We start from the raw sequence: 144179 nt of genomic DNA on the forward strand, positions 1-144179 counted from the left end.
CTTTCCTTCCAAGGAGTAAGCGTCTTTTAATTTCATGGCTGCAATCACCATCTGCAGTGATTTTGGAACCCCCAAAAATAAAGTCTGACACTGTTTCCACTGTTTCCCCATCTATTTCCCATGAAGTCATGGGACCAGATGCCATGATCTTCGTTTTCTGAATGTTGAGCTTTAAGCCAACTTTTTCACTCTCCTCTTTCACTTTTATCAAGAGGCTTTTTAGTTCCTCTTCACTTTCTGCCATAAGGGTGGTGTCATCTGCATATCTGAGGTTATTGATATTTTTCCCAGCAATCTTGATTCTAGCTTGTGCTTCTTCCAGCCCAGCATTTCTCATGATGTACTCTGCATAGAAGTTAAATAAGCAGGGTGACAATATACAGCCTTGACATACTCTTTTTCCTATTTGGAACCAGTCTGTTTTTCCATGTCCAGTTCTAACTGTTGCTTCCTGACCTGCATATAGGGTTCTCAAGATGAACTATGGATGGAGGTTCATGACATTGTACAGGAGACAGGGATCAAGACCATCCCCATGGAAAAGAAATACAAAAAAGCAAAATGGCTGTCTGGGGAGGCCTTACAAATAGCTGTGAAAAGAAGAGAAGTGAAAAGCAAAGGAGAAAAGGAAAGATATAAGCATCTGCATGCAGAGTTCCAAAGAATAGCAAGGAGAGATAAGAAAGCCTTCCTCAGCGATCAATGCAAAGAAATAGAGGAAAACAACAGAATGGGAAAGACTAGAGATCTCTTCAAGAAAATTAGAGATACCAAGGGAATATTTCATTCAAACATGGGCTTGATAAAGGACAGAAATGGTATGGACCTAACAGAAGCAGAAGATATTAAGAAGAGGTGGCAAGAATACACAGAAGAACTGTACAAAAAAAGATCTTCATGACCCAGATAATCACGATGGTGTGATCACTGACCTAGAGCCAGACATCCTGGAATGTGAAGTCAAGTGGGCCTTAGAAAGCATCACTATGAACACAGCTAGTGGAGGTGATGGAATTCCAGTTGAACTATTTCAAATCCTGGAAGATGATGTGTGAAAGTGTTGGACTCAATATGCCAGCAAATCTGGAAAACTCATCAGTGGCCACAGGACTGGAAAAAGTCAGTTTTCATTCCAATCCCAAAGAAAGGCAATGCCAAAGAATGCTCAAACTACCACACAATTGCACTCATATCACATGCTAGTAAAGTAATGCTTAAAATTCTCCAAGCCAGGTTTCAGCAATACGTGAACCATGAACTTCCAGATGTTCAAGCTGGTTTTAGAAAAAGTAGAGGAACCAGAGATCAAATTGCCAACATCCACTGGATCATGGAAAAAGGAAGAGAGTTCCAGAAAAAACATCTATTTCTGCTTTATTGACTACGCCAAAGCCTTTGACTGTGTGGATCACAATAAACTGTAGAAAATTCTGAAAGGGATGGGAATACCAGACCACCTGACCTTCCTCTTGAGAAATCTATTACCAACCTGAATTTTTAAATTAGTCTTCAACATAACTTGTTCTTTCTACCAGGAGGCCTAGGCATTTTTTTTTTATCCTTGGACTTTAGGAGTTTATTAAAACTTGCCTCAATAAACCTCACTGTCCATTCAGGTCTTTCTTCAGTTGAGGAAATTTTTCTTCTGTTATTTCTTTAATTATTGCCTTTCTGCACAATCTTCTTGTTTTCCCTTCTGAAACTCTTATTATTTGCATGTTATGTCTCCTGTGACTCTTTTTAAAGAGTCATCTTTTTCTCATCTTTTTCTCTTGAATTCTATCTCTTTGTAGTTTGATCAAGTAGTCTCAGAAAATTTCCTCCACTTGATTTTCCCAACATCTAATTTAAATCTCTGTAAGGACTAGCTCTCCTTCAATTTATCTGCTGATATTTTACTTAAAATATTATGTCACTTAGTTGCCAGAATCACTTCTCTGCAACACAAACCTTCTTATCTTCTTTAAATTTTATTTTTCAAGTTGCATACAGATCATACACCAGCTCTTGGAAGGGCAGGGGTTGCCTCTCCTGCTGGCTTCTTCTTTCTCTCTCTGGGCAGTGGGAACGTTCTAGTGTGTGGTTTTTTTCTTTGTCTGCTCATTTGGGACCAGCCACTGGACTATCCTAAGTCACACAGTGGACTCTGCTCCCATGGGAGTAGATGTAGCCAGCAGATTTTCTGACTCCCATGTAATTACATGAGGAAACTTAGCTGTTCCTTAGTCTCTTGAAACATTTCAATCATGGGAGTTGGGTGGACTCAGCTCATTGGTTCAGTTTTTCCTCTGTGATCATAAATAATAGACCAACATGACCCAGCCTCCCAGGATCCAGATCTGGTTCAAACTCACCACATCGCTTATCTGTATTGCACCCAGGCTCGTTTATGTCCAAAGCATGGAAACTCCTGCAAAAACGCTCTCATTCACATCCTCCATGCTCTAACTGCCTTGTAGCCCCAACAGCCATTTGGCTACAAGGAGAAAGAATTAAATTTGAATTTGGGAATGACAATGACCAGAATGTTTTAGCAATCACATTTTCAAAATCCTTTTCTGTCTTTAGGATTTATTCCTTAACTAAGAGGTGATGCCAATTTGTGTCTAACACATGGTGTTAGACAACATCCCAATCCCCAAGCATCTATTTACATCCTCTTATTTACATGCAAGCAGAGCATTTTTGAATGTTGCCTATAATTAGGATATTTCTGATACAAACCATATTGCAAGGACAGATGATAGCGGTTGTTGATGTACGGGAAGATCAGTAAAAAAATATTTCAATTTTCCTGGTCTCAGTTTTGAAGCAAGCAGAAAGTATAACAAAGGAATAAGACAGACGAAGATGCCAGTAGCACCTTAATTAGCTATTTAAGAACATAGCTTAAGCACTGTGGTAGTTAATTTCTTAAAAAGGCACCCCTCCCACCCACCTTTGATCACCTCCCAGTATTAACTGGTACAGCCATCCCTTGCCTATTAAAGCCTGGGTGGCTCTGGGATTCAACTGTAAACAACAGATTACATCCGAAGTAGATCAGAAGAGGCCTTCCACTTTCCACTTTGGTCTCTTGGAATGCCCACTCTGGGAAAAGTCAGCCATAATATCTCAGAGAAATTCACTACTCTGAGACCACCACAACGTGAGGCAGCCCAAGCTAACCTCCTTGTGGAGGGGTAGATTTGCCTAGGTAGCTCTAGTTGTTTCAACCATCGCAGCCCAGGCAAAGATAAGTCAGTGAAAACCTTGAACATTCTAGCCCTGCTGGAGAAACACTGAGGAACCCAGATGATGGCCAGAATCAAAGTCCAAAACAGATGGCTCCAGTCAAACCAGATGAGCCAAATCCAGCTATTTCAGCCAACCTTAGGCTCTAGTCATCACAGAGTAGATACAGGCCATCCTTGCTGCATCCTGTCCAAATTTCCAACCCCAAAACTTATGAACTTAATAAAAATGCTGTTTTACATTGCTAAGATTTTTTTTAATTGGAGCTTAGTTGGTTTACAGTGTTGTGTTAGTTTATGCTGCACAGCAAAGTGAATTAGCTATTTGTATACATATATGTCCTCTTCATCACCACAGAGCATTGAGTAGGGTTTCTCTGTGCTATTAATATAGAGTAGGTTCTCATTAGTTACCTATTTTATACATAGTATCTATAATATATATGTATAAATTCCAATTTCCCAATTCATCCCCCTCTCCCTTTTCCCCCTTGGTGTCCATACACTTGTTCTCTATATCAGTGTCTCTATTTCTGCTTTGCAAATAGATTCATCTGTACCAGTTTTCTAGATTCCATATGTATGTGTTACTATATGATGTTTTGTTTCTCTTTCTGACTTACTTCACTCTTTATGACAGTCTCTAGGTCCACCCATGTCTCAGCAAATGGCACAATTTTGTTGCTTTTTATGGTTGAGTAATATTCCATTGATATATGTGCCACGTCTTCTTTATCCATTCCTCTGTTGATATGCCATTAAGTTTTTGGATGCTTTGCCACACAGCAATAACTGGGAACGGTGTGCAGTAACAATGGGCTTGCTGTTACCCACTCTGTCATGCACAGCACTGGATAATCATTAGCCTCTCCAAGCAGGGGTGCCTCCAATGAATAGACTAGGATATATGCTTTCTGAAGGCAGACTGCCTTCCATGACAGTGAGAAAGGAAGGAGCTGAGATACACATATCCTCTTTCCCTCCAAATTCATCAATCAGATAACTCACTCCACTACTGGGGGAGAAATAAAGGAAATGATCAGGAAGCCTAAGACATCAGGAATTATTAGCAGAACATTTCTTCAGAGAGGAAATAATTCCCCATCCCAGATACCCAAAGGGAAAGGATTCTGGACCAGAAAGATGTATTCAGCGAATATAGGAGGCGTGGTTGTGAGTAAGGTCGTGCTTTCTACAAGACCTATACTTGGATATATGCACTTCAAGAAACAGAGCTCACTGTAAGTTGAAAAACCTACCTATAGAAATTTGAAATTATATTATTTTGGTAGAGCAGCCATAACGAAAACCACAGACAGGATGGAGTACCAACAGAAACTTCTTTTCTTGCAGTCCTAGAGGCTTGGAGAAAGGTCTGATTTTCCCTGAGATCTCTCTCTCTGGCTTGCAGATGGCTGCCTTCTACCTTCCTGTCCTCAAGTCCCTTTGTCTGTCCTAATCTCCTCTTCCTATAAGGACACTAGTTCTTGGATTAGGCCTCATTTTAACTTAATTACCTCAGTAAAGACTCTGTCTCTAATACAAACCGAAGATGGGCTTACTTTACCATCAATCTTGTTTGTACACTTGGATTAAATCTCTCATGTAAAGTGACTGTTTTTCTGTCTGGTTCTTAAGTCTTGCTTTCATGATAACATTACACTTGAGAGCAAATGATACTAAACAGTGAGGGTTGATACTGAGAAGGGCCCAGTGGGGCTCCTGGGCACAAAGCCTTTCTGTATTCCGCATTTCTTTGATTACAGGAAATAGCCATCATTCAGCCTCCATAACCTTCCCTGAGTTCCAATGGGCAGATTCAAGCAGTTGCTAACTAGAGAAGGGAGGGGATATGAGATCAGGGAGAACAGTCAAGAGTAGCCTTGCGGCAAGGCCCTTGTTCCCCACCAATGTAAACACACAACAATATCTTTGACCTATTTTGCAGATACTGAAACCCCCTCCAGATGGGAGATGTTAATGATTTAAAATGGTATGTTGCCACAAGCAGGGAGACCCCAGAGCAGTTGGACCTGAAGGCTGACGATGCTGGCTCCTACTTACTCACCACCAACCCATCAGAAGAATGTCCACAAGCTGGTTATCCCCTTTGAACCATTACTATAAAAACTTCTCACTATCCTCTCCAAGTTGGGACACACAGTTTTTTTGAGGCAGGGGTCCACTGTGTCCCTCTTTGCTTAGCAAAATAATAAAAGTTCCCTGGTGGCTCAGATGGTAAAGCATCTGCCTGCAATGTGGGAGACCCAGGTTCAATCCCTGGGTTGGGACGATCACCTGGAGAAGGAAATGGCAACCCACTCCTGTACCCTTGCCTGGAAAATCCCATGGACAGAGGAGCCTGGTAGACTACAGTCCATGGGGTCGCAAAGAGTCAGACACGACTGAGCGACTTCACTTTCTTCCCTACTTCACCCAAAACTCCACCTTTGAGATTTGGTTCGGCACCAGTGTACAGAGAAGCTGAGCTTTCATCATCACAAGTGAGCAATAAAATTGAGTATTTTGCTGAGGAAATATCTAAGGAAAATGTGGAAGGAGCAGACTGTTTGCTCTTGACTGCTCACAGTAAAATGGGGGAAGAGAGAGGTGGTTTAAAGGTGGAATTGTTCATCAGGAAGGAACAGAAACTTAAAGGTACAGAACATTCTTAGCCTATCCATATTGTAAAACTGAGAAGGTCTATTGAGAAACAACTTTCACGATGTGGCCAAACCACCATCTGATAAGGCAATTTAGTCAGACTTCTAAACAGAAGCCAGGAGCTATGTTTCAATGGAAGAATGACCCCCTGCTTCTCCCCAAGGTGATCCAAAACTCATGAAAACAATTTCAAAAGAAGGGCCACCAGTGCCTGCGGGACCTCCATGCTCTTTGGCCTGTGTTAAATAAAATTAATATTTTATGACACGATAATAAAAATTTAAACATAAAGAATTTTCTCTGTCCTTTTGTCTCCTCTCTCCCCTCTACCATGCATTGCATATCTGCACTATGCATCAGCCAAACTTCCCCATCAGCAGAAGTACCTGCTCGACCATAAACCATAATCATTCTTCTAGCATCAACAAGACAATTCCTTAAAGGATAACATTCTTTCTTGATCTTGTAAGGGGCCATAAGGATGGCTAGAACTGGATTGTGGAAACTGTCAATACCACATAATTTAACATGCAGCCCTCTGTCTCAAAATTTATACAACTTGTATATAATTTATATATATTATACAAATAAAATGTATATCAACGTATGTAACTGCTCTGGCTTCTAATGGGCAAAACAGTTCTCAGTTTCTGGGTCTTCTCTACTGGCACAGAGTGCAATTACCGGGGAGGCAGGGGACGTGGCTACCTTAACCTAGATTTGCAAGGAAAAGAGTGTCAGAGCCACAAGTGTGCCATCCAGGCACAAAAACACTGTAGGAGTGGGGCTACCACAGAGAGCACCCCACTAGAGTGGTGCCCACTAGAACCTGACTCCGGGACAGTAGAACTACCAGCAGGCAATTCCAGTCCAGGAAAGCCACAGGCACAGGACTGAAACCAGGGGGAAGGGGGCAGAGATAAACAACCATTAAAAGAATGATACAGCTTTGATGATAGGACATAACTGGTTAGAACCCATTAGGCCCAAGATGGCGGAAAATTCAACTTCCAGTGAACCCTGAGTCTCAGTATACACTCATTGTAATACATCAGCGTATGTTAAACGACACAGCCACAGGTGCCATGACAGTTCCAAGGCCAACCATAAAAGGCCAAAAAAGTGGGCAGTGGCCCAATTCCTGAAAATCCCTGCCCCTTCCCCAAAATAGTTGGAATAAAACCCCCACTCATTAGCCTATGAAATCACCTAGCTCATAAATACCAACCACTGCATATTTTGGGGCCTCTCACCTTCTGAGATGGTCCACCCTCTATCTGTGGCGCGTGCTTCTCCTAGGACCTCTCTTGCCTTTTCAGGATGAACTGCATTCTGTTTTGGAATATGTATCTCTCTTAATAAATCCACTTCTTACTTATCACTTTGTCTCTCACTGCATTCTTTCTGCACCAAGGCAAAAAGAACCTGAACTAGGTCCTAAGACCAGGTGTGTGACTTAAAAGGTAGCAGTTCAAGGCCCAATGTGTGTTGTGCAGTTTCAGGACTACATCCAACCTGTGAGAGCTATGGTGGGGTTCATGTCAGCAAAGTCAGGGGTATGGGGCCTCCCAAAGCTGGGAGGGCAGGGCAACCTGGAGGCTTAAGGGCTGAAGCCCTGCAGAGCAAAGCTGGGGACCCACATCTCAGTCTAGAAGGTGGAACCTCTGCCGCAGCACAGTTGGTGAGCAGGACAAAAAAATCAAAGAAGATTCTTACATCTTAAGGTTTCCGACTTGCTCAGGATCTGTAACTCCTCTCTTCTTGCCTTTTGGAATGTGGTTATCTGTCCTGTGCCTGTCCCACCATTATACTTTGGAAGTACAAAACTTGATTTCACAGGCTCACAGCTGAAGGGGAACTGCCTCAGGATGAATCCACCTGGAGTCTGACCCATACCTGATTTTGATATTTACATGAGACCGAAATTTAGAGTTGATGCTGGAAGGAGTTAAGACTTCTGAAGCTACTGAATGTATTTTGCACGTGAGGATATACACTTGGGGGAGACAGGGATGGGATGCAATTAGCTGAATGTTTGCCTCCCCAAAATTCATATGTTGAAATCCTAATCTCCAAGGTGATTGCATTAGAAAGTGGGCCCAGTGATTAGGTCATGAGGGCAGAGCTCTCATGAATGGCCCTTATAAAAAGACTCCAGAGGGTGGGAGGAATGGAGAGAGTAGCATAGAACTATATACACTACCATATGTAAAATAGATAGCCAATGGGAATTTGCTGTGTGACGCAGGGACTCTGTAACAACCTACAGGGGTGGAATGGGGTGAGAGGTGGGAGGGAGGCTCAAGAGAGAGGGGACATATGTATATACCCATAGTTGATTCATGTAGATGTATGGCAGAAAACAACACAGTATTGTAAGGCAATTATTCTTCGATTAAAAATTAATTAATTAAAAAATGAGAGACTCCAGAGAGATCCCTCAGTCCTTCTGCCATGTGAGGTTATATTTTAAAAAAAAAAAAAGGCTGTCTAGGAAGCAGGCCTTCACCAGACACCAGATCCGCCAGTACCTCGATTTTGGATGTCTCAGCCTCCAGAATTGTGAGAAATAAATTCCATTGTTTATAAGCCACCCAGTTTATGGCATACCTGTTATGGTAGGCAAAACTGACAGTCCCAGTTTCAAGATTTAAGAAATGTATTTAATAGATTTTATTTTTTAGAGCAGTTTTAGTTTTATAGCAAAACTGAGCAGAAAGTACAAAGTTCTCATTTACTCATACCCAATATGTTGTATCCTTTAATCTGTCTTTTGTTCTTTTATTATTAAAAAAAACTACTGATACTTGCAAAAACTATCATTTAGATAGTTGGTTGTCAGTGGGGGCTGGGATTCCAGAAGGTAGAAATGATGATACTGGAGAAAGATGGGATGAGTTAGTATTTGGCCTCAACTGTACCCTCACTCTGGAGTTGCCTAGCCTGGTATTTCGGAGAAGGCAATGGCACCCCACTCCAGTACTCTTGCCTGGAAAATCCCATGGGTGGAGGAGCCTGGTAGACTGCAGTCCATGAGGTCGCTAAGAGTCAGACACGACTGAGAGACTTCACTTTCACTTTTCACTTTCATGCTTTGGAGAAGGAAATGGCAACCTGCTCCAGTATTCTTGCCTGGAGAATCCCAGGGATGGGGGAGCCTGGTGGGCTGCCGTCTATGGGGTCGCACAGAGTTGGACACGACTGAAGCGACTTAGCAGCAGCAGCCTGGTATTTGGGTCCAGTGCCAGAGATTCATTGGTCTGGAATGCTGAGTTAGAAAGAATCCAGATGATTCTTTTTTTTTTTTTTTTTTTTATTGACCAAAGTTGAGGTCCTGTCGCGTGAGCGTGGTCATCCTTCCAGACACCGGCTCCGGCCTCGATTCCGGCTAGGGGCCCGGCCCCCAGCGAGGGAGACCACCGATCGGGTTAATCCCGCGCGCCTCCCGCTCAACCCGCGGCCAGGGCGCCGCTCCGTCCCAGATGATTCTAAGTGTGTCAAGATTTATAACCAAGAAGACAAAGCCGTGTTCAATCAAAGTGGGGACAATTAGACAGTTAAAAAGTGTTTCTTTCATCCAGACTGAGGTTTTTCCTTTCGATTAGAGCTCAACAAGGTTAGTATGTGTGAAAATGGAAATGGAGGCACCAGTCAGTCCTCACGCCTGGGGCTATGGGATATCAGATCAAATTGCTCCTTTTGCCCTGGACTTAGTCACAGCATCATAACCGGTAAGCTATCTTTTTATCTCTCAGAAATAGCCAGTTCACTTTTACTTTCAACCCTCAAAGCTAATTTCTTCAAATAGAGTTTTGATTTTCCATTTCATCCTAAAAATGCTTTACCTGAACCAAGGGATGGCTGAGGTTTCAGCAATTCTCTTTGCAGCCTTGCAGTTGTGAATAAGCTAGTTATTGCCTGACTATCTCACTGACGTCTGCCTCTTTTCAGTTTTCCATTTAGAAACGGAGGCAGGTGTTGAAGAAATTGGAATGAGGACAGTCCAGACACCCTTTCCTTGAAATCTCCACTTGTGTCTACAATCCTCTGGATTTCTAAAGCCTGGCATGAATAATCCCCAGAGGCACCATTGAAAATGGAATCTTGTTTTATTATTCTGAGAACTTTCATCCCTTTCCCCTCCTTCCAATCCAGGTCTTCCTGGTTTGGTTATACCCATGTTGCTGGGGGCAGTATAGGAGTCACGGATCTGAGCTCCATCATCCTCAGGTTTCTCTGAAATCGGCTGGGAAGAAAGCGTAGCTCCCCTGGTAAAGAATCTGCCTGCACTACAGGACACCTGGGTTGGATCCCTGGTTAGGAAGATTCCCTGGAGAAGGGAAAGGCTACCCACTGCAGTATTCTGGCCTGGAGAATCCCATGGACTCTATAGTCCATAGGGTCACAAAGAGTCGGACACAACTGAGCAACTTTCACTTCGCAGGATGTGCACAGGACCCTTCCCTTGTGTTTTTGTCAGCAGAAATAGTCCACTCCCCATTGCAGAGTCTGTCTGGAAAGGCGGATGAGACGAGGGGCTCTGGGCTTTCCATTTTCCAGTCCCATGTCACGTGTTTCAAGTCCAAGTTCAGATGTGCTGTATCTGACACCTGCCAAGTCAGGAACTAGCACTGGGGAAGAAAGACAAGATCAGAGGTGCCCTTCCTAACAGCTGTCTTTCACCAACCCTAGTGAGCGTTGCCTTCAAGGATTCAGAGCCTCCTTCACAGTGTCTGGAGGCGCACCTCATCCAGCACACTGCATAGAATGGAGCAAGGGGCCAGGACTTCTCAAAACTTCAAAACCCCCATAGTTTTCTGGTTTTGAGAAGCTTTTTCCATCTCTCCCTGGGTCTTTTCTTTTTTAAAAATTGAAGTATAGTTGATGTATAATATTATATAAGTTAAAGGTGTACAATATTCACAATTTTTTGAAGGCCATACTCCACTTATGGTCATTATAAAATATTGGATACATTCCCTAAGTTCTATAATATACCTTTGTAGCTTGTACCTCTTAATCCCTACCCCTGTATTGCCCCTTCCCCTTTCGCTCTCCCTACTGGTAACCACTGGTTTGTTCTCAATATCTGTGAATCTGTCATTTTTTTGTTATATCTGCTAGTCTCTTGTGCTTTTTAGACTCCACATATAAGTGATATTATCCAGTATTTGTCTTTCTCTCTCTGACTTATGTCACTGAGCATACACCCTTCAAGTTCAGCCTCCCTCCTCCCTCCTTCAATGAACCTCGCATTCCTAATAAAAGAATATAAGAGTGAGAAGCGGAGTTAATTGCTTCTAGAGGTCTGGAAAACTCTGTTTCTTGGGCCAAGGCCAAAGCCTCTGTTAGAATCGGAAAGTCGGTCTGCATTCTTAGGCTAGGAAAGGGGAAAAGTACCTTTTGTTCACTTCAAGAAAACAAATAACATATCACATCATCCTGCCTTAAAAACTAACATTAGGGGAAAACAAATATTGTATATATTAACACATACATGTGGAATCTAGAAAAATAGTACAGATGATCTTATTGACAAAGAAGTAGAGACACAGACAGAGAGAACGAACACATGGATACCGAGTGGGGGAAGGAGGGGATAGGATGAATCTGGGGACTGGGTTTGACATATATACACTACTATGCATCAAAGAGATAACTAATGAGAACCTGCTTTATAGCACAGGGAACGTCACTCAATGGTCTGTGGTGATCTAAATGGGAAGGAAATCTAAAAAAGAGGGGATATATGTATATGTATGTCTGATTCACTTTGCTTTATAGCAGAAACTAATACAACACTGTAAAGCAATAAAAAATATTTAAATTAAAAATCAAATTAAATATTAAATTAAATTAAATTTAAAAATTAATTTTCAAAAACCTCACATTAACCTTTACTTCATGCCACAGACCTATCTTGCCCAGTCCAATCTAACCAACTCATCTAGAAGGCAATTACTTTTTTGCACTCTCAAAGCCCTTATATTTTGAGTTGTTCAATTAGTTACTTTTACATTATCTAGTCGCATGTTTGAGTCTCATTTTCCTCACTGGGATATTAAGTCCCTTAAATATCAAGAGAATAGTATTTGCTTCATTCTGCCTGCTGTGTAGAAGGTCAGCAATGTTGATTTCTCCTTCTATCAGGGGAAATAAAGGCCTCCTGAAATAAAGACCAGACCCTAACCCATTCCTCAGCTAGCTGTACTTCTTTTGGATTATTGTATCATCCAAAGATAAAAAATACTCTCCATCTATCTCTCACTTGTTCCTCCTTTCCTCCAAAATAATGAGATGGACTCTCTTTTTGCCTTGATGAATAAGAATTTAGGCCTAAATATAATTCAATTAAAGAAAATGAACAACTCTCATATCCAAATGTTACAGTCAATCATATCTGTAAAAATGCATGTGAACAAATATGCTTTCCCATAACTTATCATGTGAATTGGATGAATCCCATAGTCTTTAGATGACCCAGACTATTACATGTTCAAACTTGTCTGTAAATTTGCTAAACCAAATTGTGTCTCTTCAGGCAGGAATCCTTTCCTTGTTAGGATTCCATAAATAGCACCTCTTCCTCTCTATTTCTCTACCTCATCTATGAATAGAATCAAATGTTGAGTGTGCTGTGGAGTGGAAGGTTATGAAACTTCCCGTCTCTTTTCAAATATTGGATTGTGGGTAAAGTTATGGTTTTAGGTGATGGGTCAATAAAATTCTGTCTCAATACCAGCTATAAGATCTGGGGTCAATTCCAGCTATAAGACCTGGGGTTGCTGTTATTCCCCCTAAAGCATCTATTACAATACAGCAATTGTTACACTGACTAAAACTATTGCAAAAAGAACATTATCATGTGTTCATTTGAATCATACAGCCAATTTTCAAAGAAAATTCACATGGCCTAACCAAGCTTTGACTCATATCTTCAATTGCCTTACCCCCCATCCTCTACTTGAACATCCCACATAAAATAACATGAAATTACTTCACTTTTGCTAAATTTTGTATTGAGATGTTACCATTCCACCTGGAACCGATCAAATATTTTAAAATTAGGGGGATAGAGAAGACCTGATGCTTAGTAGTAAAACTATCTCTATAAATGAAATAATTTGTTTTGGGGCATGTTCCACTTTACTGCACCCACTCCACACCTTATTACTGCAACTACATCCACATTGCTTCAGCAAATTGGGTGCCATCAAGTGATTTATCAGTCAATTTAGAAAAGTGGCAAGGCTCTAAGTCGGCTAACAGGGCAGTTCTTCACCCTCTCCCATCTGACTGGCTGGAGCAGGACAAGAAAAAAAAGCAACTTAGATGAGTGTCTCAGAAATACTGATACTGATGCTATAGATTCTTTGAATTTCATGTAGACTGACCCTTTTCCCCAATAGAGTAGACCCCCGTCTTGGTTGCTCCACTGCTAGGGTTGTCTAGTCCCCACAGCTCCCATGCTTTGTGCTTTGCTGATAGTGTGCAGTCAATTTAGTTATCAATTTTCAGCTCCCTCATCTGGATTTCTTCCCTGGCATGTGCAGGCCACAGGAACAGAGGACAACTTCTGCCCTTTTCCTGCCTGGAGGTGGCATGCCACTCTGTCACTACTCCTGCTGCTCACTCCTGTCTCAGCCTCAGCAAATAAACCGACTGCAGCTCAGCAAACTCCAGTAGGAAAAACAGAGAGAGAGAGAGGGAGAGAGAATGGTCTCCTACTCTTCCAAACTTCTTGGAAAGACCTGCCAGCAAACCCCTTTTAATTCCCACTGGGGCGGGGAAAAAAAAAGAAAAGGGAAAGCTAAAGAAATCTCTGCCCCTCTGGGCTAAAGTCACATTAGGAATGATATCCTTTTGATTTTACCTTCTTAGGGTCTGCATTTTTATTCTTGACGGTGAGCATCTGCTAAAGCAATGATTACCTTTATGGAAAAGGGTAACAGGCAACACAGAGAAAGGTTTAACAGGTCACATGGGAAAGGCATAGGGATGCTTTCCATTAATAGTTCAGATATTATCAGCCTCTTAATTAACATTCATCAGATCTTTCTCTTTGTTGACTTTATTTTTATATTTATTTGGCTGCACTGGGTCTTAGTTGCAGCATGTGGGATCTGGTTCCCTAACCAGAGATCAAACCTGGCCCCCTTGCACTGGGAGCACAGAGTCAGCCCTGGAACCAACAGGGAAGTCCCTTGACTTTATTTTTATACTATAATATTTCGAGTTTTAAGATAACCTGTGAGAGATAGAGGGCCATGTAGAAAAATCAGATGTTAGGGGTCAGGCAGACCAAACGGTCCTTAACTAGTTGTATAAATAAAAGCAGGTTAGTCTGTTTCATAGATGATCTGTTCCCTGTTTTACTGGATAATAATAAAAAAAAAATGTACCTCCTTAGGTTATAAAAATTCAATTAAGTTATTTCAAGCACTAAACCTGTAAGCACTTAATAGTTTTAATATTTTTATATTTTAAGCATTCATTTCAAATACTGATTAATAATTTTAAAAGACTATTCAGTTGATCATTTAAAAACTTTCACTCTAAATTATCAGTTCTAACTATAGGTTTCAGTTCAGTTCAGTTCAGTTGTCACTCAGTCATCTCCAACTCTTTGCGACCTCATGGACTACAGCACACCTGGCTTCCCTGTCCATCATCAACTCCCGGAGCTTACTCAAACTCAAGTCATTGCGTCTGTGATGCCATTCAACCATCTCATCCTCTCTCAGCCTCTTATCGTCCTGCCTTCAATCTTTCCCAGCATCAGGATCTTTTCAAACGAGTCTGCTCTTCGTGTCAGGTGGCCAAAGTATTGGAGTTTCAGCTTCAGCATCAGTCCTTCCAATGAATATTCAGGATCGATTTCCTTTAGGATGGACTGGTTGGATCTCCTTGCTGTCCAAGGGATTCTCAAGAGTCTTCTCCAACACCACGGTTCAAAAGCATCAATTCTTTGGCCCTCAGCTTTCTTTCTAGTCCAACTCTCACATCCATACATGACCACTGGAAAAACCATAGCCTTGACTAGATGGACCGGTGCTGGCAAAGTAATGTCTCTGTTTTTTAATATGCTGTCTAGGTTGGTCATAGTTTTCTTCCAAGGAGCAAGCATCTTTTAATTTCATGGCTGCAGTCACCATCTGCAGTGATTTTGGGGCCCCCCAAAATAGTCTCTCACTGTTTCCATTGTTCCCCCATCTATTTGCCATGAAGTGATGGGACAGGATGCCATGATTTTAGTTTTCTGAATGTTGAGTTTTAAGCCAACTTTTTCACTCTCCTCTTTCACTTTCATCAAGAGGCTTTTTAGTTCTTCTTTGCTTTCTGCCATAAGGGTGGTATCATTTGCATATCTGAGGTTATTGGTATTTCTCCCAGCAATCTTGATTCCAGCTTGTGCTTCATTCAGCCCAGCATTTCTCAAGATGTACTATGCATAGAGGTTAAATAAGCAGGGTGACAATATACAGCCTTGATGTACTCCTTTCCCAGTTTGGAAACAGTCGGTTGTTCCATGTCCAGTTTAACTGTTGCTTCTTGACCTGCTTACAGATTTCCCAGGAGGCAGGTCAGGTGGTCTGGTATTCCCACCTCTTTAAGAATTTTCCACGGTTTGTTGTGATCCACACAGTCAAAGGCTTTGGCATAGTCATAAAGCAGAAGTAGATGTTTTTCTGGAACTCTCTTGCTTTTTCGATGATCCAGCGGATGTTGGCAATTTTATCTCTGGCTCCTCTGCCTTTTCTAAAATGGGTTTGAACATCTGGAAGTTCACGGTTCACATACTATTGAAGCTGGCTTGGAGAATTTTGAGCATTACTTTGCTAGCCTGTGAAATAAGTGCAATTGTGTGGTAGTTTGAGCATTCTTTGGCATTGCCTTTCTTTGGGATTGGAATGAAAACTGACCTTTTCCAGCCCTGTGGCCACTGGCGAGTTTTCTAGATTTTCTGGCATATTGAGTGCAGCACTTTCACAGCATCATCTTTTAGGATTTGAAATAGCTCAACTGGAATTCCATCACCTCCACTAGCTTTGTCGTAGTGATGCTTCCTAAGGCCCACTTGACTTCGCACTCCAGGATGTCTGGCTCTAGTCCAGTGATCACACCATTGTGGTGATCTGGGTCATGAAGATCTTTTTTGTACAGTTCTTCTGTGTATTCTTGCCACCTCTTCTTAATATCTTCTGCTTTTGTTAGGTTCATACCATTTCTGTCCTTTATTGAGCCCACCTTTGCATGAAATGTTCCCTTGGTATCTCTAATTTTCTTGAAGAGATCTCTAGTCTTTCCCATTCTATTGTTTCCCTCTATTTCTTTGCATTGATCTCTGAGGAAGACTTTCTTATCTCTCCTTGCTATTCTTTTGAACTCTGCATTCAAATGGGTATCTCTTTCCTTTTCTCCTTTGCCTTTTGCATCTTTTCTTTTCTCAACTCTTTGTAAGGCCTCGTCAGACAACCACTTTGGCTTTTTGCATTTCTTTTTCTTGGGGATGGTCTTGATCACTGCCGCCTGTATAATGTCACGAACCTCCATCCATAGTTCTTCAGACACTGTCTAAATAAAGCCAGAGTTTTTATCAATCTATAGGTTTATTGAACACTAAAATGTCATTGTCCATGTGCCAGCAAAGCTGTGGGAAAACTGTCAGTCTCATACAAAGCTCACTGAAGGGCATTTGTCAGAAAGAAGTAAAATCCTTAAATTATGTACTTTAACCTAATAGCTGCACTTCTAAAAATGCATCCCATGAAAATAATTGGATGCGTGCAAAGATGTATGTACAAATACTTTTTATCATAGCACTTAACATCTAATTATCAGGACAAACAGAGAATTGATTCAATGATTGAATATACATACAGAGAATATGGGACTTCCCTAGTGGCTCAGCTGTAAAGAATCTGACTGCAATGCAGAAGATGTGGGTTTGATCTCTGAGTTGGGAAATCCATTACTTTAATATATTTACTGAAAGGATGGTGTTTTCTCCATGCTTGCAGATCAACTGCTGCTTCAGTTGTCTACATACCATTCAGTCAGGCGAGCAGCAGGATTCTGAGTTATAAGGTAGGACCAGAGGTCTCATGGTTATGTATCCATAGTCACACCTACTTTCCCATACAGCTGGTCCCTTGGTCTGAGCAATCTCAGTCACTGCATGGAAGCCCCCCAGAGTGCTGGGAGTGAGGACAACCACATGCTCAGGGCATCGGTCATTAGCAGCCAGCACTCACAGCAGCTGGAGGATAGATGCAATGATCCAATACAAGAGCTCTGGGCAGGAAACCAAAGTGTTTACTATAGCATGTATGACTTCTATAACCAGAAAAATAGCAATAAAGCTAAAGAAAGCTTTTATAGTCAGCTATGTGTTTTAAAATGCTGCACTGAGCTACAATTTAAATCCAAGTACCACCTGAATTTACATTCTCATCTTTCACAGGAGGGAATCAATGCATGTGTGCCAAGTCACTCCAGGCATGTCTTTAAGACCCTATGGACCGTAGCCTCCAGGCTCCTCTGACCATGGAATCTTCTAGGCAAAAATACTGGAACAGGTTGTCTTTTCCTCCTCCAGGGGATCTTCCTGATCCAGGGATCAAACCTGCATCTCTTATGTCTCCTGCATTGGCAGGTGGGTTCTTTACCATTTGTGCTACCTGAGAAGCCCAAGGGCATCAACAGGTAGCATCTAAATTTGATAAGTCAAGAAGTAGAATTATAACATATTATTTAAAAAAATTGAAATTACATCTTAAAAATAAACACTCAGATTAATAGCAGAAAATGGAATTTCACACAGTTTAAGAGAATTAAAGACAGACATCATAAAAGTTGACAGTATTTTTCTTTGTGGAAGTTTAACAACATAGAGCTTTCAAGAAGAACATTACAGATACAGAAAAACATCAGTTTAATGTTTAAAGACCATACTTCAATCAGCAAGATAAACATTTTCTGTACCTCATCTGTGTCTCTTATTGAGATTGCCTCTAAAAGAAATATGAAACACCTGTTTGAAATAAGAATGAATTAACAGTATGTCAGTGGCTGTTCAACAACTGGTTAAGGAACCAAATGCCTATGTCTTCATCTGGCAAAGCCACCACTGACCAAATTAAAGTTAAATTATCTTGCCTTCCTCATTTCCTCAAAGAAAACTTTAATCTATTGGGAATGCCAGAGGAATACTATTCTGTGCTAGAAGGGAGAGAAATTCATACTTATTCCCTCCAGGTCTGTTTTGTTTTTCCTGCTAACCCTTTATCACATTACTGAAGAAAATTAAGAGTAAATTTTAAAAGGCCTTGATTAGAGATGAAAGATGATTAAGTTGGCATTGTACATTTTAAAAGCTGCAATGAATCATGAATCACAGAGCCCCTTTCTCATCCTGATCGGTTCATATATTCATCTGACCAGTGTTAACTGATTATCTCTTATGTGGCCAGGACCGAAATGCACAATACAGCAAATCTCCAGATGGAACAGATCTGGCTCCTATATTACTAGAGTTAAGAGGTCTGAGGCAGGAGTTGGCTTGGTTGGTTTATGGCTGCACCCCCAATGGAAGCATGTTGGAATATTTCTGATTTGTTGGTGTCCCTTGCTCATCTGTATAAATCAGTACTGAGAATGCATCCCCAGATGATACTGATAACATGAAAAGATTTCTGTTTCCAACTCCCGTGGTCTTAATAGGGTGGTTAAATTCCTGAGAGTTTAAGCGGAAAGAAACCCAGGACTAAATGTGTTTGTTTCTGTGCATCAGATAAAACAGCTGTTTCTCCCAGCCTTAACAGACTGGTTCTGCGTAGATGAACCTCTTCAATCAGACCAGCCAAGCTCCTGATTGTCTCTCAAACCTCTATGAATGCCTAAGCTGTCTTTGTTTTTTTTAGTGACTCCCAGTAGTTGACAGTGTGACAAGGGCTCTTTAGCACCCCAAAGGGGAGGATCCCATTCAGCCCTAGATGCAGGCTGGAGGGAAGCCAGACTCTCAAGCAGTAGCTGGGAAAGCATGGATGGGGTCATGCCCCTTCCAGAGAGAAAACGGGAGATACTTTGCTTCTTGGAGGGCTTCCCAGGTGGCGCTAGTGGTAAAGAACTCGCCTCCCAATACAGGAGGTGAAAGAGAGGTGGGTTCGAATCCTGGGTCAGCAAGATCCCTTGGAGGAGGTCATGGCAACCCACTCCAGTATTCCTGCCTGGAGAATCCCATGGACGGAGGAGCTTGGCAGACTACAGTCCATGGCGTTGCAAAGAGACACGACTGAAGCGATTTAGCACGCATACACATGCATGGGCTTCATGGAATACCACCATAGATGCAGGTTTTTAATTTAGTTTTATTTTTTGACTTAGCACATTCATTTTTATTGAGATATAATTCACTTAACAAAAATTTACCATTTAAAAATGCACACTTGAGTAGTTTTTATTGTGCAACTGTTACTTCTAATTCTAGAACATTTCCATCACTCCCTCCTCCCCTCCAAAGAAACCCCATTCCTTGTAACAGGACAATATCCCTCCTTTCTCCAGCATCTAGCAACCATTAATCTACCTTTTGTTCAGGGATTTGCCCACTCTGGACATTTTGCATAAATGTAAGTGAACACTAATGACCTTCTACATCTGACTTAGAATAATATTTTCTAGGTTCATCTATACTGTAGCATGTACCTACTCAGTTCATTTTAAGGCTAAATCATATTTTACTGTATGTATATATCACATTTTGTTTATCTGGTCAGCCCCTGATGGAAATTTATATTATCTTCACTTCTGAGGTAGCATGCATAATGCTGCTATAACATTTTTGTACTGGTTTTTGTTTAAACACATGCTTTCAATTCTCTTGGAGATATATATATACACACATATATATATATATATATGTGGAATTTCTGGGTCATATAATTATTCCTGTTTAAATTTTGAGGAATTCACATTTAATTTTAAGTCAATTAAATAATCATCATTCAGCACTATTTGTCCACTTTCATTCATCATCTACAACCCTTGTGCCAAAGAGAATTGAGATGGTTCACAGTGGAAAGGGGCTTCCCAGGTGGCTCAATGGTAAAGAATCGGCCTGCCAATGCAGGAGCGTGGGTTTGATTCCTGAGTCAGGAAGATTCCCTGGAGGAGGAAATGGCAACCCACTCTAGTATGTTTGCCTGGGAAATCCCATGAACAGAGGATCCTGGTGGGCTACAGTTCATAGGGCTGCAAAGAGTGGGACACGACTGAGCGACTGAGCAGGAAGGCTTCCCGGGTGGCAAGGTGGTAAAGAATCTGACTGCCAATGCAGGAGACTCAGATTTGATCCCTGGGATGGGAAGATCCCCTGGAGAAAGAAATGGCAACCCACTCAAGTATTCTCGCCTGGGAAATTCCATGGACAGAGGAGCCTGGCATGTTACAGTTTATGGGGTCGCAAAGAGCCAGACATGACTTAGAGACTAAACCATAACAACAACGTGGTGAAAAGAAGTACAGTATAATAGTTATTTAAAAATATTAATACAGTAAAAAAGCACAAAATATGTAGTATACACTTAGGTGATTCTTAATCTTTTGGAGCTATGTTTCCCTTGGAGAAGTGTATAAAAGCCATGAACCTAGCTTAAGTGATTATGACATTCAAGGAGGGAAGACCCTTATATATTGAACATGGGATAAGGTGGGTTCAGTAATTGTATGTTCTATTTGGCTTGGAAGTTTCCAGGAGCCAAAACTACTCCTGCTATGCAAAGGAGACCCTAGTCTTTCCAACTCATTTCACAACTATACCCAATAATTACTTTAGACTACAATGTAATAGAAGGGACTTCCCTGGTGGCTCAGACGGTAAAGCGTCTACCTACAATGCGGGAAACCTGGGTTCAATCTCTGGGTCGGGAAGATCTTCTGGAGAAGGAAATGGCACCCCACTCCAGTATTCTTGCCTGGAAAATCCCATGGACGGAGGAGCCTGGTAGACTACAGTCTATGGGGTCGCAAAGAGTCGGACACGACTGAACGACTTCACTCACTCACTCACAATGTAACAGAGCAGAAACAGACTGTAACAGCATAACTTAAAACTGGTTCCAGGAAACCTCTACTCTTAAAAGCCCATGGGCACAATCCAGTATGACAGACATAAGATTATCTGGAACAGTTCCCTGCCTAGTGCCAGCCTGCCTCTGTATCACAAACACTAGGTCTGCTTACCCTGCAAATTAATTGGGGAAATTTTTTCATTGTAAATCCTTTTTTGCTTCCTATTCATCATCTCTTGAGGAATTTGAAGAAAAACTGTAAATTATCTCATTTCATACGAATTTCTACTTATTCCCTCCACCCATCATCAATGGTAGTGGTGGTTTAGTTGCTAAGTCATGTACGAATCTTGGCAACCCCATGGACTGCAGTCTGCCATGCTCCTCTGTGCATGGGATTTCTCAGGCAAGAATACTGAGATGGATTGCCATTTCCTTCTCCAGGGGATCTTCCTGACCCAGGGATCGAACCCAGGTCTCCTGCATTGGCAGGTAGATTCTTTACCACTGAGCCACCAGTGAAGCCCCCTCCCATGTAGGCCTTCCTTTTATAACTCTGTACTAGTCTGCCTTTTATTCAAGGATAACTTTTAATGCTGATTTGTATCTTTTCACCAGACCCTGAGCACCAGTATTCATTTTGCTCCCTTTTCTGTTCCTAGAACAGTGCTGTGCACAGGTAACTTCTCAATAGATAGTTGTTGCAATGAATCATCTCAGATCTTGACCCAAAGAGCTGATACTTTTTAAATTTATTTCATGAGCATTCTTTCATCTTGCTACAGTGAGAAACTTCTGCTTCCATATTCAATGCTCACTTCTTTTCTAAAGTCAATCAGTTCAGTTCAGTTCAGTCGCTCAGTCGTGTCTGACTCTTTGCAACCTCATGCATTGCAGCAAGCCAGGCCTCCCAATCCATTATCAACTCCCGGAGTTCACTCAGACTCACGTCCATTGAGTCGGTGATGTCATCCAGCCATCTCATCCTCTGTCGTCCCCTTCTCCTCCTGCCCCCAATCCCTCCCAGCATCACAGTCTTTTCCAATGAGTCAACTCTTCGCATGAGGTGCCCAAAGTACTGGAGTTTCAGCTTTAGCATCATTCCTTCCAAAGAAATCCCAGGGCTGATCTCCTTCAGAATGGACTGGTTGGATCTCCTTGCAGTCCAAGGGACTCTCAAGAGTCTTCTCCAACACCACAGTTCAAAAGCATCAATTCTTCGGTGCTCAGCTTTCTTCACAGTCCAACTCTCACATCCATACATGACCACTGGAAAAACCATAGCCTTGACTAGACAGACCTTTGTTGGCAAAGTAATGTCTCTGCTTTTCAATATGCTATCTAGGTTAGTCATAACTTTTCTTCCAAGGGAGTAAGCGTCTTTTAATTTCATGGTTGCAGTCACCATCTGAATTTTTTTGGAGCCCAAAAAAATAAAAAGTCTGACACTGTTTCCACTGTTTCCCCATCTATTTCCCATGAAGTCATGGGACCAGATGCCATGATCTTCGTTTTCTGAATGTTTTAAGTTTCTGAGTTTTAAGCCAACTTTTTCACTCTCATCTTTCACCTTCATCAAGAGGCTTTTGAGTTCCTCTTCACTTTCTGCCATAAGGGTGGTGTCATCTGCATATCTGAGGTTATTGATATTTCTCCCGGCAATCTTGATTCTAGCTTGTGCTTCTTCCAGCCCAGCATTTCTCATGATGTACTCTGCATAGAAGTTAAATAAGCAGGGTGACAATATACAACCTTGACGTACTCCTTTTAATAACCCCCTGTAAATTTTATCAAATTTTGTGTGTTATCAAATCACATGTACAGCAGAAAGACTATTCAAGACATATATGGCACCTTGTCTACTTGCTATAAAATAACCCAGATCACAAGTTCCTATCTAGTATTGTTTTACTGCTTCCCTGAAGGAAGTTACACATTCAGGCTTTCTCTGAACAACGGTACAGAATTGCCCAACATTCATGAGAGTTTGTATTACGGAAATATTCTACCCTCATTTGTCTAAGATTATATATTGCTAACATCTGAGCCTATAAATCATAGATGGTCTCAAAGAGGCATCTTAACTCTTAATGTATGTTTTACTACATTCTAAGTCTAAACAGGAGAGTCACACAAACTATATTTGCCATTAACCTTAGCAGTGACCTCATCTCGCAAGGTCCCCAAACCATTAATCATTATATCCCACCACTTCTACCCTCCTTACTTTCAAATGTTTTGGATGTTACCATATTTGTTTTCAGGCCCTCTAACATTGGAGGTGTAAGGTCCTCTATAAAAGCATTCAGGATATCATTAATCTGAATGTCTTGATACTTGTCATAAGGGACAAAACAATTATTATTATTATTATTATTATTTTTGCAATTTCAGCCTGTTAATCTTACCTAGAAGCCTTTGTCCCAGCCGGCATCATTTTTCTTGCATATCAACCTTCATAGGCGTTTTTGTTTTGTTAGAACTTGTGTAGCCCTTACTCATAAATCATCTACTTAGGCCCATAATCATTTAATTTTCCTCTTCAGTTAACTCTCTCTGGGTAGTACAAGTCAGATTATTACATTATGAATTCGCATAATTTTTCCAAAGTGAATCAAAGAATTTCTCACAAACATGTTCCCATTAACCATTCATGTCAGGGCCACTAGACATGTTTCCAGGAAAAGAGGACATGTTCTTGCCCATTCTGCTAGTCTTGAGAATATGCAGTCTCCATGTGATCTCACAGAATAGCCTTGGGTTTCTTCAGAAAGGACTTGCCACCAAACCTCTGTGAGCGTTTCCATGACACCTGTTTGTTGCTGTCGATCCTGGCTGTTCTCATCCTTTGGCTCTCCTCCCTGCATCCGATTCTAGATCAACTTGAACAGTGTGCTACACCTTGAGACAAACAATAGAGAGGAGGTTCAAAGCCCTGGGCAATTCTACCACTTGAACCAATTTCTTCAGGCTCCCATTTTGCTGCTTCTTCATCTGCATGGTTAAAGTTAGTCATCGTCCTCAGAGGACTGCTGTGAGGTTGAAATCACAGAATGTATGTAGAGTACCTGGCACTGTGTCTAGCAGGGTACTTGCTAAGCAATACCAACTATGTTACCATTATCATTATTTTTGTAGGTCTTAATTGAATTGGTTCTGTTTTATGTTTTTGGTTTTCTGGCCACCAGGCATGTGGGATCTAAGCTCCCCAACCAGTGATCGAACCCACACCCCCTGCATTGGAAGGTGAAGTCTTAACTGCTGGGCTGCCAGGGAAGGCCCATTATTTTTTAATCACCAACACTGCCCTGGCTAAACTGCTCATCTGCCAACATGTATGGCTTCAGGTAAACTCTCTTTGTGTCCTGGTGAAATACATGTTAACAAGTTTAGTGTATCCCCCACCCCCTTCCCTTCTCCCCACTCACAAATTCCTTCCTCCCTTAAGTCCAGAGGAAAGAACTTCAACATCCAGATTTCCTCACAGGTCCCATCACTCAGCAGTAATGCCTCGGGGCTCACAGCTCCCACCGTATCCTATTTAAGTACGAGGAGTTATAATAACCTCTTAGCACCTGGTTCTACCACCTCTGATCCAATGCCCTAATTTTCCAGCACAATGCCTCAACACTGAACTGGGTAATCCAGGGCTTTAAAGAAAACAGAGCCCTTTTAAGGAAGCAAAACATGGGTTTGGAGGAGATGCCAGCTACCATAACCCATAAGGTTCCCTTGGGGATGCTTTAAAAGAAACTATTGTTGCCCTGATGTTCACAGAAATACCTAGGACTATTTTAGCAATTAGCAATAATGACTCTTTAGTTTTTATCTCTCTGCTCCTGCTAACATTTTCTGCCTATCCTTGAAGGCCATTGATAGGATATAAGAAGTATCTTTTGGGTCTTGACTATTTAATTTCCAAGTGTTTATTCAGTGTATTCCTATAAACTTTATGAACTGGATGGAACGACATAAAGCTTCTACATTTGCATTATGAATTGAATTATTCAAAATAAATTCACCATTATAACCTAATGTAAGGTGGGAATTTACTGCTCAAATAGATAAAGAAAACAAAGGCAGACAAGCTGACAAAAACTCACACAGTTTATCTGTAAAGTGGACTAGAGTTTAACCAGGGGAGTGATGGTGATAAAAATAATGATATTGATAAAAGAGTCAATATTCATTAGCAAGTACCATTCTAGATATAGTGCAAGATCTTCTAGATGCATTGTCTCTTTTCATGCCTGTCTGAAATGCTCTTTCAGGCATGATCCAAAAAACAATGTTATCCTCAGTCTCCATGGAGTAGCATGGAGGTGCCTTTCAGAGACCAATAATTCCTCTGCAGAGACTGTCCTCATTCTCAGAAGCCAAAAGTTAGCTTGTCCAAGGTCAAATTAAAGGAAGCAGGAGAATCTAAAAGTCATTGTCTAATCTCTTAAATTTCTAGCAAATAGAGCATCAAAAATGTCCTTAATGATTCAAGTTTTAACTCTATAATATACAAAAAAAAGAAGATACCTTTCTAGCTCAAGATCTTGCTTTACTGAAAGTCCAGTTGAAGACAATTTAAGCAGGATTTTCTCGCCTTTATGTTTCTAGTTCAACATCTATGCAATATAAATAAAGATGAAAATATCTATATATGAAGCCATGGGTTAATTTAAACATAAAAAACCAGACATTTATGGTAAAACTAGAACATGATCAAATAAAGAAAACTCAAAAAGTGTAAAGAAAAGAAAGTGTCATGAGAGGAATAGCCATTTATAGGAGAAAAGGCAGGACTGCAACAGTGGTTCTCAACCAGGGGCAATTTTTCTCCCCAGGGGACATTTGCCAGTGTCTGTGGACAGTCTTGGTTGTCGCAAATCAGGAACAGGGGGCACTACTGGCATCTAGTGGGTAGAGAACAGTGATGCGGCTAAACAGGCTCCCATTGGGTGCACAGGACCATCACAGACGATGACCCAGCTCGTATTGTCAATACTGCTGATGTTGAGAAATCCGGGAAAATATAAAATTCCTTCCTTCAGGTATATTCCTACCTCTAAAACACCTCCAAAGTGAAGGTTACTCAGCTGTCCTCTGCAGATAAAAGTGGAAAACATGGGGAGAAAATCAGTCATGTTGCAACTTCATTCCTTCTGGACCAATGGGAAGCATCCAGTTGGGATTAAAGGCTGGGAACAGGCAGATCTTGAGGAGACATGGGAAAATCTCAGGACTAGCCCTGGAGAAAAAAAAATCACTAGGGAGGTCCCCTCAGGCTGACCGCAAGTTCCTTTAATCCTGCTGCTTCCGCTACTTGGCATCTCACATTCTCAGTATTCCCCCATTGGATGCTTCTTGTACAGAGGCCATCCAATATAGATCTTCTGGATGCTAATATGTATATAGTTTTAATTGAAGGATAATTACTTTACAGAATTTTGTGGTTTTCTGTCATACATCAACAAGAATCAGCCATAGATACACCCATGCCCCCTCCCTCCCATCACACCCTTCAGTCTAATTAAAGAACCAATCTATTATTAGATAGTACTTATCTAGAATGTTAAAGGAGGGTGAGAACAAAGATGGAACATCTTCTTTGTATCAAGCCTGAAGCTAAGTGCTTTATATGCACCATCACAACAGAACTGAGAAACAGGTACTCTCAGCCCAGATCTACAGATGAAGTGTCTGAGGCTCAGTGTAATTGAATAACCAACCTAAGATCATACAGTTAACAATTGATGAAGCTGAAATCAAACCCAGGTCTTTCTGACCCCCAAACCACAGTATTTTCACTTGACCACATAGCCTTCTAGGTCACATTTTGTTTTCATCTATTAACTAGTGCGTGCAACCAGAAATTCCTGAAGGGCTCATCATACTGATGGTAATTGCAGACATACATCCACTTTGTCTTGACACATCTTGCAATGAGCATCTTTGTCCATTAACCAAATCAAGGAGGCATGATGTTAAACCACCTATTCAAAGTGTCACCGCTAGGAGGACTTTAAAACATAACTCAGGCAGACAAGTATTCCTAAGACCAGGTGCCAATCAATACCATTTATGTATCAGTATTGTAATCATAAACTGAAGCCTGACTTGCTTTAATATATCCAGCAGCATGACTGAGACATCAATTCCCTACCTATCTTATTTGCCTCGGAATCTGGTCACTCTTATCCCCTTGGACTTCATAAATGCACTGAGTCACATCTCTATAGATTATTTCCTTATGGGCATCAGGAATGAGAGTAGCTTTCTGTGCTCAAAGAGAAATACATAGGAGACATAAGTTCAGTTCAATTCAGTCACTCAGTCATGTCCAACTCTTCACAACCCCATGAATCGCAGCACGCCAGGCCTCCCTGTCCATCACCAACTCCCAGAGTTCACTCAGACTCACATCTATCAAGTCGGTGATGCCATCCAGCCATCTCATCCTCTGTCATCCCCTTCTCCTTCTGCCCCCAATCCCTCCCAGCATCAGTCTTTTCCAATGAGTCAACTCTTTGCATGAGGTGGCCAAAGTACTGGAGTTTCAGCTTTAGCATCATTCCTTCCAAAGAAATCCCAGGGCTGATCTCCTTCAGAATGGACTGGCTGGATCTCCTTGCAGTCCAAGGGACTCTCAACACCACAGTTCAAAAGCATCAATTCTTCAGCGCTCAGCCTTCTTCACAATCCAACTCTTTCATCCATACATGACCACAGGAAAAACCATAGCCTTGACTAGACGGACCTTTGTTGGCAAAGTAATGTCTCTGCTTTTGAATATGCTATCTAGGTTGGTCATAACTTTCCTTCCAAGGAGTAAGCGTCTTTTAATTTCATGGCTGCAGTCACCATCTGCAGTGATTTTGGAGCCCCCAAAAATAAAGTCTGACACTGTTTCCACTGTTTCCCCATCTATTTCCCATGAAGTGATGGGACCAGATGCCATGATCTTCGTTTTCTGAATGTTGAGCTTTAAGCCAACTTTTTCACTCTCCTCTTTCACTTTCATCAAGAGGCTTTTGAGTTCCTCTTCACTTTCTGCCATAAGGGTGGTGTCATCTGCATATCTGAGGTTATTGATATTTCTCCCCACAATCTTGATTCCAGCTTGTGCTTCTTCCAGTCCAGCGTTTCTCATGATGTACTCTGCATATAAGTTAAATAAGCAGGGTGACAATATACAGCCTTGATGTACTCCTTTTCCTATTTGGAACCAGTCTGTTGTTCCATGTCCGTTCTAACTGTTGCTTCCTGACCTGCATACAGATTTCTAAAGAGGCAGGTCAGGTAGTCTGGTATTCCCATCTCTTTCAGAATCTTCCACAGTTGATTGTGATCCACACAGTCAAAGGCTTTGGCCTAGTCAATAAAGCAGAAATAGATGTTTTTCTGGAACTCTCTTGCTTTTTCATGATGCAGCGAATGTTGGCAATTTGATCTCTGGTTCCTCTGTCTTTTCTAAAACCAGCTTGAACATCTGGAAGTTCACAGTTCACATATTGCTGAAACCTGGCTTGGAGAATTTTGAGCATTATTTTACTAGCGTGTGAGATGAGTGCAATTGTGCGGTAGTTTGAGCATTCTTTGGCATTGCCTTTCTTTGGGATTGTAATGAAAACTGACCTTTTCCAGTCCTGTGGCCACTGCTGAGTTTTCCAAATTTGCTGGCATATTGAGTGCAGCACTTTCACAGCATCATCTTTCAAGATTTGAAATAGCTCAACTGGAATTCCATCACCTCCACTAGCTTTGTTCATAGTGATGCTTTCTAAGGCCCACTTGACTTCACATTGCAGGATGTCTGGCTCTAGGTGAGTGATCACACCATCGTGATTATCTGGGTTATGAAGATCTTTTTTGTACATTTCTTCTGTGTATTCTTGCCACCTCTTCTTAATATCTTCTGCTTCTGTTAGGTCCATACCATTTCTGTCCTTTATTGAGCCCATCTTTGCATGAAATATTCCTTTGGTATCTCTAATTTTCTTGAAGAGATCTCTAGTCTTTCCCATTCTGTTGTTTTCCTCTATTTCTTTGCATTGATCGCTGAGGAAGGCTTTCTTATCTCTCCTTGCTATTCTTTGAACTCTGCATTCAGATGCTTATATCTTTCCTTTTCTCCTTTGCTTTTCACTTCTCTTCTTTTCACAGCTATTTGTAAGGCCTCCCCAGACAGCCATTTTGCTTTTTTGCATTTCTTTTCCATGGGGATGGTCTTGATCCCTGTCTCCTGTACAATGTCACGAACCTCAGTCCATAGTTCATCAGGCACTCTATGTATCAGATCTAGTCCCTTAAATCTATTTCTCACTTCCACTGTATAATCATAAGGGATTTGATTTAGGTCATACCTGAATGGTCTAGTGGTTTTCCCTACTTTCTACAATTTAAGTCTGAATTTGGTAATAAGGAGTTCATGATCTGATCCACAGTCAGCTCCTGGTCTTGTTTTTGCTGACTGTATAGAGCTTCTCCATCTTTGGCTGCAAAGAATATAATCAATCTGACTTCGGTGTTGACCATCTGGTGATGTCCATGTGTAGAGTCTTCTCTTGTGTTGTTGGAAGAGGGTGTTTGCTATGACCAGTGCATTTTCTTGGCAAAATTCTATTAGTCTTTGCCCTGCTTCATTCCGTATTCCAAGGCCAAATTTGCCTGTTACTCCAGGTGTTTCTTGACTTGCTACTTTTGCATTCCAGTCCCCTATAATGAAAAGGACATCTTTTTTGGGTGTTCATTCTAAAAGGTCTTGTAGGTCTTCATAGAACCGTTCAACTTCAGCTTCTTCAGTGTTACTGGTTGGGGCATAGACTTGGATTACCATGATATTGAATGGGTTGCCTTTGAAATGAACAGAGATCATTCTGTCATTTCGGAGATTGCATCCAAGTACTGCATTACAAACTCTTGTTGACCATGATGGCTACTCCATTTCTTCTGAGGGATTCCTGCCCGCAATAGTAGATATAATGGTCATCTGAGTTAAATTCATCCATTCCAGTCCATTTGAGTTTGCTGATTCCTAGAATGTCGACATTCACTCTTGCCATCTCTTGTTTGACCACTTCCAGTTTGCCTTGATTCATGGACCTGACATTCCAGGTTCCTATGCAATATTGCTCTTTACAGCATTGGACCTTGCTTCTGTCACCAGTCACATCCACAGCTGGGTATTCTTTGTGCTTTGGCTCCATCCCTTCATTCTTTCTGGAGTTATTTCTCCACTGATCTCCAGTAGAATATTGGGCACCTACTCACCTGGGGAGTTCCTCTTTCAGTATCCTATTGTTTTGCCTTTTCATACTGTTCATGGGGTTCTCAAGGCAAGAATACTGAAGTGGTTTGCCATTCCCTTCTCCAGTGGACCACAGTCTGTCAGATCTCTCCACCATGACCCGCCCATCTTGGGTTGCCCCACAGGCATGGCTTAGTTTCATTGAATTAGACAAGGCTGTGGCCCTAGAGGAGCTATCCCACGTTGAAGGTCAGGAAGGGTGGCGGTGAGGAGATACCCCTTGTCCAAGGTAAGGAGCAGTGGCTGCACTTTGCTGGAGCAGCCATGAAGAGATACCCCACGCCCAAGGTAAGAGAAACAGAAGTAAGATGGTAGGTGTTGCAAGAGGGCATCAGAGGGCAGACACACTGAAACCATACTCACTTAGGAGACATAAGGGCCTCTAAAAATTGTCATCTTTAGGTTCTTAATTCATGATTGGATTTTAAGAGGTTCATGCTCATAAAATTTCATACGAGTGTGCATTATTTTCCATTAATTTATACAAGCATTCTTCAAATCCTCAGAGGTAACTATGTTCTTGAATTTAGAAAGAATACTCTGCTACCATATAGACCTTGCACTGTAGGTTTGGATCCTATTATATTATCCTGAATTACAATATAAAGGACTTAACTCCTTAATACTAGCTTAGGGTACTGGGCACATAAGAACAGGAAGCTTCCTTGGCCCTACAATCCTCTATCACTACACATCCAAATGTTCTGGGGATGCCATGCTCTTCACCAAGAAACCGTCTCATCCACTGGTCCTGGGCACTCACAGATGGTAAATATCTGAAAAATCAATAAAATCTTAGCCCAAAGAGTAACTCTAAGGTGATGTTTTAGATACTGGGAAAGGAAGGGAATATTGGTACCTCAAATCATAACACCTAAGACAACCATTCTGCTTTACTTTTAAGCTTTACTTTTAAGTCAACTGTGGAAGACATTTTCTTCATATGGTACTTTAAGCAGAAAATTAAAGAAAAAAATTCTATAATCTGAAAGAGTTGTTGAAAAGGAGGATTTTAATGTTCTTAATACATAGAAAAATTCCTTGAATTTTCTATCTTGAGGTTATCTCTCAATAGATTAATGATGGGTATTTGAATAATTCACCACTATTTACACTCAGCAATTCTCTCCAGTGTAATCTGATCATCTCAAAAAGGCTATATTATCAGGCAAGGAAAAAGTCCATAATATTGGGTTACTGAAATGATTTTGTAATTTGTATGACATGGTTTTCTATAATGTCACATTGACTATGAGCATAACAAAGGACTGGGAATAAATTGAGTTCACAGCATTAAGTAGGTCCCTTTTCAGCATATGAAAAAGAAATCATGAAATATATATCCTTATACCTGTATCAGAATGCCTACTGTTAATAGAAATGTGAGGCTAGGAATCTCTGACTTTCAGAAATCTCAAGAAAATGAGACAGGCAGTGTGGTAGATGGTATAATTGGAAGCAAAAGCCCCTGTTCTTCACCTCTTCCTCCATCCACACCTTTTACTATGTGCTTCTGTAATTCTTCCCTTAAATGAAGTAGAGTAAATCTCCTTGCCATCTGACTTTGTGCTTCACCACGTGGCCTGCTTTGGTCAATAGCACAAAGCGTTGGAGACAGTAGTGTTTGGTTCTGATATGAAGCAATAAGAAATCTTGTATTGTTCTGCTTGCAGTCTTAACCTCTGCATCTCTGTGAGATGAGCATGCCCAGTCTATTGGTCCCTGGAGGAAGATGAGAGACCCACGGACCTCAGCAGGAAGCTGCCCTCATCTCGCTCCTTCTGATTGAGTCAAACCCCCACTTCTATAAACATGGCGTGAGGAACAAATGCTTATCGTTGAATGCCATGTGTGTTTTGCGCTATTATGTTGTATTACCAGAGAAGGCAATGGCACCCCACTCCAGTGCTCTTGCCTAGAGAATCCCAGGGACGGGGGAGCCTGGTGGGCTGCCGTCTATGGGGTCGCACAGAGTTGGACACGACTGAAGTGACTTAGCAGCAGCAGCATGCTGTATTACTGTGGCCACAGTTGACTGATACAGGTGGGTATCTGTTTTGTGTTCCAAGATGACCTTAATGCAAAGTGAACAAAGTTAACAAATAACACTAGCTGGGTTTCACCTTGAAATGCACCAAAAGTAGGGAAAACTGGAAACAAGGAAACCGAAAAAAAAAAAAAAAGCAAAAACATAACAAACGGCTCTTTGAATTGGCTTTCATTTCAAGGATGATAACAGAGAAGAATCCGGCTCTCTTTGTGAAACTCAGGGACTCTGGCTTGACACTTTTAATTAAAAAGACATTAAAAAATTAACACAGAACTCTTCCCACTTTGCTCCAGGGCAGCTCATCAAAGATCCTTGCTTTGCTAGTTGAATGCATAATATCTTCGTCCAGGCCCATCTGCTTCCCCTTCCACAGGAAAGATTGTGAACGTCGGTGCCTCCAGTGAGAAACTGTCCCAGCGAGGCTTAATTTCCTCAGCACTGATAACATAAAAGCAATCTGGCAGAATAAATTAGTGGATGATTTCAAAGCACACATTCTTGATCTTCTGCCATATTCCTGACAGAAATCAAAACAGTCCAAATATTTTTCACTACCAAGAATGGAAAGAGGTTTATTTGAAAAGGCACAACTTTGTTTTATCCTCTAAATAAACACCTTGTGAGATGCTGTGTGTGTGTGTGTGTGTGTGTGTGTGCACGCGCACACACATGCACGCACATTTCTGGGGCAGAGCTTATAAACACTAATCTATACACAAATCACATCGCTTTTCTCATGGCTCAGACTATAAAGAATCTGCTTGCAATACAGGAGACCCAGGTTTGATCCCTGCCTTGGGAAGATCCCCTGGAATAGGAAATGGTACCCCACTCCAGTATTCTTGCCTGGAGAATCTCATGGACAGAGGAGCCTGATGGGCTACAGTCCACTGGGTGGCACAGAGTCGGACACGACTGAATGACTAACATGCTCATACCACACACAAATCACCAAGAGTTGATGTTAAAAGTAGATTATGATGTAGGAGGGGGTGTGTTACAAGATTCTGAATTTCTAAAAAGCTCCTCTGTGGGCTAGTGCTGCTGATCCAAATACCTCTAGAGGAGTGTTCTTTCAGTTCAGTTCAGTTCCGTCACTCAGTTGTGTCCGACTCTTTGCGACCCCAGGGACTGCAGCATGCCAGGCCTCCCTGTTCATCACCAACTCCCGGAGTTTACTCAAACTCATGTCCATTGAGTCGGTGATGCCATCCAACCATCTTATCCTCTGTCGTCCCCTTCTCCTCCTACCTTCAATCTTTCCCAGAATCAGGGTCTTTTCCATGGAGTCAGTTCTTTGCATCAGGTGGCCAAAGTATTGGAGTTTCAGCTTCAACATCAGTCCTTCCAGTGAACACTCAGGACTGATCTCCTTTAGGATGGATTGGTTGGATCTCCTTGCAGTCCAAGGGATTCTCAAGAGTCTTCTCCAACACCACAGTTCAAAAGCATCAATTCTTCAGTGCTCAGCTTTCTTCACAGTCCAACTCTCACATCCATACATGACTACTGGAAAAACCATAGCCTTGACAAGACAGACATTTGTTGGCAAAATAATGTCTCTGCTGTTTAATATGCTGTCTAGGTTGGTCATAACTTTCCTTCCAAGGAGTAAGCGTGTTTTAATTTCATGGCTGCAGTCACCATCTGCAGTGATTTTGGAGGCACAAAAAATAAAATTCCTCACTGTTTCCACTGTTTCCCCATCTGTTTGTCATGAAGTGATGGGACCAGATGCCATGATCTTAGTTTTCTGAATGCTGAGTTTTAAGCCAACTTTTTCACTCTCCTCTTTCACTTTCATCAAGAGGCTCTTTAGTTCTTCTTTGCTTTCTGCCATAAGGGTGGTGTCATCTGCATATCTGAGGTTATTGATATTTCTCCCAGCAATCTTGATTCCAGCTTATGCTTCATCCAGCCCAGTGTTTCTCATGATGTACTCTGCATATAAGTTAAATAGTAGGGTGACAATATACAGCCTTGACATATTCCTTTCTCTATTTGGAACCAGTCTGTTGTTCTTTACCTAAGCTCAATCTCTGTATAATGAAGTTATCCTGAACTTCAGGACTGATTTTTTACCACCAGGAAAGAGTACAATGCAGCAAAAGGAATGAAGTTTAGAGGTGATCTAGAAATCCCAGGGACGGGGGAGCCTGGTGGGCTGCTGTCTATGGGGTCACACAGAGTTGGACACAACTGAAGTGACTTAGCAGCAGCAGCAGCACTTGGTTAAGTAAAACGACTTAAAGCTTGCCTATTTATTTAACTTGCAGTATGTTTTGGGGCACTCTAATACTTATCAGCCTCCATTTCTTTGCCAATAAAATGAGAATAACCATCATGGGAAAGGAACTAACCTATATAAAATCTTGCTAAATGGTCATTAGTCAATAATGGGAGCCACCATCTTTCAATGCAGTAAAATTTCAAATAATCATAACCTCATTTTCCTCAATTTACTAGCCTATGTTTTATGTTTGGAGAAGCATTTATCCTTGTTCTGTTTCAGGTTTGTTTATTTTGTAATAAAATGCTTTAATCATAAAAAGACATGGAAACAAGACTTTTGGAGATGTCTGTTATGTATAAGTCTTTTCATCCCATAAAATTTCATTGAAGGGCACAGCACTAAAGCCGTGATTAGTGCTTTGAAGTATAGAAAGACAAGATTTCACACCCTCAAGGAAGCTAAGTTCTAGAAAGAATCATATTGCATTTTCTTAGGTGTTACCTCCTCTTGAATTTGTTGAAGACTTCCCATTATTCTGGGATTGAATATGTATCTTTCATTAGTAAATTTATTGTGCTTTTAAGAGATATTGGGTTTTGTAGAATCAAAAAAAAAAACCAAAACTTTTTTTTTTTTGCCATGGAAATGGATTTTAGAAGCTATCCTGACCCATTGCTGTGTTGTATAGAAAACCTTAAGAAATATTCATGCCTTTCAAACTGGATTCTTTCATATTTAAGTATTCCTAAATATTTCTCTGATAAAATGTCTTTTGAAATTATTAGGACAAAAGGCAAATGATATTACTAAACAATTCTTAGTGTATATTTTTGGATGGAAGAGAATTGTTGAACTGATGAATTCTTGAAAATAAGTTCTTAGTTCTTAAACCTTGGGCAAATAATTTAATACCACTAAACCTCACAAAATTCATTTGTAAAATGGAAATAAAGAATATCTACTCTTTATAAGTAGGAGGAACATAATTTCTCAATAAATGATGGCAGTTACTTGTTATTCCTTGAGCACTTTATCTTATTATTTTCATGTAAGATACCAGGTTTCTCAAGCCAACAGAAGTTAGAAAAACTGGTTCAAAAGAGCTTTGCCTTGTAGTCTTTTACATACAAGACAGTGATGAACATGGAGCTTTCCTGTACAGGAGTTTTTGTTTTTTTTTAATTGAATCATTACTCTTCAGCTTGTGAGCCCACTCTGTTTGTGGACCCCTGGTTACTTCCTCACATAGACCTTATACTCCAGGTAAGACATATGTCTACTTTGTTGTTACAAAGAATCTTTGCCCCTGGAATCAGACAACCCCAACCTCCATACTGAACCCACCCCTCACCATGTAGTCACTTTTGCGGGCAGTTGCCAGAACTGATAACAAGCCCAAAAGGGTCCTTAAATATAACAAAGCCTACAACTGTGGGAAATCATATCGTTGGAAGGCTTCTTAGGAAATGATTGCAGAGATACAAAATCTAGACCCAGTGGTGTGATATTTTTTCAGCTGTGAATGCCAACCTTAGGCTTCTCTAACTTTGTAATTCAATTATAAACACTCCTATTATATAGCTATAGAATTGTAACTAGGTTAAACCAAAAGGTAGCTAACCCATGTATTATTTTCCAATATCGGTGCACACAGGTCAGTGAGAATGTGGGAACTTGAGAATTTTTACATTTTTGCCAAAGTTGCTTTCCTTAGTAGATATGCTTTAGATTGTCAGTCTAATCAACTGCCTCCATTTATTAAGCACCTACTATGTTCTGAATACATATTTATCTTAGTTGACCATTACAATAAACTTTATCAAATAGGTACAGTTTTATCATCCCAATTTACAGGTAAGGAAATAGACCCAGAGTGGTTGAATATAATTTTGTCCAATCACAGAACTACGAAGTGGTAGAGCTGAGATATATATACAATTTCTTTGACTTTAGGGCCAGTCCTAGCTCTAACATTCAAAACTGTTTTCTATAACATCACTTTGGAATATTAAGAAAAGGCCCCTTTCTTCCTCAGGAAAGTGAACTCTGCTTTAGAATTAATGAAATAGGAAAAATCAAATAAAAAGCAACCCGCAGGCCACCTGTAGGTTCTCCTTCCCAATTTTTAAGAAAGCTGCACATGAAATACTTTGTTGATTTGAGTTTATCATACTACTCATACACCCTCATCGAATATTTAGAGAAATCATGAGCTAATGAGCAACAGAATATCAAGATGGTTAAGATCAAGGAAGAGGGCTGGGGAATGGAAATTTCAGAGGAGCCTCAGAAAGTAGGGGACAGCTAAGGCCCGGAAGACTCAGGTAGGTCTAGAAATTCATGAAAAAAATTCTACATGAAGAAAGGTCTGTCTTGGCAAAAAAACAAGAAATCCAAAACAAGGACTCTCTCTCTTAAAGAGATCTACTTTGCTGGGAAAATAGGTTCTTAAGATCTCTTCAGGGCAGGATTGGGAAGGGAAGGTGTACATGCGGTAGCCAGAGGAGGGAGAGATAAGGAGGAAGATGAGAGAAAAACAAGAACCGGGGGTAGGAATGGGAGGAGAGGAAAAACACCAAATGGGGAATGTACAGGGTGAAATGGGGCATGCTTTCTGAGCAGACCGTAGACCACAGCTCAAGGCTTTTCAACAGAGACTGCCAGAAGTATTGAAACTAATGAAGAGGTGGATCCTTGTCATAACTGATGATACATATACATAAAACTTCTATTCTTCAGCACCACAAGAGAAAAGGCCTCAGACTGCACCAAGGGGTGGGGAGAATTCGACCTTTGATCCTCTGAAACTGTCAGCATTGAAACCTCTCACACGGCCCGTGCTTCATTTTGTCTCAATAGCATGGTTCTGTCCTTGTCCTGTAGCCACTATTAGACTACAAAAATACATACACTGCGGCAAGATCCACTTTAGGACCATCTTTGCACCCCCTCTCATGTCTGGTAGAGAAACTGCTTGGTACATTTTTAGAGTCATGAATAATTAACACACGAATGTTTGAGCATATTTGGAATCTAAACTGCACTTCACATCTGTGTGACCTTGGACAATTTATGTAACCTTTCTGGGTCTTTGTTTCTCCAAGTGTGAAACTGGGATAGTAATAATGGAATATCATTCAGCCATAAAAAAGAACAAAATAATGCCATTTCCAGTGACGTGGATGGACCTAGAGACTGTCATACTGAGTGAAATAAGTCAGGCAGAGAAAAGCAAATATATGCTATCACTTATATGTGAAATCTAAAAATGTGGTATAGTCTGCCCTCATAGTACAGCCAGCACCGTATCAGTCTCATAAAAATGTGGTAAAATGAACTTCTTTATAAAACAGAAACAGAGTCACAGATGTAGGAAATAACAAACTATGGTTGCCAGAGGGTAAGGGGAAGGGAGGGATAAACTGAGAGATTGGGATTGCCATATTCACACTACTATCTGTAATATAGGTAACTATTAAGAACCTACTGTACAGCACAGGGAACTCTATTCAATACTCTGTAATGATCTACATGGGAAAAGAATCTAAGGAAGAGTGGCTAAGTATACATGTATAACTGATTCACTTCACTGTACAGCAGAAACTAACACAACACTGTAAATCAATTACATTCCAATAAAATTAATTTAAAATCATCCATCTCACAGGGTTCTTGTAATGATGAAAACAAATCCCTACATGCATGTGTGCAATACACATATAGCATTTGGCACAGTACCTGGAATGTGGAAAGTACACCGATCATAGGTGTTAGCTGGTATGTGTAGGTCTTTTTAAAGACCTGTCGATTTTGATCTGAAGTCCAGTTCCATAGACTGGAAATCCAGAGCTCTGTAAATATTTCTGCCAGTCCCCAAGTTCGATTTTCTCTTATTTCTCTTTGCTTCCTTCCTATACACAAGCTTGATACTAATTAGAATTAAGGTGAGTGTAAAATAGGGTTCCTTCGCAACTTCTCTATCTCTTCCAATATTCACATACATACATCAGCAGCATCATGTACTCTTGAGAAAATTCACCTGTTGAGGGTGACGGGGCAGTGTCATCTAGCACATCATGGAGCAACCCTATCATTGTATGAGCCCCATCCTCTATTCCCTCTTCTAACACCCTCCATCTGGGGAGGGGCAAGAAAATCTGTTCCCTTAAGTCACCCAGAGCAGGAAAGCTCATATTTATACCCACTGGGTCCAGCCTTCCATTCTAAGTGCTTTTCCCCACAAATAAGAGTTGTTTTTCCCTATGGAATTCTGGTGAATTAAATATTCCTCATTCTGATATGTTATTCTGAATATAATAAGGAACTCCCAATGGTGAGTTTCACTAAGCCTGTAATAAGTTTACCAGGGCAGCTACTGAGACCTTTTCTTCCCTAGGGTTCTTTACAAGGAGATATATATTAATGATGTAGATGAATGTGTATGTACAGAAGGAGCCTGAAGTGCTCTATTTTTTCAACTGCCCTAATGATACAAGATCTTGCATTTACAATAGTGGTGTTAGAGCAGTGATCTCAGATACTTGGATTCACCAAAGCTCAGAAAGGTTCAGATACTTAATTAGCTGAAGAACAAAGAAGAAACTGGGTCTGCTGATCCTTGGTCCTATGCTCTTTCTACTACAAGCTACATTATGCTCAGTGCCGAGCTCAACCGAGTAAACCTCTGTAGATCTCTGATTAGAGACCAAGAGGTGCCCTCCTTCCTGATCAAGGCTGACCTCAAAGTTCTAAATCATTTATTTCTATTTTAGTTCTTCCAAAGAGAGAGAAAGAGGGAGAGAGAGAGGGAGATGCTTTTCTTTTTAAATGATGCAGTGTTTGGAAACATCCCCAAGAAGGTTCTTTCCTTTTTTTAAAAATAAATCTCAGGGTTTGGTTTTGTTTGTTTGTTTGCTTGTTTTTGGTGAGGTTACCCTTCAAAAGGACCCGATGCACTTGGGTTGTGCAGCCATCTGCCACTACATGCTCAAGTATTGTGGTTAAAAAAAATCTGGCCACCCTGCCTTTGATATAGAAGAACCACATAGCGTTGAGTCATACGCTGTGGAGAGAACACAGCTAATTATGGGATATGCTGGGCCCAGAGAAGATGTTAACTGCTACATAATTACAACTGCAATCCAAGGGGACGGAGTCATGGAAATTCAGTTAATATAAAGAAGTCAACAGAAAAATACTAAACTCTAAGCCACAAATTGTTGATATATAATCTCCTCCTTAGACATTCTTCCAAATTTAAGATCTGGTTTGTCATCAAGGATGTCCATAATCCTGCAGCACTTTTTTTACCACTAAATGAAATACTGTTTAACACTGCTGTGTTTTGATGACTGGAATGAAGATGAAAGAATGGCATCAGTTTCTGAGACACAAGCCCTTGGTTCCAGCCTCAACTTGCCAATTAAAAGAGCAAGAGACCTTGAACAAGTCATTTAATTTGGGAAGGGGGAAAGAAAGGAGTTAGTTAAGAGGATGTCTGAGGTTTTTCCTCATGACAGAAATAGTCTATTTCAAAAGAGTCATTGATCATCAAGTTTACGTCACATAAGTATTTGGATTTCAAAGATGAATAAGACATAGTCTAATAGCCAACTTCACAAAGTTATTACACTTTCTCTGAAGGTCTCATAATTTAGAAAGCTCACAACAGTAATAGAAATTTTACCTTTGGACATTTCTGTTATTTTTTTTTTTTCTCAAATTTCAACTCAAATTCTGATGAAGTAAAATAACTTCTCGTGAGCAGTGGATTAAGAAGTTGAAAGGTGGAAAAGTAGAAATAAATCTTTCATGGGCAATATTTCATGGCCACACTCGATGATTCCTAGACTATGTTCCACAGCATTCTATTTATAGGACATGAGGCTACAGGTTGAGACCAGTCAAGAAAGCAAAGGCATTTAAAAGAACTGTAGCATTGTAGTTGGTGTATTATACAGACTTCAGTTAAGTGGGCTTCAGTGAAGTGGTAAAGAATCTGCCTGTCAATGCAGGAGACCCAAGAGATGGGAGTTCCATTCCTGGGTCAGGAAGATCCCCTTGGGTAGGAAATGGCAACCCACTCCAGTATTCTTGCCTGGAGAATTTCATGGACAGAAGATCCTGGCGGGCTATAGTCCATGGAGTTGCAAAAAGTTAGACACAACTGAGCACACACACACGCACATGTATGTCCATGTGTGTGTATGTGTATGGAATTCCATCCCTCAGGGGTAGAACATGTGCCACAGTGGGGGTTCTTTTTTTTTTTTTTGATTCCAGCTTGTGCTTCATCTAGCCTGGCATTTCGCTTGACATACACTACATATAAGTTGAATAAGCAGGGTGACAATATACAGCCTTGATGTACTCCTTTCCCGATTTGGAACCAGTCTGTTGTTCCATGTCCAGTTCTGTTACTCCTTGACCTGAATACAGATTTCTCAGGAGGCAGGTCAGGTGGTCTGGTATCCCCATTTCTTTCAGAATTTTCCACAGTTTGTTGTGATCCACATAGTCAAAGTCTTTGGCATAGTCAATAAAGCAAAAGTAGATGTTTTTCTGGAACTTTCTTGCTTTTTTGATGATCCAGCGGATGTTGGCAATTTGATCTCTGGTTCCTCTGCTTTTTCTAAATCCAGCTTGAACATCTGGATGTTCACAGTTCAAAAACTGCTGAAGCCTGGCTTGGAGAATTTTGAGCATTACTTTGGTAGGGTGTCAGATGAGTGCAATTATGTGGTAGTTTGAACATTCTTTGGCATTGCCTTTCTTTGGGATTGGAATGAAAATTGACCTTTTCCAGTCTTGTGGTCACTGCTGAGCTTTCCAGATTTGCTGGCATATTGAGTATAGCACTTTTTTTTTTCTTTTTTTTTAAAACTTTACAATATTGTATTAGTTTTGCCAAATATCGAAATGAATCCGCCACAGGTATACCTGTGTTCCCCATCCTGAACCCTCCTCCCTCCTCCATCCTCATACCTTCCCTCTGGGTCGTCCCAGTGCACCAGCCCCAAGCATCCAGTATCGTGCATCGAACCTGGACTGGTGACTCGTTTCATACATGATATTATACACGTTTCACTGCTATTCTCCCAAATCTCCCCACTCTCTCCCTCTCCTACAGAGTCCATAAGACTGATCTATATGTCGGAGTCTCTTTTGCTGTCTCGTACACAGGGTTATTGTTACCATTTTTCTAAATTCCATATATATGCGTTAGTATACTGTATTGGTGTTTTTCTTTCTGGCTTACTTCACTCTGTATAATAGGTTCCAGTTTCATCCATCTCATTAGAACTGATTCAAATGTATTCTTTTTAATGGCTGAGTAATACTCCATTGTGTATATGTACCACAGCTTTCTTATCCATTCATCTGCTGATGGGCATCTAGGTTGCTTCCATGTCCTGGCTATTATAAACAGTGCTGCGATAAACATTGGGGTACACGTGTCTCTTTCCCTTCTGGTTTCCTCAGTGTGTATGCCCAGCAGTGGGATTGCTAGATCATAAGGCAGTTCTATTTCCAGTTTTTTAAGGAATCTCCACACTGTTCTCCAGAGTGGCTGTACTAGTTTGCATTCCCACCAACAGTGTAAGAGAGTTCCCTTTTCTCCACACCCTCTCCAGCATTTATTGCTTGTAGACTTTTGGATCGCAGCCATTCTGACTGGCGTGAAATGGTACCTCATAGTGGTTTTGATTTGCATTTCTCTGATAATGAGTGATGTTGAGCATCTTTTCATGTGTTTGTTAGCCATCTGTATGTCTTCTTTGGAGAAATGTCTATTTAGTTCTTGGGCCCATTTTTTGATTGGGTCATTTATTTTTCTGGAGTTGAGCTGTAGGAGTTGCTTGTATATTTTTGAGATTAGTTGTTTGTCTGTTGCTTCATTTGCTATTATTTTCTCCCATTCTGAAGGCTGCCTTTTCACCTTGCTAATAGTTTCCTTTGTTGTGCAGAAGCTTTTAAGTTTACTTAGGTCCCATTGTTTATTTTTGCTTTTATTTCCAATATTCTGGGAGGTGGGTCATAGAGGATCCTGCTGTGATGTATGTCGGAGAGTCTTTTGCCTATGTTCTCCTCTAGGAGTTTTGTAGTTTCTGGTCTTACGTTGAGATCTTTAATCCATTTTGAGTTTATTTTTGTGTATGGTGTTAGAAAGTGTTCTAGTTTCATTCTTTTACAAGTGGTTGACCAGTTTTCCCAGCACCACTTGTTAAAGAGATTGTCTTTAATCCATTGTATATTCTTGCCTCCTTTGTCAAAGATAAGGTATCCATATGTGTGTGGATTTATCTCTGGGCTTTCTCTTTTGTTCCATTGATCAATATTTCTGTCTTTGTGCCAGTACCATACTGTCTTGATAACTGTGGCTTTGTAATAGAGCCTGAAGTCAGGTAGGTTGAAACCTCCAGTTCCATTCTTCTTTCTCAAGAGATCTTTGGCTGAAAGAATTCAGCACCACCAAACCAGCTCTCCAACAAATACTAAAGGATATTCTCTAGACAGGAAACACAAAAATGGTGTATAAATTTGAACCCAAAACAATAAAGTAAATGGCAACGGGATCATACTTATCAGTAATTACCTTAAACGTAAATGGGTTGAATGCCCCAACCAAAAGACAAAGACTGGCTGAATGGATACAAAAACAAGACCCCTACATATGTTGTCTACAAGAGACCCACCTCAAAACAGGGGACACATACAGACTGAAAGTGAAGGGCTGGAAAAAGATTTTCCATGCAAATAGGGACCAAAAGAAAGCAGGAGTAGCAATACTTATATCAGATAAAATAGACTTTAAAACAAAGGCTGTGAAAACAGACAAAGATGGTCACTACATAATGATCAAAGGATCAATCCAAGAAGAAGATATAACAATTATAAATATATATGCACCCAACACGGGAGCGCTGCAATATGTAAGACAAATGCTAACAAATATGAAAGGAGAAATTAACAATAACACAATAATAGTGGGAGACTTTAATACCCCACTCACAACTATGGATAGATCAACTAAACAGAAAATTAACAAGGAAATACAAACTTTAAACGATACAATAGACCAGTTAGACCTAATTGATATCTATAGGACATTTCATCCCAAGACAATGAATTTCACCTTTTTCTCAAGTGCACACGGAACCTTCTCCAGGATAGATCACATCCTGGGCCATAAATCTAGCCTTGGTAAATTCAAAAAAATAGAAATCATTCCAAGCATCTTTTCTGACCACAATGCAGTAAGATTAGATCTCAATTACAGGAGAAAAACTATTAAAAATTCCAACATATGGAGGATGAACAACACACTGCTGAATAACCAACAAATCACAGAAGAAATCAAAAAAGAAATCAAAATTTGCATAGAAACTAATGAAAATGAAAACACAACAACTCAAAACCTGTGGGACACTTTAAAAGCAGTCCTAAGGGGAAAGTTCATAGCAATACAGGCATACCTCAAGAAACAAGAAAAAAGTCAAATAAATAACCTAACTCTACACCTAAAGCAACTGGAAAAAGAAGAAATGAAGAACCCCAGGGTTAGTAGAAGGAAAGAAATCTTAAAAATTAGGGCAGAAATAAATGCAAAAGAAGCAAAAGAGACCATAGCAAAAATCAACAAAGCCAAAAGCTGATTCTTTGAAAGGATAAATAAAATTGACAAACCATTAGCCAGACTCATCAAGAAACAAAGGGAGAAAAATCAAATCAATAAAATTAGAAATGAAAATGGAGAGATCACAACAGACAACACAGAAATACAAAGGATCATAAGAGACTACTATCAACAATTATATGCCAATAAATTGGACAACGTGGAAGAAATGGACAAATTCTTAGAAAAGTACAACTTTCCAAAACTCGACCAGGAAGAAATAGAAAATCTTAACAGACCCATCACAAGCACGGAAATTGAAACTGTAATCAAAAATCTTCCAGCAAACAAAAGCCCAGGTCCAGACGGCTTCACAGCTGAATTCTACCAAAAATTTAGAGAACAGCTAACACCTATCCTGCTCAAACTCTTCCAGAAAATTGCAGAGGAAGGTAAACTTCCAAACTCATTCTATGAGGCCACCATCACCCTAATACCAAAACCTGACAAAGATCCCACAAAAAAAGAAAACTACAGGCCAATATCACTGATGAACATAGATGCAAAAATCCTTAACAAAATTCTAGCAAACAGAATCCAACAACACATTAAAAAATCATACACCATGACCAAGTGGGCTTTATCCCAGGGATGCAAGGATTCTTCAATATCCGCAAATCAATCAATGTTATACACCACATTAACAAATTGAAAAATAAAAACCATATGATTATCTCAATAGATGCAGAGAAAGCCTTTGACAAAATTCAACATCCATTTATGATAAGAACTCTCCAGAAAGCAGGAATAGAAGGAACATACCTCAACATAATAAAAGCTATATATAACAAACCCACAGCAAACATTATCCTCAATGGTGAAAAATTGAAAGCACTTCCTCTAAAGTCAGGAACAAGACAAGGGTGCCCACTTTCACCATTACTATTCAACATAGTTTTGGAAGTTTTGGCCACAGCAATCAGAGCAGAAAAAGAAATAAAAGGAATCCAAATTGGAAAGAAGAAGTAAAACTCTCACTGTTTGCAGATGACATGATCCTCTACATAGAAAACCCTAAAGACTCCACCAGAAAATTACTAGAACTAATCAATGATTATAGTAAAGTTGCAGGATATAAAATCAACACACAGAAATCCCTTGCATTCCTATACACTAATAATGAGAAAACTGAAAGAGAAATTAAGGAAACAATTCCATTCACCATTGCAACGGAAAGAATAAAATACTTAGGAATATATCTACCTAAAGAAACTAAAGACCTATATATAGAAAACTATAAAACACTGGTGAAAGAAATCAAAGAGGACACTAATAGATGGAAAAATATACCATGTTCATGGATTGGAAGAATCAATATAGTGAAAATGAGTATACTACCCAAAGCAATTTATAGATTCAGTGCAATCCCTATCAAGCTACCAACGGTATTCTTCACAGAGCTAGAACAAATAATTTCACAATTTGTATGGAAATACACAGTGGGGGTTCTTAAACTGGGATTTGAATTAAAATCATATTAAGAACATATGTCATATTATAAAGTTCTCATTCAGTGGCTCTGTAGTGATATTCTTACCTTTGTTTTTAAAATAACAACTTCATTGTGCTGTAATTAACATACCATATGATTCACCCTTTTAAAGTGTACAATTCAGTGATTGCTAGTACATTCACAAAGTTAGGCAATCATCACCACTGTCTACTTTCAGCACAATCTCATCACTCCAAAGAGTAACTCTGCTACCTCAGGACCATGAGTAGTCATACCTAATTCCTCCTTCCCCATCCCCTGCCAACCAGGTCCTTACATCTCAAGGGACAGCTATAAGAAGAAAATGGGTTTCTTGTCAGATCTGCTAACTATTTTAATTCCCAAAGTTCCAGAAAAGTGATAAACAGCTAAGGGCTATGAGTTCCCACTTACATGAATTAGGAGATGTTTTGGGTTCAGGAAAATGCAAAATTGACTAGATAAACATTAAAATTATGATGCCACTTGGGACTAGAGTTTATTTTCTCAGGCCAATTCCCCAGCGCTTTCAGAAAGTTCTCTTAAGAGACTTTTTCTTCCAAAGACCTCTGTGCTATCCAACGAACATAAGCGGTAACAGGAATTATAATAGCAATAGGAACATACTCTCCATGAGCTCTTGAAGAAATACCTCGAGCTGATCTTTAACAGATGCCCAGCATCTGTCTTGTAGCCTGCTGGAGATGTGTGAGAGACACTAAAGATTTAATAAGAAATTCAAAGATCCCCTGCTTCCCAGAGATGCTGCTAAGGGCCAGATTTCTAGAGGTTGTCGTCATTGTTATCAATTGGAAGGCCTAGTGGTCACCACTCCACTAGTGACATCCCTTTATTGGGAGCTTCCCCTGGAAAAAGCAGAAGCATTTTCAAGCTGGTGGCACTATACTGTACAACATGACATGGTTGATGCATCAGTCAGGACTGAACTCAACTGTGTGTGTCAAAAATCCAGTTACAGCATATTAACTACATACAAGTTTATTTTTCTTATGTAATAAGGTCCAGAGAAAAGTAGTTCAGGGCTGGAGCAGCTACTCATGAAAAGCAAAACTCTTTCCACTTTCTTAGCTGCACATAACTGTAGTTCTTTATGTTTCCCTCATTCTTCTGCCCACAGCTCAGATGAAGTACTTTTTAATCATCTTAAAATTATGAGGATGACAGTGCCACAGTTTGAGAAGGGAAAAAAACAAAACAAACAAACAAACAAAAAAACTACAGCTCCTCCAAAAGCTCTTGCCAGTAGACTTTTGCTCACACTTCATTAGCTAAAACTAGGTCATATGACCAGGAGAGGCTTGGCTACCAGGAATTCCACAGAGGAAAGAAGAGACTGTTGCTTCTCTACTAAAAACTGGGTTGCATTAATTGAAAGCAGAAAGGAGGAAAATGCAGAAAACTAGGAGTATCTGCCACATGGGGTTTTCTTTTTTTTTTAAACACCCTCATAGCTATGTCTAAGTAAAAAACCTGATCTGAAGTTCGTGGGTTTTTTGGTTTAGGTACAAGAAATTACTGACTAGTGCTAATTTCAATCTAAGACTTCTGGTTACTTTTTATGTTACTCTAAGAGGCTGCAACTCAGGGGGAAAAAAAAAAAAATATATATATATAGGTTTGACATTACAAGTTTTTAAGATGAGGGTCCTGCCTTAGAAATGTATGAAGCCCCAGTAAATATAATGCTTTGCATACAGAGGTCTACATTTCTTCTGAGGTATGAATGGGATCCAGAAAATGAAGTCAGTTTTACCCCAAAGCCTGGCAAACTAAAGTGTCCAGCACCTCCCAAGCAACCACGCAAAGCGAGCATCAGGTTGCCTAAGAGAACACTGCATATAAACAAGAAGCTCAAATAAAACATCTTCTTCAAAGTGTCTAAACAGTGAAGGAAAACAGAGAAGAATATTGAAGGACTTTCACACAGAACGGTGGTGCTCTCAGCCACAGACAGTGGGGTGCAGAGGGGTTCCAGCTGATGAATGTAAAGAGAGCATCCCTCAGCATGTTCCTCGGGTCCAGGGAGAAGGAAGCTACTCTCTGTTACAGGCTTAACTGTGTCCCCTGAAATTTAAATCTGGAAGTCCCAACCCCTATATCTCAGAATATGACTTTGTTTTGAACATGACAGATGTAATTAGTAAAGATGAGGGCATACTGGAACAGAGTGAGGCCTTGATCCAATATAACTGATGTCTTTATAAACAAGGGAAATTTGGACACAGACAGCCACACAGGGAGAGAGACGTGTGACAATGAAGGTAGAGATCAGGATGATGCTTACACAAGACAAAGAACACCAAAGAATGTCAGCAAAACACCAAAAGCTCGGAGAGAGGCATGGAATTGTTCTCAGAAGGAAGCAACCCTGTTGAGACCTTGAACTTGGACTTCTAGTCTCCAGAACTGGGAGAGAAGACGTTACTATTCTTTAAGCCACCTAGTTTGTTGCACTTTGTTACATAGTCTGAGCTAACTAACACTCTCTAAAGAAAGATGATGATAATTGGCTTTAGTTTTTATCATCAAGACAACAGATCTGAAGGCTGTGCTGCTGCTGCTAAGTTGCTTCAGTCGTATCTGACCCTGTGTGACCCCAGAGACGGCAGCCCACCAGGCTCCCCCGTCCCTGGGATTCTCCAGGCAAGAACACTGGAGTGGGTTGCCATTTCCTTCACCGTCTGAAGGCTATAGACCTAAGCAAATAGTGATTTTCCATGATATCAACTTTACCCCTTCTGATGATTGGGCAGTCTTACTAAGTTAATCAACAAAGGCATATGGGAAGGCTGTGGCCTTGAATTCCAAATAGTCTCTCTAGCTTGTGTTTATGAATTTCCATATGGGGGAAGCCATAGTTGGAATCAGAAGCTAAAGTTTCATTCTGTACTATGCTGATTAATTGGCTGAAGAACTTTGGCAAATGACTCACATTCTCTGAAATTCAGTTATGATTACCTTTAAAATGGCGACAATACCTAGTCCAAAGGAATGCTCTGAAGATTAAATGATGCAGTGTAATATGCACAGTTCTGTGGGTGGCACTTAGTAATCTTTCAAGAAATTGTAATAAGGTTAACACTCCTGAGTTGTATCTACAGATCAGTTCAGTTCAGTTGCTTAATCGTCTGATTCTTTGCACACCCATGGACTGCAGCACACTAGGCTTCCCTGTCCTTCACCAACTACTGGAGCTTGCTCAAACTCATGTCCATTGAGTCGGTGATGCCATCCAATCAATTCATCCTCTGTCATTCCCTTTTCCTCCTGCCTTCAATCTTTCCCATCATCAGGGTCTTTTCCAAGGAGTCAGTTCTTTGCATCAGGTGGCCAAAGTACTGGAGCTTCACCTTCAACATCAGTCCTTCCAATGAATATTCAGGACCAATTTCCTTTAGGATTGTCTGGTTTGATTGCCTTGCAGTCCAAGGACTCTTAAGAGTCTTCTCCAACACCACAGTCCGAAAGCATTAATTCTTCAGTGCTGACATAGTCCAACTCTCACATGCATACATGACTACTGGAAAAACCATAGCTTTGACTAGATGGACCTTTGTTGGCAAAGTAATGTCTCTTTTTTTTAATATGCTGTCTAGGTTGGTCATAGATTTTCTTCCAAGGAGTAAGAGTCTTTTAATTTCATGGCTAAAGTGATTTTGGAGCCCTAAAAAATAAAGCCTCACTGTTTCCATTATTTCCCCATCTATTTGCCATGAAGTGATGGAACCAGATGCTATGATCTTAGTTTTCTGAATGTTGAGTTTTAAGCCAACTTTTTCACTCTCCTCATTCACTTTCATCAAGAGGCTCTTTAGTTCTTCTTCGCTTTCTGCCATAAGGGTGGTGTCATCTGTGTATCTGAGGTTATTGACATTTCTCCTGGCAATTTTGTGCTTCATCCAGCATGGTATTTCGCATGATGTACTCTGCATATAAGTTAAATAAGCAGGGTGACAATATACAGCCTGACGTGCTCCTTTCCCAATTTGGAACCAGTCTGTTGCTCCATGTCCAGTTCTAACTGTTGCTTCTTGACCTGCATACAGATTACTCAAGAGGTAGGTCAGGTGGTCTGGCACTCCCATCTCTTTTAGAATTTTCCACTGTTTGGTGTGATCCACACAGTCAAAGGTTTTGACGCAGTCAATAAAGCAAAAGTAGATGTTTTCCTGGAACTCTCTTGCTTTTTCTATGATCTAACAGATGGTGGCAATTTTATCTGGTTCCTCTGCTTTTTCTAAATCCAATTTGAACATCTGGAAGTTCACGGTTCATGTACTATTGAAGCCTCGCTTGGAGAATTTTGAGCATTACTTTGCTAGAGTGTGAGATGAGTGCGATTGTGCAGTAGTTTAAACATTCTTTGGCATTGCCTTTCTTTGGGATTGGAATGAAAACTGACCTTTTCCAGTCCTGTGGCCACTGCTGAGTTTTCCAGATTTGCTGGCATATTCAGTGCAACACTTTCACAGCATCATCATCTTTTAGGATTTGAAATAGCTCAACTGGAATTCTATCACCTCCACTAGCTTTGGTCGTAGTGATGCTTCCTAAGGCCCACTTGACTTCACATTCCAGGATGTCTGGCCCTAGTCCAGTGATCACATCATCATGGTTATTTGGGGCATGAAGATCTTTTTTGTATAGTTCTTCTGTGTATTCTTGCCACCTCTTCTTAATAGCATCTGCTTTTGTTAGGTCCATACCATTTCTGGAGAAATGGGACCATTTCCAACACCATTTTTTGCTGACTGTATAGAGCTTCTCCATCTACAGAGAAGGTATCTACCATTTATTGTGCTCATCTTTGCATGAAATGTTCCCTTGGTATCTCTAATTTTCTTGAAGAGCTTCTTAGTCTTTCCCATTCTATTGTTTTCCTCTATTTCTTTGCAATGATCACTGAGGAAGGCTTTCTTATTTCTCCTTGCTATTCTTTGGAATTGTGCATTCAAATGTGTATATCTTTTCTTTTCTTCTTTGCCTTTAGCTTCTTTTCTCAGTTATTTGTAAGGCCTCTTCATACAACCATTTTGACTTTTTGTATTTTTTTTTCTTGGGGATGGTCTTGATCACTGCCTCCTGTACAATGTCATGAACCTCCATCCATAGTTCCTCAGGGACTCTATCTGTCAGATCTAATCCCTTGAATCTATTTGTTACTTCCACTGCATAATCGTAAGGGATTTGAGTTAGGTCAAACCTGAATGACCTAGTGGTTTTCCCTACTATCTTCAATTTAAGTCTGAATTTTGCAATAAGAAGTTCATGATCTGAGCCACAGTCAGCTCCTGGTCTTTTTTTTGCTGACTGTGTAGAGCTTCTCCATCTACAGATAGTATCTACAGATAGTGCTATAGTAGAATAAAACATGATTTATGAGGTGTAATCAACTCTCAATAATCTATGACCATAAGAAAAGGTTATTATAGGAAGTAAAACCATTAGCAACTAATCTAAAAACTATGTTTTCCAAAAAATTTTTGAAAATTTTTATTGATTTTCATTAGAGAGCTTACATGCGTGCATGCGGGCTAAGTCATTTAAGTCGTGTCTGATTCTGTGCAACCCTATGGACTCTAGCCCTCCGGGATCCTCTGTCCATTGGGATTCTCCAGGCAAGAATTCTGGAGTGGTTTGCCATGCCCTCCTGCAGGGGATCTTCCCAACCCAGGGATCAAACCCATGTCTCTTATGTCCTCTGCATTGGCAGGCGGCTTCTTTACCACTAGTGCCACCTGGGAAGCCTATAGAACTTATGTATGCTCATTATACAATGTTTAAATGATATAAATATGTATAAGGTAGAATTATAATTGTATATTTCTCAAATCCAAGGTTCAGTGCTTATTTTTCATATTTCTTTAGATATGTCTGTGTGTTTAATAGAGATTTTTATAAATTATTTTAAACAAAAATGGATCGTATTCTGTATGTCCCCAACAGATTGATCGAGCTCTGTTCAATAATTTATCTTCAACCTTTCATGCCATACATACTACAAGCTCTATCACAATGCTTCAGATGTTGTATAGTGACTTTTCTGGTAGTCCAGTGGTAAAGAACCCGTCTACCAATGCAGAGGATATGGGTTTCATCCCTGGTTCGGGAAGATTTCACATGCCGTGGGGCAACTAAGCCCATGTGCCAACTACTGAACCTGCATTCTGGTGCCCACAAGCCACAACTACTGAGCCCATGCGGGTTGCAACTACTGAGGTTTGCACACCTTAAAGCCTGTGCTCTGCAACAAGAGAAGCCACTGCAATGAAAAGTCTGCACACTGCAAGTGAAGAAAGCTCGCACACAGTGACGAAAATCAGCATAGCCAAAAAATAAAGTAAAAATTTTTTTTAATGCTGTGTAATAATGATGTTTTATGGATACACAAAATTTATTTACTCAAGTTGTTTGAATATTCAGATTTGCCTGCAATTTGTAAAATTCACAATGTTATAATAAATAAAAACTATACTTTAGAAGGGGCTTCCCAGGTAGCTCAGTGGTAAAGAACCTGCCTGCCAATGCCCGAGATACAAGTTTGATCCCTGGGTCGGGAGATTCCCTGGAGAAGGAAATAGCAACCCACTCAAGTATTCTTGCCCAGGAAATCCCATGGTCAGAGAAGTCCATGGGGTCGCAAAAGAGTCAGACACGACTCAGCAACTAAACACCACCATCACCACTGTAGAGAATGGATCTATTTTCTCCAATCTTTTTAAAAATAAAATAAGGCATTGTTGAAAGGAAGGAGAGAAAATGAAAAGGGGGATATTTATTCATTTATCTAATAATTTTCGTTTATATAACATCAAATAACACATTTGCAGGTTGTCTTGTCGAATTTTACTGATAATTTCCCTGAATGAGAATTAACTGAATTGAGTGGTACACTCTAAGTTATGTGTACACAGCTTTGGATAAAAGCTATACAATCCAAGTCACCTCAGTCATCTCCAACTCTATGCGACCCCATAGACGGCAGCCCACCAGGCTCCCCCATCCCTGGGATTCTCCAGGCAAGAACACTGGAGTGGGTTGCCATTTCCTTCTCCAATGCATGAAAGTGAAAAGTAAACTGATCTTCATTGAACATGTAATGAATTTCATCTAAATAATCTAGTCCCAGGTTTTCATAATTTTTCCAACATTTTGACATCCTGCAGGAACCCCACTGTGAATCACCTCTAAAGCCAGATGGCAAAGCTTCTCAAATGATATGCCCAGAACTCACCCAGGCAGACATCCTAGGATCTTAGCTTCCTTTTGCAGATGAAATAAAGCAGGGTTTTCACTTAACATTCATTAAGAGAAAGAAGGAAAATATTTTTCTTCTGGATTAACTTTGGGAGTGTTAAGCAATGCAAACATTTCAGAGGCAGTAGTTCATGATACCATGCAGGCAGACATCCGTGCCAGGAGACACACTTGCTTGGAGAGACGACTCTTCTTTATCTAGTGGGTCTACATATACTATGTGGTTTCCATCAAAACTCCACTGAGAGTTTTCAAAAAGATATTGACTAGCTCTTCCCAAAATCATCAAAAGAGCAGATTCCAAGAATAGCCAAAATATTTTGTATCAAAAAAAGATAAAACTCAATGTACCAAATCAAAATGTAAAGTGACAGTTGTTAAAACATTGAGGTGAATAACAGCAATTGACTAATTGAAATAGAATATAAAAGTCTGGAAATGAACAGATATATATGTGTGTGTGTGTGTGTATGTGTATATATATATATATATATATACAATATATACAATATATATATATACATGAGAGTCTATTATGTGATAGAGATGATAGCCCAATTTAGAGGTAAAATTGCTTGCTACTTAAAATGCAGATAGAAAAAGTAGACATCTATTTGAAAAAATAAGCTATTTATTTCATTATATACACAAATGAAAGAATCAAATATATAACAGAAGCTTCAAAAAGCAGCAGAAGGAAAAAGATTATAATAAGACTATTAACAAATTTTGGACTAATTTATGAGCAAAAAGCACTGTGCTGTGTGCTCAGTCACTTCAGTCCTGTCTGACTCTGCGACCCTATGGGCTGTAGCCCACCAAGCTCCTCTGCCCACAGGATTCTCCAGGCAAGAATACTAGAATGAGTTGCCATGCCCTCCTTCATAGGATCTTCCTGACCCAGGGATCGAAACCACATCTCCTGCATCTCTATCATTGCAGGCAGATTCTTTACCTGCTGAGCCACCAGGGAGCCCTAGACACACACACACACACACACACACACACACACACACACACATGAAAGTCTTTTTAAGTAAGACACAAAACTCAAAGGATACATATACAAACATTGATATGTTTGTATCAATTTAGATTTAGATTTATTACTAAATCTTTATTTATTACTAAATCTAAAATAAATTTAGATTTGTTACTAAATCTTTCAAATTAGTTACTTTGAAAAATATCATAAAAATTCTTCAAAAAATAAAGAAAAGTGGGGGAAAATATTTACAAAAAAATATCAACACTCACAAGATTAACAGCTCTTACAAGTCTAAGAATAACGTATTGAAACCACTAGGGAAGATGCACAAAGAATTTGAACAGACAGTTCAAAAAAAAGAGAGCAAATCATCAATAAATATTGAAAGATATTCATCTTTGTGGTTACCAAGGAACTAGAAATAATTAAAACAACACTACCATGACATTTTCACCTATCAGATGTACAATAATTAAAAAATCATATCTAATAATAACAAAAATGCAGGAAAATGGACACTCAGCACTTGATGCAAGAGAACAGCCTTTTCACAACGTGATTCCATTGTGTTCATCACATTCAAATGCATTTATATTTTGGCCCAGTAATCTTACCTTTCAGTTTCTCTCCCAGAAGCCCACTCACAATTGCTTAAAGATATTTGTGCAAAGGTGTTGCTGCTGCTGCTAAGTCACTATTGCACCATTATTTTCTAAGTTACCCATGAAGCACATGCCAACTACATAAAACACGTTAAAACACAAAAAATGATTAATGGGTGACTAGAAGGCTCAAAGGGACAAAAATACCAAGGAGAAACCTGGCTAGAGGGAACACTCTACAACTCAGTTCAATAAAAAGGCTGGAGGAGACACGGGGCAGAAAGAAACCATGTTTTTTTTCAGATTCTCCCTCATTTCAAGAAAGATCCAAATCTTGTGTATAAAATATTAGAATCAGATTTCTGTCTTGCACCCTAATTGTGTTTCTTTTCTACCTGAAGTCCAGATGCTCCTTAAGAAATCTTAAATGAATAAGAGTTTTATATCAGTGCCTTCTAGTTCTGATGTCCAAAGCTAAAATGAAAAATGACTATCTTCAACTGAAAACACACTCTTTCAGGGCACTAAACAAAGTCACATATTTACTAAAGCTAAGAGGCACAGCTATCATCAAGGAAACATTGCTCATCAGGCCACAGCCAGAGTTATATCCTCACCAATAGACGTCTATAATATCCTTTTCTCTGCTTTTTGCTAAAGGTTCATGCAGTTCGAACTTCTACAGCCATGTTTATCTACCTAATTACATATTGCAACTTGCATTTGGAAGGCTAGTTCCATTTCATTACAGCTTCCCACAGACAAAACAAAAATATTTGTTTAAACTCATCCATTGAACCAAAAAAGTGACCACTGTTTTCCTATTCAACTGATACCAATATTGAATCTGAACACTAAAATGATGAAAGATATCTGTCTGGCTGAACAGAGAACAAGAGATTTTAGGGCTCAAAGCACATCACCATATCCTTCCTTCAAAATGGGTTCATACATAGTATGCAAAACTCAGTTTTTGTATCACTGGGAAGACACTATTCTATTCCAAGTCCTTTTAACCAGACACCTGCTTCCAACCACTAGTGATGCTTAAGTCTTTCTCACTTGGCTTCCCCTATCTCCCCAAACCAAAGGACTATGTCTATCCCAGGATGGTACATGCTTCACTTTCTAACAGTTAGCATTCCCACAGATCCCTCTGGATCCCTATCATGGTGCATTCTTTTAGAGCTTCTTGTAAATGGAGATTCCACTTACCTGTGTTATGAGGTACTGGGTATCCAGAAAGAATGATTAAGGCTTAGGACTTAAAATTGAACTACTGAAGGCAATCGCAGCTCTGCCATGTCACTTGTGTGTCTGTGAGCATATTATTGAACTTCCTTCAGCATTAGTTTCTTTATCTGTAAAATGGGAATAATAAAAGCACTTGTACTGTTGCCAAGATCATTAAACAGACTAGTATGGTGTCTGGCACATAAAAAATACAAAATATTTAGCTCTAATTGCTAGATTCTCATTATGTCCCTGCACACCCCTGCCTCGGACATACTTAGTAAAACATGTTACATAAATTCCCAGGAGGCCAACGGACTGCCTGCAGGTTTTCCCAGGATGTAGGCAAGTATACAGCACTGAAGGCAATTCCACCAAACCGGAGGTGAACTTCCTCCCAGACTCCTAGGCATGCCTGCCTCTCCATTTCCTATTTTGCTTTATGGAGACCCAGATAAAAAGGACACTGGTTCCATGACTCTAAGCCACTGTGTCCACTTCTATACTTTGTAAAATCAGCCTTTCTGTAACCCTAGTTGTGTAGGCATGCGTCCACTGCTAGACTGTGAACCTGAAGGAGGCACCAAGTTTCCTCCCTCTTTGTATTTCTCTTGGTGACTGCCTGGTACCATGTCTGGAGAAGCAGCATGCATGCTCAGTGGTGTCCGACTCATTGCGACCCCATGGACTATAGCCCACCAAGGCTCTTCTGTCCATGGAATCTTCCTGGCAAGAATACTGGAGTGGGTTGCCATGCCCTCCTCTAGTGTCTGGAGGAGAGGGAAGGCTAAATAAAGAATGAATGAATGGTTGTAATATTTATCAACAAGATAACTGAACCAGCTCAAGGCAAAAGGGAATTTGCCTTGTTCTTTCCTAGCTCCCTTTTCCCCAGCTGTAAGGATATTCTTCCTTTGGTTAATAATGCCTTCCAGCATGCCTTAGCTTGTCTCCATCTGTGTTTTGGATTCCTTCCTTCTATCTCTTTGTATAAGAACTAACTTTTTCTCTGTCAAATGGCAATTAAGTATGAATGCATTCATTAATCAGGTAGGCAGCCCCTAAGACAAGGTACAAACAAAGGAATGTAACAAAAAGTTAAAAATCTTAATTCAAGGAAAACTTGTGTGTAAAGAACTTAACATGAGTCACTAGAAGGGGGCAATGTCTAGTCTCGTCCCTGACAGCTGAGAGAAAGACAACTGTTTATTTACTTTCCAAGAGGCTTTTTTAAAATTACAGTTTAGCTGCTTTACAACATTGTACTAATTTCTGCTGTACAGCAAAGCGACTCAGCTACACATATACATATATCCCCTCTACGTCACCATAGAGCGTTGAATAGAGTTCACTGTGTTTTATGGGAGGTTCTCATTAGTTACCTATTTTATACATAATAGTGTACATATGTATTTGATCATTCCTTCTCCTTGGAATCCTGATGGTTTCTTTAAGTGACTCTGAGAATAGCTATTGTACACATAGAATATGAACAAGTCTGGCCAGCCTGCTGCTGCTATACTAATTTATCTTTTCTCTGGTTTTTCCCAGACCCACACTCGCAAGAATCAAAGTCCATGCAGAAAGTATTCTGAGAACAGTTACTGCTGTGTTTGCAGAACTGTTTTTCAGAGGAACTAGAGATAGCAGAGGGGTTATTGAGTTTAGATGTCAGTAGCAGCATTATTATGAACACAATCAAATGTTTGATGTCTTTGAGTGACCGCGTGTAACTCCTCTACATAGCCAATGAGTAACATGACCAAAGACTGGTATTTTCCCTCACAGTTGAAACCTCCAGCTAAATGAATCACAGAAGTTCTATGAGAAAGTGAGGGGGAAACCCACCAATAACGAGCCAAGAGATTTTCAAGTCTAACAGAGGAAGTAACTGGGGGAAGTGGGGAGTCAGAATGCCTAGGAAGTCCATTGCTTTTCTGATGGCATCTCCTATGTGCTCTGAATCATCTTGGACTGGAGAGGGCATTACATTACACTGATTGCCTTTATTTGATTAGAGTGGAAACTGCCTAAGGATAAAGTCTTACCTGACAGAGCAGGAACAGTGGATCTGGTGAGTCAGGTGCCCGAGTCTGAGTGCAGTGTCGGCCATTGTATCTCCATAAACTTGGATTAGTTATTTCACCTCTTTGGACTTTCAATTTTGTAAACTGAAGACACTATTACTATCTCCCTCATAAAATGATTGTTGGTATTGCTTGTAATAATTAATCCATCTAAAACCCGATGTTTAGGCCCAGGTAAAATTACTGATGATCAATAACTACCAATTGCTATTGCTGACCACTGCTATCCTCCAAGTACAGAGCCTAGTACACAGAAAATTCTCAAGATAAACTTAATGTCAGTCCCAAGTGTTGTCCCATGGAACTGCTATGTTGGTGAATAAATGAAACAGTCTGGAACAATCATGTCATTGTATCATCACACCTCTGCTTACATCATCAAACAACTTTATTGTTTATTCATTGAGTAGATTGCATGAAATTTTGTAGCAGCTCTATACGGATGAACTGTGGTGTTGGAGAAGACTCTTGAGAGTCCCTTGGACTGCAAGGAGATCCAACTAGTCCATTCTAAAGGAGATCAGCCCTGGATGTTCTTTGGAAGGAATGATGCTAAAGCTGAAACTCCAGTACTTTGGCCACCTGAGGCGAAGAGTTGACTCATTGGAAAAGACTCTGATGCTGGGAGGGATTGGGGGCAGGAGGAGAAGGGGACAACAGAGGATGAGATGGCTGGATGGCATCACCGACTCGATGGACATGAGTCTGAGTGAATTTCAGGAGTTGGTGATGGACAGGGAGGCCTGCTGTGCTGAGATTCATGGGGTTGCAAAGAGTGGGACACAACTGAGTGACTGAACTGAACTGAACTGATAAGGATAACAGGAATTTAAAACATGCCAAGGGAGTTATTTCTTTCTTCAACAAATATTTTTGAAACAGATACAGTTTTCCAAAAATGAAAACATTACAAAAATGACAGAAAGATAAAATTTCTATATCATTCTTATTAATAATAACAGTCTATAATTATTACCCACCACCCAATAAGCATGGTGCAAGGCTCTTTATATCTATTAGCTCATTTTATGATGACAAAAAATGGCAAGGTCATTATTATGCTCATTTTAGAGAGAAAGAAACTAAGATGTAAACGGACTCAATAACTTGCCTAACATTTTTCAGCTAGAGTTTTCCAAAGCTGAAATCTCTTCTGTATTTCCAAAGCCCGTTCTTTTTCTATTTTGTTATTATCTTTCTTTCAATATCTTACTACAATATCAGGCAGAATGAAATAAGTACTCTGTTGGAGGTATGAGTAAATTATCATGGAACTCCTGAACTCTGAAACTGTGGGAAAGAAAACAGTGACTTTTAATGGTAGAGAATGAGGGTTGACCTTAATCAGGACATTTTACATAAACCATATAAGATAAGGGGCAATAGGAGGAGATAAAGGGAACGTCAGGATATAAAATCATATCAGTCAAGCCCTAGCAATGTCACTTCACAGGGTAGAGTAGTTGTGCGCTCGAACTTAAAAAATAGGCTGCAGGTAGGTGCAGACTCTATCTAGGTAGGGGTAGAATAACCAGAGTGTCAGAAAAGACTGTTCTTTAAAGTATGGATGCAATCTCCATATATTCACCAACTTTACTGCATACCTGAAACACAGATGAACTTGGACGCTTCGTAGAATCATCACAATTCCTATTTGAGTGGGTTTGATTTAATGATGTTTTACAGTAACACATATGGGCTTCCCTGGTGGCTCAGGGGCAAAGAGTCCACCTGCCAATGCAAAAGACACAGGTTTGATCCCTGGGTAGGGAAGATCCCTTGGAGAAGGAAATGCCAAGCCACTCCAGTATTTTTGCCTGGAGAATGGACAGAGTCTGGTGGGCTACAGTCCATGGGGTTGCAAAAGAGTTGGATACAACTTAGCAACAACAACATGTAACACACAAACACACACACAACACTATGAGCAGACAATGTCTAAACAATCATACCTTGGTCATTCATTCTCTCCACTCATTTTCTGACACAAGGCAAATTACTCACAGATTATTCTCAATCCTACAAATAATCAGTAAGCAAATACATAAGGTGAAATCTGTCTGGTGCAAGACCTAAGGGAAAGAGAGAGCACTTGCTTTATCAATGACTCCAAAGCAGGTGTTTTAAGAGGAATACAGGGTTTAGAAAGTGGCCGGCTTCGGCATCAACACACAGCATGTCGGAGAGCAAGTTCATAGGACTCTGGGCCTTCAAGATGGTCTGTTTCCCCCAGTTTTATAGACAAAAGGTTTCTACAACCCTGGACTTGCACCAGGACCCAGCACCTTTGTTGCCTAAGGCCATCCTACCACTTCATCCTTAAGCTGTTCCGAAAGCAGTGGCTGCCGCCACTAGAATACATCCCGTTTGCCTCTAAAAGGAAGGCTTTTTTTGGCTACAGCAGAAGGAAAGTGGGAAGATAAAACAAACTTTAATTCATCTGTTCTTACTCATAGGCTTCCCATCAAGGGTGGGTTTTATCCTTATTTAGAATCAATACTAAGTAAAGAAAGTATAAATATACCAATTGAAAACCTCTTTCTGTGGATGCCTCGGCAGCCACAACTAAATTGCTTGAGGTTTATGGACACCATGCATTTTCCCCAGCGCTTATTCTGAAACCCTCAAGTGTTAAACTCAATCGTTTCCTGGGACCCTTGAGAGAATGGAATCTAAGACATGTTAATAGGGGTTTTTTGTTTGTTTGTGTTTGGGAGGGGGAGGGGGACTGTCATTCTGGGACAATTAGGTAAATCCCTAACAGACGGATGGAGTTTTTGAATCCTAATTGTTTGTGTTCAATATTTTTCCCCAAGAGATAAGAGTAACTATATTTAAGTTGAGTAGTCTGAGAAGAGTAGGAGGATCTGGGTGAAACTGACAAATTTCCCCTGGGCATTTCCCATAGGTTAGCCTTGTGTCAAGGGATTCAACCCTCAGAGATCTCCTAGGATTGCTGTGTGCCACCATAGGAAGTGGCACAGACTCTGAATCAGGTGACTTTATGACTTTAACTACTACTGCAACCCAAGAGAAGGTCAATCTCCAAAGAAAGTTTATATTCTTCATGTGTAAGATAGAAGACTCGAACTGACACGTCCCTTTAGAGCTCTTCCAACAGTGATCTATTCCACTGAGGGGGCTTTTCTGGGCAAACACAAAATGAGCCAGAAGGTAAATGCTCAGAGCTGAGTATTTTGAGAAAAAAAGAAAAATGCATGTAGAGAATGCACCTAAAGAGTTTTTACACCTGTATTTCTTCCCTAACTTAGAAAACCTGAAATCCTTTGACTGCTGCAGATTCTGGGTCAAGAAGTCTCAAGTTAGGTTCACTTTTTTTTAGGAAAGCAGGGATGGATTTATCTTCCTAGTAGGTGAAACCAAAACAACCATGAGTGATAAGCCTAGATCTTGGGCTACTCTCCAGGCACTTTTCCACTACATTGTGCTACCTAGATTTTCTCCTTCAGACTTAAAAGAAAGAAAAACATGAAATGACAGGCAGATGACTTGGAAAATGTCAAACTATTGTCTCCAGACTTTCTAAAAACTAAATCTGGAAGATATCTCATATGAAAATGTTTTTGAGGGGCAAAACATGTGGGATGTCAGAAAACTCATCTCTCTTGAAGTTTAGAAAGTATCATTCAAAAAAAGCTAAGAAAGATCCTACTGTAGAGAAATCTACATATATTTTTTTAAACTGCTGCTGCTGCTGCTGCTGCTGCTGCTAAGTCGCTTCAGTCATGTCCGACTCTGTGCAACCCCATAGATGGCAGCCCACCAGGCTCCCCCATCCCTGGGATTCTTCAGGCAAGAACACTGGAGTGGGTTGCCATTTCCTTCTCCAATGCATGAAAGTGAAAAGTGAAAGTGAAGTCGCTCAGTCGTGTCAGACTCTAGCATGCCATAATTTATTTGGCCAATGAAGACATACTCTACACAAACCACCAATTATCATTATATCTTATCTGCAAAGACATAGAAGTGATCATTTGTGTAGATCATTTTATCTGTATATTTAAGTGACCATGTATCCCACCTTAGTATGAGCCCATGCTAAGCTCCTTTTCCTAATCATCTTCATTCGGCACACTTTTTTTTTTCTTTTTGTAGTATTTTCACTTTATTTAACAAAGATATTCAGCATTTGCTATTGACAATGCATAGAATTTTTTTAAAATTTTACTGGAGTATAGTTGATTTATAATTTTGTGTTACTTTCAGGTGTCCAGTAAAATCAATCTGTTACACATACACTTATCTCCACTCTTCTTTAGATTCTTTCCCTATCTAGACCATTACAGAGTATTGAGTAGAGTTCCCTGTGCTAAACAACAGGTCTTTATTAGTTATCTATTTTATATATAGTATTACATATGTGTCAGTCTCAATCTTCCAATTTATACTTCCCCCTCTTACCTCCTGGCAACCCTAAGTTTACTTTTTACATCTGTAACTCTATTTCTGTACCTTTTTTTTTTATAGATTCCACATATAAATGGTTTAATATGATATTTGTCCTTCTCTGTCTGACTTCCTTCACTCAGTGTGACACTCTCTAGGTCCATCCATGTTGCTGCAAATGGCATTATTTGTTCATTTTCTTTGCTGAGTAATATGCTATTGTATGCATGCGCCACATCTTCTTTCTCCATCCCTCTGCTGATGGACATTTAGGTTGCTTCCATGTCCTGGCGACTATAAGTTAGTGCTGCAGTGAACACTGGGGTGCACGTATCTTTTCAAATTATGGTTTTCTTCAGAGATATGCCTTGGAGTTGAATTGCTGGGTCATATGGTATTTCTGTTTAGTTTTTTAAGGAACCTCCATAGTGACTGTACCAATTTAGATTCCCACCAACAATGCAGGAGGGTTCCCTTTTTCCCACACCCTTTCCAGAATTTATTTGTAGATTTTTGATGATGGCCATTCTAACCAGTGTGAACTGATATCTCATTTAGTTTTGATTTGCATTTCCTTAATAATTAGTGACACTGAGTGTCTTTTCACATGCCTCTTGGCCCTCACCACAGTTTGTTTTTTAGCACAGTATTTGACAATCTGATTCAGTTGTTTCTGCATTCCCGCCTTGGACATCACACCTCTGTATTCCCAAAATTACCTGGCATAATACTGGGCAAGATGTTATGGAAAAACTCAAACGAATACTTTGGCCAACCCAATGCTTGCAGGTCATGGATACTCAAATACTTGTGATGATCCTTTAACTGACCTTTACAAAACTTACCGCCATTTAAATGTGAATGCTCCATTTGATCACATATATTTGGCCCAATTGACTTCTATAGTCCATTGGTTTTGTGGCATACTGTCTAATCATGCACACCCAACCTTTCATGTGTCAGTGAGACGAGTGTAGCAAATCTAATCTTTGCTTAAATATAAACCAGGAGTAAAAAGAAGCCACAAGAATCTTCCCTCAAAGCCAGTACACACAGATCAGGGTCAGCAGTTAAAGGCACATGGTCATCTGACCAGTGACCTATCTTTACCCTTGGGAGCTGGTAAAGTTCCAGATAAGCCCTGGTGAGGAGGATGGATGGTAAGGCGGAATGAGTCCAGACCAGAGTGGCCAGAGGGTCCACGCAGCCTGGAGTGGCTCCGTGCAGTCCTGCCCAGCTGTAGGCCAACACTGGTTAGAGCCCAAATGATAGGGTCACAGCCAGTAACAAGTAGCAGATACCAATGGGCACAGGGAACCACACGTGGCCACAGGCACAAATCGATCAGAAGGAATGAAAACAAATCATTTAAGATGAAATACGTTGGTGGGGACAAATGTATAAGTAGGAAGAAATTGAAACCCCTGTTCACTGTTGTAGGAATGCAACATTGCACAGCCACTACGGAAAACAGTATGGGAGTTCCTCAAAAAATTAAAAGCAAAACAATCATGTGATCCAGAAATCCCACTTTTGGGTATTTATCCCAAAGAACTGAAATCAGGATCTGAAAGCAATATTAATACAATATTCACAGCGTTATTCACAATAACTAAGTTGGGGACACAACCTAAATATCCACTGACAGCCAAATGGATAAAGAAAAAGTGATATTTACATGTATAAAATAGTATCCAGCTTTAAAAAAATAAAATTCTGCAATATGTGACAACATGGATGACCCTTGAGGGCATTATGGTAAATGACATAAGCCAGTCACAGAAAGATAAACACTCATGATTCCATTTTTAAGTGGTCTCTAAAATAATCAAATTCATAGAATCAAGTAGCAGAATGATGGTTACCAATGACAAGGAAGAGAGAAATGGGGAGTGACTAGTCAGTGGGCATAATGTTTCAGTTAAGCAAGATGAATCAATTCTAGAGACCTGCAGTACAACATTGCACTCTAGTCAACAGAATGTATGTCACACTCAAGAATTTGTTAAAAGGGTATATCTCAAGTTACATGTTCTTACCGCAATAATGTTTTTAAAAATAAAATTTGAAATAAATGTCCTTGAGAATAAATAAATATCTAAAATAAATAAAATACCTATATATTGCATTATTATTCTGACTCAATGGGCTCTGAATAAGAGGGTTTAGTTTAGTGAATAAGAGTGTGTGTAGACTGGAATCTGACATACTGTGTTCAAAATCCTCCTGATTTCTCAAAGTTATAAGAATAGAATTAAATGGAATTATTTAGGGCATGTAGCATAGAGGCAGCGCCTAGCATATACTAAGTATATTTTGAACATTTTTTTAAAAATATGATACAGGGCACCCTAAGCTGGTGCTCTGTGATAACCTGAAGGGATGAGGTGGGGAGGGAGGTCGAAGTGGGCTCAGGAGGGAGGGGACACATGTATGCCTATGATTCATACTGATGTATGTCAAAAACCATCATAATGTTGTAAAGTAACTATCCCCCAATTAAAATCAAGTCAATTAATAAAAACAAGAATTGTGTGAAGCCCCTATAATTTTGTCATTATTAGTTGGTCTTCGTTTAAAGTTTATTCAGTTGCTCCTCATACATCTGTCGTGATTTCTTTCACTTTCCCCTTTGTTTTCCTCCTCCTCTCTCTTATTGCTGGGTCTTATTTCTTCTCTTTCTGCTCTCTTATACACCAGGTCCACCATAGTCTTTTAAAGGTCTGCTTTCCTTGTGTGCGTGAGAGAGAGAGAGACAGAGACAGGAAGCAGGGGAGAGAGAACATGTAGAAAGGTTGGGCAGACAGAAGTGGGCCATGGAGTGAAGGAGGGTCACAGTAGCAGCCATGCATCTCAGGACCAGAGGAGCAATGGCGTACAGACCATCTTTCCTCCCCCACAAAAGTGCCATCATCCAGTCTCACTGCTCTCCTTCTGAACTCACAGACAGGACTGAGTGCTCACACACGAACGGCACTCTGCTCTTGGCTTAACTGCCTTTGATTATGATAAGGGCGCATATCAACCACAGTCCTTAGGTATCCATCAGGCTACTATCCAAGACATACTGACTCCTTTTATTAACTGGAAATTATTTATGTAACAAATATTTCCCAGAAATCAAATAACAGCTACTAATTTGAAAAACAAGCAAATTCAACTATTTAGCCAAAGTGGCTCCAAATGACACATATTAGGCATGCAAACATCTCTAACAGACATAAACAATTTTTAAGTAATCTTTTTAAAATTAAATAGAAAATATAAACAGGAAAAATACACAAATTTCAAAGTTACAGCTTGATAAATTTTCACAAGGGGCGCACACCCATACAACTATCATCCTGACCAAGAAATAGAACATTTCAGACATCCCAAAGTGCCTTCATCTTTCAGGCACCACCCCTCCAAGGGTTACACTATGCAGAGTGCTAACACCATAGATGAACTGCCTGCTTTTGAACTTCACTGAAATAGAGTTATCAGTCTCTGGTCTCTTGTGTCTGGCTTCTTCTATTCAACATAGCATTATATGATTCAGTCAAGTGAAAATGTAAATTAATTTCAATAGTGAAAATTTAGCCAATGAAAATTTGAATTAATTATAACTCTGAAAACTTTAAACAGTATATCAAGTATGAAAATGTTCATATCCCTTGATCCATTGATTCTATTTCAAATAATCCATCCCCAGTTTTTTTAAACAGGTAAGAGTTTACATTCTAAAGTGATTATTAAAGGTGTATTTAACTTTGATGAAAATTCTAAGATGGGAATAGTTGGAAAAAAATAATAAGATTCATCCATGCTAACGCATGTGACCATAGTCCATTTGTTTCATTGATGTAGACTAATCCTAAGCAGCAGATTTCAATTAGCTTTATACACCAATCTCTTGATGAAAGTGAAAGAGGAGAGTGAAAAAGTTGGCTTAAACCTCAACATTCAGAAAACCAAGATCATGGCATCCGGTCCCATCACTTCATGGCAAATAGATGGGGAAACAGTGGAAACAGTGAGGAATTTTATTTTTTGTGCCTCCAAAATCACTGCAGATGGTGAGTGCAGCCATGAAATTAAAAGACCCTTACTCCTTGGAAGAAAAGTTATGACAAACCTAAACAGCATATTAAAAAGCAGAGACATTACTTTGCCAACAAAGGTCCATCTAGTCAAGGCTATGGTTTTTCCAGTATTCATGTATGGATGTGAGATTTGGACTAAAAAGAAGGCTGAGCGCTGAAGAATTGATGCTTTTGAACTGTGGTGTTGGAGAAGACTCTTGAGAGTCCCTTGGACTGCAAGGAGATCCAACTAATCCATCCTAAAGGAGATCAGTCCTGGGTGTTCATTGGAAGGACTGATGTTGAAGCTGAAACTCCAATACTTTGGCCACCTGATGCGAAGAGCAGACTCATTTGGAAAGACTCTGATGGCGGGAAAGATCGAAGGTGGGAGGAGAAGGGGACGACAGAGGATAAGATGGTTGGATGGCATCACCGACTCAATGGACATGAGTTTGAGTAAACTCCGGGAGTTGGTGATAGACAGGGAGACCTGGCGTGCTGCAGTCCATGGGGTCACAAAGAGTCGGACATGACTGAGAGACTGAACTGAACTGAACTGAACCAAACCCACATACTTTGGATGGCTTATAAGCAGGAGTTATATATAAGAACTAGCGGCAAGATCAACATCTGCTTAACTCTTTTAAAAACTTAATTAATAATTATTTTATTTTTCACTGTGCTGGGTCTTCGTTGCTATGTGGGCTTTTCTCTAGTTGTGGTAAGAGGTAGCTGCTCCTGGTTGCACTGAGCAGGCTTCTCACGGCAGTGGCTTCTCTGGTTGCAAAGCATGGGCTCTAGGGTCTTGGGCTTCAGTAGTTGCAGTGCATGGGCTTAGCTGACCCACAGCATGTGGGATCTTCCTGGACCAGGGATCAAACCAGTGTCCCATGGATCACAAAGTGAGTTCTTAACCACTGGATCACCAGGGAAACCCTGCTTAACTCTTTAAACAGCTCTTTTTATTTATTCTTTCTCATATGTCCTTCTCCTTGGCAATAACCCGAGACCAGCTCATTTGGAAAAAATGGGCTTTCAAATTATTAATTGCCTGACTCCTTTTTCCAAGCTCTGCCCCACCAGTGATTCTCCACTTTCCCCCACTATTTCTTCTGTTTCACCCACCCTTCCCAAAGGTACGAATGCCAGGAAGTCTGAGGTGTAATATATTCTTTCCCTAACAATATGGAAAAAACAAACAAACAAACTACATGGGCAGAGGATGTTGGATAAATTGCAATTACTGTCTAATAGGGTCTTCACACTCATTCACTGCTTCGTTTGAAGTGTCATGAATATTCACACAAATATATATAAGAAAAAAAAGTTTTCATAAAAAAAAACTACTTAAGGTTTATCTGGGTCAATACTTTTTCTGCCACAAACAGTAGATAGAGAAAAATTAGAGTTAACTATAATGAACTAAAGTGAAGATGAATATTACATCCAAGCAAATGGATGCTAAGACCATGTATGTGGTTGTCTCAGCCATGGAAAAAGCCCTGGAGTATGGAAGAAAGACAGACATGCCAAAAATGGACGAAAGGAAGCATACCAGGCAATATGGTTACTCCACAATGTCATCCCTGCCCATCCCAGAGGGGCATAAATAAAAATACTCTGGAATTGAGTACTACTGATATTTAAGCCCAATTTCCAACAAGGTCAAGACTAATAGCGTGTTATTTGTTTTACTAACTCAGGTTGCAAACGCCTTTGGGCGGATCTGGTACCTTCTTCTATATCTCGTTCCGCGCCAAGAACACTGTTAGCCATCAACAAAACCATAATAGAACTTGAGTTTTCTCCAAGGGCCAATGAAAACACATACACTGAGCTAATGGGGACGTTTACAGGCAAGGATTCCAGTTTCCTTTCTGAAAATGCCACCAAGGCAGACTAGCTAATTAGGTCTTAGGAAGTGACACTGACCAGAAGGACCCACCTGCCTGGAGCTTTGTGAGTGCACCCAGCCTGTTTTCTATTTGTTTTGCTCTTGTTTTTGTTCTTCTAGCTATAAATGAAAATAACTATTTTTGGAATTTCAAAAGGCTCTCTCTGAGATCTGGCCTGTGCATTTACAGTAATTTCAGGAAAATGGGACTGTAGTACTTAACATTGAAAAAAGAAAAAAAAAATGTATTCTTTTGGAAATGTTCAGTTATTCCTCTTCCACCCTTATTCTCTTCCTTTTGGAGAAACCTAGAAAAATAACTTTGTCCGAGGCCACCCTGAAATGCAGTGACAATTCCAGGAATGAAATTTTAGATGTTTCTCTCAACCCTGTTTTTCGATCCAGCCTAAGAATAGTCATAATTTTCCCCGTATTTCCAATATACGTGTCCTTGTGATGGTCCAACTCAACGTCTTTGTGCTTCTGAAAATAACACAGATTGACGGAGACAGGGATTATGGACAACAGACACTGGAACAACACAGACTCAAAGACTAGTACGTTGCTCTATGAATAAGAATTACTTTGACTCAAGCAAGGTTCTTTGAACCCAAAGAAAGACCACATACAATGAATATTAAACACCAGAAAATGCAATGGGTATTAATGGAGCTTCTATTATAAATACTTAGAACACAAAAGTTTCAGCGTCCCTCATATTCTCTTCCTCCAAAATACTAGGAAAAAATGTTACAACTGCAAGTCATGGACTTTATCCATCTAAATAAGTAAATAATTTTGGAGGAGTCAAAATACATCAACATGGGAGCCAAAACATACTAGGAAATTGTAATGGAATATGGTAGAGCAGACAGAGAATGGACCAGAGAGGCAGACTAGCAATTCCAGTTTCATTTACTATCAGCTCTGCAGCTGTTTAAATTTCTTTCAGCTTAATTTCAATTATAAAATCAAGACTCAAATACTGAGCTTTTTCAACTGCAAATATTGAAACAACCCAAATTTGTATAAATAACAACACAAATAAGTAAGAAATAAAAGAAATTTCTTGACTATTTATAAAAAAAAACCTAGGCGTCTTTAGCTTCTGGCACACTTGGATTCAGGTACTCGACATTGTCAGGAAGTCTGACATATGCCTGAGAGACATGATCTCTCTCATATGCCTCTTTCTTCTGAAAGGGCTTAATTTTCAAGTATGCTTTCCCATCACAATGGCCCCCAGAAGTCAAGGGTAATATCCTTACACTCCCAACTCTTATGCAATGAAGACTTCTCTGAGCTAACAGGTGGAACAAGAGTTTACAAACTGAACCTCCTTTATTCCAATCAGTTATATGTTCAGAAGGAGGCATCTAGAGGAATCACTGGAAGGACCCCCAAGGTACATCAGAGTGCTATTACCTGAATAAAGGTAAATAACTTCTGAACAAGTCAAAGAAACCAATGTCTTCTACAATGAATCTCAGGATCGTTGTAAAAGCAAACAAATAGAACTCAATTCCAATGTCCTAAAATTTCCATTAAGACAACAATAAATTAAAGCCATTCTTATAGGTGGATGAATCTTTGATATCCAGGAAATATGTGCTTGTATTAATTCCACTAAGAGCACACAACATACTTAGTAGTGAAATTGCCATTATCTGCACAATATTCTGCCCAAATGAAGTAAGGGTGCAAGGTAAGATTTCAGTTAGATTGAAAAGAGAAAAGGATTTAGCCTAGTGAAGAAGAACAGAGCAGTCATTCTAAGGAGAAGTAAAATAAGATAATAATGAGATATTTTTCATACAAGAAAGAGTTTGTGGGCAAGATAAGCATTCTAATCAACAGAAAATAACAGATGCAGAAAGCAAACTTAGGTTACTGAGGGGTAAAGGTGGGAAGGGATAAATTGGGAGATTGGGACTGACATACACAAAGTTCTATATACAAAACAGATAACTAATAAGAACCTTGGAGAAGGAAATGGCAATCCACTCCAGTATTCTTGCCTGGAGAATCCGATGGACAGAGGAGTCTGGCAGGCTACAGTCCATGGGGTCGCAAGAGATGGACATGACTTAGCAACTAAATCACCAATAAGAACCTACTGTATAGCACAGTGAACTCTAGTCTATACTCTATAAAAGTAGAGAAGAATCTAAAAAGAATGTGGGAAAAGAATCTAAAAAGAATGGATGTACATACATATATATGTATGTATACATAAATGATCACTTTGCTGTGCACCCAAAACTAACACAACACTATAAATCAACTATACTCCAATAAAAAATGTTCAAAAGAAAATGACATATCATTAAGTAAATTTATAAATATTTTAGTAGGAAGAATTTGCATACTTTCACCAAAAATAAAATGTAAAGAATTAAGTTCTTAAAACGTCGTCAGCAAGGAAAGATGTTTTGGGAGGAGTACTCAATCAGCGTAGTTTTTTCGGATACATGCCTCCTTCTTAAGCTGGTCTGCATTCAATGAGGCAGGCTGTGTGCGAACATAAATTTGACAAATGAAATTCAGCCTTCTTCATTATACAACACAATTAGCTCACTCCAGTACAGATGAGGATTTATTGGTTTAAGCATGTTAATAAAAGCCTGGCTGCAACAGAGAAACAACAAGTCATCTAGAATGAGAAAACTGCATTAATATACATGATGTGGCTTCTAACTGGGGGCCAAAAGGAAAACTATTTCCTGGATATCAGATAGAGGTCTGTCCAACAACAACCTTAATTTGAGCATTTTGAAGGTAGACTTCAAATAAACAATGAAAAGCAACACAGCAACATTTAACCAAACATGAAGAGTTTTTTTTTTTTTTTTTTTAAACACACGGGGAGTGCCAACCATAAATAATTTTTGCAAGCAATACTAAGCCAGACTTACCATCCTTCCGGTAATGCACCTACATCAGGCACCAAGAATCCTTATTTCTGGCTATGATGAATTCAGATGAGTTATCCCGTCCTCAAAAAGATGTCTAGAGAAGGCTTTGCTGACTGCCAAAAGCACTATTCTCTCAAAATAGAAATCCCTTCTCAGTTCGACTTAAGTCTGTTATGATAATCTCAGGGAATTTACCAGTCTGGGAAGAATTTATTTCATGGAAGTGGAGTGTTTCCAAGGTTTAAAGAAATTCACTCCATATTTCGGGAAATGAACATGTGATATATTTTGCATGTTGTTTTAATAGAAGAAGCAAATAGCTCTTTCTACAGCGTGGTATGAGCTGTGGATTAAAAGTGGTTGTATGTTTACAATCAAAGAGTAAAAAACAGGACCTTAAGAAAAGTGAGCATAATTAAAATCTTGAGAAAATAAGGGTATTTTAAAGGCCATAATGGTAAAGCACTAGGTTCCAGAGCAAAAAAAAAAAAAAAAAAATTCAATTTGAATTGTTTTTCATTATTATAAGGTTGCTTCTAAATATGAACATATTGAGGGGTGTCCATGCCAAGTATTCATTGGATGGTATGATGCCTGCCAAGCATCTCTACTGCTCTGGGTCCTCTCGTTTTGTGTCTGTGGTATAAAGTGACGTTTCCTCAACTCTTTCCTCAACCAAGAGCTCTGAAGCCAAAACAGAGTTAATGACATGACTAAACATGGACAGTTTTGATTATCACAAGGGTGTGCACAGCTTTCTATATGTCTGATTAACTGCAGAAGATCAAGGCAGCCTTGGGGTTTTGCTCATAGGAGAGATGTCAAAACTCATCTCTAGAAAACAGGAAAGCTTCTATGAATAGGAGAACTATAAGCCATGCTTGAAGGAGGAGAAGGAACTAGTCAGGTAAATAAGGTCTCGAGGGGACTGGCATGGGCAAGAGACCACCAGCCAGTGGGAATACGGCTCTTTGGAGGAACTGGAATGTGTTCTGTTGTGTGAAACAGCCACATATAAGGATGAAGCCAGTGGAGAGAAATTAGAAATGTAAGCAGAGATAAGACCACGCTAAATCTTATAGGTCATTATTAGGACCAGCATATTTGGGGAGCAGCCATGTTAATCATCAGAAAATTCTTTTGTCACTACATATGAAATATATCCAGAATCTGACCACACTTTTAAAACATCTTTATCCCCATGATGGTGAAAGAAAGTGAAGTCGCTCAGTTGTGTCCGACTCTTTGTGACCCCATGGACTGTAGCCCACCAGGCTCCTCCATCCATGGAATTTTCTAGGCAAGAGTACTGGAGTGGGTTGCCATTTCTCGGGTCTCCTGCATTGTGGGCAGATGCTACATATCCTCTCTGGTTGTGGGAGCTCCATCTCTGTCTCTGCCATCAGAAGGGCAGGAATAAACCAGTTTTGTTCACTGCTCTATTACCTGCTTTTTGAAAAATGCCTAGCACAAAGTAGATGCTGAAAAAGGTTTTGATCATTGAGGACTAGCTTGTGCCTCCTATATTTGAAATCCTTTAGCTGCTTACCATTTCAGTAGGATGAAAAGTCAAAATCCTTACTCTGAGTTCCAGGGCCCTGCTGGACCTGGTTTTCTGGCCTCCCGCCTCCTTTCTGCTTTCATCTCCGATCACTTTTCCACTTGCTCTCTTTGACTGAGTGACTGAGCATGCATACTCTTTACTAGATACACACTGGTCTTTCCATTTCCTGTCTATAGTAAGCATGCATCGCCCCAGGGCATGTGCACATCCTATGCTCTCTTGCTCCACATAGCTCCATAATTTGATCCTATGCTTCCTTCAAATCTGCTCAAATGTCACCTGCCCAGAGAGGCCTTTTCTCTACCATCCCACACAATACAATAGCAGCCCCTTCCTGATTCTCTCTTCCCCTTTACCTGGCTGAATTTGTGCACGCTAAGTTGCTTCAGTTGTGTCCAAGTCTTTGCAATCTTATGGACCCTATGGATCACAAGGCTCTTGTCCACGGGATTCTCCAGGTAAGAACACCAGAGTGAGTTGTCCCGTCCTCCTCCAAGGGATTTTCCCCACTCAAGAAACCTATGTCTCTTACATCTCCTGCATTGTCAGGCAGGTTTGTTTTTTTTTTTTAATTTATTTATTTTAATTGGAGGCTAATTACTTTACAATATTGTAGTGGTTTTGCCATACATTGACATGAATCCACCACGGGTGTACATGTGTTCCCCATCCTGAACCCTCCTCCCACCTCCCTCCCCATCCCATCCCTCTGGGTCATCCCAGTGCACCAGCCCCGAGAACCCTGCATTGAACCTGGACTGGCAATTCATTTCACATATGATAATATACATGTTTCAATGCCATTCTCCCAAACCATCCCACCCTTGCCCTCTCCCACAGAGTCCAAAAGACTGTTCTATACATCTGTGTCTCTTTTGCTGTCTCTCATACAGGGTTATCGTTACCATCTTTCTAAATTCCATATATATGCGTTAGTATACTGTATTGGTGTTTTTCTTTCTGGCTTACTTCACTCTGTATAATAGGTTCCAGTTTCATCCATCTCATTAGAACTGATTCAAATGTATTCTTTTTAATGGCTGAGTAATACTCCATTGTGTATATGTACCACAGCTTTCTTATCCATTCGTCTGCTGATGGGCATCTAGGTTGCTTCTGTGTCCTGGCTATTATAAACAGTGCTGTAATGAACACTGCAGGTTCTTTACCACTAGCACCACCTGGGAAGCCCGTACTTGGCTGTATTTGTTTTAATAATTGTGAAAAAATACTTATCATAATAAGTATTTATGTGTGTTGCATGTCTAACTCTATAAGATCAGTTCTGTGAAGGCAGTAGATTTATGTGGGTCATGACTGTTTCCTGGCACTTAGAACTATGTTTGATCCAGGTTAGCATCTGCATTAGAGGAGTCAACTGGGAATCAGAAGTTACAGCAGTTATTTGATAACAGGAAATTTAGTACCAAGAAGTGCTAAGTACTATGAGCTTAAGTAGGTACCTGCTGCTGCTAAGTCACTTCAGTCGTGTCTGACTCTGTGCGACCCCATAGACGGAAGCCCACCAGGCTCCCCCATCCCTAGGATTCTCCAGGCAAGAACACTGGAGTGGGTTGCCATTTCCTTCTCCAGTGCATGAAAGTGAAAAGTGAGAGTGAAGTCGCTCAGTTGTGTCTGACTCTTCGTGACCCCATGGACTGCAGCCTACCAGGCTCCTCCACCCATGGGGTTTTCCAGGCAAGAGTACTGGAGTGGGGTGTCATTGCCTTCTCCGAAGTAGGTACCAGAACAGTACAAAGAAAACTCTCGAGTGTCCCCGAAGTAACTACAGCAGGAAGCAACCACCACCGCTTAGTCACAGGGATAAGGAAGATGCTGGAAATTCTAAAATGCAGAAACCTAGGACAGAGTCCTTGTGGAGTTGAAACTTGGGGCTCTGAGAAGAGGGACCTCATGGCTGGTGCCTCTGAGCTCAGAGGAGTGACCTGGTAGGCTTGGGACCCAGACCTTGGAAGAAGGACTGTTGAAGGTTGGGCTGGGAAGATGATAAATGATGAAATGGGCTCTGTTCGTGCTGGAAGAACCAGTGGCACAGTGGATCCAGCTGTTGCTTTCAGAAGGAACAACTGCTATGGGATGGAGAAGTCATACTTGGGTGAAATACTAGGAACAGACAGCAGACAGGAAGCCCCTAAGAAGCTAGGGAGGAAGGAGGATATCCTTTCTTCCTCTTCAACACTTGTGACCTCCCCCTGTCTCTCCCTATTGGTGAAGTCTACACGGAGCCTGCTGCCAGAACCAAATTGTGATTTTCATAGTTCTAGCCACAGACAGCATCACAAAACTGAATATAAAAGGGTGGGTTTCAAGCTGAGAGACAACTCAATAACTTGCCCAGCGCTCAAGAACTTCTGTTGACAGAAGTTATTGAATGCACTGGAATGTCTTAAAAAAATCATTTAAATCGACTAAAAATTAAACATGTTCATGATAATAAGTAGCAATTAAAAATTATCCAAAGGAAACAGAGGCAATTGAGGTTTGTCCCCAGGCTATGGCCAAGTAAAATAATCAATTTCTATCACAGGCAGTGCATGGTATTCTGTTTCCTGGCAGCTGAGGTAACAATGGAAATATGCCATGCATTAAAATTTCATTATAACAGTGAAGAGAGAACAGCAGAGAGGTCTAAAGATAAAGTTAGTTTTTTTTTTTTTCTAAAGCAGAGGTTTGATCTTTTCAAGCAAGCATATATTTTGAAACCCCACAATATAGCACCAGGCAACGTGAAATAAAAAGGCTTAGCCTTGCTAGTGTTTCAGCCCATAGTAGCAGTGTGTGTGAGACCACTGTTGGCCTCATCTATAAAGAACATCAATATATAAACAAGAAAACATCTCATTTTAAGGACTAGATTCTAAGGAGCCATCAGGATGAATTAGGAGAAAAATGAATGCTTGAATTAGATATAAATCCACTTGTGCTCCAGAAGTGACTGAATCCCTATAAAAGACACAATAAATTGACTTCTTGCCTGGGGACATTTAAAATTGAATAGCAATTACAATGAATTTTTGTTCTGCAAAATTTTATGCTGAGTTGCTCCTCATGGAAGAAGTCAATTGACCCCCACTACTTAAGTTCACTCCTAGAGAATACAACAAGAATACAACTTTATTCACATAAAGTAAGATGCTTGCCTTGCTCTTTTTTTGCAGCAGGAGGAGATACAGTCAATTCATTTCATACTTGTACTATGTTGATAAAGATTTTTAAAATAGGTGCTATAATAGTCCTGTTTGACATCAGTTAAGGCTATATTGTAATTTATCATGAAGGTATTTCTGCCTACTCTAATTTTGGAAAATATCTTGAGGGAGAGAGATAGCAACAGCTGTCCGGATTACCTCAGTAATCCTGAGGTAACTGGATTGCATGAGATGGCCTGTAAACAATTGTCCATAGAATCAGAGGTGGATGATGGAGCATCATGAAGACTACATGTGGTCTTGAGATGTTCTTAAATGCAAGGCATGTCAATGCAAGTGCATCAAAATAAATAATTATATTTTCAATTTCAAAACACAGATTACTAAGATAACTTCAAGAAAATGAGAAGACAAATCATAGAATAGGAAAAAAAAATTTGCAAAAGTCACATCTGATAAAGGACTATTATCCAAAACATAGAAAGAACTCTTAAGACTCAATAATAAGAAAACAAACAGCCTGATTTAAAAGGTGGGACAGAGACCTGAAAAGACACTTCATCAAAGAAGACATATGGATGGAAAATAAGTGTATGAAAAGATGTTCCACATTCCATGTTATCAGGGAAATGCTAATTAAAAATGAGATTCCACTGCATATCTATCAGAATGGCCAAAATCCAGAACAGTGGAAATAACAATGTTGACAAGGATTTGGAGCAATAGAAAGTCTCATTCATTGCTAGTGGGAGTGAAAAATTATATAATCCCTTGGGAAATAGTTTGGCAGTTTCTTACAAAACCACACTCTTTCTTTTCATATGATCCAGCATCATGCTTCTTAATATTAACCCGAATGAATCAACAACTTATGTCCACACAAACCTGCACATGGATGTTCATGGTAGCTTTATTCACAATTGCTAAAATTTGGAAATATCCAAGATGCCCCTCAGTAAGAAAATGAATAAATGGTGCCATATTCAGACAATACAATGCTATTTAGTCCTAAAAAGAAATGATCAGTTGAACCATGAAGACATGGAGGCAACTTAACTGCATATTACCAAGTGGTGGAAGATTGTAACCAATACCTCACTCTGATATCAGACATGGATAAAGGGGAGGTTGTATGTAATATGAGAACTCCCCGTACTTTCTGCTCTATTTTGCTGTGAACCTCCAACTGCTCTAAAAATAAAGTTCATTAAATTTTTTAAAAGTGTGGAGTGATTGCCTATGTTACACTGAAACTAATATTTTATCACAACTTGTCTTCCTATGAAGGAGGAGGAAGTGGTTCCATGTTTATATTCCTTACCTCTAGAACAGCTGGCTCATAACTCTTACTCTATTTTCTAACATTTCCCTCATTTTATGTCTCCTGTTATTTCTGTAAATAGCATGTGTTAAATAAGAAAATAACTGCTTTCAGAGTAACAATCAAAAGTTTTACTTAAAAAAGTGACCAAGATTATTTCAATTGGTACCCTGGAGACTATGTAGTTGGAACTCTTTGAGAAATCCTGACTACACCAGCCTTGCTAATCTAATCTCTCTTCTCATTACTCATCTATTCCAAATTCCATTAATTCCCTAGCTTGACCATGGCGTGAGCTTTCCAGAAGTCTTTGTAAGATTTTCTGCTTTATGGTACTTCCTGCATACCATTCAGTCTGTTTTCCCTCTGAAGGCCTGTTCATAAGACAGAATGCAAGAGAGAAGATGAGTCAGATTCTATCACTGACAGCAGTACATCATTAATAATGCTAATAGTTACTTATGAACGACCAATCATGTGCCAGACACCACGTTAGGTGTTCAAATAAAAGTAAGTATTGTGCCCTTTATAGCTGAGGAAGAGTTTCCTGGTGACTCAGATGGTAAAGAATCTGCCTGCAATGCAGGAGACCTGGGTTTGATCCCTGGGTTGGGAAAATTCCCTGGAGAAGGGCAAGGCTACTCACTCTAGTATTCTCGCCTGGAGAATTCCATGGACAGAGGCGCCTGGAGTGCTAAGTCCATGGGGTCACAAAGAGTCAGACACACTGAGCGAGTAACACATATATGCATACATAGCTGAGGAAACCAAGCCTCAGAGAAGGTTCACAACTTACAAAAGGCCACAAGGCTGGATGGTTTTCTGGATCCTCTGTTTGCAAGTGTCAGAAATAAGACTCCAACTCATTTCGGTGAAAAAGGATCAAGTTTGCCTTAATTCCAAATTTAAATTCCCAAGTTTAAACAAGCAGACCAAATGAATGAAAGTCACAAAGGCAGCGTGGCTTCAGGAATACTAAGAACCAGCAACTCAAAGTTCAAGTTTTTCCTGGGTCTCTCTACTCTCTCTGCTCTTCTCTGCATGTGTCACTTATTCCTTCTTGTTGCAGACAAGTGTTTTGCCTTTGGGAGGGAACTGGGCTACCAATGGCTCCAAAGAGTTACTCTTAAAATGTCTGTCCCTGGAAAGATACTCTCCTTGCACTCATCAATTCAAAAAAGCCCGGCAAAGAAACTTCTATTCATCTTGGTGACTCCTCTGGGTTAATTAACTCTATTACTAAAAAAAAAAAAAAAAGAAAATGTGGATGACAAGAAATGGAAGTGGAACTGGGAGGAAGATCCAGAAAATTGAAGACTATTCTCATAAGGCAAACTCAGAGATGTTCACTATAAAAACCATACTGCAAGGCCTACAATTATCATTCCTATTATGTAGATGAGGAAAACAAAAGTTAAGCCATTAAAAGAAATTAAAGTATAACTTTGGAAAAGGAAATGGCAACCCACTCCAGTTTTCTTGTCTAGAAACCCCCATGGACAGAGAAGCATGTCAGGCTCTAGTCCATGGGGTCGCAGAGTCAGACAAGATTAGTGACTGCTGCTACTGCTGCTAAGTCACTTCAGTTGTGTCTGACTCTGTGCGACCCATAGACGGCAGCCCACCAGGCTCCCCCGTCCCTGGGATTCTCCAGACAAGAACACTGGAGTGGGTTGCCATTTCCTTCTCCAATGCATGAAAGTGAGAAGTGAAAGGGAAGTCACTCAGTCGTGTCCGACTCCTAGTGACCCCATGGACTGCAGCCTACCAGGCTCCTCTGCCCATGGGATTTTCCAGGCAAGAGTACTGGAGTGGGGTGCCATTGCCTTCTCCGGATTTAGTGACTAAACAGCAACAAAAGTGTAAGCTGCTCAACACAACCCAAGAAAGAAGTATCTGGGACTGTTCACTGTGCTTCTGTCCATTCCGTTGTATCTGTTTCCAGCCGGAAGAAATGAAGGTGGCACAGAGAAAGCCATTGCTGGTGGAAGGGTGATGCACAGTATCTCACAGGACCAAGTTGATGCCAGTGGAACTTGAAGTCTACAGATTGAATCAACGGCCAATCTCTCTGGCATCCATCCTCTTAAGATAATAAGACATAAACCATGAATATAGAATAAGAGTAGTGATATTAGTTGATTATTATCTTTATGCAGTGAAATCCGCTTATTTATTACATAAAATAAAACTCTGAAAAATAGGAAAGATCATCACTGTTTCGTATAAAAGGAACCTTAGAGAAAGAGAGGTGAAAATATCTGCCTAAAACCATGGCTGATATTCCAACCTATATAAAACCAGCTTCAAAGTTTCAGTGAGTTCCAAACATCTACTTCCAAAGAGAAGAAGGCAGAAAAGAACAAACAAAGGCTCTCCCAAATAAAAATGGTAAATAACAGTAACAGTAGTGGTATTTGCCTTGATCTCAGCTGGATGAATGAAAGCGAAGGAAACAATAGACACTTACGATCTCAGCAGAGTTGGAGTCCTAGCAGCTAAGAGCAAGGGCTTAAATCTGACGTCAAGACTCCCAAGTATTAATAGACACCAGGGATACAGTTAAACAAGAGTCTTCCAGTTGAGAAGCTTATATCTTCACTGGAAAAATAGACCATATTTTTATGTAAAACAAATAAACAGATAATTTATGCTTTGAGTGCATGCATACATGTGTGCTAAGTCATTTCAGTCATGTCTGACTCTTTGTGACCCTATGGATTATAGCCTGCCAGGCTCCTCTGTCCATGGGATTTTCCGGGCAAGAATACTGGAGTGGGTTGCCATTTCCTTCTCCAGGGGATATTCCTGACCCAGGGATTGAACCTGCACCTCTTAAGTGTCCTGCACTGGCAGGTCAGTTCTTTACCACCAGTGCCACCTGAGAAGCCCAATTTATGTTTTACTATTTATACATATGATGACATTAAAACAGGAAACTAGCAGCAGCAAGTGAATGTGGATGCTGGGTTGTTTAGTGTCCTCAGAGAAGATCTCTCTTAGCAGGAGATGTGCATTTAGTTCTGAATGATAAGTCAAAGGAAGCTAAACAGAAATCTGGGTGGGGTGGGAGGCAAGGAGGTGGGGAAAAGGATTATTTCAAAGAGAAAGAAGATCAAGTACAAAGACTCTGATCAATTCAGTTCAGTTCAGTCACTCAGTTGTATCCAACTCTTTGTGACCCCATGGATTGCAGCACGCCAGGCTTCTCTGTCCATCACCAACTCCCAGAGTTTGCTCAAACTCATGTCCATCAAGTTGGTGATCCAACCATCTCATCCTCTGTTGTCCCCTTCTCCTCCTACCTTCAATCTTTCCCAGCATCAGGGTCTTTTCCAATGAATCAGTTCTTCACATCAGGTGACCAAAGTATTGGAGCTTCAGCATCAGTCCTTCCAATGAATATTCAGGATTGATTTTCTTTAGGATTGACTGGTTTGATCTTTCAGTCCAAGGGACTCTCAGAGAATCTTCTTCAACACCACAGTTCAAAAGCATCAATTCTTCAGTACTCAGCTTTCTTTATGGTCCAATACATGACTACTGAAAAAACCATAGCTTTGACTAGATGGACCTTTGTCGGTAAAGTAATGTCTCTCTGCTTTTTAATATGCTGTCTAGGTTGGTCATAGCTTTTCTTCCAAGGAGCAAGCATCTTTTAACTTCATGGCTGCAGTCACCATCTGCAGTGATTTTGAAGCCCAAGAAAATAAAGTTTCTCACCATTTCCATTGTTACCCCATCTATCTATTTGCCATTAAGTGATGGGACCAGATGCCATGATCTTGGTTTTTCGAATGTTGAGTTTAACAAAGACTCTGAGAATGGAACAAGGCTGATCTGTTTATAGGGCAGAAAGAAAGCCAGAGTAGCTGGATCTCAGTAGCTGAGTTGAAAAATAGAGAGGGGCTTTAAGAGGGGAGCCTCCTCTTGATCCTGTAGTGCTTAACAGGCAAAGGCAGGAGTTTGACATTTTTAATAGGAAGTCATTAGATATTTTTATCTAGAAAATGATGAGATCTGATTTGTATTGTAGAATAATGGTTCTGAAGGAAAAGCCCACATGAAGGCATGGAGATCAGTGAGGCTGGTAGGAAAATAGACCGGATAGGGTGGAGACTTGAACTCAGGTTTTAGCCATGAGATTTGTGCACAGTGGTCACACCCAGGGCACATTTTGGTGAAAAAGCATACAAGGTTGTATGTAGGCTGTGAAGAAAAGAATCAAAATCCCCAAATCTTAGATTTTTGGCCTGTAAATGACATTTACTGAGATAGCAAAACCTTATGAGAGAACAGATACAGTAGGTGGTTGGGGGGTGGGATGATACTTTTGTTTTGCCCGTGTTACGATTAGTATGCCTATTAGACAGCCAAATGGGAAGGTCAAGTGTGCAGTTAAGTGAATAATCTGCAAGTCAGGAAGGGGACTAGGACAGAGATATAAAAGTGAGAGTTTTCCGTTTACAGGTATATTTGCACTAAATTCGTACCCTAGGGAGACACTGTGGATAAATAAACCAAGAAAGATAAAGATAGAGCCCTGTGTCACATCAAAATTTAGAGTGCTAGGGAAGAAAGAGCCAATAGTAAGTAGCTCAAAGTATAGCGTGTTAGGTGGTAGGAAAAGAGTGGGACTGAGTCACACAAGTCTAAAGAAAAATATGTTTCAGGAAGGAGAAACAGGTCAACAATGATAAATGTTACTGAAAACAAGAGATCGAATAAATAAGAATAGAGACATCTGGATCATCATTCTTTCCACTGCAAGCCACAGAGACCCAACTGAGAGAATTTTGAACAATTTGGAAGTTATCTCAGTTATCTAGACCCTGGGCTGTTCCAGGGATCCTTAATTCAGAGGGTTAACAACACTAACAAGAACCAGATACCTTCCAATGATGATGAAGGTTCTGAATCCACTGAGTGTTCACTCTATGACAGGCATTGTTCTAATCATTTATTATTTTTCTAAATCTCATTTAATCCTCACAACATTCTTACAAGGTAGGTATTATTTTTATACCCATTTCATAGTTTAAAAGACAAGGAACAAGACAAGCCTGAAAGAGCCAGGCTTTGAACCAAGTCAATATGATTCTAAATTCTCTGTCCTTCAGCACTGTATTATGTGGTGATTTACAGAGAAATAGGTGAGGCTAAAAAATGAGGACACGATGACAGAGGAGAAGACATTTGGAGGCAGAGACATGAGAGCTACAAGGCAGGGTGAGGGATGATAAAGTCAAAGACATGCACTTCAAAGAATCTGGGGTTTTAAGGGAGGAAGAAGGAGGGACAGCCTGGAAGTGACAGTGGGGAGCAAGGCTTACAAGGCACAAAAGCATTTGAAGCATTTCCGACCAAAAGGACAACATAAAAAATAACTTCAAATTTGGGCATTTAGAGGACTTGGCAGTTCCTGAGGGTTCTGTCCTCATCACTGTATTTTTATCCCAGGATAGGAAGTTCTTATGAAGTTCTTGTCCTCTAGTCCAGTCTAGCCAAGAATCATACTCAGTTTTGGAGTGAAGCTATCAGGTTAACCAAGAGGATATCAAAATGAATTATTTTGGGAATGGTTCTCAGCATGATACTCCCATGAAAGTATTTAAAAAACAGTAACAACAAAGAAAAAACTCTCACATGTAGGAATTTTTCTATTTTTTGATAGATTGCAGACAATTTAACTAGATGCAAATGTTCAAATGTAACTTTCAATGACAGGTTTTAAAATAAATAAGTAAACTGCTTTTCAAAACCAGTAGATATAGATCAGGGGTCAGCAAAGTGCAGCCCGTGGGCCACTTAAGTTTCTATGGCCTGAGAGTGAAGAATGCCCTTTACACTTCTAAAAGGTATGAAAATATAATCAAAGACAATTAATATTTAGTGACAGGTAAAAATGATATAAAACTCAAACTCAATATGAAATAATTAAAATCTCATGACACATCAACATTAACAAATGGACATTTGCAAAACATTATGATGACAGACGACATCAAATAAATGAAGTCTTACTCCAAAAGGATTCCATTTTTGTCATTCTGTTACAAACAAGTGCACTTGATTATTATTGTATTTTTAATTTCATCAGTAAAATATAATGGACATTTGTTTTCCCTTGTATTACAGAGGTACCTACATAACCTCAATTTCGCCTCTTAGCCTGAAAAAGTTAAAAGTTTGGCTATCTGACCCTTTATAGAAAACCTTCACTGACTTTTTGTTATAGATAATAGGTAGACAAAATTTATATTACTTAGGTATCACAATAGAAGTCTTATGGATGTGATATGTGGATGTCTGTCTATAAATGTAAGCATTTGATCATATATTCATTCAGTCAGCAAGCATTTATTGAGCACCTGCTATATACCAGAAAATGTCTTGCTTGCTGAGGATACAATGGTCATTGCTCTCAAGGAAAACAGTCTTATTTTATTGTCGTGATAATTCTGGCAGAATTTAAGAAGAATAAGCAATTTCTACAAAGTTTTCCTGTGAGTGACTATGTCTTCCTCTTTCTCCCACTCCATTTGTCGTGATAATTCTGGTAGAATTTAAGAAGAACAAGCAATTTCTACAAAGTTTTCCTGTGAATGACTATGTCTTTCTCTTTCTCCCACTCCATTTTCAGCTATCATTGACTACTTAATTTCATGTTTTTACATAAGTCTAGCAATTCACTGTTTTTCTATCTAGGATGTAAAATGCCAGTAAGCAAATGTGACATCTCTCCCCTACCTTTAATTCCACTGGAATGTGTTGAGACTTTCTCTTCTATGCTTCCCTTCTATTATGTCACTGAATTGGTAGGGGTCCTGGCATGTCACTTGGACAAACTCATTCACGGGAGGTGCCTCTGCCAAGGGGAACTGAGCACTATCCATTATCATAGCAATTGCATTGCTCATCCTCAGAATCAAGTTCCAAAGTCATTTTCTTGTTTTCCAGTAGCTAACTCTTGTCCTTTTCTTTCTAAATTGCCTCTGACAACAATGGTTCTACAGGATTTCAGTGTGGGTTTAGGAGACTGAACAGCCAATGGATCTGGGGCATTCTTATAGCATGCAATCATAACTTGTGTTTAGTTTTCATAACAAAATCTTATCCAAAACCGTCTCAAAGAAGCCAAAACCAATCCAAAACCACTTCCTAGGTCCACATTGCGTAACAGATAGATGTGCTCTTTCCCACCACAAATGAAGGGCACTAGGTAGCTAGATGCCTGATCATATGAATGGTGAAAGTATTTGTCTATCATGTTTAAGCTACAAAAACTGCAAGATTTCTGATTCTGTGCTTGTTTCTGGCTCCACGATTTCTGGTTCAGTGTTTATTAAACAACATTTTTCTATTCATAGGCATCACTATTCCTTCTGTGACTCCTAGGGAGAGTCTATTTTCTTTCTCTTCCTTCAGTTCAGTTCAGTTGCTCAGTCGTCTCCGACTCTTTGCGAGCCCATGGACTGTAGCACACCAGGCCTCCCTGTCCATCCCCAACTCTCAGAGTTTAGTCAAACTCGTGTCCATTGAGTCAGTGATGCCATCCAACCATCTCATCCTCTGTTGTCCCCTTCTCCTCCTGCCTTCAATCTTTCAAAGCATCAGGGTCTTTTCAAATAAGTCAGTTATTCACATCAGGTGGCCAAAGCATTGGAGTTTCAGCTTCAGCATCAGTCCCTCCAATGAATATTTAGGACTGATTTCCTTTAGGATTGACTGGTTGGATCTCCTTGCAGTCTAAGGGACTCTCAAGAGTCTTCTCCAACACCACAGTTAAAAAGCATCAATTCTTTGGTGCTCAGCTTTCTTTATAGTCCAACTCTTCCTTCACATCCTAACAAAATATAACTATTGTGGGAATAGGAACATGGGGGATTTAAGTCTTTCACTTGATACCCACAGATCAAGAAATAGGGAAGAAAAAGAATATGTTTAAGAACTGCATTGATAGAAACGAAGGAACTAGGGGGCATGGAGCTTAAATAATTTAAATATTTAAACATTAAAATGTTTTTTCTTATTTCTCAAGTATCTTCCTTCCTTAAGCTCTCTCAGCACCATTGATCTTATGTGTCTCAGAAATAGCAAGGATTTGGGAATTTTTACTGGTTCAGTAATCACCCCTCTTCCAAAATGTCTTCTGTAGCAGCAATGAGATTATCTGAATCCTGAGTCCATGGGAAAGAAATCTTCATTCTTTTCCTTTTAGATTACAAGTACACATAACTGGGAGGTCTCTTGTGCTGTAACCTGTGCACTTTGTACAGAGGGCAGGGTTTTGACAATAATGGAACCAGAAGGGATAAAAGAATGAATTAAAGAATAGAGCAGATAGAAATTAGAAAAATTTTTTTAAGTCAGAGAAAAACTAAGTGTGTAGGGAGGGTAGGATCACATGGAAACACAGCGAGTAGAGGCCCAGATGATACAAATTTGATTCCAGGCAGTCCCATACCCTGCCCCACCACGCCTTCCAGCCCCAAAATGACAGTTCTTCCATTGCTTTACGATGGTCTCTAAAACTGCCAGCATTAACAAAACTCTTTAGGGATGTAATTTTAAAAAGATATTTTAACTTAATAAGACCAATCAGATGCCACTTTGGTATGAAAATAACACGCAAACTGTAAATAAGTGTTTGAGCTTGGGTTAAGCCTTATCTACACCCTCTACCATCAAAATAAGAGTCTTCAATCAACAACACTTTGTGCATTCCACATCTCTGGGAAGGCACCCTAGCCTCTGTCACACTCTTTACAGAGTCATTCTAGATGATTCTGTCTCCCTCACAATCTTCCCATACAATGGCACAAGCACTCACCAAAATGTACAATTTCTATTTCCTAAATATCTCCCAAATCTGTCTCCTCTTCCCTACCCACACTTCCACTATTTCAGTCCAGGCTACTCCATCTTTCATGTGGATTTCTGACATAAATAGGACTAGGTAGTCCTCTTCCCTGAATCTACCTAGAAAAGAGACTTTTCTAAATTACACATCTGATCTTGATACCTCCTTGAATAACTTTCCCATGGGTTTCCTACAGGGAGTGCTCACACTTACCCCTGGGTTACAGCACACTTGTTTAGTGGCCTGTCCAGAACAAACTCCAGAGCGTAGTTAGGGGTTGTCATGCTCTACCACAGTGACATTCCTTGCAGTGTTTTATGCTGTCTCATGACTCTGCATCTTTGTGGTGATACAGGTATTCTTGTCTATCTTGTGAAAACGGTGTGCTCCATGAGCATGAGCACCATGTCTTTTTATTGTTATAGCCATGGCGTCTGACACAGTGTCTGGCACGTGGCACAATGAGATGAAGGACTGGTAACTTCTAAAGCACGTGGACGATACCAAAAGGAGACAGTGCTTGCAGTCTGAGCACAGCCACCACAGTGATGAGGGCACAGTTACCTCTGACAGTCACAGGAAAACAGGAAGTGTCCCAAAAATTGGGGCCAAGGGAAGAAGGATAGGATGAGTGATGGGCACCAGGAGAAAAACATGAAATGCTTAAAAACAAACTGTCTAGTGCCTACTTTGGCAGAGGGCTGGCCCTGATGTGAAGGGTGGCTCAAAAGGAAATGACTGCCCGACACAGGAGTAAAGAATACCAATTATTTTCCTCTTAAGTAGGGCCAGACCAACTCAGCAGAAAACCAGAGGATGGGCACTGCTTTCCTGGAAGGAAGCTGATGGTGCTGATGCCATCGGCTGGGTTGACTAAGGAGACATGATCCAGGAGCCACCCAGCTGAAGGCTGGTATACCACAGACAGACATGCTTCTAAGACCTGCGGCAATTAGGAATTCAAGGTTAGCCCCAACTTTTCAGATGAAGCCTTCTAATTTTCCTTTTCCCTCCCCCGAGCTTCTTCCAGGAAACCTGCCTTGTCCTCTGCTGTGGTTGGAAAAGATCAAATGTGCCCTTTACCGAAAAGGCAGGGCTTTCCTCTCCCCACTGCTCCTTCATGCGCACCCCCATGTGACGGCTCATACAGGGACACTCCCGGGGCCTCTGACACAGAGCTGTCTCAACTCTCTGTCTCTGATCCTTTGTCTCAATTGAGGGCACACCAGGTCAAGACAGAAGGCCAGACCTGCTGGTCCAAGATGGTTAATGATGATAGAATAAAGTCACCATAAAAAACCATTATTTTGAACAGAATTTTTTTGAGATAAATTTTGAGCTCAGACAATTCAGAGATGCTTTTGTGCAATACCTTTATAATTTCACTCATGCCAACTTCAACCAAAAACTTTATCAGAATAATGAGGCAAAAATCATGGCGGGGGGAAATGTGGTCTATTCTCCAAAGTGGAAAAAAAAAGAAAAGAAAAGTTGTTGAAAGAGGAGAAAGCAATTTGATTCCACCCTGGTACCCAATCTTTTCTCCTAGAATTTCAATGAGATTTCTAAAGTTGGCTAGACGTTCTCCCACTGCACCCCAGGAGCACACAGGAGAACTTTCCAGTAAGTATTGTCTATATATTATTGTCTCCATTCTGCCCAGTTGTATCAGTCCTTATAACCTGTATATTATAGAACCATTTCCCTTTTACTTCTGTCCCTCTCATCAGCTTGTGGACTTCTGGGAGACAGGAATGTATGTCAATGATCTCAGCTTGTCACCGCTGGGTCACCCTTTCCTTCCAAAGATGGTTTCCTGTGTGTCACTGCTGGTCTGTAAGCTCACCACGGGCAGGGACATGGCTTATTTCAGCACATAAGACAAGAAGAAGACAATGGGCATGTACTGGCTGCTTGTCTGCTTTGGCCAAAACATTGGCAGGTCACATATTTCCATGCCCAAAGTTTGTTTGCAGATACACACACTGTTGCCCTTTCTGAAATCTTCATTTTTCTCACAATGAGTTAAATACTGCCCGTGGAAGGATTTACTCTCTTGGCGTCAGCCCATGAGAGGGCTATGAAGGGGCAGGTGCTATGAGCACATAACAAGATTTTAAGCCTGAGGTATCACGTGATGGTGGTGATGCTGGCCTAGGTCATTGCTCTCACTCACAACAGTCACAGCCAAACTTGCACAGGATCCAACTAGTAGCCCCAGTGAGGCCAGGAAATGCAGGGTAGCCCCAGAAGTGGAGTAACCACGGGGTCACTACAGAACATTCCTGAAGGGGAATATACTGGGTTTGATAAATCACAGGGTTCGTGACCCAAGAACAACTCACTTTCCTTGATGATTCCATGGTATTTTTAGCCATTGAGCTGGTTAGTTCCCTGTCTGGATATTATTCCTTTTTTGTTTGCTTGACTCTTGATCCTTCCTTCCTTCCTTCCTTCCTTCCTTCCTGCTGTGAAATGGTCTGTTTACTGTGTATTGCTAAATCACTACCATATTTACTTGTGTTTTTACGGCCAAGATGCTCACAACCCTTTTTTTTTTTTTTTTCCATCTGGAGGGAAAAACCATTACCTAAAAAAGAAAAAAGAAAAGCATGTCTCTTACATGAACTGAAATGTTTCATTTTATTTTCTACCCCATCTGAACACTTGCAGCTTATCAGGTATTGTGAAGCACATTAATACACATTATCTCATTTAACTCACCACATTGATTGCTAGAGACTTGTTCTTATCCTCAGTTTTATTTAGGGGGGAATAAGCACAGAGAAGGCAATGGCACCCCACTCCAGTACTTTCGCCTAGAAAATCCCATGGACGGAGGAGCCTGCTAGGCTGCAGTCCATGGGGTCGCAAAGAGTCGGACACGACTGAGCGACTTCACTTTCTTTCTTCACTTTCATGCATTGGAGAAGGAAATGGCAACCCACTCCAGTGTTCTTGCCTGGAGAATCCCAGGGACGGGAAGCCCGGTGGGCTGCCATCTATGGGGTCGCACAGAGTCGGACACGACTGAAACGACGCAGCAGCAAGCACAAAGAAATTTTCTCGAGGTTACCTGCTAACATGTGTTAGAGTTAGAATTTGTACCTGGGTTAGTGCGACTCCTCTTAGCTATTAATTTTCCATAACTTTGAAGTCTGTATCTTCATTTCCCATCACTTCCTCCAAGTCTGTGCATCAGTTTCAAAAGAATTCCTGGCCTAGGGAATTGTGTATCACACAAGACCACAGAAATCATAGATCTCCTCAGCTTGCATCTTACAGATGTATGTAGATCATAGAGAACAAGAGTATTTACAAGATGTTAAAGCTACTTCATGTTATCTCAAACCAATTAGATTTTCTGGTCCTCTTGTGGGTCTCTTGTTCTTATTACAACAGTGACTTCTCCTGTCCCTTATATATTTACTATAATTTTCTGACAAGCAGTATTTCTTTTCCTTCATTCAAGAAGCTCTGCTTTGCCAAAGGAGAATGAAACCTCTCAGAAGGAGAAATCCAAAAATACCATTTGACGCCATTATGCATGCAGAGACACAGTAAACCTTCTAGATGCTTAAGACATCTTGGTTATGGAAAATGATTATGTAAATGAAGATAATTCATACTTCCTCACTTTATAAATTAGCCCTCGGAACTAACTTGGCTGGTGAAGGAGACCAAATACAAGCAAGGCCAACAATAAGCAAACATCAAATGAAGTGTTATTTGTTTTGGATGACCTCTCACGTCCTTTCTGGCCCTTCCAGACCTCCTGGCATTCATCATCTTCTCTGCTCACCTGTCACCTGCTCAAAGTATCACACTGAATGGCTGTCCAAACACACTGTTTACCACCTTCTCTTTCAATTACATTACTCTCCCTTCTTCCCTCCCCCAGTTCTCATTCCCTAAGCTGAACGATTTCCCTCAAGGGTTAGAGGGCCTCTACCATTCTTTTGCATGTTCTCCTGTTCCTTTTCCTATGTTCTAAGAGCACCTGTGACTTTCCAGTACCGCCTCCAACCCACTCCTGACAGAAGACTTCCAGCAGAATGGGACATTGCTGTGATCTGGGGATCTTTCCAGGGCTTTTCTCCCATGACTACTACCTGGTCTACACTTAGCTGTTTGCATGTCATTTCTGCTCTTTTAGGAGGCTAATGGATTTATTAATTATTAATATTTTTAAAATAAATTTTATTATAAGTTTATTAAAATAATACAAAATTTTGTTAATAATTGCATTATTAAATTATTATTGTTTAGCTGCTAAGTCATGTCCAACTCTTTGTGACCCCATGGACTGTAGCCCACCAAGCTCCTCCATCCATGGGATTTCCCAAGCAAGAATACTAGAGGGGGTTTCTGCTTCCTTTTCCAGAGGATCTTCCCAACACAGAAACTGTACCCACATCTCCTGCTTGGCAGGCAGTTTCTTTATCACTAAGCCACCTGGGAAGCCCAAGGGCTCCTGCCAATGCAGGAGACACAGGAGACTCGAGTTCAATCCCTGGGTTAGAAAGATTCCCAAAGGAGGAAATGGCAACCCACTAGAGTATTCTTTCCTGGAAAATCCCATGGACAGAAAAGTCTGGAGGGCTATAGTCCTTGGGGTTACAAAGAGTCACACACGACTTAGCAACTAAGCATGCATGTATGATAAATTATTGACACTCATACTTGTTAACTGGAGTAGGAAATGGCAACCCACCCCAGTACTCTTGCCTGGAAAATTCCAAGGATGGAGGAGCCTGGTAGTCTATAGTCCACAGGGTCGCAAAGAGTCGGACATGACTGAGCGACTTCACTTTCACTTCACACTTGTTAATATTATTTAAATGTTATTTGAATAGTATTGATTTAATATTATTATTATGGATTTCATTAAATAAATATTGGTTAAATAAAATCAATAATCTAATCCCTGCCAATGTGTGAACTCCCTGACAGGTCACCCCACACAGTAATCAAGTTCAAAAGCACAGGTATAGGTCCAGAAGACACTCTAGGAGTGATGACATTTACAAGCAGGTAGCAAGCCCAGTTTCTCAAATTCTGTCAGGGAGACCAGTCACTGCCGGCATCTTCTGACTCCAAAGTTAAGGTTATTTATCCAAGTCTTGCTAATTATCACATCACCCTCATTATGTCTGTAATGGCTTGTTCCAAAATAGATGGTTTATCATTTCATGAGATAGTAGTGAAACGTTTATTTTCCCTTTCATTTATAGGGTTTATTTTTCAATTAAAAAATAATGCAAGTCTGTTCTAATAATGAAATATAAGAATACTCAAAGATATAAGGAAAAGATTAACAATCTCACTCTACCTCATTTTTACTCCATCAACCCTCAAGTAATCAATGTTAATAGTTTGATGTGAACTCTTCCACCCCTTCCTCTATGATCAATACATATATATTTGAAATAAATATATATGTTCATGCAAAGATATAAACTACAAATAAAATATTTTAATTATGCTCTAAACATGGGGTCATATTATGTGTATGGATCCCATGCTTGCTTTTGTTCTTAATAAAATGTCATGGACATCCCTCTGGTCATTATAATCTATATTATGGAATACTATAATTTAGTCAATTTTCCTTCTATTCCATCTGTTTCCACTTCTTTTGTCACTACAAATAACAATATAGGAAATATCATTAACCATAGCATTGCATCTCAGAGGCTATTGTTATCTACAGAATATGTTTCCAAAAATGAGATTGCCTAGGTCAAAGAATACATACATTATTTTCTGGAAAAGACTGGTTAAAGCAACTCACACTCTCCTTGACAACATCTGAAAGTGTCTGTATTCTTAGAAGACTTGTAATATGATAAAAAAAATATTATGTGAGTTACAAACATACGATAAGTCCATGTGGGCTTGTGTCTAATAGTGAGACATTAGAGACACTTAAATAGTGAGACAGTGAGACATTTAAAACAAAGGGTTGGTGGTGGAAGAAGAGAGCCAGCTTTCAAGATGTATCCCAGCATTTTTACATAGGTTAAAGCTCGTTGGAAATAGCACCAATGACCTTTCCTGGTATGTGAAAGTAGAGGTGGACATTTTATAAAGGATGAATATAACTTTAAAGAGGAGGGTGGAAAGAGGAAAGATGATGTTATTGCCAGGCAACCCTAAAGAAACCTGCTCTGATTGGATGTATGTCAAATGAGGATGAGATGGTTGGATGGCATCACCAACATAATGGACGTGAGTTTGAGCAAACTCCAGGAGACAGTGAAGGATGGGTAAGCCTTGCGTGCTGCAGTCCATGGCATTGTAATGAGTTGGACATGACTTAGCGACTGAACAACAACGATGAATAATTTAGCCAGATATTAAGCAACTTTACCAAAGTTTTACAGATAGAAAAATGCAGTAATGGGATTTAAATGGGAGGCTATGTGGCTTAAAATCTCATACAAATTCAACCACACTAGGTGATTTCTCACCTGTTCTAGTACCGTAGTAATTATAACAGCTGTGATGATCAGTTCTATGTGTCAACTTGACTGAGCCATGAAGTGCCGAGTTCTAAGTGTATGTGTGGGATGTTTATGGGTGAGATAAACATTTGAAGAGGTGGACTGAGTAAAGTAGATTGCCCTTCCCAATGTGGGTGGGCTGCCTCCAATCTATGGGGGACCTGAAGAGAATGAAAGACAGGGAAGGGAGGATTCACTCTCTCTGTTTTCAAGCTAGGACACTGACCTCTCCTGCACTTGGACTGGAACTTACACAACCAGCTCACCTGGTTTTCAGGTCTTCAGACTCACATAGGAACTATTCGACTGCTCTGCTGGGTCTCCGGAAGATCATGGATCTTCTGAGTCTCCAGACTGTATGAGTCAATTCCTTATAATAAATACATAATATCTATCCTATTGGTTCTGTTTCTCTGGAGAATCCTGACAGTAAAATAGCTAACCTGTATTGGTTAATTCATAGGAAACATGAATTACTATGTTTAAAGCACTGGATGCTGATAACTTTTTTCAAACTATCTCATTTTCACCATACAAAAACCCTAGGAGATAGGTACTATTATCCCATTTTACAAATAAGGAAAGTGAGATTCTGAGAACTTTAAAAACTTGGACTGGCACAAATGATTGAACTAGTATCCTAGAAAGTAGAAGTATAGGGATGCTGCTGCTGCTGCTGCTAAGTCACTTCAGTCGTGTCCAACTCTGTGCGACCCCACAGACGGCAGCCCACCAGGCTCCCCCGTCCCTGGGATTCTCCAGGCAAGAACACTGGAGTGGGTTGCCATTTCTTTCTCCAATGCATCAAAGTGAAAACTGAAAGTGAAGTCACTCAGTCGTGTCCGACCCTAAGCGACCCCATGGACTGCAGCCCACCAGGCTCTTCTGTCCATGGGATTTTCCAGGCAAGAGTACTGGAGTGGGGTGCCATTGCCTTCTCCGGAAGTATAGGGATATGAGGGCTCAAAAACCGAAACTCTTCACTTCTGTGACTTTCTTCTCCTAAAAGCAGTTTAATATATCTCTCCCTCTTCATTGTCACCGCTATTATCCTGGCCCTCTGTATTTCACCCTGTGCTTTATCTCTTCTCTTTCTATTCCCATTACAAAGGTAGATATTTCATCTTATGTATCTCTAGCTCAACCAGGCATTAAGATATTTTAGACTTGCGTCGCTTACATCACCTGCCTTGGCAGGTGGGTTCTTTACCACTAGCACCACCTGCGAAGCCCCAGATAAATGCATAGACAGTTGTATATCCTCTCCCATCCTGGGGATAGATTATTCACCAAAAATACTTACAGCTTCACCCTCAGCAATCCATGGACAGAGAGATGCAGTGATAAAAAATAAAAATAAAAAAGTAAATCACTACAGTGAAATCATTACAGGCAGCTCAATAATTCTGTGACTCTCTGAGTTCCTCTACTAAGTTCCTGGTGAGAGATTTTACAATTAACACAAAATGGTAGTTAAAGGAACCCAGGTTTGTTTGTTAGCTTGTTTGTATTGATATTAAACATAATATAGAGTTGGAACTGGTTATGGACAAGGAAAGTGTCTATGTATTCATCCTGTGAAAGTGAAAGTGAAGTCGCTCAGTCGTGTCTGACTCTGCAATTCCATGGACGGTAGCCTACCAGGCTCCACGGTCCATGGGATTTTCCAGGCAAGAATACTGGGTGGGCTACCATTTCCTTCTCCAGAGGATCTTCCCAACCCAGGGATCGAACCCAGGTCTCCTGCGTTGCAGACAGACGCTTTACCGTCTGAGCCACTAGGGAAGCCCTCTTCATCCTGTAATCACACCCAATCCCATGTCTTAGCGCTAAATCTAAAGAAGCTATTCCTTGTCATTAAAATTTAAATCATGATATATCACATAGTGTGTATACATACAATGGTGGTATGTGATTTGAAAAGTCATTTATTTATTTTAGGGAGGGGCACAGCTTTTTAAATATCTCAATTTTCTACAAATTAACATGATGGGGAGAATTTCAAGGAAGTTTCCCATTTCAGAAGAAATTGGCCAATATCTACTCAAACCCCAAATTTGTAACCACAAAAGTTGATTCCTTTGAAAAGGACATTTTTCCCCTTCCCACAGACAAGTCAGCTGAGCAACCCTGCACATGGTGAGACTCAAGAACCAATGGAAAAAAAGAAAATAAACCATAGGCTTCTTTCCAATGTGCCAGGAAAGAGACAGTGGCAAGAACTTTAGACACTGGAATTTGGTAGGGCAACAGCACATTTATAAATTGCAGTTCATTCTTGGAGAATCACTAGGTTCCACTCCTCTTAATATCTCCTCCTGTTGGTTTCTAAAGATGGATATTCAAAAAAGATACATCTACAATTAATCTATGACAAAGGAGGCAAGAATATACAACAGAGAAGACGGTCTCTTCAATAGGTGGTGCTGGGAAAACTGTACAGCTACATGTAAAAGACTGAAATTTGAATATTCTCTAACACCATATACAAAGATAAACTAAAAATGGATTAAAGATCTAAATGTAAGATCAGATTCTATAAAACTCTTAAAGGAAAACATAGGCAGAACACTCTTTGACATAAATCACAGCAATATATTTTTGGATTCACCTCCTAGAGTAATGAAAATTAAAACAAAAATAAACAAATGGAACCTAATTAAACTTAAAAGTTTTTTTACAACAAAGGAAACCATTAGCAAAACAAAACAAAACCCACAGAATAGGAAACATCTGCAAAAGATGTGAACAACAACGGACTAATGTCCAAAATATACAAACAGCTCAATAAAAAAAGAAAAAAAAGTTCAATTTTTAAAAAATGGGCAAAAGATCTAAAGAGACATTTCTCCAAAGAAGACATACAGATGACCAGAAAGTACATGAAAGGATGCTTACCATCACTAGTTTTCAGAGAAATGCAAGTCAAAACTGCAATGAGGTATCACATTATACCGGTTACAATGGCTATCATCGAAATGTCTGCGAACAGTAAATGCTAGAGAGGGTGTGGAGAAAAGGGAATCCTCCTACACTGTTGGTGAGAATGTATATTGGTAGAGCCACTAAGGAGAACAGTAAGGAGGTTCCTTAAAACACTAAAAACAGAGCTACCATATAATAGAGCAATCTCCTCCTGGGCACATATATGAGGAAACCTGTAAAGAAAAATGACCCCAGTGTTTATCACAGCACTATTTACAGTAGCCAAGACACGGAAGCAACCTAAGTGGCCATCAACAAAGGAGTGGAAAGAGAAGATGTGGGACATATATACAATGGAATATTGGTCATAAAAAAGAATGAAAAATGTCATTTGTAGCAACATGAATGGACCTAGAGATTACCATATTCAGTGAAGTAAGTCAGACTAAGACAGATATCATATGGCATCATTTATATGTGGCATCTTAAAAATGTTGCAAATGAACTTATTTACAAAACAGAAAAAGACTGACAGAATTAGAAACCAAATTTATGGTTACCAAAGGGGAAAAATGGTAGGAGAGAGGGATAGATTAGGAGGTTGGGATTAACATATATATACTGCTATATATAAAATAATCAACAAGGACTTACTGTATAGCACAGAGAACTCTACTCAATACTCTGTAATAAGCTATATACAAAAAGAGTCTGAAAAACAATAGATATGTGTATATGTACAACTGAATCACTTTTGTTGTACACAGAAACTAATGCATTGTAAATCAGTTATACCCTAATATAAAAATTAAAATTACAAAAATACATCTGCTGCTAGCTGCTAAGTCACGTCAGTCGTGCCCGACTCTGTGCGACCCCATAGACGGCAGCCCACCAGGCTCCCCCGTCCCTGGGATTCTCCAGGCAAGAGCACTGGAGTGGGTTGCCATTTCCTTCTCCAATGCATGAAAGTGAAAACTGAAAGTGAAGTCGCTCAGTTGTGTCCGACTCTTAGTTACCCCATGGACTGCAGCCTACCAGGCTCCTCCATCCATGGGAGTTTCCAGGCAAGAGTACTGGAGTGGCATTATTTATTTTGTGTGAAAAAAATAATTTAGTCTACCCGAGATAAAAATAGTGTGCCTTATCGATAAACAAGCCACCAAAGTTTTATTTCTAGCCAAACATTTTTCTCTTTCAGTGGAAAAAAAAAAAATCAATACAGAATCTGACTTGGTTTGTATTCAGTGCAACTATTCTCTCTTAAATTATGTAAGCCACTTTATCTTTTATCATCTCCAACTAAAGTGAAAACTGATATTTACTTATAAGCTACCTTTCACCTAGTCGCTAAAGACATTTTGCATAGCATCCACCTAATTAAATCAGATAGACAAAATGAGAGGATGGGGGCAGTGCTGGCTTCAGGTTCATGACTTCCCCTGATGGGCCAACTGAGGAAGACCTCAGGATGGTCACCACTGACGCTCTATGTATGTCAACAGAGTCTTTGGTCTGAGGGTTGTAGGTGGAGCTTAACTATGCCTGGGAAGCCCAAGTGCTGGTGTGCTGTGTAACCCTGTGTAAAACAGTTGGTAAATGTGTTCTTTGTTTTAGAGGTCTGTTATATATTCTATTATGTTATATATGTATTATATATAATATATATAGTGTATATATATATTTGGATACATATTTTAGATATATATATCCAAAATCTGGACTTCCCTGGTGGCTCAGTGGTAAAGAATCTGCCTGCCAGTGCAGGAGACATAGGTTTGATTCCTAAGATCCCCTGGAAGAGGGCACAGCAACCCACTCCAGTATTCCTGCCTGGGAAATCTCATGGACAGAGGAGCCTGGTGGGTAACAGTCCACAGGGTTGCAAAAAAATCGGACATGACTTAGCAACTAAACAGAAACAACAATCCAATATCCAGTGGGAAATCTTAAGAAGAAATATGACTTGGGGAACAATGGGGAACTTGGAAAAATCCCCTCCACTTAGTCTCTGTGGCCTCAACTCATTCTCATTAACGCAGGATGAACCAGAAGCTCTTTCTTCTCTGTCTGTTCCTTCTCTCTAATAACAGTGACTCTGTGTTCTTTGACTGCCCCTTCCCTGAAGACCGCCCCTCAGCGTTCTGTTCTCAGCCATATGCCCTTCTACTTCTAGTCTTCTGCCTCCCTGAATGATCTCCTTGAAAACACAGCAAGTGGCACACATCAAAGCAAATATAAAGTTATCATTCCTGTGCATAAAACTGGGGCTCTTTATCACCTGCCAAATAAAATTCAAGTCCCTGAGACTGACTGAGAACTGATTAAAAATCATAGATAGAAATTTATATTCCTATAACAAAAAAGAAAAAAGCTCAAAATCAAAGATCAAATGATTATCCCAAGAAGTCAGAGGTGCAAACTAAATGTGACACAGAGAAAGTAGGAAAATAAACGGGGGTAGAAATTAATGGGAGTGAAAATTAGAGTAAAGACAATAAACCGCCCAAAGGTTAGCTCTTTGGAAAGACTAATGAAATTGATAAACCTCTAGTGAGACTAATCAAGAGAATAGAGACAAAAAAGGCACAAATAATTGCTAATGGAGATGAAAGCAGACCATTGTTACTTGTTCAGACGTTCAAAATATAATGAGGACATTATAAGATTACCAGAAAAATATAGGATGTAGTTAAATCTGAATTTTAGAAAAGTGACTGATCATTTTTTAGTATACATATGGCCCAAATATTGTTTATCTGACAAATATCATAACAGTTTTATACCTGTTAGAGAAATTGAAACCATAATTAAAATTTTTCCATACCAAACCAAAGACTTCAGGTACACATGGAATTACTGAGAATTGCATCAAATCTTCAAGCAAAAAATCTGACCAATCTTACACAAAACTCTTGCAGAGAATAAAAAAGCAAGCAACCACTTTCCAATTCATTTCATGCAACTGACATGAACTTCATAAGACAGACAGAACATTATAATAAAAATAAGTTCAGTCATTTCACTTATTTAAATAATATAAATAACATAGCTATAAAGACTATACAACACAAGAAAGCTGAGTTTATTTTAGGAAGGCAAATTTAGCTTAACATTTTGAAAATCAATGTTATATTCCACATTAATAGAATAAAGGAAAAAAATTATAAGACCATATCATATACAGAAAAAAGGTTGTGATAAAACTTATGCTTACAGAAGTATATTTTACCCATAACGTGCTCGGACAACAGTGTGAAGAGTTGACACTGAGTGTGTTTAAAGTGATCAGAGGTACTGGGTTGGCCAAATGTTTGTTGTGGTTTTTCAGAACATCATATGGTTGCTTTGGGCCAACCCAATAAATTGAATTAGCAATTTCAGACTTGTTCCAGGAGAAAATAATTTCAAGTACATAAAAATGCAATATCTCCTAGAGGAGATACCCCACGTCCAAGGTCAGGAGCAGCGGCCATGAGGAGATACCCCACAACCAAGGTCAGGAGTGGCGGCTGTGAGGAGATACCCTAGATCCAAGGTAAGGAGCAGTAGCTGTGCATTGCTGGAGCAGCCATGAAGAGATACCCCACGTTCAAGATAAGAGAAACCCAGTAAGACAGTAGACGCTGAGAGAGGGCATCAGAGGGCAGACAAACTGAAACCACAATCACAGAAAATTAGCCAACCTGATCACATGGACCACAGCCTTGTCTAACTCAGTGAAACTAAGCCATGCTGTATAGGGCCACCCAAGAAGGGCAGGTCATGGTGGAGAGGTCTGATAGAATGTGGTCCACTGGAGAAGGGAATGGCAAACCACTTCAGTATTCTTGCCTTGAGAACCCCATGAACAGTATGAAAAGACAAAATGATAGGATACTGAAAGAGGAACTCCTCAGGTTGGTAGGGCCCAATATGCTACTGGAGATCAGTGGAGAAATAACTCCAGAAAGAATGAAGGGATGGAGCCAAAGCAAAAATAATACCCAGTTGTGTTTGAGACTGGTGATGGAAGCAAAGTCCGATCCTATAAAGAGCAATATTGCATGGGAACCTGGAATGTTAGGTCCATGAATCAAGGTAAATTAGAAGTGGTCAAACAGGAGATGGCAAGAGTGAACGTCGACATTCTAGGAATCAGCGAAACTAAAATGGACTAGAAGAGGTAAATTTAACTCAGATGGCCATCATATTTACTACTGTGGGCAGGAATCCCTTAGAAGAAATGTAGTAGCCATCACAGTCAACAAAAGAGTCCAAAATGCAGTACTTGGATGCAATCTCCGAAACGACAGAATGATCTCTGTTCATTTCCAAGGCAACCCATTCAATATCAAGGTAATTCAAGTCTATGCCCCGACCAGTAACACTGAAGAAGCTGAAGTGGAACGGTTCTATGAAGACCTACAAGACCTTTTAGAATGAACACCCAAAAAAGATATCTGGAACTGGAACTCGAAGATAGGGAACTGGAATGCAAAAGTAGGAAGTCAAGAAACACCTGGAGTAACAGGTAAATTTGGCCTTGGAGTACAGAATGAAGCAGGGCAAAGACTAAGAGTTTTGCCAAGAGAACGCACTGGTCATAGCAAACACCCTCTTCCAACAACATAAGAGAAGACTCTACACATAGACATCACCAGATGGTCAATACCGAAATCAGATTGATTATATTCTTTGCAGCCAAAGATGGAGAAGCTCTATACAGTCAGCAAAAACAAGACCGGGAGCTGACTGTGGTTTAGATCATGAACTCTTTATTGCCAAATTCAGACTTAAACAGAAGGGGGGAAACCACTAGACCATTCAGGTATGACCTAAATCAAATCCCTTATGATTATACAGTGGAAGTGAGAAATAGATTTAAGGGACTAGATCTGATAGACTGCCCGATGCACTATGGACCGAGGTTCATGACATTGTACAGGAGACAGGGAGCAAGACCATTAGCAAGGAAAAGAAATGCAAAGAAGCAAAATGGCTGTCTGAAGAGGCCTTACAAATACCTGTGAAAAGAAGAGAAGCGAAAAGCAAAGGAGAAAAGGAAAGATATACCCATTTGAATGCAGAGCTCCAAAGGATAACACGAAGAGATACAAATGCCTTCCTCAGTGATCAGTGCAAAGAAATAGAGGAAAATAATAGAATGGGAAAGACTAGAGATCTTTTCAAGAAAATTAGAGATACCAAGGGAACATTTCATGCAAAGATGGGCTCAATAAAGGATAGAAATGGTACAGACCTAACAGAAGCAGAAGATATTAAGAAGAGGTGGCAGGAATACACAGAAGAACTGTACAAAAAAGATCTTCACGACCCAGATAATCACGATGCTGTGATCACTCATCTAGAGCCAGACATCCTGGAATGTGAAGTCAAGTGGGCCTTAGAAAGCATCACTACAAACAAAGCTAGTGGAAGTGATGGAATTCCAGTTGAGTTATTTCAAATCCTGAAAGATGATGCTGTGAAAGTGCTGCACTCAATATGCCAGCAAATTTGGAAAACTCAGCAGTGGCCACAGGACTAGAAAAGGTCAGTTTTCATTCCAATCCCAAAGAAAGGCAATGCCAAAGAATGCTCAAACTACTGCACAATTGCACTCATCTCACACTTTAGCAAAGTAATGCTCAAAATTCTCCAAGCCAGTCTTCAGCAATACATGAACCATGAACTTCCAGATGTTCAAACTGGTTTTAGAAAAGGCAGAGGAACCAGAGATCAAATTGCCAATATTCACTAGATCATCAAAAAAGCAAGACAGCTCCAGAAAAAACATCTATTTCTGCTTTATTGACTATGCCAAAGCCTTTGACTGTGTGGATCACAATAAACTGTGGAAAATTCTGAAAGAGATGGGACTTCCAGACTACCTGACCTGTCTCTTGAGAAATCTGTATGCAGGTCAGGAAGCAACAGTTAGAACCGGACAAAGAACAACAGATTGGTTCCAAATAGGAAAAGGGGTATGTCATGGCTGTATATTGTCACCCTGCTTATTTAGCTTATATGCAGAGTACATCATGAGAAACGCTGGGCTGGAGGAAGTACAAGCTGGAATCAAGATTGCTAGGAGAAATCTTGATATGCAGATGACACCACGCTTATGGCAGAAAGTGAAGAAGAACTAAAGAGGCTCTTGATGAAGGTTAAAGAGGAGAGTGAAAAAGTTGACTTAAAGCTCAACATTCAGAAAACTAAGATCATGGCATCCGGTCCCATCACTTCATGGCAAACAGATGGGGAAACAGTGGAAACGACTGACTTTATTTTTTTGGCTCCAAAATCACTGCAGATGGTGACTGCAGTCATGAAATTAAAAGATGCTTGCTCTTTGGAAGGAAAATTATGACCAACATAGACAGCATATTAAAAAGAGAGACATTACTTTGCCAACAAAGTTCTGTCTAGTCAAGGCTATAGTTTTTCCAGCGGTCACATATGGATGTGAGAGTTGGACTAGAAAGAAAGCTGAGCACTGAAGAATTGATGCTTTTGAACTGTGGTGTTGGAGAAGACTCTTGAGAGTTCCTTGGACTGCAAGAAGATCCAGCCAGTCCATCCTAAAGGAGATCAGTCCTGGGTGTTCATTGGAAGGACTGATGTTGAAGCTGAAACTCCAATACTTTGGCCACCTGATGAGAAGAGTGGACTCATTTGAAAAGACCCTGATGCTGGGAAAAATTGAGGGCAGGAGGAGAAGGGGACGACAGAGGATGAGATGGCTGGGTGGCATCACCGACTCAATGGACATGGGTTTGGGTGGACTCCAGGAGTTGGAGATGGACAGGGAGGCCTGGAATGCTATGGTCCATGGGGTCAGAAAGAGTCAGACATGACTGAGTGACTGAACTAAACTGAATAAAAAATGCAAATTTGGAAATATTTTTATGGTAAATTCTAGCATATTTGACATAGGGGATCATTTTTAAATACCCTCTTCCTTGACATAAGAAAATTATTTGGAGTAACACAACACAAAATAAAAAATAATAATGGTCAAAAATGGAAATAGAAGTAATTTTTCATTTTATAGAACCTTTTATATTGTTTTGTGATGATCTCCAGCTTATCCCTAACCAATATTGTAGTTGGATCGGCTCTTGTGGTTCTTATTAAGACTGTGAGATGTCCTCAGCAAAAAGGAGCAGAAAACTAGAAAAAAAGAGGTTTATTATTCATAGGTCCTGGAAAGTAGGTGGCGCACCTGGAGCCACGCAGTGAGGTTGCTGCAGGGTGCGGGGAGGCGGGTGAGGGAGGGAGGGAGAGAGGAGGGAGAAGAGGAGAGAAAGAAAAGAGCACATCTGGCCTGGGATTTTGCTTTTACTGGTGGCTTCAGAGGCTTCCCTAGTGGCTAAGACCATAAAGAATCTGCCTGCAGTACAAGAGACACAGGTTCAATCCCTAGGTCAGGAAGATGCCCTGCAGAAGGGAATGGCAACCCACTCCAGTATTCTGGACTGGAGAATCCTATAGACAGAGGAGCATGGCCGGCTCCAGTCCATGGGCTCACAAAACTAGGATATGACTGAGTGACTGCCTCCTAGACTCAATTCTTTATTGGTGAATTTAAAACATGACAGCTGGAATTTAAAGCATAGGGAGAGAAAAAACATGTAGTCCAAACGGTTGGTTATTGAAATTAACTCTAAAACAAAGGAACCTCAGTGTGGGGAGATGACCGGGCTCTTTATCCAACTGTATGGCTGGCTTGTGTTTATTCTAGATAGCCAACTTTGAAGTGGAAGCCTCAGCAATCAAAGCTTAAGGCAGGCACTTGCATTATAAGATGAAAAGCCAGCCATCAGGTCTTATGATACATACATAATTTCTTCAATTTTTTAAACGGAAACAACAACAAAAAAGAAACTTAAGGAAACAGGTAATGGATTAGTCATTTTAACTGCATTGCATATTTTTAAAGGGAAAAAATGTATACCTACACATTGATCTATTGTAGTAATGACTAATAGTTCCAGTGAATTACAGTTCCTGTTTTTCTAGCTTTAACATTCTACAGATTTGTCAATGATTTTGTCAAAGTCATTTTTTTCACATATTTATGTTCAAGACAATGTCGACTTTTTTTGGTCAATCTGTGCTCACTGATAGTTGATGGAAGAACACATTTAACGTCATAAAATTTCTTTCACATGAAACAAGAGACATAAAAACAGGTAAGAAAATTTAATCTAAAACAGGGCAAAGTTTCATCAAAATACCATTTCAAAATAAATTTCATAAAATGTGTACTGTCCACATCTTTATTTCTTTGGTATCAATTTGAATTATTCCAAATTTTTTACAGCCAAAAAAGTTCCACTAAAATACTTTCATCAGGAATTCATCTTAAATTTCTATTATGTTTAGTAAAAACTTCTAAGTTTTTCTTTTGCTTTAGAATCAATGTCTAGAACTTAGTGGAAATGATTAGGATATTTAAACATTGCCTTGTTATTTTTCCAACAATGTAAGATGAACATCTTTTGTTATTTCTCTGGGTATTTTTCATAGAATTTGATTCATTTTTCTAGGTAAATGTCCAAATTCCTTATATCTGGCATAGAGAATAGCCTTTCTCACCATTTCTGTGCACCAATCTTCAGGGAAAAAGTTTGGAACTTGCTGCTGTCAGTACATTATTAAATGGATTCTGGCTGTGTGCAAATATTTTTATGGCTGGTTTCTTCACACTAGAAAATATATAATCAGGAACAAAAATCACATACTGCTATCTTTGTTTATTTCAAATGCACTGTTTAAATGCAGAAATATATAGCACCGTGGGAGTTGGAAATACAAACTGCTAAAGGAGGACGCTCCAAGGATTATAAACCATTAGGAATTTCTTCTGGAAATGAACTTGGTGGCCGAGTCCACATGTGTCAGAGGCCAACTGCAGAGCTGGGCGTTCTCTGAATTAACTTTCGTATATAACCCAATGTTTATTAAAGAGATGGGAATGTGCTCATTTGAAACATAAATATATGTTACTGAAAACTCAGCAGTGATCATGGCAAATGCTTGTAAAGTAGACCAGAAAAATACTCTTTTTTTTTTCCTGGATGGTGCTTAAAAACTGCTAGGCATGGTGGTAATTTAAACACAGACAAAGCTGAGTCAGTGTGGTTATGCTTTTAAATTCTTTACAGGTAATGCACTCTCGATTGTCTGTAGCCCAAGTGGAGGGTGTATCCCAATCTTTGATCAAATACAGATGGATCATCATGTCACTCTCCACTTACTGAAATGGAGAATAAGCAAACCCTCAACCAACTTAGAACGTCGAGCCAGGAGGCTGCTCATGCCTCTTACGGATGCCTTCATGCTTAAACCTGTACCATTTTTATCACGATTTGTGGATAGTTTTGTCAGTAGGTATTCTACGATCTCTTTTAAAATTTGCATCAGAAACAACAGTCCTGGTTTCAATAGCTCACTGGGAAATGAAAGCTTTGCAGAAATCCCTGGCCTATGTAGTCCATTGCTATGAGATTCAAGGCTTCTCCCTAGCCCTGGATGTGTCCATCTTCCTTAAACAGGGCTCTGGTCCCACACCTTTCTTGGTGAGACACCGCCAAAAAACAAACCCAATATAAACAGAGACAAAATGTGCCTTTTCCTCAGATACAGAAGCCACACCGCAGGTGGAGAAATAGGAATGTCCTCCCGATGCCATGTAACCCCTACATCTGTCCCAAAGCTGGCACACCTTCTAGAAAAAAAGAGAGGCGACCATTTAACTGGTGGGAATGGAAGAATGGCCCAGACCAGCTGGGTTGGGGGACAGGAATTCCGGAAAGCATGATGACGTTGAAGCTGGTATAACAGCAATTACGTGCAATGTCTCCCTTCTGGCTGGAGAAAAAGCAGTGTTCTTCCAAACAGAATTCCTTTGAAAATGCCCTCTCTATAGAAGAAAGTAAAGTTCTAAAATTTCTAATTTCACTTCCAAGTTTCTTCTATTTTTCCCTACCCTCTCCAGCCACCCAGAGCTCAGCTAATCCTCCCCAAAATAAAATATTTCTGCAGTTGTTCCCAGCCTTATTCTCTTGGCCATTATGTTTTCATGCCAGCTCCTCAACTATGATTATATTGATCCATGTAACAGTAAAAGAAAGCCCAAAATGAGTCCAAGACCTTGGGATGTTCACCTCATAGCTCATTTTGACAGATTTATTTAAGAAGTTGTGTGTGTGTGTTTTAACTCAGTTTTGTTTCCTTTTCCAACTAAGTATATCCTCAGCATCAAGGCCAAATTTATAGACTTATGTAGTGGATTCCCTGGAATTAGTCTCCATGTACCTTCCGCCTCATCCCAAGGCAGAGTGTATCAGACCCTCCCTCTGTGAACTGGACAAACTCCTGGCTTCTAATGCTGCGCCTAATGCCAAAAGGCAGTGTGGTGTGACTGCCATCTGCTGGCGTGGTGCTGACATTACAGCATAGACCACCGTGCACTAATCAGGTGACACTTGTTTGAAATCAAAAGCTTTCTCTGAACAAATGAAAAACAAGCTTCCTCAATCTAGCTTCAACACACACACAAATATTTACACTGGAAAAGCTGAAGAATTCTGGAAATTTTTTTTATGGAAGACTTCCAAGTGAGAATCATACTCTGAGGAAATGGGATTACCCAGGGGGACTCCATCACCAAAAACCTAGAAGCCAAACCTCATCAACTCAGACAGTGTGATTCTACCTTGCGAAGCCTGTTATGGGCTGATATCAAGTCCTATAAGAAGTGAAATCTTCCCTCAGATACTGACAATTAAAATAAATTCTTTCCCTTTAAAGAAAATAGAATGTTTCTTACAATCCAAATGATTGACACGTAAACACTGACACTGAGGGAAGGGACGGGGGAATTCTTTTCTCATTACAAAAGCCATTCTCCAAGGTTTAAGAGTAAGAATCATGCTTAAGAAATGTTGACACAAGCTCACCCTTGAAGCAAGAGCCAGGCACTTCTGCTCAATTCTTTTTTTTTTTCCCCCCAACTCTTATCTTGATAAAAGTGACAGTGGAGAGTGAAAAAGTTGGCTTAAAGCTCAACATTCAGAAAACGAAGATCATGGCATCCGGGTCCCACCACTTCATGGGAAATAGATGGGGAAACAGTGGAAACAGTGTCAGACTTTATTTTTCTGGGCTCCAAAATCACTACAGATGGTGACTGCAGCCATGAAATTAAAAGACGCTTACTCCTTGGAAGGAAAGTTATGACCAACTTAGACAGCATATTCAAAAGCAGAGACATTACTTTGCCAACAAAGGTTCGTCTAATCAAGGCTATGGTTTTTCCTGTGGTCATGTATGGATGTGAGAGTTGGACTGTGAAGAAGGCTGAGCGCCAAAGAACTGATGCTTTTGAACTGTGGTGTTGGAGAAGACTCTTGAGAGCCCCTTGGACTGCAAGGAGATCCAACCAGTCCATTCTGAAGGAGATCAGCCCTGGGATTTCTTTGGAAGGAATGATGCTAAAGCTGAAACTCCAGTACTTTGGCCACCTCATGCGAAGAGTTGACTTATTGGAAAAGACTCTGATGCTGGGAGGGATTGGGGGCAGGAGGAAAGGGGACGACAGAGGATGAGATGGCTGGATGGCATCGCTGACTCCATGGATGTGAGTCTGAAGAACTCCAGGAGTTGGTGATGGACAGGGAGGCCTGGTGTGCTGCGATTCATGGGGTCGCAAAGAGTCGGACACGACTGAGCGACTGATCTGGTCTGATCTTCAGGATTCATGGAACTGCACACTTCATGGCCATGAAAACCAAATTCCTATGGCTGACTTCAATGGGTGTTTCCATTTCTTTTCAGGGCAAAGACTGGGACCATGTGTGATTGGGAATAGAATTCACAACCGCTGGGAGGACTGTCCCAGAGAGAATACCCCCTATAGTAGAATGCAATTGAACTTCTTGGAAGGATCCTATTCATTGCAGAAGCAACACATTCACTACCAAAGGCAACGGCTGCCATTAATCAACATAAATTTCTACATTAAAGGCTATGGGAACCAAGATAAATTTCACGTTTTACAAAACTAAAGGATTCAGTAAGTACTAGATTTTTACATTATATGAATGCGATTTATCCTGTCCCCAAAGCCCCAGCTCCCCCCTCTTATTAAATGGCCCCACATCTGCTCAGTCACTCACCCCCTAAATGCATGGAGCTATCCTACACCTCTTATGCCCTCACTCATCACATCCAATCCATCTCCATGTCTTAGCAGCTGGATCTCAAAAGCCAAATCTGTTCATATCTCTCCATATCCACATGGACCATCTTAATCCAATTGATGATTATATTCCTTGGGAGGTGCAGCCATCAGGGGCTAAATGGGCATTGTGTCCATTCTTGCCCTTCTATCCTCAACTCTCAGCTGTGCAGTTGGAGTGATCTCTTTAAAATACAAACCTCCAGGGGTGACAGAGACTAGAACCCAAATGCTGTACCATGGCTTACATGCTTTCTACCATCTGGCCTCTAGCTCTTCTTTATTCTCTTATCTTTCTCTCTTTCCCTCACTCTTTATACTCTAGCCACGCTGGCCATCTCTGTGTTCTTCCAACTCTCCAAATCTAGCTTCCTCTTAGGAGGGGGATTGGCTTCTTCCTCTGCAGGATGTCAGAATGTCACGCCACCAGCAACTTCTTTTCATTCAGCTCTCACTGAGGACATTACCACCTCACTTCAACGCTCCTTCCCTGATCACCCTATTGAAATCAGTCCTTCCCTTTGTTTTCTTTGCTTCATATCATTTATCATTATTGACAATTATTGTTGTTCAGTCAATAAGTTGTGTCTGACTCTTTGAACCGGACTGCAGCATGCAAGGCTTCCCTATCCTTGACTGTCTCCCGGAGTTTGCTCAAACCCATGTCCATTGAGTTAGTAATGCCATCCAACCATCTCATCCTCTGTCCTCCCTTTCCCCTCCTGTCTTCAGTCTTTCCCAGCAACATGGTCTTTTCCAACGAGTCAGTTCTTTGCATCAGGTGGCCAAAGTATTGGAGCTTCAGCTTTAGCATCAGTCCTTCCAATGAATATTCAGAGTTGATTTCTTTTAAGATTTAGTGGTTTAATCTCCTTGCAGTCCGAGGAACTCTCAAGAGTCTTCTCCAGCATCACAATTTGAAAGCATCAATTCTTCAGTGCTCAGCCTTCTTTACGTCCAACTCTCACACTCATACATGACTACTGGAAAAATTATAGCTTTGACTTTATGGACCTTTGTTGGCAAATTGTCTCTGCTTTTCAATATGCTATCTAGGTTGGTCATAACTTTCCTTCCAAGGAGTAAGCGTCTTTTAATTTCATGGCCGCAGTCACCATCTGCAGTGATTTTGGAGCCCAAGAAAATAAAGTCTGTCACTATTTCCATCGTTTCCCCACCTATTTGCCATGAAGGGGTGAGACATTACTTTGCCAACAAAGGTTCGTCTAGTCAAGGCTATGGTTTTTCCTGTGGTCATGTATGGATGTGAGAGTTGGACTGTGAAGAAGGCTGAGCGCCGAAGAATTGATGCTTTTGAACTGTGGTGCTGGAGAAGACTCTTGAGAGTCCCTTGGACTGCAAGGAGATCCAACCAGTCCATTCTGAAGGAGATCAGCCCTGGCATTTCTTTGGAAGGAATGATGCTGAAGCTGAAACTCCAGTGCTTTGGCTACCTCATGCGAAGAGTTGACTCATTGGAAAAGACTGTGATGCTGGGAGGGATTGGGGGCAGGAGGAGAAGGGGATGACAGAGGATGAGATGGCTGGATGGCATCACTAACTCAATGGACATGAGTCTGAGTGAACTCTGGGAGTTGGTGATGGACAGGGAGGCCTGGTGTGCTGGGATTCATGGGGTCGTAAAGAGTCGGACACAACTGAGTGACTGAACTGAACTGATGGGACCGGATGCCATGATCTTAGTTTTCTGAATGTTGAGCTTTAAGCCAGTTTTTTTCACTCTCTTCTTTCACCTTCATCAAGAAGCTCTTTAGTTCATTCCTCTTTGCTTTCTGCCATAAGGGTGGTGTCATCTGCATATCGGAGGTTATTGATATTTCTCCTGGCAATCTTGATTCCAGCTTGTGGTTCTTCCAGCCCAGCGTTTCTCATGATGTACTCTGCATATAAGTTACTATTACAAGGTAAATTCATGAGACCTACCTTGCTGTTCTGTTTGACATAGTATCCTCAGTACCTAGACCAGACCTGTGTGCATGAGAACTTAATAAACATTTGGCAAGTGAATGAATGTGTACGCACTGTGTATGTCATTATCCTTGCTCATACTCAGAATTTTCTCTTATATAGAATAACTGGCACTTTTTAGGCTGAGGCTCAAGTTGGATACAGAAGAAAAGAGGTTCTGATATCAACAACCCTGGGTTGGTATCGTAGGTCCAGGGTACCCAGTATCAGACTCTAAGGAAGGATTCACATGCAAGTGGTCATTTAAGGATGGCATCCCAGGAAAGACTTGTAAGAGGTCAAAAGATGTAAAACAGGGAAGCGCTGGAAGCCAAGCATAGTGGTGAAACTCAGGCAAAAGAAAAAAAGAAAAAAAAAACAAAGAGGAGCTCTGGGGTGAAAGTTAAGCTTCAGAATCATCCCCAACCCGAGGCAAGGGAGCTGGGCTTTTTTCGTTCCTCCTGAGCAGGCACTGATGCAGGACTGCTGGGGGGATGCAAACGTCAGGGCCCTGCTGGGTCTCCAGCTCACAGGCAAGGCAACTCTAGTAGCACCCAATTCCACCACTGCATAGCAGCCTGACCTGGGGGAGCTGAGTACCATCCCTAAGCATGAATTTAAATGAGCTCCAATATGAGTAACATTCCCAACAGAAAATTTTTTGGAATTTATTGAGATAATGCTTCCCTGGTGGCTCAGACAATAAAGAATCTGCCTGCAATGCAGGAGACCCGGGTTTGATCCCTGGGTCGGGAAGATCCCCTGTCGAAGGAAATGGCAACCCACTCCAGTATTCTTGCCTGGAGAATCCCATGGACAGAAGAGCCTGGCAAGCTACAGTCCATGGGGTTGTAAAGAGTCAGACACAACTGAATGACTTACACACACACATACACATACACACACACAATTGCATATAATGCATTTAACCTAACACCAAAAATACAGAGAGAACTTGGAGGACAGCTATTATTCAAGATTTGGGTTTTAGGCAATTTGGTTTTGGTTTTAAGGCAATTTGGAGATTAGAAGGGATGTCTAGGAAGTGAAAATATTACATAAGAATAAAAGCTAAACAATAACTCTGGTATATCATCCAGCCCTATGCATAAAAATTTAAAATAGAAGTGAAGAATACTGGATAGTAGATTTAACAGAAAAGAAAAAGAAGAATCGGTGCACTTATATGAAGACACAATGTTTACTTCTCACTTAACACTATCCCTTTAAAATTTCTGTTGATGTCCTTTAGGATCCTGGAATATTCACAGAAAGAAAGCACAAACTTTTGGACATATAGGAGGTAAATGATTCACCAATTTTCAGTGCCCTGAGAATAAGAGAAATGGGTACTAACACAGTGAAAAGAAATGCGCTCAGTCACCTAATGGCACCCCACACCAGTACTCTTGCCTGGAAAATCCCATGGATGGAGGAGCCTGGTGGGCTGCAGTCCATGGGGTCGCTAGGAGTCGGACACGACTCAGCAACTTCACTTTCACTTTTCACTTTCATGCATTGGAGAAGGAAATGGCAACCCACTCCAGTGTTCTTGCCTGGAGAATCCCAGGGATGGGGGAGCCTGGTGAGCTGCCATCTATGGGGTTGCACAAAGTCGGACACGACTGAAGTGACTTAGCAGCAGTAGCAGCAGCAGCAGTCATCTAAAATATTTTTAAATTGGGGTATAGCTGCTTTACGATGTTGTACAATGAAGTGAATTAGCTCCATAAGCACACATATCTGCTCCCTCTTGAGCTCCCTGCCACTCCCCATCCCACCCCTCTAGGTCATTAGAGAGCACCGAGCTGAGCTCCCTGTGCTATACAGCAGCTTCCCACTAGCTAGTTCTTTTACATACGGCAGTGCGCATACATCAATCCTAATCTCCCAATTCACTGCCTCCCTACCATGGCCACACATCCACTCCCTGTATCTGCATCTCTGCTCCTGCCCAGCTAACACGTTCATCTGTACCATTCTTCCTGATTCCACATGTATGTGTTAAAGTATGGTTATTTGTATCTTATGTTTGCACTGAGAGAAACTACAAAGGGTTATTGGCCACATTTTGGATTCATCAGCATGTATTGTTAAAAAAAAATCTCATTGATCCTACAGAGAAAACAGCCTGGAGCATCTTCAACCCCACATGTAGCCAGAACCTGTCCACTGGATAATATGAGGGGATTCTACAATCTGTCAGCTTCACAGGAAAGTAAATGAGCTTTACTTGCCATTTTTTGTATCAATGATGGTGACATCTGTTTAATAAGCTTGGGTAAATCTTTTAATAAATGTTAAAGTTTGGACCTGGGTCCAATCAGGAGAAACTACCAAAGCCCCAAACTGGTGGAATGAAGAGCACATGGACATGCGGGGGATTTGCTTCTCCCACCACAGAGCCTTGGGCCTGTAGAGAGAAACTTGATAAGATGCAAATGTGTCCACATCACTTCCCTGCTTCAGACAGCTGTGAATATCAAGCAATGTGTGTGAGGCATTTAACAGTGTCGGGCACACAGTCAGAGTCTAATGTGTTATTATTTTATCATTCCTATTTTTACAGCTGTTAAAACATGAGGATTACAGAGGCTTTAAAAAAAATTCCCAAAGGTTAGAAGGTTAATAATTTGCAAAGCTAGAATTCAAATCCCTAGAAGTTTTTGATACAAAAACTCATGTTCTTATTTATCTTTCTAATAAAGTTGTTTAAAATGTGTGGTATTAGTTAGGGTTCTCCAGGGAAACAGGATGTACATATCCAGATAGATAACTAGGTAGGTATACAGATACACAGATGGATGCATACACATAAGGGCTTCCCAGGCATAGTGGTAAAAACCCACCTGCCAATGCAGGAGAGCTGAGACACGGGTTCAGTCCCTGGGTTGGGAAGATCCCCTGGAGGAGGGCATGGCAACCCACTCCAGTGTTCTTGACTGGAGAATCCCCCATGGACAGAGGAGCCTGGTGGGCTACAGTCCGTGGGGTTGCAAAGAGTTGCACACAACTGAAGTGACTTGGCACACACACACATGTACACACATAAATGTGTATACACACAACACACACACACACATATATATATATATACACATACATACATAGAAAAGGGCTTCCCTGGTAGCTCAGTTGGTAAAGAATCTGCCTGCAGTGTTGGAGACCTGGGTTCGATCCCTGGGTCCCTAACCCTAACCCTAACCCTAACTGGAGGAAGGCATGGCAACCCACTCCAGGATTCTTGTCTGGAGAATTCCATGGACAGAGGAACCTGGTGAGCTACAGTCCACAGGGTCACACAGCATTGGATATGACAAAGTGACTTGGCATGCACACACACATAGAAAAAGAGGGAGAGAGAGAGAGAAAGAGAGACAAGGAGACTTGTTTTAAGGAACTGGCTTACGAGACGCAGGGGCTAAGTCCAAAAGCTGTGGAACAGGCTGACAGGCTGAAAATTCTGACAAGAGCTGATGCTGCAGCTTTGAATCCAAAGGCAGCCTGGAGGCAGAGCCCTTCCTCCACAGGAACTCAACGTCTGCCCTTACAGCCTTCAGCTGATTGGACGAGGCCCACCCACATTACCAGCACCGTCTGCTTTCCTTAAATTCGACAAACTTAAATGTGAATCACATCTTTATAAGAAACACCTTTAGAGCAATCTTCATTGATATTTGGAAAACAACCAGGCACTACAGCCTAGTCAAGTTGACATAAAAATTCACCACATGAGACATCAGATGCAAATACGATGCATGGGAAAAAGAATGTTTATTAAACAGTATGCTTAACGGACGACAACACACTACGCTTTGCTTTTCTGTTCCTTTTATGTTTTTTCCCACATTTGATGAACGGGCTGAGGGAGATGCTTAGAAGGTTTCACTCAGCCTATTAACAAAGGAAAAGTCTAGAAAAACTGAGAAAGAAAGAAGAGAGGCCCCTGCAGTCTTTACAGACAACACTACTTCTGCCAGAGCATAGTATTTGTGCAGTGGTAAAGAATCTGTCTGCCAATGCAGGAGACTCAAGAGACACAAGTTCGATCCCTGGGTCGGGAAAGTAGGAAATGGCAACCCACTCCAGTATTCTTGCCTGGAAAATTCCATGGCAAAGGCACCCATGGCAGGCTACAGTCCATGGGGTTGCAAAGAGTCAGACAAGACTGATCACACACACACGGTGCTTGTGAAGTGCTGCGAGATGACTCTGGCTGTCTTTGATGGCCATACACCCCTGAGGGTGAACACTCCTTCGATCACACAGAAAATGAGTGCTCACATCTCTATCATGATTCACCATCCTTCTGTTTATTTTTAATATATGTTTCTAAGATTAAATTTGTGAATTTTTCTCCTCCACAGGCTTTTGAAGCTTCTTTTATATTCTATCAGTGACAGAACAAAAGAATAAATTGAATTAGATGGCACCATGCAGTTAGGGATGCCTGAACCTCACAATTCCTACATTATTTTCTGGGAATTTGAAACTTATGACAGTCACTCAAACCAAGAAGCAATGTGTTGCTTGTACGTGAGGCCCCAAATAGCCTACTCTGTCTTTAACTAGTAAAGAAAAACATAAGTTGTTTGAAATGACAGAAATTGATTTAGGATGGGGTAGTAACACTGATTCGGAGAAGGCAATGGCACCCCACTCCAGTACTCTTGCCTGGAAAATCCATGGACAGAGGAGCCTGGTAGGCTGCCGTCCATAGGGTCGCTGAGAGTCGGACACGACTGAGCGACTTCACTTTCACGTTTCACTCTCATGCATTGGAGAAGGAAATGTCAACCCACTCCAGTGTTCTTGTCTGGAGAATCCCAGGGACGGGGGAGCCTGGTGGGCTGCCATCTATGGGGTCACACAGAGTCAGACACGACTGAAGCGACTTAGCAGCAGCAGCAGCAGCAGTAACACTGATTACTTATTTTAACACTCCCAGTGAAAGAGGGAATCACTTTTGTTGATGGTTGCAGAACGTGCCATTTTTGAAGTGGTACCACATGACTTAGGGCGTGGGTGGAATAGAAATAGCCCGTGGTTTTCAAAGCCACGTTAAGGCATGGTGGTGTATCAGGTAGCCTAATAATTTAAATAGGTTTTAATATGTGTTTACAGGTGATTCTGAGCTCTGCCTGGGGAAACATGGTAGCAACACCACTAACACACTCATTCTCTGTTGCCTTCTAGGCAATTTCATCCTGGCTCCCTAATATGCATCCCCTTTCAAAAAACAAAAGCCCTGAACTGAACTAGACCCCCACCTCTTTCTTCAAAGGCAACTTAGTAAATACCGATTGTTGCCTCAGTTCTCCCAATAAAGTCCCACAAATGGCTGAACAAAAAATCTTTCCAATCATAAACATTATTTCTCTAAGAATTCCAGTAGATTCTCCTTTCTCCATCCAATTACCTTCACTGAGATGTTTCTGCAACTTGTGTTAGTCAGAGCTAGATTAGAGAAGCAGGACCATTAGGAGATTTATATAATAAGAGACTTATAGACGGAGAAGGCGATGGCACCCCACTCCAGTACTCTTGCCTGGAAAATCCCATGGAGGGAGGAGCCTGGTGGGCTGCAGTCCATGGGGTAGCTAAGAGTCGGACACGACTGAGTGATTTCACTTTCACTTTTTACTTTCATGCATTGGAGAAGGAAATGGTAACCCACTCAAGTGTTCTTGCCTGGAGAATCCCAGGGACGGGGGAGCCTGGTGGGTTGCCGTCTATGGGGTTGCACAGAGTCAGACATGACTGACGTGACTCAGCAGCAGCAGACTTATAGAAGGGTTTAACCTTAAACAAATGTGGGTTAAAGAATCTATTGAGCTATGGCTTCTGCAGCAAGGGGAGGCAGCCAATGCATTCAGGAATGGAAGAAGGATGAGAAGTGAGGCAAGTAAGCCGAAAAAGATCCTTACAGGAGTGGGCTGGGACACAGGAGAACGGCTGTAAAACTGCATCAGACTGGCACTGCCAGTGAGCCTCCCACCTGGACCATGGGAATGATTTGAAAGAGAAGCTGGTGCCTGTTTTCATGCAGCTAAATCTACACCTGACCCAGGAGTCAGAGAAGCTGAAAGTGGAGTCTGGCTGCAGTACTGGATGTGGCACCAGAAGGGTGGGAAGCAGTGGGAGAGGGAGGGAGATTCAAGAGAGAGGGAGGTATGTATACTTACGGTTGATTCACATTGTTGTACAGCAGAAACCAACACAACATTGTAAAGCAGTTAGCCTCCAATTTAAAATATATATATTTTTAAAGAAGTGTCAACAGATAGATAACAACTCGCCCGGGATGCAACACTTTGTACCATCCCAAGCATAAACTGAATATTGCTGTTCCTTCCACCTTCCAAATCTTGTGTGAAACATCTTTTGTGGCTCACCCCAGCCCAGAGCTGTATACAAAGGGAATTCTGGGAACTGTAGTTCCTGAAGAGCTACATTAACACGCTGAATCTGCCACATATGTCTTATCAATTGGTACCCCAGGAAAACTCTTGGCTGACCCATCCATGAACCTATCAGAAACTAAAGTTTTCATGATATCAGGATATAAGAGACAATTAGTGATGGAATGAGCTTAGAGTCATCTCAGTCCACACCTACACTTTACAAATAAGTAAAATGACATCCAAGAAGGTGTAGAAACTTGCCCAGTTCTCTTAATTGCTCAGAGGCAATGCAAAAAATCAGCTTACCTGTGCACTATCCATTAGATGTGAATTGAACATGGCATACCAAGCAGTAGACATTGCCAGACAAGCCTATCCCAGTCTGATGCACCATGCCTCCTTTGAAGGCTGCACAGGGTAATAGGTAACACATAAGCCGTGGTCTTGGCATTCCTTTTCATTAAAAACAAAATTACTGCATAACCTATGTTTGTTATTTTTGCTTTGGCTTTCACATTTTCCTTAAGCATTATACCTTTAAACGATAACAGGCCATCAAAAGAATTCATCTGAGGTATGAAATTTAAATTTTTTTGAAGATTATTTTCTTAATTATTTTTAATGGGTAATGCCTGTGAATAAAAAGTTTAACCAAATACAACTGAGGTACAGACTATATTAAAGCTAACATTCTAAAGCTTCTGTGTGTGTGTTAGTTGCTCAGTTGTATCCGACTCTTTGCAACCCCAGGGACTATAGCCCACCAGGCTCCTCAGTCTGTGGGATACTACAGGCAAGAATACTGGAGTGGGTTGCCGTTCCCTCCTCCAGGGGATCTTCCCAACCAAGGGGTTGAACCTGGGTCTCCTGCATTGCAGGCAGATTTTTAACCATCTGAGCCAACTAAAGCTTAGTCCAGGAAAAAAAAAAAAAAAACTGTACATTATATAAGATTATGAAAATAGTCTTGGGAGTCACACAACTCAAATTTCAAATAAGAGTTCTACTACATATCAGCTATTGAGCCTGCATCAAGTTCCCCAAACTTTAGAAACTGTTTTCTTTTCTGTAAAATATAAAATTGAGTGTTGTGAGCATTAAATGAGATAATTCAAGTACAGTGTTTACGATATTGCCGGAGGAATAGAAAGAGCATTAAAATAGAAGCTATTAATTACTATCATTACTATTGTTATTGCTATAATTGGCACTATTGGTAATGGAATTATACTAATTAATACTAATTATTATTATTAATTAGTATCACTGATTTAATTAATCATTACGAGCATGTAGGACCTAAAGAACTGAATTAGCTCATAATAATTTTTATAAGGTTTTTTTAAATTGAAAACAATAGTTTATGTGATTCCTCTAAGAGGTCTTATTAATAAAACTGGGGTTTAATACCAAAAAAGCCTGGTATTTTCAATATAATATCTATTAGAGTTTATTAGATTTCCTAATATGAGAGCTGTTAATTGTATGAAATGAAGCATATATCTTTGCCAGCATCCTGCCTTAAGCTGTTTATCTTCTTTCCATCACTCAGTTTCCTCTTCAAAACTAAGAAATACAGATCAAAACATAACCCTACCTGCTCAGCATCCTCTCTTCAACTGATGTTGGCCACAGATCAAGGGATGTTCTGCATGACCCTTTAACATGGGAATAATTTATTCTGAAACTACTGGACCCCCCAAAAGCATCTTTTTCACTCTACAGATAAAAACTGCATGGATACTTGTTTATTAAAAAGCACTTTATCCAAGGCTCCACAAATTGCCTGATTATCACCCCGAGGCTTCCAAGCCTTCTTGATGTCCTCATCCACCGTCATGCAGGTTTTGACAAAGGTGAAATTGGTTGATTTCAACTTCTGATAGTTCATCCCTCTCCGTGTTCCACTGCTATTTGAACTATTCACAACCTTTACTTAGACATGTATCAGTCTGCTGACAGCAAATACCAAAAATTTGTTTCTTTTCCATATCATAGATCTTTTCTATATCATGTATATCTTACAAGTTTTCAAGAAGTCTCTGCTCATCTTAGTCATTCAGGGTCCCAAGTTGATGGAACAGGCACCATCCTGAAGATTGCCAATTGCCGTGTTGAAGGATGGAGAAGGCAATGGCACCCCACTCCAGTACTTTTGCCTAGACAATCCCATGGACGGAGGAGCCTGGTAGGCTGCAGTCCATGGGGTCACGAAGAGTCGGACACGACTGAGCGACTTCACTTTCACTTTTCACTTTCATGTATTGGAGAAGGAAATGGCAATCCACTCCAGTGTTCTTGCCTGGAGAATCCCAGGGACGGGGGAGCCTGGTGGGCTGCCATCTATGGGGTCGCACAGAGTTGGACACGACTGAAGCGACTTAGCAGCAGCAGCAGCAGCAGTGTTGAAGGAAAAAGAGTTCTGCAGTATCTTGCATCAACAATTAAATACTTGACCCCAAAGTGGCATGCAGAACTTCTGTAATTCACTGGCCAGAATGATCACACGGCCCCATCTGATTGTAGCACAGTTTGGAAGTACTTAGCCAGAAGGGAGTGAACCAGCAATACCTGGGGAAGCCCTAAAGACTAGCACACCAAATTTCCATTTGATTCCAAACAGCAATATCTTTCTTTTGTTGGAAAAAACTGTGACCTTGAGAAGGCTGTTTACTTATTTTCTGCAGAAAACTTTTGTTGGTAATTCACAGAATATAATCGTTACGTGAAGGGTTTCCAGATCAGATAAGTGGAAAGCATATTGATTGAAAGTTCAGGTGTAAGTAAATTTCAGTCTAGAAGAGTTTCTAATGGCAAATCACCACTGAAATCACACACTTGGAGACTTCTACACCCACCCTTGCAATCAAGATGAAAATGAAGATAACCCGGTAACAGACCTATCCAAGAGTCCTACAAAGAAGCAGACCTACAGTTTTCAAGAAACTGCTGTCATGATGTATCTTCATTGGCAAAAACTAGATTTGGCCATTCACTTAATTCAGGCATGAGAGTTCCAATTATTGGTCTTGGAACATACATGCTCATGGGAATAACAATCTAAACCAGCACTAAGAGGAGCTGCTAGCCAGAAATGTAGCTATTTAAACTTAAATTGAATACATTAGGAATAAATTATATTAAATTAACAATTCATTTCCTCAGTCACACTAGCTACATTTCAAGTGCTCACTAAGCACATGTAATTAGTGGCTATTGTATAGGAACGGCACAGATATTCAACATTCCCATCACCGAACAAAGTTTTATTAAACACAAGCGAAAAACTGAAAGTGTTAATTGCCCAGTCTCGTCTGACTCTTTGAGACCGCATGAACTACATGTAGCCCACCAGGCTGCTCTGACCATGGAATTCTCTGGGCAAGAATACTGGAGTGAGTTAACTATTCCCTTCTCCAGGGGATCTTCCCAAACCAGGGATCAAACTTGGGTCTCCCGCATTGCAAGCAGATACTTAACCATCAGAGCCACCAGGGAAGCCCTTAATTAGACAGGTCTGATCTAAATATTTCACTTTTGTGTCTGCAAAGAGTTAAATGTTACCCATTTCCTAAATGACTTATAAGATCTTAAGGAAGGAAATGGAAAGTCCTGACTACAATCAACTAACAGTCCATCTCTAGGGCTGGAACACAAAAGCTGGAGTTCTTTGATGACACTGATTTGATATGCTTCACACCCTAGTGGCAAAGAGTACTTACATTAACACACAAAAAAGCAATTCAAGGACTTCCCTGGCGGTCTGGTGGTTAAGACTTCACCTTCCAGTACAGGTCATGTGGTTTCAACCCCTGGTTGGGGAGCTAAGATCCCACATGCCTCATGGACAAAAAAACAAAATATAGCACAGAAGCAATATTGCAACAAATTCAATAAAGAGTTTAAAAGTGGTCCACATCAAAAAAAATCTATTTACAAAAAAAATTTCAAATGCAAGGTCATGCAAGCTAGCAAAGGAAAGCAGAACATCAGAAATAGTGTACAATTTACTTCATCTCTGCTGCTGCTAAGTCGCTTCAGTTGTGTCCGACTCTGTGCAACCCCATAGATAGCAGCCCACCAGGCTCCTCCGCCCATGGGATTTTCCGGGCAAAAGTACTAGAGTGGGCTGCCATTGACTTCATCTCTACTAACCCTGTATTTTATAACTCCAAGGTAAAATTTAGTCTAAAGGGAAATTACTGTAAGGTTAGCTATATTTTTAGTGTGAAAATATTATAGAAAGTCTAGGAATCATAAGTAAGATAGGATAATTTATTTTGATACTCTGTAACTCAAATGTTTGGAGAAGGCAATGGCAACTCACTCCAGTACTCTTGCCTGGAAAATCCCATGGATGGAGGAGCCTGGTAGGCTGCAGTCCATGGGGTCGCTAGGAGTCGGACACGACTGAGCGACTTCACTTTCACTTTTCACTTTCATGCATTGGAGAAGGAAATGGCAACCCACTCCAGTGTTCTTGCCTGGAGAATCCCAGGGACGGGGGAGCCTGGTGGGCTGCCGTCTATGGGTCGCACAGAGTCAGACACAACTGAAGTGACTTAGCAGCAGTAGCAGCAGCAACTCAAATGTTTCCATAAAATTAAGAACATTTGGGACATCCTTCGAGATACAGGAGCTAAGACTTCGTGCTTCCACTGCAAGGGCATGGGTTCAATCCCTGGTGGGAGAACTAAGATCCCTGGTCAGAGAACCAAGATCCTGCATGCCGCATGGCATGGCCAAAAAGTAAAATAAATAAAATTTAAAATTACTTGAATTTAAAAAAAGAACATTTTATGACACTCAACAAAAAGGAGGTGAAAGGAAAGAGGTAGATCAGCTTGAGTTGTGAAGACAAAGAGGAGAAGATGGAAGAAGCCCCCACTCTGCTCTTCCTCAGGTATGATACCCATGTGATATGTGTATCTTTCCTCAAGATTGGTATGGTTGGTGACCAAAATGATGACCATAGGCCCTGAAAGCATGGATCATGAGAACAATGACCCGGAAGCTGGTCAGGCTTCAATTCCTGGTGTTTTGTTCTGGGAACATAATACCCCAAAATTGCCAAATATCCAAGATGTATATTGGTGTACCTCAACTCTTCACTGTCAAACCCCACTATGACGCTCTCTGCTTCTGTTTATCCAGGCTCCTCTTCCTACTTATGCAAAGTCTCTTACATCAGGAAAAAAAAAACAAACTAAGTTCTTCTGCCTCATCAAAGTTTGCCAAGAGATCCAATAACAGGACTGAGATCTAATTACAGACAGCTTAAGTCCCTTATCTGATACAAGCAAAGCCTGAGCAACAGTAAAAATCAAAACATTTCTCTGGATAAGTTTTATTGAACCATGATGATTTTAGGCCAAAATATATTTGTTCTCTGAAACCTCCACATACTCAAGAAGTTCACTCCTGTTTTATGCAATTTGGAGAAAAACTAGGAGAATTTTAACCTACAAATTGATACATGGTTTATCTTTTTGCAGCCCAGCTCCTCAAATTATAATCACAAGAGAAACTTTAAGAAATATTCATTAAGCATGAAGCATGCATATTCAGGTAAAATGTACACTTTTCACTCGAATGAAAATGAAAATGAAAAATTTGCCATTGACTATGAAGTTGTGGTTGTCAGGGATTGTTGGTATGAATACTTGTATTGTTCAGGCATCTGCTGTGACTGGTATTGACTCTACTTCTAAAAGACTGAAACTCTAACACAATGGCTAGGAGTCCATCCTTAGCGTCAAGACTGGGACTAAAATAGTAGCCATACGCTTTGTTACTGTGACTTTGGAAGAGCTTCCTTATCCCTCCAGGTCTGTTTTCTTGATCGTAAGATGCAGAAAGTAATATCCCAGGGTGGTTTTAAGGATTAGAAGTAATGGATGCAAAGTCTCTGGCATATGGCAGATGGTCAGTGGATGTTAACTGCTGCTCTTATTCATATTCATTTCCACTCCTGTTGTCCATAAGCAAGACAATGACATGATGGTAGAAATATACCCATGGAAGATGCAGTGACATCGTCAGCCTTAGAAGGGGTTAGCACTTGTGCTCAATCATTAGCAACATGCTTCAAGCACTGAAGAAATAAATGGCTCCCTGTATGATGACTCAGTGATAATCAGACCAACATCACATGAAAACTACCCTCAACCCCCATCAACACAGTATAGGAAGGTCTCCCTCACTGAAAGAGAGACTGTTATGTACAGACTTTGGGGGCTTGCTGTGGTGGTGGTGGTGCTGATGGTTCTTAATGTCTTGGATTTGAAATCTGGAAACCAAGGTTTGAATGCTAGCTCTGCCATTCTCAAGCTGTGTGCCCTTAGCTGCTAAGTCAATTAGTCTCACTGAACCTGTTTCTTTAGCTATAAAAATGGGGGCTGTTTTAAGCAATATGGTACTTGGATTTTTGAAAGCACTTTACATATTGTAAATGCTTGTTATAATGCATATTTTTAAAAAGTCACTGGAAAGATGCTACTACAATGCATCTGTGTTATAAGGAGGAGCAACAACTGTCCTTGGATTTCACTGCTTCATCCCAGTAGCTGGCTCTCACTTCATTTATTCCCTCACTCACAAATATGGATGCCTACTATGTGCCAGATGTAGCTCCAGAGACTAGACACACAGCAGATGGAGTCTCTCTTCCTGAAACCTACATACTAAATCAAAAAAAAAAAACTAGATTTGTAAATATATGGTCTAACTTCCAGTAAAGGTAAGGTGCAATGAGGAGAAATAAAGTAGCTTAGGGAGTAGGGTGATCAGAGTTCTCTCTGAAGAAATAACATTTAAAAGCAGAGATTTGAATGAAGTGAGAGAATGAACCATGTGACTACTTCAGGAAGAACCTTCCTGTGCACTGAGGCAGGAGTATAACTGGAATCTTGGAGAAACATCAAAGAAACTGGTGCATCTGACACCTAGTGAGTAAGGCATGGTAGAAGATGAAACTCAGATCATGTAGTATGTGTAAGCTGTAACAGGAAGTTTGGCCGAGGTGGAAAGTACAAAGAACATGGGAGCTGAGGAGGGTGGGGACAGAGGCTCCAGAGGGAGGAGACATATTTATACTCATGGCTGATTCACATTGTTGATGGCAGAAATCAACACACCATTGTAAAGCAATTATTCTCCAATTAAAAAGTCAAAACAAAACAGAAAAATCTATATTAAATAAAACTTGATATCTATTTTTTTAAAAAGAACATAGGAACTGAGGGAATAGAAGCTTTGGTGAGGAAAGGGAAGGGAGATGGAAGGAATTTCAAGGTGAGCAGAGTGGGAGAAGGGAGATCTGGATACAGGGGCACAGTGGATGGTGCTGGAGTGCCCCGGGGTGGGTGCAGACAAAGGCTCCCATTCCCAAGACTAGCCAGTGCCTTTACTGGGGAGTATGGTCACTACTGAGAACCAGTTCAACTTTTCCAGAACAATGCTAGGCACATCCACAAAGTCAAATAATTTAATATTCACATTTAAAGTGACATTTGTCAGGAGCATGCTCAGTTACTGATGTCAATGTAGAAGAGGCCACAAGAACTCATGATAAGAGAAAAGCAAGAAAGGCTGTGTACAACAGAAATGCTAACAATGTAGTAAAATAAATGTTTTTAAGACAAGGTGGCTGTGCCTTTTATTATTGTTATATTTCTAATTTCTCTAGACTACACAGTAGGACTATCCTATCACATATAGGCACACAAAGGTTTGTTAAGTGAATCAAAAGATAAGGAAAGAAGGAAGGAAAGTAGAAAAGAAGAGAAGGGAGAATAAAGGAAAGAATAGATGACACTGGTTTCCTAAGGCTGCTGTAACAAATTACCCAAATTTGGAGTCTGAAAACAACAGAAAGTTATTCTCCAACAGTTCTAGAGACTGGAAGTCTAAAATCAAGAAGCTAGGAGAATCTATACCTCTCTCCTAGTTTCCAGCAGCTGTTGACAATCCTAGCTGTTCCTTGGCTTGTGTCTGCATAATTTCTGTCTCTGACTCTGTCTTCATGTGGAAGACATATTTTTATTTCTCTCTGCCATCCCTTCTTTTTATAAGAATATATATCATTGGATTTGGGGCCATCCTAATCTCAAGATCCTTAGATTAATCACATCTTCAAGGAACCTTTTTCAAAATAAGTTCACAATCACAAGTTCCAGGTATACATGGCGGGGTGTGGGGAACAATACAACCCACTTGCAGGTGCTGATGTATATTTTTAATATGAGCAAAACTACTAATAGGTCAGATTATCTTATCACAAGCAGTATCAAGGTTATTTCTAAATTAAAAACAGTATGAAAATTTTGTCCTACACAGATACATTTTCAAAAGGGAGGATAATATGTTTTAAAGTATTTTGATATTCTTGAATAAGATTGCTCCAAAAATAGCTAACTACATTTAGAGGGTGCAATTCTTATTTTAAAAGAAACTGAAGATATTAATTGCTATCTGCACTTTGAAGTGTTCTGCTTTTTGACTGGCCCATTTTAAAACAATTTAAGAATGATTATATTCTAATTTTCATATAAAAAGAACTTGTATGAGCAACAAATGCATGAGAATGAGGTTTTGCAGTAAAATGTTTAATAGTCAATAAATATTAACCCTCACAAGTATGTATTTTCATTCTGAAACAAGTTACATTAATAGTCAGCAAGCATTTGATGGATAACATACAGCAACATGATTCTCAGACTGGTAAATGCAACCTCACCCCAAAAAATGAATATCCCACATCCATTCATTAAGTGGTCTCTTCTGCAACTGTGTGATATTCTTTGTATGAATATATATTGTTACATCAAAATAAAGACTATATATATGTGTATGTGTCTATTTTTCTTTCTGACCTATTATTAAGAGTGTGTAAAAAGAAAATATGGCTAGCATTGATTTCTTAAAACAGAATGGGATCTGCCAGGAATTTGGAGAGGAGAGAGCATGTGTTAGAAAGTCTTGTTCTTTCCTAGGACATTGCCATATTATTCAGTCTCATCTGGGGAAAAGGTCCTTTCTTTGCTCCTACAAGGCATTACATTCTAAACAGGAAAATGGCAAGTTTGTGACATCTTTTTCACCTCCCTCATGGCAAATGGCAATCAAAAAAAAGACCACCATCAGAAAGTGCTCTCTCTATATATAGAGAGAGAGAGAAACCAGTGCCATAATCAAGGTAGACTTTAAGCAGAGGAATCAAGGCAAAAATATCAGGGAACTGTGGCCAAATGGCCATAATTTATTGAGAATTAAGAACTGGAAGGGAATATAAAGAGTTTGAGAGTGATTCAGACCTAGGAACAGAAATGAGGCTATATCTTATGTGACAAATCTATTTGGCAGTGGTTCCTAGAGAATTGAGTGACACAGATTCTGAGACAAAGTCCACACCAAAGATCCTTTGGTGATCCTTCTGTTGATCAAAAGCCATAGAGCATAAACCTACTCCCTCTAACTCCTTTCACCAGCAGAGCATTACATTCTTCCTTCCACAAAGATGTGATGCAACACGTATGGACCTAAAGAGGACAGGTAAATAAAAATCACTATGAATTTTCTTTGTTTGGCCTATTTTTTTTTTTTTTTTTTTTGCTGATATTGAAAAATACTGAGTAGTGAGTGCACAAGTGTGAAGACATGCCACTCTGATGTACTGCTGTTGTTGGGAGTTTCTTGGGTACATATTTCCTGAAAAGCAATTTGGCAGTAGGTGTGGCATCAATCCAGGGGCAGTTAGGAGAACAGCAGTCACTTGTCCTGAGGCTTAGGACCCAGCTGGGAGTCTGGGAGTATGTAGATCAGGAAATCTGGAGGTGGAGGATCATAAACAAGTCACACCTGATATACCGGGCTCCCGGCCACACTGCAATACGTGGTTCTCCGAAGCATGCCTGAAGACTCTGAGGGCCTGCTGAGGAGGTCGGAAGTCACAGGCAGAACTCAACTACTGGGCTTCCCTAGTGGCTCAGTGGTAAAGAACCCGCCTCCCACGGCAGGAGACACAGGTTCGATCCTTGGTCTAGGAAGATCCCACGAGCTGTGGAGCAACGAAGCTTCCGTGCCACAACTATTGTGTCCAAGCTCTAGAGCCCAGAAACCGCAACTACCGAGCCTGTGAGCTCTAGAGTCCGTGCTCTGCAACGAGAGAAGCCGCCCCCAACGAGAAGACCATGCACAGCAACTTAGAGAATAGCCCCCGCTCTCCACGGCTGGAGAAAAGCCCTCAGAGCAACAAAGACCCAGCACAGCCAAAAATAAATAAATAAAAATTAAAAAACCCTACTACTAAAAAAAAAAAAAAAAACCTATACTACTGAGTCAGTAGTACTGTGTCAGTCTTTAGCTGACCCAGAGAACCATGGCTCTTCCTTAATTTGTGAATTCTAAACAAATCCCTAACTCAAGAGAGTCTGGGATACATACTTGCTGGGCTTTAAGATCCTGTGTTCCATAGTTAAACTTGGAAGTGTAGGGATGGGGAATATCTATCACCTATTTTGAGATATTAATATTTTGAATCTTTCTATTATTGAATCAGTGATTCCTCCTCTAGGAATTTAAATTGAAAATTAATGGATGCAAGTCTATAATATATATTGAGTATGTTCATCACAGCATTGTTTATAATGAAGAAACAATAGTAACTCTATAATTATCCATCAATAAAGGATTATTTACATCCACATAGCAGAGGAAGCAGAGATCAAATTGCCAACATCCGTTGGATCATCGAAAAAGCAAGAGAATACCAGAGAAGCATCTACTTCTGCTTTATTGACTGTGCCAAAGCCTTTGACTGTGTGGATCACAACAAACTGTGAAAAATTCTTAAAGAGATGGGAATACCATACCATCTGATCTGCATTCTGAAAAATCTGTATGCAGGTCAAGAAGCAACAGTTAGAACTGGACATGGAACAACAGACTGGTTCCAAATAGGGAAAGGAGTACGTCAAGGCTGTATATTGTCACCCTGCTTATTTAACTTATATGCAGAGTACATCATGAGAAATGCTGGGCTAGATGAAGCACAAGCTGGAATCAAGATTGCCAGAAGAAATATCAATAATTTCAGATATGCACATGACACCACCCTTATGGCAGAAAATGAAGAAGAACTAAAGAGCCTCTTGATGAAAGTGATAGAGGAGAGTGAAAAAGTTGGCTTAAAGCTCAACATTCAGAAAACTAAGATCATGGCATCCGGTCCCATCACTTCATGGCAAATCGATGGGGAAACAGTGAGAGACTTTCTTTTTGGGAGCTCCAAATCACTGCAGATGAGAGACATTACTTTGTCTACAAAGGTCCGTCTAGTCAAAGCTATGGTTTTTCCAGCAGTCAGGTATGGATGTGAGAGTTGGACTAGAAAGAAAGCTGAGTGCTGAAGAATTGATGCTTTCGAACTATGGTGTTGCAGAAGACTCTTGAGAGTCCCTTGGACTGCAAGGAGATCCAACCAGTCCATCCTAAAGGAAATCAGTCCTGAGTATTCATTGGAAGGATTGATGCTGAAGCTGAAACTCCAATACTTTGGCCACCTGATGCAAATAACTGACTCATTTGAAAAGACCCTGATGCTGGGAAAGACTGAAGGCAGGAGGAGCAGGGGATGACAGAGGATGAGATGGTTGGATGGCATCACCGACTCTATGGACATGAGTTTGAGTAATCTCCAGGAGTTGGTGATGGGCAGGGAAGCCTGGCGTGCTGCAGTCCATGCAGTCACAAAGAGTCAGACACATCTGAACAACTGAAGTGAACTGAGCAGAGTCCTCACATGAGAGGGATATTACTAGAGCTCCCTAATTTCTTTTGTATTGGCACATAATTGCTTTACAATGTTGTGCTAGTTTCTGCTATACAACAATGTGAAATCAGCTATATATATGCATAGAGTCCTCCCTTTGGACCTCCCTCCCTCCCAACCCCACCCATCTAGGTCATCACAGAACACTGAATTAAACTCCCTGTGCTATGCAGCAGGTTTATCTTCCCCAGACATGCACAAAGAGGTTACATGTCCCAGTCTTCTTGAAGTCAGGTGGCACCGGGTAGCTAGTTCTGATTAGAGGACCAAGAACAAAGTGTTCTAAACTGAAGCCATGAAAAGCAGTCTCTTCCCTTGCTGCACTGAATCCACAGTCAACTGTGTGAGCAAGTAATCCTTTATTTTACTAAGCCACTGAGTTGTAGAGGTGAATTTGTTACTGTGGAGAAGCCTTGATCATGCTGATTAATATAATTTATTGCTCATAAAAGATCAATCTTTCTGTTCATCAAAATGGTAAAATATTGTTTCGAGCAAATTGCTTTCTAAGTGTTAAAGCTTTCAATAAACATCTTGACTGAAGTAATGAATGGATAAAAGCAGGTTACAAATAGCGTTTGGAATATGATTCCACTTACCTAAAATCATATGATTGTACATACAGTGAATGCATGAAATGTGCAGAGAAAGATACTTGTAAATACTCTCACCAGAATGTTAACTGTGGTTATCTAGAATGTGGGACTTGCAACGATCTTTGCTTTTCTCTAAATACTCTTCTATATATACTCACTGATTTTTATAAATACCTATATATTATCTCAATTAATAGTAATGCCTAAAACACAGTGTGAGTTATCATTAATATTATCATTACTTACAACCAGGAAAGATATTTTCAATAGATTTCAAAAATACTTAAACACATACTTCATTAAGCATCATTGAATTATTAAAGCACAGAATTGAGTGACAGATCTAGGTATGTTTCCAGGCTCTGCTCTATCAGCAGCATGATCTTGACAAATTCACCTCTTGAAGATTTAATTATGATTATTCAGACAGGCTGTGGACTTTGGATACCTGGATTTGAATCCATGTTTCTTCCCTCAGCAGTAGTAATGAGTTCAAGCAAATTATTTAAATATTCTGGGCCTCAGTTTTATCATCGGTAAAATGGAGCTATTAAAATTTTACTTACCTTTTTGAGGAGACTAACTGAGCTGCCTTATGTCATGGGAAAACTTAGTATAGAAGTAAAGATCCTTAACTCTGGATCTAGAATGTCACAGTTGCAATCTAGTTTTGCTTCTGGCTGTAGGTGTGACTTCATGAAATTCTTTTTATCTCTCTATACCTTAATTTCCCCACCTGCAAAAAGGGGATGAATAATAGTATTTATGTATTTAGAAGATTCTTTCAAAGACTGAATGAGTTAATGTTCATTGAGTTCTTAGACTGAAGTCTGGCACATTTAAGTATTTGTAAGCAAAAACAATAAATACCATATGTGATGTGTCTGTAAAAAAATACTGGGCACATAGTAAGTGCTCTATAAATTTCACTTATGCATAAACTCAGTCTGATGTATAGTAAGTACACTAGAGAAGGTATATGCTTCTGCTAAGGGAAATGAAAATGCTTCAGAGAACATTTTTATTCTTTGAAGATGTTATTTAGAAAGTGGATGTTGCAGACAAACCCTTCCATTCCCTCTAAAATATCCCACCTACAAAGGGCACCCAAGGTGGCTGGATCCCTCTTCGGCCATTCTTACATTCTCAGACCAAAATGTCAGAATAGGGATGAAGAAAGGTTATCTTCATATCACAGTAATGGTTTTTATTTATTTAATTTCTAACATCTGAATAACGGTGTTAAATTCAATACCATATCAGTTCAGTTCAGTTCAGTTCAGTCACTCAGTCATGTCCAACTCTTTGCGACCCCATAAATTGCAGCACGCCAGGCCTCCCCGTCCATCACCAACTCTCGGAGTTCACTCTGACTCACGTCCATCGAGTCGGTGATGCCATCCAGCCATCTCATCCTTTGTCAACCCCTTTTCCTCCTGCCCCCAATCCCTCCCAGCATCAGAGTCTTTTCCAATGAGTCAACTCTTCGCATGAGGTGGCCAAAGTACTGGAGATTCAGCTTTAGCATCATTCCCTCCAAAGAACACCCAGGGCTGGTCTCCTTCAGAATGGACTGGTTGGATCTCCTTGTAGTCCAAGGGACTCTCAGGAGTCTTCTCCAACACCACAGTTCAAAAGCATCAATTCTTTGGTGCTCAGCTTTCTTCACAGTCCAACTCTCACATCCATACATATCAGCAACACATAAATATTTAAGTATATATATTTATCTGTTTTATCATTTAGCACCATTGCTCTCAGACTACATCTTTCCCATATCTGAGTCCTTAACTTTTGTTTATTTGTTTTGTCACTTTAAAAAATTTTTAATTGGAGGATACTTGCTTTACAATATTGTGTTGGTTTCTGCCGTACATCACATGAATCAGCCATAGGTATATGTATGTCCTAGATTCTGAAACTATACTCCAATAAAAATTAATTTTAAAAAATATTTTTAAATTTAGCATTTAGAAAAATGGTATAGATGATCTTATTTGCAAAAGAGAAATAGAGACACAGACGTAGAGAACTAATGTATAGAGACAGAGGCAGGAAATGGGGGAAGAGGGAGGATGGGATGAATTGGGAGATTGGGATCGGCATCTATACACTACTGATACTATGCGTAAAGTACATAACTGATAAGAACCTACTGTATAGCTCAGGGAACCTTACTCAGTGCTCTGTAGTGGCCTAAATGGGGAAGAAATCTAAAAAAAGAGAGGATATATGTTTATGTATATGTATAGCTGATTCACTTTGCTATAGAGCAGAAACTAATACAACACCGTAAAGCAACTATACTCCAGAGCAATGGTTTTTAAACTGGGATCCATGAACCCACCAGGGCTCCATAAGGTAGCTCAGGAACCCTTAAGACACTGGCGGGATGCTGAGTAGGAAGGGCATCAAAACCTCGTCTCATTTGCAGTACAGCATCTACAGCTAAGGACATCTGCATCTTGACATTCCACATGTCATGGAAGTGCAGCATGGTGAGCTGCTGAAAATTTAATATAGTACTATTACCTATTTAAATAGTTAAATGTGGGTGATTTTTCTCAGCTAGTCTATGATAACAGAGCCAAAAATTTTTTAGTCACACATCTCAGGAGAGTGGTTAGGCCCTGTTTCCTAGTTCTGTAGGTCTGAATTCCCCAATCCTCTAGGTTGCAGGAAAAAAGGCCTTTTACTGTCCCTTCCTCCATTCCCCTCATTGCCCCCACACTCACCCCAAGAGCCAGGAGCAGGAGATTATACCCTAATGATACCTTCTGAGGAGGGGTTTGATGTCCAAAGCTCTAGGCAACGTTGAAACTACTTTGAATTACCAAAAAAGGAAAATTATGGAGATGTTATGTCGTGAAGATTGGCAAGGCAAACTCCTCAGCTCCTGAGAGACAGTAAATCTCCTGGATTTGAATAAAATGATGGTGGATGCTGGGGAAGATTGAGGGCAGGAGGAGAAGAGAGTGACAAAGGATGAGATGGTTGGGTGGCATCACCAATTCAATGGACATGAGTTTGAGTAAACTCCAGGAGATAGTGAGGGACAGGGAAGCCTGGCACGTTGCACTCCATGGAGTTGCAAAGATTCAGGCACAACTTGGCAACTAAACAACAACAAAGATGCCTTTCTTTAAAGCACAGTCTCTTTGAGGCAAGCCATTCCTCATCAAGGGCTGGCAGTGTGGGTGCTCCTTAGGGCTTGGGGTTAAGCACATGGCCTTGGTAACCTTGGCAAAAATGCTCTGTGACTGAGATGGAAAAAAAGGAAGTGGGAGGGGCATAAACCTTTCTCCTCTGATGGACCGTGGAGTCAGGGCAAGCAGCCAAGGCATCAGTGGCCACCATGGAAGCATGACCACAATTACATTAGAACTGTTGTCAAATATAAGAGGGACGGAGAAAGAAGAGGAAAGGGGGGTCCTTCTATCAGTATTGGCAGGAAGAGGCTGGAAGTCAGGTTTGATTTAGCTTAAATTAAAATGTAAATATGGTATCATCTGTATCCTAAAGCATCATGTAGTAATTAAAAGTATTATTTTCATAAGACTTTGGAAAAATGGTTTTAATGCTTAAAAAAAGTTAGAAAAGCTCTATTGTTGGACCTCACGACTCCCTCTGGCCACACTACTCTTTACCTACATCAAACAAGGATTCTACTGAAGGAATTCTTAGTTCTTAGGAGTTCCACACCTGTGGGCAACACATCCAATTTTGCACAAGTCTAATAGCAAGGTCCGTGATGCCCGCGGCAGGCCTCTATAGTGAAGCAGGGGGTAGAAATCCAGACAAATGGAGAAATCAGAGCAGCAGCATCTACACGATAGTGACTACCACATCATATGAGAGCCCAATCATATGGAAAAGACTCAATGAGTTGGAAAAGACTGTGACCCTAGGAAAGATGGAGGGCAGGAAGAGAAGTGGGTGACAGAGGATGAGACGGTTGGATGGCACCATCACCTCAATGGACATGAGTTTGAGCAAACTCCAGGAGCTAATGAAGGATAAAGAAGGCTGGCATGCTGCAGTCCATGGGGCTGCAAAGAGTCCAACACCACTGAGCGACTGAACAACATCAACAACAAAGCTTTACTTGTACCCTCAGTCTTTTCCAACTGGTGAAAATACACTGGATCACAGCTGGAAGGTAAGCCAAACTTTGGGTGTTCCTCTCTGACTATTTCCACCCAAGGGAAGAACTACTACGAAACTGCTGTTTCTCTGGCTGATACTGAGGCCCTGTAGGAATTAAAATAGTCTAAGGAAAGTAAACAGCTGATGGCGCAAGTCTCAAGATTAAGCTCTCATGATCACTTTTGTCTGAGAGTTCAGAAAGAAATGTGGAACAAAGTCATTTAAACAGAGCCAGAAGCAACTCTCATTTCAGTACAAGCAAGTCCTGCTGCCTTTCTTGTGTGTGCAATTTATCATAAAAGCATGGCTTCTATTCCAGGGCAAAGCAGAAGCTGGAAGTCAATTTTATCCCCCTCTTTTGAAAAGAGCATCATGGGTGATGATGGGAATTAAAACAAAAGAAAAAAATCACATCTTATACCAGGAAAATAACTTTCAGCAGCACAAAGGACTCAAGTTTCACTATTTTTGGTCTAGAATTAATGAGGGCTTGGGGACAGCCTGAAAAGCTTTCTCTTTAGAAAACTCAGTGCTATATTCAGTGAATCTCTGAATGACAAAAGCAAGGTGGGCATCCCTTCTCTAACAGGATGGGCCTTAAGTGAGGCGATCTTTTTAAATTACTTCTTCGTTTTTAATGAATCACCTATCCTGTGATCTAGTTCCTGGGGCAGAGGTGGTAAGGGGTTAGAGGTAAGAATATGGGTTATTTGGAGGAAAATATGTCAAGTTAGACACTCATCTCACACATATATCAAAATGAAATCCAAGTTAAAGAGTGTCATATAAGAAGACCCAGAGAAAATAGCTTAGGTAGCAGATAATGGTAGAGAAAAGATTAGAAGCATACAGCAGAGAGCACAAAGGAACATTTTAGGAGAATTTGTTACATAAGAATTTAAATGTCCATCATGAAATATTGTAAATAAAATCACAACTACTGAGCCTGCGCCCTAGAGCCTAAGCGCCACAACAAGAGAAGCCGCTGCTGTGAGCAGCCCTCACACCACAACAAAGAGCAGCTCCTGCTTGCCGCAACTAGAGAAAGCCCGCGCACAGCAAGAAGATCCAGCACAGCCAAGGGGAAAAAAAAAAAAAAAACAACTAAATATATAAAATTATTAAAAAAAAATTCTCTGTGCTATGACTCTTGGAACTCAGAGACAACATCAGTCTATCTCCGCCTTAAGACATCCCTGACATTCTAGTTTCTTCTGTGAACACACTGAGAGGGGCAACTGATTTCGATTCCGTGGTTTTTAACAAAAATGAAGAACTTCTAGGCAAAGTGTAATGCACGGATACTTGTCTCACAGATGGGCTTCCTATATAAGCTTTTTTTAAAATTAATTTTTATTGGAGTACAGTTCCTTTATAATACTGTGGTAGTTTCTGCTGTATAGCAAAGTGAATCAGCTATATATTTACATATATCCCCTCTTTTATGGATTTCCTTCCTGTTTAGGTCACCACAGAGCACTGAGTACAGGGCCCTGGGCTGTACAGTAGGTTCTCATTACTTATCTTGGATTGTTTATCTTTTTAAACTTTCCCCGGATCTCAGAGTCATGTAACCCACACATCCTCCCATGTCCTATACTTAGTCGCTCAGTCATGTCCGGCCCCTTGGACTAGAGCCCGCCAGGCTTCTCTGTCCATGGAGATTCTCCAGGCAAGAATTCTGAAGTGGGTTGCCATGCCCTCCTCCAGGCCATCTTCACAACCCAGGGATCAAACCCAGGTCTCCCACATTGCGGGCAGATTCTTCAAAGTCTGAGCCACCAGGGAAGCCCATGAATACTGGAGTGGACAGCCTATCCCTTCTCCAGGGGATCTTCCCAACCCCAGGAAGTGAACTGGGGTCTCCTGCACTGCAGGCGGATTCTTTATCAGCTCAGCTACTAGGGAAGCCCACAACCTGCCATATTTAAAGCACAAATACTGATGCTTGCATTCAGATTTTCTACTGCTCAGCTGAAAAGGCTTTTCACACTTAAATCCTTTAAGTATTTCCTATCCTATTATGGATGGGCTACAGATCCACCTTAAAAATTTCATTTTTTTCCTATCTGCAAAAGGTGAATCACAAAGAACTTCACATGATTGGGCTTGAAATGAAGAGCATGTTAAATAGTTTCTTTTAAAAAAATAAAGAATTAGAGATGAGCTAATTAAGGACAGACATATTTCAGTGCATTTTTAAAGCATATAATAATATTAGGCAATAATCAAAATACCACCAAATGCCTTCAAATAATCTAGAACAATCATCTGAACATACTTGGAGGATAGTCAAGGTGAACTAAAATATATTATATATTCACTTCATGATCTGTCTGGACTCAATTCAATGATACTACTTATGATTTCAATCAGAGGAAAACAAATAATTCCAGAATAAGATTAAGGGCAATGGTAGAGAGTAGAAGGATAAAGGGAGTGAAATATAATTAGGGAGAAAACTTAGACCTCAGACCTTCGGGAGACCTGGTGACCTTCTGAAAATTCTCCCCCAATATTTGAGCTTCAAATGAAACCTGCATCTGGTAAACACAGCTGTGGCTGGGTGCCAATTTAAGATCAAATGTCTACCAAGCAAGTGGCTGAAGTATTTTTTAAGACCTTGCAAAATCACTTAAAAAGAAAACCAAACTTCACATCTCACTACCCTGGTCTTCCAGTACTAAAGTCTTCAAGAGTCTCCAAAGTCTAAGCCACTTAAGTATTTTCTTTGCCCAATCTCATTCCCGATCATGCAATGTAAACTATAATGAAATTTGCAATTGTTTGTTATAGCTTATTATCAACTCCAAATCAGATTCAGTGATTCAATGAATCTCCTCCCTAGAGAAGCAAGAATTTCCACTTGAGAACCCATCCAAGGCCAACTGAAAACATCATCTTGTCTTAGCTCTAAGATCAGACTGAAAGTAGCTTTTCCATTTCCCCAGGCACCACAGAAATTACCTCAAGTGCTGACCACAGTGTTGCTTTTATCATGTTTGAAATTTTCCATCACTGTATCTAGTCTCACCATGAGAAAGTAGCTAGGCTTTAAAGTACCTTTCTCCCACATATAAAAACGAGTTGACATATTCAAGCATTGAAGTTGTGCTTAGTTTGAGGCAACATGCAGCTGGCTCTTACTTAAGAGTAATTCTCTCCTTAAAATCACATTAGTTCTCACTTTTAGTTTATAGATTCTGTATTTGGGATTCCAGGTAAGCATCCCCGTTAATTAGACACAAGCCAATATTAACAGCAGCAGCTACCACTGTGCAAATGAGATGCTACACAATTTCTGGTCTTAAAAGTCAAGAACCTATGAGTTAACTAGAGGATCTAATCTAGCTTCTAATTAACCACATTAAAATAAATTAAATACTCTTTCCTCTTCATGTTGCAAAACATAAAAATGTCATGCTCTGTAATTTGAGAATGACTGCTCTCATTTGATTCAGGAGATGGTGTGGTGTCTTTTAATTCCTTTATCAATATTATCCTAGACCAACAGATGGAGGATCAGGCAATTAAGGAGAAATGAGCATGTGCTGTGCTTATCATGCTTTTTAATTTTTTCCCCCTGAAGTTTGCTTACTGAAAGCAGTTTTGCCATATCCACCAGACAGGGGTGTTGATAGCCAAGAAATGACAGACGGAAAATTAAAGGGCTTGAGGAAATCCAAGATATATTGTAGACTCAGGGACAGAAGACAGATATCCCTTTCCTTTCTCAGTATATTCTTTTACTGCAAGATTTTTATTCAAACAGACAGGTATCCAATAACCCTTGACTTTTTTCTTATATCCAGAAATTGTGACCTAGATTTTGCCAAGATAGTAGATCAGTCAGCAAGCATTATTGAGCACCTAATATATGTTCAGCACGTTGCTAGGCTCTGTAGACAGGTGGGTGACAACTCAGTGGCCCTGCCTACTAAGGGAACCAGAAAACTAGTAAGGAAGACAAATAGTAAGGAAACTATTTCATTTTGTTGTTGTTGCTCAGTCACTCAGTCATGTCCGACTCTTTGCAACCCCATGAAGTGCAGCATGCCAGGCTTCCCTGTCCTTCACCATCTCCTGGATTTGCTCAAACTCATGTCCATTGAGTTGGTGATGCCATCCAACCATCTCATCCTCTGTCACCCCCTTTTCCTCCTGCCTTCAGTCTTACCCAACATCATGGTCTTTTCCAATGAGTTGGCTCTTCACATCAGGTGGCCAAAGTATTGGAGCTTCAGCTTTATCATCAGTCCTTCCAGTGAATATTCATGGTTGACTTCCATTAGGATTGACTGGTTTGATCTCCTTGCAGTCCAAGGGACCCTCAAGAGTATTCTTCAGCACCATAGTTCAAAAGCATGCTAAGCCTTCTTATTGTCCAATTTCCACATCCATATGTGACTACTGGAAAAACCATAGCTTTGACTATACAGCCCTTTGTCAGCAAAGTGATGTCTCTGCTTCTTAACAATCTATCTAGGTTGGTCATAACTTTTCTAAATATAAAGGAGTTGAATTTTGGACCACGGCTCTCAGGATCAAGACAAGTTACATGCTGTATCACACTGGGTCCCAGCAAGAAACAGAAGCCCATTTATGTAAGCAGATGGGTGACTTTAATAAGGGACTATTTGTAAAGGTGTGGGCAGGATTCAGTCCCCTAAAAGGAAGCATGCAGCACTTCAGGGTTGTGACGCAGAAGAGTGGAGTCCCCTGAGGAAATAATAAAAATAATAGAAAACAGTAGAGAGCTCTCTAGCACAGAGCCAGCTCTTACCCCCAGGTCCTCCTCCCTGACCTCACCCCATCCCACATACACTCTGAAAGGTGTAAGAGGATCATGCTTAGGGGATCCCAGAAGAACTTTCTGGAGGAATTGGGGCTTTCCTGGTGGCTCAGATGGTAAAAGTATTCGTCTGCAGTGTGGAGACCCGGATTCAATCCCTGGTTCAAGAAGATTCCCCTGGAGAAGGGAATGGCTACCCACTCCAGTATTCTTGCCTGGAGAATTCTATGGTCAGAGGAACCTGGCGGGCTAAGTCCATGGAGTTTCAAGGAGTCAGATACGACTGAGAGACTAACACTTTTCACTGACAGATAGAAATGACTCGCCTCTGTGGAGGAATTCAATCCGCCCTTAGCAAATCAGCAGTGAGGGCAGGGGAACAAACATCCTGACTTCACTCTCCATCCTGATTCCCGTGGGTAAATAAAGGGCCCAGATGAGGCACAAAGTTTAAGCAGGCCATCACCATGCCCTGGGGACCTCGCTCCTTTCACCCTAAATCTGGCCTTGGGTGGACCCAGTGAAAGCCAGGGAGTAAGTCAGCCTGTGGATGCAGCCATGCAGACCATAGGGCGAGGCTGAGAGAGGACAGAGAAAATTAACAGAAGAACATGTAGAATACATGTTTAGAGCACACTTGTTTATTTTTCTAAATCAGATTATATCTGCTCTAAGTCTCAATCTACCTGGTAGTAGTGTCAGTCGCTCAGTTGTGTCTGACTCTCTACAACCCCATGGACTGTAGTCCGCCAGGCTCCTCTGTCCGTGGGATTCTCCAGGCAAGAATACTGGAGTGGGTTGCCATTCCCTTCTTCAGGGGACCTTCCCGACCCAGGGATCAAACCTGGGTCTCCTGCATCACTGGCAGATTCTTTACAATCTGAGCTACAGGAAAGCTCTCAATCTACCTGGTTGGAGAGAAATTCAACTTCAACAAATATTTTGGCCCCCTTCCCCTCCTGGTATGACAGAAGAATCTTAGGAATGTGTGGTCAGTAGAGGGGGAGAGGGTCCAAGTCTTGGTAGCTCTTGCCTCTATAACTGTGCCCAGAACTACTCAATATTTGCCCACTTTAGGCATTTGCAGTCCATCGGGGTTGCAAAGAGTCAAACACAACTTAGTAACTGAACAACAACAAGCAAATGTGATTAACAGATACTGCTGCTGCTGCTAAGTCGCTTCAGTCATGTCCGACTGCGCAACCCCATAGACGGCAGCCCACCAGGCTCCCCCATCCCTGGGATTCTCCAGGCAAGAACACTGGAGTGGGTTTCCATTTCCTTCTCCAATGCATGAAAGTGAAAAGTGAAAGTGAAGTCGCTCAGTCATGTCCGACTCTTCGTGATCCCATGGACTGCAGCCTACCAGGCTCCTCCATCCATGGGGTTTTCCAGGCAAGAATACTGGAGTGGGGTGCCATTGCCTTCTCCGTAACAGATACTATTACACGTAAAATAGATAAGCAACAAGGATTTATTGTATAGCACAGGGAATTATATGCAATATATTATAGTAACCTACAATGGAATGTAATCTGCAAAAAAAATGAATCACTATGCTGTACACCTGAAACAAACACAATATTGTAAATCAACTATCCTTCAATCAATTACTCATTCAATCAATCAATATCTCCTAATTCTTCCAGTTCAAGAGAATTCAGAAATTTAGCAACCTCTGTCTGGGGCTAGAAGGGAAGAAAGGAGTCCCTAACATGCCCTGTTATATGTGTTCTTCTCAATCATTCACTCTGTCACTAAATAATAACAGCTGTTGTCAGGAGACGGGGGTAAAGAAGGTTGCCAGGTAGGGGGTGGCGAGGTGTAACCTGAAGAAACTATGAGAGAATTGGCTGCCGGCAGCCTAGAGAAAAGGTGCAGAGAAGTCAGAGTATCTGACCTTGGCAGGTGTCCTCGCTCATTTTGCAGGAGATCTTCCAAGTTTTCTTGGTAGCTGCCTTTTCAACTCTGCTAATGATGATAAACTGTTGCCTCAGGACCCACAGCCAACTCTCTACACTGCCTATGAGTTTATCACTCTCATCAACCAACTACAGATCCTAATTAGAAAACATAAATATCTGGTCGAGTATAAAAACTCACAGGTGTTATATTGATCCTGAGTGACACTGACATCTAATTGACCAGGTTTCTGGTGGCAGTTCTCTTGGGAACTATGCAACAAAGCTAGTAATGGTAAAAAAAAAAAAAAAAAAAAAAACTGGAGAGAATAACTGTCACTTTGACTATGCATATGGTGCCCCAAGTTTAGAGATGAATTAGAGAGAGCTTCAAACCTAGAGGGGGACTTCCCTGGTGGCTCAGTGGTAAAGAATCCACATGCAATGCAGGGGATGCAGATTTGATCCCTGTGTCAGGAAGATCTGGAGGAGGGGACAGCAACCTACTTCCCCACTTCAGTATTTTGCCTGGAGAGTCCCCATGAACAGAGGAGCCTGGCAGGCTATAGTTCATGAGGTCACAAAGAACTGGACATGATTCAAGCGACTGAGCACGCACACACTTGAATCTAGACGAGGGATTGCCTGGCTGGGTTGCAATCACAGGATACAGCTAGTGCACAGGAGGTGTGCTGACGCATGCGGGTGACTGGGAAGAAATTCCCCAACCTCTTCTGCCTTCACATGTTCATTTCCTTCCTCTTGTCTCCCCTGGCTGAGCCCAATGAGAAGAAGCTGGAAAGGGTGGTAGGGAAATATAGCCCCCAAAGACCAGCCTTAGAGGGTACAGAACAGAGATCAGAACAAGAGGCAGGCGGATGGGCAGAAGGAAGATTATTCCAGCTATTTTTGTCTCCTCTATCCAGGCTCTAGAGATCCACTGAGCTCATCCAAACCTGACTGGGATCAGAAGTACAACTGAGAGAACAGAAAATGGTCTTTCCCTCCAGGCAGAGTCTATAAAAGTCATTTCAATAATTTTCAAGGATAACATACTGACACAGCTATAGGACTATAAGATAAAGACATAAGAAAAATATGACATTGACCATGAGACTCATAAAAAAAAATCAAAGGCACCTTTTATTATGGTTTTATTCCCTTAACTATTAATGGTATAGGTACTGGATATTGGGTTAGTGAAGAATATTCTATAACAGGACAGAAAGAAAGCATTTCTAAAAAATTGATCTTCCTATAAGCACTCTTGTCAGAGTATATTGGATGTGGTGAGGCACCATTCAGATTCCTTGTCAGGAATCAAGGTCTGAGTGCCCAGTGCTGGGAATGGTGTTGGCAGACAGGTCTCAATTGCCAGTGTTCTCAGGGGTGCCTTAGCCTGAAGGGAGACGCTCACCCAAGGTCAGGCAACTTTTCCCTATCCCAGAACAACTCACATCCAATGACTGATTCACACAGGCCTATAAATGGGCTTCCCTGGTGGCTCAGATGGTAATGAATCTGGCCGCAGTGCAATAGCCCTGGGTTTGATCCCTGGGTTGGGAAGATCCCCTGGAGAAGGCAATGGCAACCCACTCCAGTATTCTAGCCTGGAGAATCCCACTGACAGAGGAGCCTGGCAGGCTACAGTCCATGGGGTCTCAAAGAGTCAGACATGACCGAGTGACTAACACTTTACTTTTGGGCTTCCCAGTTGACGCTAGTGGTAAAGAATCCACCTGCCAATGCAGGAGACATAAGAGATGTAGGTTGGATCCCTGGGTCTGGAAAACCCTCTGGAGGAGGAAATGGCAACCTACTCCAGTATTCTTGCCTGGAGAATCCCATGGATAGAGGAGCCTGACAGGCTACAGTGCATTAGGTCACAGAGTCGGACACAACTCAATGACTTAGCATTCATGCATAAAGGGAGAAGTCTTTCACCCCAAGTAAGGACAGTTTTGAAGGTCTAGGCCATCTTCAGAACAGAACCATCTTAGGCATGGCTCAGGCTTCCAGAGAGACTACATGTCAACTTGGCATTTCTCTCTGTATAATCCTGTTTATTTCTCTTTTCTTTCATAGGTTGACCCCAAAAGCACTAAGAAAAGCCCTAAATGCTGATCTTCATCTCAGAGTCTGCTTTCCTAAAACCCAACCTGCATCACAGAGAACCTCTAACAAATAACACTTGTATTTCTCCATATTGCTGAACCTGCCCGCTATTGCAAACCAGCTAAACAAAGGGATTATTTTGCTGCCAATATTTCATTAAACTCTCTGCACGTCACTTTCCCTTTTCCAAGTTTCTAGTTTTGCTCTTGAAATGTACTTGAGAAAATTAATAGACTTGGATCCTTTTTTTTAAAAAAGTCAAAGCACAGTAAGTCTTGTACCAGGAAAACCAGAGTAGAGGGCAGCAGGGAGAACTGTTAAAAAGGAATGAATGACCTAAGAAAAACAAGTACCAGAGCTATACCCACAAAAACAAACAAAAACAAAAAACAAAAAAACCTGTTTTAACTCTGAAAAAAGAAAGAGATGAAAGAGAATGTAATAAATTCAACAGATTTACAGGTCCAGTGAAAACCACACTTAATCCACACTTATCCAGTGGATACCTGATCCCATGGATACCATAGACTTCTTGCACTGGAAATCTGCTTCTGTTAGGAATCAGAAACCTTTTCCTCTGGGGCAGTACTACCATAGGACACCAAATGGGTGCAAATTCCTTCCACACTTTCTGAGTCCTACCCTCAGAGCCTGTCAAGGCCAGAGAAGTCAAGAGCCTTCTTTAGTTGGATGCAAATGGTCAGCCCTGAAAAATGACAATAAATTCAAGTCATTTTCTGTGATAATAAAATAGTAATAGGTAACTTTCAAGTGTTATGCATGTGCAAGACTTTATGCTAAATGATTTAATAATATTTCATTTAAGGAGAAAAGGGAAGATGCTGAGAACTGTACATCATGTATGAGGGTATGTCAGTTAGCAAATGATTATGGCTATCATAAAAAAAGAAAGAAATCAAAGAGAAGCCACAGTGGCTTTGCAATGTGTTGAGTTGGCTGGGCTGAACGACATTTCCCAACATTCCTTTTTCTGAGTGTTTCAGGTTAGGCTGGAGCACAAGGTAGATTCTCCTGAGAGACCTGGAGGGCAGTCCTTCTGTAGGGCTAACAATGTAGGCCAAGCACACTGTCACAGAGCATTTTGTTGACCTGAGACAGTGGTTGGGTCCGCAACTTCTCCATCTTTCCCCAAATCCTCCAACTCTGCTAGAGTGATAGGCTCTACATACGGGCTAAGGCTTATATGATTTGAACTTCCCATAAGAACCAAAGCAGGGAGTATCCAAGTTTTCTTATCAGCCTGCCCAGGTGTGGGGCAAAGGGGAAAGGGAGTGGTGGGGATTGGACGCTTTCAGCTAAAACAAAAATGGAGTCAATCTCTTTATTAGAAGCATCTTTGACTAATGGACCAGGGATGGGGGTTTTAACCTTATGACAAAGGGCCTTGGCCTCTCTAGAGCATTCACACCACCAAGATCAGAGGTAAGAAGAGTGGACATGGACTTCAGTCCATCTTGGAGGGCCCCATCTCATGCTTGTGGGTCCCAGCTTCATCTTGCTTGACCCCACTTTATATCCATCTTCCCTTCAGGATTTCCTTAGCTTTGGACTTCACGCTCCAGTAACAGGTGCAACGACAACAGTGTTAGAAGACTACTTAACCAGCTCTCCCCAGTGCACATGGCCAAATCCCTAAAATAAATGTGTGTGTGTGTGTGTGTTTATACACTCCTGATTCTGCCTAGCTGATTGAACTCTGATTCAGAAACCCCAAATCTTACTTGTTTGGGGGATGGGAACATGCATCAGAAACGGTTTAGCTTCTTTGACCATGTGATACTCTCCTTTAGTATGTTTGATGATTCTCACTGGGTTCCCAATTAAGAATGCAGGTGTTCAAGGTCCCTGCGCCTACATTTATACTCTCTATACTACAGCTCAGCTGAACTGCTGGCAGCTCTCTGACCAGATTTTCATATTCTCATATCCAAAATGCAATGGTCTAGGGAGAAGGCCAAGTCCAACCACCAGAGGAAAGACTCTGGCCAACTGTACTCTGTTAGCCATGATCACCTTGTTTGTCTGGCAGTGTGGATGGTCCCCTTGGGCAATCGTCCATCGTTATTAGTTTCATTTTGAGAATAGATCATGTGTACAATTGGTGAGATTTTTCTTTTCAAAGACAGATTCTAGATGTTGAGAGTATATCAATCACTACATATTTTTTTTATTAAAAACCAATTCTCAAGGCCCTCACCATGCAGTATAATTTCTAACTTTTAGATCACAGGGTCTAACTGTGTCAGTCATGCTATCTATGTGTGGATGGATTTCTTCCCTTTCATTTTTCTCTGATTTCTATTACTTACCATATTAAAAGCACACTGTTTTACTACAATGCCCAATCTGTGCCAAGTGAAGATTTTTCATACTTACAGACAGAATTTAAAACTGCCAGGATTTAAAAGCTCAAGTTCTTATCAAGGCAAATGATTACAGTCATTTATGTAATTTTTGTTGACAGTTTTTTTTTTAACTTTGATCTCCATGTCATAAAAATTAATGCCTATAAGTTGCTTTATGGTCCCACAGAGATGGATAGTGAAAGAAAGAGGAAAAATGCCTGCTCTGTTAGGGGATATGTTGAGAACTGATCATGTAAGTAAAAATCCAGATTAAAATCAATGCTATTAAGAGGCAAAAAAAAGAAAATGGGATAAA

Source organism: Bos taurus, chromosome 14 (genome assembly GCF_002263795.3).
Source record: "Bos taurus isolate L1 Dominette 01449 registration number 42190680 breed Hereford chromosome 14, ARS-UCD2.0, whole genome shotgun sequence".
Taxonomy (NCBI): Eukaryota; Metazoa; Chordata; class Mammalia; order Artiodactyla; family Bovidae; genus Bos; species Bos taurus.